Source organism: Patella vulgata, chromosome 3 (assembly GCF_932274485.2).
Source record: "Patella vulgata chromosome 3, xgPatVulg1.2, whole genome shotgun sequence".
Lineage (NCBI taxonomy): Eukaryota > Metazoa > Mollusca > Gastropoda > Patellidae > Patella > Patella vulgata.
Window position 1 is genome coordinate 82,865,215 of NC_065881.2, and position 144,179 is coordinate 83,009,393.

Below are 144,179 nucleotides of genomic sequence, written 5' to 3' on the forward strand. Positions count from 1 at the left end.
TTACACGTGAGTGGAATTATTCTAATTGCATCATTTGATTAAAAGTAACCAATCATTTTGTTAATTACACAAGTTCAGGGCCATGATCACGCGTTATTGTGCATGATATTCACTTACCTTTAAAATAAACCGGGGAACCCTGTAAGTCAGACTTGCATTAGATTCCAGAGATCGAGGGTACATCTGAGTTCCTAGACAGCCGAGAGGCTGGATAGGGTGGAGAAGTGGTTTTAGCTATATAGTATTGTAATTTGTGCTATGCTTGTATACCTGTATTCAGTTATATGCTATATAAAATGTAGAAGCGAACTATGCATTATTATTCCTGGTATGACAAACGTCTTAAGAAACTGGAAGAAGTAAATACACAACGTGAAGCAGAAGTAAAGACAGCTAGAGACAAATCCTAGACGATCACAAGGCTACAGAAATATGTAGTAAGAAAAGATGCATGGGTTCTACGTAGGATGTGACCGGTTTGACAATGTACGCTCTCCACGTCAGACAAAAGACCCATGGTGCTACAGTGGTTTCGATTCCCCGGTTGTACGTGACAAGGAGTACGGTCGCCTGTCCAACCTCGTGGGTTTTCTCCGGGTCCTTCGGTTTCCTTCCACTGCTAAAGACCCCTACGCGCAAGCGAATTATTGAAATAAAATTTAACCATATGTTAGTCCCGTAATGACCTAGTTTGTGTCGAGTGGACGTTAAACCCCATTTCTCTCTCTCTCTCTCTCTCTCTCTCTCTCTCTCTGAAAGACAGCTGTGCTGATCCCTATAATTAAGGAATGTACTCTAATAGTTAATTACCCACGTTATGAAAGTGACTTTAGTATTAACTGATGGCGGTTTTGATATACAACAGAAGCTCTGGTGACTTACACCAGAAGAACGCCTTGTACGTCAGGTATCGTAATTACAACAGACACATGCTCTGGAGGCTTACACTGGAACAACTGCTTGTACGTCTGGTATTCTTAGTATCGTAATTACGCAAGAAATTGAATGGCCGAGAAAGTTCATAGGGATTTTCCGACGGGCTCCTCCTTGTCACATCGCGAATTCTATACTTGGGCATACCGAGGGCCCAGAACCAGGAGGCAATATCTCTAAAAAGGGGTGTCACTCCTAATAGTCCAGCCAGAAGTGAATATGTGCCTAATAAACAGCAATTTAGTGCTAGAAGTGACCACGTGCCAGATATCCGCTTCTGGACGAATCGGTTTTATGATGGTTCTGAGCCCTCGATAATTCTTTGTGAGCTGCGGTCACCGCGGCTAAGTGAGTAAGACGCTTGCCTGGAGGTCGGGGGTTCGATCCCTGCATTGGCCGAGAAAGTTCATCCAGATTTTCCGGCGTGGTTTCCCCTTGTCAGTGATGCAGGACGGAGGGCCTGACAAGGACAGCTGTCTAGTCGACCGGATGGTACGAAAAATAGAAGTCCCCCGTACACATTGGCGTGCACGTAAAAGATCGCTTGGCAGTTGGAATTCGATATAAAAGTAGGCCGTTGTCCCGCTGTCCGGCAAAATTTCCCTCATAGCACACTGTATGCCACATGCCCGTCTTTATTATCCCGGTTCAGAGCAGAACAGTAGGCCGTTAAACCCCATTTCATTTCATTTCTAAATGATAGCTGTAGTTTGTATAGTGATACTTTTGCGCAGATCTACCCTGAATCACAGCTTAAGGTATGTCATTGAGTCAACTGGCGTGGTTTCGAGTCCCCGCTTGTAGGTAACAAGGAGTAGGGTTGCCTGTCCAATCACGTGGGTTTTCTCCGGGTCCTCCGGTGTCCTCCCAGTGCTAAAGACATCTACGTAAAACTAGGAGCCACGGTGGCTCAGTGAGTAAATGGTGGTGGCCAGCTAACCAGGTGGGCGCTGGATCAATATGGGTGTTGGCCAAGAAAGTTCCGAGTCGTTTGGATGGAACCAAAAACCGAGGAGAAAACTTTCCTCATAGCACACGTACGTTCGTATGGCGTTTGTCGATTTTCATTATCCCCATTCATCCAATAAGACAGGACGTTAAAGCCCATTTCATTGAGCTTTATTGAAAAAGAATTTTAAAAAAAGACGTTTTATATAAAATCGGGTTATTTATTAACCTATTAGGATGAGTGTTATATGTAAGCGCATTTTTATTACAATCCATGTGATTGGTGGTTTATCGAATCATGGTTTAAAAACGTAATAAATTGTCCTTGAGCTTCAGGCTAGTCTGGATCCCAGAACAACTCCACAATCTTTCCGCCATATTGCCCTAACAACTAAACCTTACGATGATACTTGCCCTCTGTGATGTCTATGCAGATGAGGTTTTGGTGTCTAGCTGGGGCTTCACACTAAACGCTTAAGATATATCAAGTTAATAATGCCCATCAGTAATTTCATGAATGAGTTCGACTCCCGCTGAGTGTCTTTGTAAGTACATCCAGCCTAGATAACAGGCACGGTATCGTTTGTGAGTAGGCTATACAACGTTTATTAAAATATTTTAAATTTATTTACACGATCTTTAGAAAACAAAATAATGGTGGGTATAATTCCACATAAACTTAATATTTCTTTGAAAAGGGTCGCGTTTAGGGAACACAAAACCGACACCTAATATCCACAAATTGTGCCTCTTTTTAAAGAATAATCTTCACAATTATGTTGAAGTAAACAAATAATGATGATTTAATGTTATTTCTAATTCTGTTCTGCTTACAAATGATTAAGCAATGTAGAAAATCCGTGCTAACGTAACACAAAACATCGCCATCTTAGTTTTTTTTTCAAATTGTTATAACACGTCGTTGTTTTGTTTTAGTTTACATTAGCGATGTTTCAAACTCCTTTTTCCATTGTTTAGACACTTGGTAAATGTTCCAGCAGCCACAACAAAACAAATATTTCAGGGTTTTTCTGAAGTAAGGGCTTATGATACAGTAGAGAATGAAATTAACGGAGAAATTGACAGACTGCATAAAATTCATGACAGCCTCGATAGTTAAATACGTGTAGTTGCTCTCATTGTCCGTGATTCTAGCTAGATGGATGACTATCTCAGATGGCGCCACCAAGATGAAGAACATGACGATGATGACAACGAGAGTTATCGTTATTGTATGGCTCGTGCTCGTCGACGAATGATCACTGCGACGATCACGTTTAAACGCTTGTCGCATTTTGTAGGATTTGTAAATTTTACGGCACAGGCAGACATTAAAATAGAGCAAAAGAACAAGTGGAATAAAGTTACCGATCACCGCCCAGATTATCCGATAAGCCGTGTCGATCTGTCGATCATTCCACAGAGGAATAGGATTTGGTATATAAACTTTTGTACTGGTGTTTGTGCAGAGTTGTCGAACTTCATACCGCCACAAGACAGGAATGTTGAAGGTGAATGAGAACACGTAAGTTATCACAATAACACATTTGATCCTACTGGTTGTCAAGTAAATATCCTGACGTAACGGATGACATATCGCGAGATATCGTTCTAACGCCATAGCAACAGTTAACCACGTGCTAATGATGATGAACACGTTAATAATGGCGGCACAGTAGATTCTGTAATACAAAACAAACCCCCTGCTGGTGTAAACATCATCTTGGGGTAAAAACACCGTCGGGAAGGCAAAGAAACAAAACATTAGATCCGACACGGCGAGTGAAACTAGGCACAAATTAGCAGATAACTCCAGTCTTTTGAAGGCCTTTTGTAGTTTTCGTCTGGTTAATATACACAAGTTTAACACGTTACCAAAGATACCGAATAAACATACAGACGGTATGCCAAAACCATAAACAACATGGCTGACTTCCTCAAAGAGTTTTTTCGCTTCGTCATTAGCAATGCTCATGTTGTGTTGAGCTTCCATTGTCAGATTTAGACAATCCAACATGACCCTGAAAAAAGTAAAACAAAATATTATTAAATAAATAAATAAATAAATAAATAAATAAAATCAATTCCAAGGCCCGTAAAGGGTAATCAGGATCAAGCTAAATAAACAGAACTAGACAGACACGCGAAATAGCATGTGTGATACTTCAGTGTGGTTGGCTTTGAAACAGATATACTAGATCCTATTCCTATTTTTTCACCACAATGTGATTATAATACAGATCTATATTTCGTTTCGTTTTTTTATACTTTCGATGGCCCAAACTACATGAAGATTTGACCAGTTATACTGGTAGGTCGCGTCAGGGGTCGTACAAGCAGCTTTTGACCTTTGACGTAAGGCATTGATTAATCAATCGGCGTTGAAGTTTCTCTTGATTTACCCATAGTTCCCTGCATCGCACGCCAAGAAGTCGTCGTAACACATAGTTGCATTGCCTAATCCATCACGCCATCCAGAACGCAGGTTATATAACAACTCTTCCAGATGCTAGTGTAGTACAGATAAATACAACGAAATTTTGAACTATAAAAAACATTATAGGGATTCAAGATATAACAAAAGGTATAAACACATCTTCCCGGAGTCGAGTCAACATAGTCGTAGATTTCGTTCCAAGCCGTGTATTACCTTGTCCGTAAAGTCCGTGTTTACAGCGGAGAAATATAGTTTAGACACAACCCCATGACGTCATATAAAAACTGTACGCCCAATGAAACTTTCCCTTCTATCACACACTATATGATGGCCTTTAAAGTTTAAGGAAACATTTTGGTTTGGACACATCCCCATGATGTCATATAAAAACTGTACGCCCAATGAAACTTTTCTTTCTATCGTACACTATATGGTGGCCTTTAAAGTTTAAAGAGACATTTTCGTTTGGTTTGAACTAATATAATTAAAAAACAACTGATTTTAATTAAACGACGGACGAGAACTAGGTTGTGATTGGTCGCAAATATCGCACCGAGTCAACATTTTTTGATAATTACGGAAGACCATTAGGGTCAATCAAATGAGTAAAAAATTCTGATTATCTTGTAATTGCAAGATAGTTTTCTTATAACTAGCTTGAAATTACAAGATACGGAGAAGCCCATTGGGGTCAATCACATGAAAAAAAGTGTCCTAATTACAAAATAATCAGAATTTAGATTCAATTGATTGACCCTAATGGTCTTCCGTTGATAATGATAAGTTTGTGAAGTATATTAACAGTAACCTGCCACGGATACAGCTCTCTCAGTCTGAAAACTAGCTGCGATCAACAGCAGTGGTTATTCCGAGGTGCTGACTGGCGGAAAACCGTCTTTATTAACCAAATCGGTGCAGACCCCGTTCCTAAAATATCCTAGGCCTCTGATATGTCAACAAACCTAGTAGTCATGGCAATCTTACCGCTGTAGTTTTACACTATGAGGAAATTAATAAGACAAGCATTTGTAAATTAAATTCAGCAATACATTCTACGAACAGTGACATTCACTGAAATCAATCGTCATGTAGTTTTACAGAGAGAAACCTTAAATAAACATCTACTAAAGGCGTAGTAATACAAGATTTATACCCTTATTTGGAACACGTAATGGCTTTGATTAATAGTCTCTTTCGGCAAGTCTTTTCAAGAGAGAGAGAGAGGGGGGGGGGGCGGGGTAACGTCCACTCGACACAAACTAGGTCATTACGGGACTAACATATGGTTCAATTTCATTTCAATAATTCGCTTGCGCGTAGGGGTCTTTAGCAGTGGGAGGAAACCGGGGGACCCAGAGAGAGAGAGAGAGAGAGAGAGAGAAAGAGAGAGAGAGAGCGTGTGGTTTCGATTCCCCGGCTGTACCTGACAAGGATTAGGGTCGCCTGTCTAACCTCGTGGGTTTTCTTCGGGTCCCCCGGTTTCCTCCCACTACTAAAGACCCCTACGCGCAAGCGAATTAATGAAATCATATTGAACCATATGTTAGTCCTGAAATGACCTACTTTGTGTCGAGTAGACTCAAAACCCCAACTCTCGCGCTCTCTCTCTCTAAGCCATATCGGGGATCACGTGGCTAAGTGGGTAAGACGCTGGCTCGCTAGCCCGGAGGTCAGGTGTTCGATCCCTGCATTGGCCGAAAAAGTTCATCCAGATTTTCCATCGTGGTTTCCCCTTGTCAGTGATGCAGGACGGAGGGCCTGACAAGGACAGCTGTCTAGTCGTTCGGATGGGACGAAAAACCGAGGTCCCGTGTACACATTGGCTTGCACGTAAAAGATCCCTTGGCAGTTAGAATTCGATAAGAGTAGGCCGTAGTGCCGCTGCCCGGGCAAAATTTCCCTCATAGCACACTGTATGGCGTATGCCCGTCTTCATTAGCCCAGTTCGGAGCAGAACAGTAGGACGTTAAACCCCATTTCATTTCATTTCATTTCTAAGCCATATCGTCATTTCAGCCACAATATCTTAACGGAATTTAATCTGTTTACTAATGGCGATAACTAACGCTTCTTTAACTACTACCATAGACTATCTATTACCTATTACCAGAATTTCCCGGATCCCTCGGTCAACTCTCTCTCTCTCTCTCTCTCTCTCTCTCTACAAGCCTGTTTGTTGTTTATTTTAGATCAAGTAAACCTACATGATTAATGGTGTTGATACTCAGGGTCGACTGTAATCCGGATCTATCCCGAGAATAGTAAATTATTTTGTCATTAATTCTCCTATTTAATGCCATGTTTAATGAGAGATACATCTAAATATGAATTAACAAATCCCACGGTAAGTCCGATAAATGTCCACACCAAACTGCTAAATGTATATTTTCCAAGATCCTCTAATACCCAATGATTTACTATCATCCTATTTCATTTCCCATGTTGACGCTGGACATCACAGAAACATCGTCTTGTTAACATTCCCTTTATTGGACAATAAATGGTGTCTAGATTACCCAGTATCACGTATCATATAAGATCTGTATTATCTGAAGACAATCAAATGTTGAGTTTAGAAATTTAGAGTTTCTTCTAAGAAAAAGACTATTAGTACAATTTAAAAGCCCTACATTAAAGTACTCTGTTTTCCGAAAGAAACCCCACAATGACAGCCTCATTGTGTTAATTAAAGGTGTAAATAACCGTAGATGAAAACACGTGGGAACCTGGACAAGATTTTAATATAAGAGGATTACAAATAATAAACAAACTATACTGAATAATAAACTTCTAAAAAAATACGGTATAGAAACTTACTATTGGCCTGGATTTGAACCTGGGTGGCTTGATAATAAATACATATTATTTACATTAAAGGATTTATTTACTGAAAACGGTTAATAAATAGTAGAATTAAACTCCAGCTAAACAAAGGTGTCACATGTCGTATTAAAGATGGGTATTAAATTGCTTCTAGTTCATTGTTAATACCTAAATAAAAAGTGGTTTCAAGGGAATAAGCTGACTCCATTGACCGGTCAACGGACACAATACATTTCTCTATTGTTGGGCGAACTGTTGAATTGAAACCGATGTTGTTAGTGATGGTAGCATCTTCGTACAGAACAATGACACATCGCCGTATCATCCAGGTGAAATGAGAGAGAGAAATGGGGTTTAACGTCCACTCGACACAAACTAGGTCATTTTGGGACTAACATATGGTTCAATTTTATTTCAATAATTCGCTTGCGCGTGGGAGAAAACCGAAGGACGTGGGGAAAACCCACGAGGTTGGACAGGCGACCCTACTCTTTGTCGCGTACAACCGGGGAATCGAAACCACGGAGGTTGGCTTAATGAGAGACCTTATGATGCAGCGCGCACTCGCTAACCATTCGGTCATCCCCCCACCCCCAGTTAAAATGAAATGGGCTATACTGCTCTGACCGGACTAATGAAGAAGACCATACACTATGTGCTTACATTTATTTCGAATTCCAATGTATAATATAACCTCGGTTTTCTGACCCATCCGAACGACTGCATGCTGTCCCTAATCAGATCGTCTTGAAAAGGGTAAACTACACCGGAAAATACCGGTGAGCTTTCTCGACCAACGCGCACTGAGAGACACAATTGCTCCGGTGTATTATATGTAGGAGAACGATGACTGTCTCGTCAGAGAGATGACAATCAGATTAAAATACAGATTATATTTCGTTTCGTTTCGATGGCCTACACTACACGAAGATCTGACCGGTTGTAGTAAAAGGTCGCATCATAGGTCGTACGAACGGCTTTTGACCCTATGACGTCAGAATTCCTTAATCAATCAGCGTTGACGTTTCTAGTGGTTTACCCACAGTTCCGTAAATCGCACGCCAAGAAGTCGCCGTAACAGATGGTTTCATTGGCTAATACCTCACGCCATGCAGAACGCATGTTATATAGCAACTCTTCCAGATCCTTGTGTAGTACAGACAAATAAAACGAAATTTTAAACTATAAAAAACGAAACGAAATAGGATCTGTGTTTTAATCAGATTGGAGAGATGGAAGCTTGGTTATCGAGAATGATATGTATATGATTAGAGATGAATGCTCGGTTGACTAGGATGGTGTTTCTATAATAACACCTGTATATTGACACCTATATAATTAGAGATTGACATACCTGGTATAGCTTTGTACCGAAAACCTATTCAACAACAACAACAACAATAATAGCGCGAGTAAAATGGGGTTTAACGTCCACTCGACACAGTCTAGGCCATTTCAGCTACAATTTTAGTTCAATAATTCGCTAGCGCGTAGGAGTCTTTAGCAATACTGGGAAACGGAGAACCCGGAGAAAAATCAAGAGGTTAGGCGGGCGACCCTTCTGCTTGTCACGTAAAGTGTGGGATCGAAACCACGCCACTTGTGGTCAGGAGATATGTCATTCGGCATCCCAACAACATCAACTAGTTTATACCGACCACCTATAGCCGACTACTTGTTTTTACCGACCACCTATAGCCGACTACTTGTTTTTACCGACCGCCTATAGCCGACTACTTGTTTTTTACCGACCACCTATAGTCGACTACTTGTTTTTACCGACCACCCCTCTCTCCCCCTCTCTCTCTCTCTCAGCGTCCACTAGACACAAACTAAGTCAGTTGACTCAATGGCAGATCTTATGATACAATGCGCACGCGCTAACCATTCGGCCATCCACTCCCTCTAGACTATAGAAGAGATAATTCTATGGAATACAATCACTGTTTATAACAAGGATTCTCTAGTCGTCTTTATCAACCAATCTCGGTATAATCAATAGTAATTTTATCAAATATAATCATTTCATGTACATTTCCAGTTCAAAGCATTGAGAGAGAGAGAGAGAGGGAGAGAGAGACGGAGGGGTTATCGTCTCGACGCTGACGGCATAATACTGGCTATTTATTCTCTTATCAATAAATGGCTATTCATGGAGAAATCTCTCAGATGTATGCCTTTCCGTTGAAGAGTTCTTTCCTAGCATATCATTTTCGCACTTGGGAAGTTTACTATGGTTTGAATTAATGCGAGAGAGAGATATATAGAGAGAGAGAGAGAGAGGGGGAGGGTTGACCGATATTTCTCCTTGTCACGACAATGCCTGGAATCCATGCCAGACCTTATAATATACAACGTACGCGTTAAACTACCATTCCTCCGCACGCTCTCTGTAAACAGATATCAACCTTTTCAATTCACGGGTATATCTTATCACAGGTGATTATTTTAAAATCTTCATTTGACGCATGTTCACACCAGGATGCCAGAATCTTTTTTACAAAACCAAACCACGTGTGTTTTGATAAATTTTTTGTAGTAAAGTTTCTCAGCTTGAACCAAAGAAAAACAAACCCATCTTGACGGAGATTGATTGAAACTAAATAACACGGAGATGTTTCATTAGATTTTATTCCTTACCTGCGATATCACTTCGGTGGAAGCGGATGTTAAATAAAGCTATTTCATACATACATTAGATTTTCTGCGATATCACGTCACTATGCACGCGGATTTCTACATTATTTGTAAATTAGTTACACTGCTTGTGCACATTACCAAAGATACATTATGGGAGATTCGATAACGAGTTGGCAGTTCTCACTATAATAGTTAAAAACTAGATAATGTAAAGGTAATTTGCTGAAAATGTCATTCAAATTGATCCACTATGAACAGAGAACTAAGCGAATGAAATTTCTGCCTAGCCTCGGTCTTCATTACTAAAGTCAGTACAATAAACAGCATAGTCTCGATTATCCATTTAATCGTTAAATAGAGAATGAAAGTTATGCAGTAAATTGGCTCACAATCCACTTAAGATCGCAGGCTAGCGATGCCATCTAGAGTTGTTAATGTCTAATTAATAATTTAGATAACATTTCAGGCCTAAAGAAAGACCTGCAATAGACAGATTTAGCTCTTGCATAATGTATGTTTAACAGTTAGGATTGGATATAAGAGTAGGTCATACTCGGCCGTAGGGTCGCTGTACGGGCGAAATCCTCCAAATATCAAAAAAACTGGTCATTAAATCAAATTACTATGTACTTTACATAAAAGGACATGTTCATAAAATAATTTTAAAATTATGAAAACATGCCCATTATATATTGTATTATGCGAATTACAATCAAGGTTTATTTTAAAGGACATTTTTGTAATTGTAGAATGTCATTTCCTACACGTTTCAAATATTGTGAAATCGTACAATAACACACTATACAGCCATTAACAAGGAATACAACCCACGATTTATTAAACATATATCACAATGTTTCCAATTCTCATTTCAGTTTGAAAACGATAAGATAGTATTTGTGCTGGATCGGGAAATGCCACTCAAGGATTTAAAATATTTGTGAACTTCAATTTATATATTTTTTCACATCATATTATAGCCATTTTCCCAGTTAGAAATTCAACGCGTCCCTGTTATTACAGTCCTTGGACAGAACAGTACAGTGGTCGATTATCTATCAATCAGATTAGTTTTGATTGTTCTATATATGTTATAATAATGAATGAATCAATGAATGAAATATGGTTTTATGGCACGTCAGCTCCAACCGGGCTATATTGCGCCAAACATCTGATGACGTATACGAGACAAATTAAATAATATCACATTAATATATAATGTTATACTATAGACGATCAAAGATAGACTGCTGTTCAGATGAACAACGTTGGTTCTGTCAAGCACGAGTCTTCTGTAAGTACATAGATAGTTTAATGGAGTGCTTGTACAACTACACAGCGCCTTTATTGGTTGTTTACTGTACACAATCAGGAACACGCTTAAAATATAAAATACGGTCTATAAAATACAATAAAACGAAAAACGAATCGAAGCTCTTGACCCCCACTATGTTGTTCAATAAAACGAAAAACGAATTAAAGCTCTTGAACCCAAGCCTGCAATGTACGGCCTTTTGTCGTTGTCTTTGTGTGTTGTCTTGTGAATTTAGAGTTGCTAAGTTCTTTTACGATCACTGACGTGTACACGTGACCTCTATACTGCGTGCCTAGAAATCCAGCTTAGCGAACTACCTCTTTGCTCACATGGCCATCGCGGCTGTTGGATCGATTAACGCAGAGGTCTCATTAAAATTGCATTAATGACAATCGTGTATTTTTATTACTTATTGAAGTTTTAATTACTATAATAAAATTTTCCAATTTTTATAAATGTTTTGATATATTTACCAAATGCTTCCCGTGATATTTAAATACGTAATTACATCACAAAAACATAATCAAAATGTCGTCAAAAACCACTCTTTGTAAAAATCCATTAGAAAATGCGTTAAGTTTTATTTTCTATGGATAAAAGTTTCCATTTTCATGTAGATTTGGCATTGATTATTATAAAAGTACATTAATACTCCAAGCTGCTGATCGTAAAATGCATATTTCGGACAATATTTAATTTTAAATGTTTTTTCCCCATACCAAAGTGCACTCAAGCTGCTTATTGAACATTTAGAACAGACAAAACAAAATGTCAATGACAGAAAATCTCCAATCATGGTTACAATAAAACAGATTGTCATTAAAAGATTTGAACCCAGCGCTAGCTTCTTTTTTATCGCCTGCAAAAGATGTCGAATGTTTCAATTCATATCAGATACCGTGTGCACATTGGCGTGCACGTTAAAGATCTCCGGAAGTTGGAATTCGATATAAGAGTAGGCCATAGCACCGCTCGCTGTTCGGGCAAAATTTACCTCATAACACTCTATGGCGTATGCCCGTCTTCATTACCCCTGTCGGAGCAGAACAGTAGGACGTTGAACGGATTTTTTAAAATTCATATCTTTGTAAATACTGAACGGAGTAGAATTCTCACAGTAGTTTGAACTAGATTAATGGCACCGGCTTTAAATGACAATAAACCGGATTTCCGATAAGATTGTTTTTGTTTTTTATTCATTGATGTGCGACACAACCCGCTCTACCAAAGCACACAACTCCGTCTAAACCCATCATAAAGACATAGAAATAAAATCCCTAACACGAACCCTTGCTATAGATACACACTGAACATTAACAGAAATTAAACCGCTTGTGAAAATTACCACCTGAAAGCAAACGTAATATTTGACTTAAACTGACACTTTTACCTACAAATTTGAAAAATCAGATCAGACAGAGAGAGAGAGGGAGAGAGAGAGAGAGAGAGTTTAACGTCCACTCGACATAAACAATGTCACTTCGGGACTAGCCTATGGTTCAATTTTATTTCAATAATTCGCTTGCGCGTAGGGGTCTTTAGAAGTAGGAGGAATGCGGAGGACCCGGAGAAAGTTCATGAGGTTGGACAGGCGACCCCACTGCAGTCACGTCCAACTGGGGAATCAAAACCACGCCAGTTGACTCAATCACAGATCTTGTGAGACAGCGCGCACGTGCTAACCATTCGGCCATCCAACCCGCGAATAATCAGATAAATGCCAGTTCCTTCGCCAACAACCCTTTAAGGTTAACAACACATTTATCAATTTCCTAACAACAAACATTATAGCAAACAATATCAAAATAAGCGACTGGAATTCCTGCAAATCTTAAAATCTATAAAGCAGCATTGCAACTGATTGATTCTTTTATCATAAGATCACAAAATATTGTTTGGGTTATATTACATACAACAGCTGGGAGGATCATTTATTTTTTCCTATTCACTGGTTTTATTGCTTTTTAATTTTCCATTAGAAGAAAGTGACTGTTTTATTACTTTCATACAAATCTCGAATCGATCGACATGAGGTAATAGACCTTTAATTTGCTAACATCGACTTCAATCTAATTAAAGGGGAGCACTCTCCAGTAACTACTTTTTTATTTTAAAGGGGACTACTCTCTAGTACTAAATATATTTATTAAAGTGGGCCAGTCGCTAGTATCTGCATGGCGTATATATGCTGGTCGTCAATAGACCGGTAGGTGCAAAGAAAAATAGGACGTTTAAACTCCACATCGCTAGTAATTACTCTTATTAAAGGAAAAGAATGGTTTCCGGAGAACGCTAGATCGGAGACGGTCTAGCACATATGGCGTCATATGTGGATTGTGGGTTATGATAAGGGTAAGGGTTAGGGCTGTAGATTTCGTCAAGGTCTCGACATGCAAAGAGGGCTAGCGCTAACCCTAATCCTAACCCTAATTCTAACCCTAATTCTAGACTAGCCCTTTCCTTGTGGTGGTCCTATGTAAGTCCGTATCTGGGAGAACGCACCATTGAACATACATTTATGACCAATAGTGTCATTGCCCACTCTTTTTCTTTACAACACCAAAACGGGCACCTGCTCTCCAATTACCAACCAATTAGTTAAATGATAAGTATAATTAGGGATGTATATAATTGTAGACGTAGATAGGTAATGACAGCCTATTTAATTAGAAAATGTTTGGAATTGCTAATCGGGCGAAAAACGAAGGAGACTTAACCAAAACAGGTGATATTTCAGACAATACATAATTAAAAAGAGAAGCTGAGAACCAGGTTAATAAAGGGGTGGATATCGACTCATATTTACAGATAAACTCCCACGTACAAATTGTGTGATCTGATGGTATATTTGGACAAACAACATATTAAAATTAATTTATCTATCAATGTGTGTGATCTGGTGCTATATTTAGACAAAAACATATTAAAATTAATTTATCTGTCAAAAGTGTTTTCAAATTCCCTTTCAAAACACCTAAACCGCAAGGAAATGATCCAAGCCTTAAAAATCTATTTTAAGCAGCCTTCTTTGGTCATGTGACCTGACTATCGAGGACTCCATTCAAGCAGAGGGAGGTTACATTTTCTGCCATTGTTGGGTAACATTGGACCGCCCAGCTCCGCCCAGAATATGCAATTTAATTGAATTCTAACTAGGCGGTTAAATTCAAGTAAATTCACCGCATGAGTGGGTGCATGTGAGAATTATAAGGCACTGTTATGTTTGCCATGGTGTATAATACTAGCAGGAAAAACAAAAACTGGAATCTTTTCTAACGATGGGTGGTCGCATGGGGTGGTAAATTTCAGTGATATTCACTGTTGTAGATCCTGAGCCGTACGAAGCTATCACGCGAGAACTAAATGATAGAAGGCCTGGAAGTCGGGTGTTCGATCTCTGCATTGGCCTAGAAAGTTCATCCAGATTTTCCGGTGTGGTTTCCCGTTGTCAGTGACTGAGGGCCTGACAAGGACAGCTGTCTAGTCGTTCCAATGGGACGGAAAACCGAGGTACCGTGTACACATTGACGATCACGTAAAAGATCAGTTGGAATTCGATATAAGAGTAAGCCGTAGCACCGCTGTCCGGGCAAAGTTACCCTCATAGCACACTGTATGGCGTATGCCCGTCTTCTTTAGCCCCGGAGTAGGGTCGCAGAACAGTAGGACGCTAAACCCCATTTCATTTCATTTCTAAATGATAGCCGTAGTTTGTATAGTGATACTGTTGTGCAGATCTATCCTGAATCTCAGCATAAGGGTTGTCATTGAGTCAACTGGCGTGGTTTCGACAAGGAGTAGGGTCGCCTGTCCAACCTCGTTGGTTTTCTCCCACTGCTAAAGACATCTACGCGCAAACGAATTACTGAAATAATATTGAATCATATGTTCGTCCCGAAATGACATCTCTCTCTAAACCATATCGTCATTTCAGTCACAATATAAGTTCCGAAGTATCTTGACGGAATTTAATCTATTTACTAATAGCGATAACTAACGCTTCTTTAACTTAAGTAGGTGCTAACTACCATAAACTATCCATTACCTATTACCAGAATTTCCCGGATGTTTAAACACCTAGATAACAGAGTTTACAGGTGATAGACAGGTGATAGACATCACAGGTAACACACGATTGGCATGCCTGATTAACTAAATAAATTCTGGGCGGTCATAAAAATAAACGAAAGATAAGAAACACGGAGAGATACATCAGATCGTGACTTGCTGGTTTTTTTTAGATATTGAATCACTGACATGTATGGAGGGTAACAACTGCCAAAAGTCAACAAAGGCTTCATGGCGTTACAGTAAATCTTTCGGTTTCCCACTGGTGGGTGAGTTTTGCCGGAGAACGGTCGGCGGTTTGGTCAAGAGGGACTAATTTCATATCAAGGGCAGATAATCTATTCACTAAAAATGGCGGGATTTAATGGCGGCGGCTTGACAACCTTTTCAGTCTAATTGAAATGTTTATAACTTGTTCAATACAACACGACCGTTTAATTACGGATTATGAATGTGAGGTGGTAAATTAAGACGTGTTATATATATACTTATTGTGGTATAATTGTCGAAATATCTCGAGATATTGGGAGATATTTATTTATGGTGGGGCACCGGTCCTACCATATGTTAGTCCCGAAATGACCAAGTTTATGTCGAGTGGACGTTAAGCTCTCTCTCTCTCTCTCTCTCTCTCTCTCTCTCCTGATATCTGAATGAGATCTAGGAACAGGGTTAACCTTTGTAATTTAAGAATAATATACTTTAGATAAGTATCCATTTTTGTCTACAATCCTGCCATAATATCATGATTTGTACAAGAGCCTGTGTGTATGTTTCGTTTGTAGAAATACTAAAATAACAAAATGTGGAGTAAATTGTTTATTTATTTATATATATTGGAGCTAGAACATGGTACCTGGTCATTTCAATTATCAGAAATGTTTTTATAGACAGGTGTTGCTATTCTCCAGCATGCGATCACCAATACCAATTTCTTTCTCATTTTGGGAAGCAAATAACATCAGTGGGCGGGCTGGGTAATAAGGAGTACAACCGGGGTTAATATCGTTTATCCAGTTATTAATAGCGGTATCATTGTTCATCAGACGTTTTCTCAATAACCGCAGAAAAAGAAATGGGTTTTAACGTCCATCAACACAAACTAGGTCATCTCGGGGTCTTTAGATGTGGGAGGAAACCAGAGGACCCGGTGAAAACTCAATAGGCTGAACAGGTGACCCAACTCATTTTCACTTTCAAAAGGTGAATCGAACCTGCTCATTTGGTTTTACGCACACGCGTTATACTACTACTGTGATGGCGGTTGGATGGCCGAATGGTTAGCGCGTGCGCGTTGTATCATAAGATCTGTCATTAAGTCAACGGGCGTGGTTTTGATTCCTCGGCTGTGCGTGACAAGGAGTAGGGTCCCATTACCAGCCTTGTGGTTTTTCTCCGGTCCTCCGGTTTCCTCCCACTGCTAAAGACCCCTGCGCGCAAGCGAATTATTGAAATAAAATTGAACCATATGTTAATCCCGAAATGCCCTAGCTTGTGTCGAGTGGACTTTAAACCACATTTATCTCTCTCTCTGAACACTATGACGTTAAGCACTATTTGTTTTTATTGGTTAGTTTCCCCGACATTGATACATACTTATTTCATTTATTACTTCAAAACAACAAATCAGTTTGTAATAGAATCAAACCCACCATTTTATAACAATATGTAAATGGTTATAATTTATTCAACAAGTTAGATAGATACAGACGAATTTAAACAATCGGTTGTCATTGACGATGACGCCATCTTACATTATCTAATACGAACAAACTCTAAAACTGTCATATGATTGGTTGATTGAAATAATAAATGACTTTTAATTTCTTGAAAAAACCCCAACACGCCAGTTGTCTAGGGGGTCATCATTTTTACTAACAGTCTACATTCTCGTAAAAGAAATTAAGTAAAACCTTTAACAGTTATTCGAAGTATGAAGGACAACCTGAAAGCGACAACACGACTTCATTGCTTTTATTGAGACGAGTTCAAACGTATGGTTGTCACTGGAGAGACGCATTGTTTACTTTTTATCAGAACTCATCGATATTTATAACAATCTTTTATATAATATTTATTATCCAACAACATCCGATTTTGTTTATAATGGCGACAAAGAGATTTCATGTCTATTCTACTTCTTTCTAATTTAAAGGAGCTAACTCGCTAATATTTGGGACCTACATATTGACACAAATGGGTCGCAATGCATATAAAAATGTAATATGGATGTATATAAACTGATTTACATTCAATCGTTTCCGTTTTTACTCTAATTTCAAAGCAGTTAGGACCGGCGAAATACGCCAAAAGTTTTAATCGAATGGCAATCTCTGCGTCTGGTTATCCCAGTCTACACCCATAGTATTTATTGCGCATGCTCTCCAGATAAGAATATGGGGTCACCGTTTGACATGACTTGTGGAATATGTCTAACCTCGATCTTCGAGTCGCTTGCTACAAATTGCGCTGAAACGCATTATGGTACACGATTCGTGTACTAATCGTAAAATGTTTATTTTGTCTTAAATATTGGATATCAGAAGCCTATGTTTTCCCGGTAAGATCACAACACCAATGTTGATTACAATTGACAAATAATTCGTGTTTTCAATGTCGATGGTTTTGGATGATATTGAGTTAGAGACTTAGCTACTTTAATCAGACAAAAAGACACCCATAAAAAATTACTTGACATTTTACAGACAATACTAGTATCAGCTGCTGACCATACACAATGAAGTCGTGGTGGCGCAGCGAATAGGCACTGGTATACTAACTAGGAGTTTGATCAAGTTGGCCCAGAAAGTTTCCTGGTGTTTTCAGCCGCTGTATTCCAGTGTCAGTGATGCAGGGGTGGGCGGGTGTCATAGTTGAGTCGTTCGGATGATCTAATGTAAACTTTAGATCATAAGGTCTATCATTGAGTCAAGTTGCGTGGTTTTCGATCATAAACTCGTACATGACCAGGAGTAGGATCACCTACCACTGAGATAGATCCTTATGCGTAAGATCTCGATTGTAACATTCACTGATTTCATTTACAATAGCAACATTTAAAAAGAAGTTAACCGTCAACCTACGATTTCTTAAAATTTAAGAGGGGTTCACTAGTCCGTCGCTATAAGAAATACCAAAAAAATATGGGTATCAAAAAACCTAATCCGAACCATAACTCTAACCTTAATAATAGATATCAGTGGACTAATGAACTCGCCGAGTAGTGCATCTTAGCCCTAACCCTAACCCAACCCCTAATAATAGATATCTGTGGACTAATGAACCCGCAGACCAGTTAACCCGCGGACTAGTGAGCATTCACCTAAAATTTAGCTTCCAGAATACCGACTAACCATTCACAGATTCCGTCTGAATCATCCTACTTATTATTGACGTTATTATTTTATTATTATCATCCATTCTTCCGATTATCAGTAATAATCGCATTTATTAGATTCATCACTCACTCAAAAGAACATTATCTCGATTTCTTATTCGATTAGTGGCTGCTTTAAGGCATGAACTACTTCCGTATGACGTCAACAACGATTGCAATTGACCATATTAATACTCGGTAATTGGGATAAACTTCGCTTCTGGACAATAACATCATTAAATGAATATTAGACTTCATCATCCAGTTTATCTCCTATCAACCTGTCAGTCGTGGAGTTTAGGCACGGTCACTCTTTATCTAATATCACGTTCGGATACTTATAGTTAAGGTGGGGTGATGTCGATTGGATCATAAGGTCTGTCACTGAGTCAATTTGTGGCGTAGTTTCGACCCGAAGCTGGTACGTGGCAAGGAATATGATCGCCTGTCTAACTTCGTGGTGTTTCTCTGGTTCCTCCCCCCCCCCCCCACACACCACCCAACCCACCTGCCAAAGACTCCTTCACGCCAGCGAATTATTTATTGAAATGAAACTGTGCCATAGGTTAGTCACGAAATGACGTTCAAACCCTGGTATATTGACGCAGATCACCAAATATTCCTACGCGTAAAGATATTTGTAGTCTTTCTCTCTCCCTTTCCCCTTTTCCCCCTTTTGCATGGCGAATCGTGTTGACTTTTTGGTGTAGAATCCAAGAAAAGGGTTTAAAAATACATTTTCGGTCCGGTATTAGTGAATATTCATGATTTTGAGGCAGAAGGATACAAGACGTGAGAGGTTGGTTAGGTTGAAATGTAGGGCGGAAAATTGCATGTTTACATGTCAAATACCGCGACATTATATAAACATTGCCGCGATTGAAGAATTATTATACATTATTGTATTCAAAATGTCTGAACGTCTTGCAAAGCGTGCCCGAACAGATTTGACATTAGATGTAAAGCGGCAACCTATAGCAGATTTCGAGAAAGTTCCACGACCTGCGCAGAAGGAATTAGCCGTTAAGTATTCAATTGGCCGAGCTACAGTGTCAGACATATTACATGTAAATGATTTTATGAATATATTGTACGCATGCATTGTTATTATTAATTATTTAATGTAATAAAGGTACAGAAAGGTTTATCATTTTTAAAGGGAATAGCATTCTGGTGATTCGAAGCTACAATATCAAAATACTTCCGGTTTTCGAAGTTACAGTATTTCCGGTTTTTGAGAAAGCTCGGTATTCCGACACGCTGTGTGATCCGAAATATTGTAACGATCCCGTACGATGTCGGATGTGACAGAGTCCACTGTATTTGTCTCTACTTCTAGTTTGTATATCTCAAGTTTTTCATGAAGAAACTCATACGTGCTTTTGGGCAAGAGGTTGCCACATGTTGCCCCATCTGTGGTAGAAAGCGTTCTACCCAATGAAAATTTGGGAAAAAGTTAGTGCCGGTCTAAGAGATGAGAATTAACATTAAAGTCAATGGGGAAATCTTTAGTGATCTGAGTAACCGAGTGTAGCATTCACGCGTGCTTTAACCAAGAAAACTTATATTGACTTCATGGGCACAAAAGATAACTTATCGTACGTGCCTTTTGCTAGGTAAAAGTTCGAAATGAATAAAGCAGTATACCCAGAGAGAGAGAGAGAGAGAGAGAGAGGGAGGGGAGAGAGAGTAGGATCGCATACCAATGAGATAAAGATATATATATATATATATATATATATATATATATATATATAGAGAGAGAGAGATATTAACGCCCACTCGACACAACTCAGTGGTGCAGGGCAGAGGGCCTGGCAAGGGACTACGTGTACTAGTTCGGATGGGGCAAAAACCGAGGTACCATGTACACATTGACGTACACGTAAAAGACCCCTTGCCAATTGTAATTCGATATACGAGTGGCCGTAGTGCCGCTGTCTAGGCGAAATTGCCCTCATAGCACAATGTATGGCGTATGGACGTTTTCATTAGTCCAGTCGGAGCAGAACAGAGGGACGTTAAATCCCATTACCTTTCATTTCTCCGTTCATATTTAAATTCAACTAGATTCAGCCAAAATACACCTACTTCCGAACAGGTTTATCATGACAAACTTTCCCCACCTTTGATGGAAAGAACACATGCTACCAACACTACAACTCTTTAGTTTGACCTCAATCAAAGAGGCTTAGCTCGTTTAACATTAATTTCGTGTAATTTAAAAATAAAAAATCAATTCTACTTTACGAGCAGGTGTTTTTCTGATGTAATCTAGAGATGACAATAACATAAGGGCGACGGGTTGATTGAAGGAAGATAGTCTGTCTTAAGGAGGTTTGGGGGCGAGTAGTTTAGCGCGTACCCTTGAGAGAGATAGAAAGAGAGAGAAAGAGAGAGCTTAACGTCCACACGACACAAACTAGGTCTTTTTGGGGACTAACACATGGTTCAATTTTATTTTAATAATTGGCTTGCGCGTTGAGGTCTTTAGCTGTGGTAGGAAACCAGATAACCCGGAGAAAACCCCCGAGGTTGGACAGGCGACCCCACTCCGGTACAAGCGGCTATTCGAAAACCATGCCACTTGATTCAATGACAGACCTTATGATTCAACACGCACGCGTTAAACCATTCGGCCACCTACTCACCCACCCCCCGAACACTACAGATCATAAGGTCTGCCACACTCAAATGTCTTGGTTCCGAGCCCAAGATAGCATGTCTGAAGGGAGCGAGTGGTCTGAAACGTGTTGTCGAGAATAAGGCCTGTCTTAAGTCTATATGAACTTAAACTGTTCGAATTTCTAAATTTGCACATTAAGCAATAACAATTATTACAAGCCGATATGCCGGTAAATCATTCTGGCTTGTATAAAGAGATAAACCATGGTCATTATTAAAGAAGAATGCAAGTACCAGGCACTGAGTTAACACAGTTAAGTTAAGAATACATGTATTTTTATTTATTAAATCTGAATTTGGATTGGAGAACAGGCTATGTATATGTGTAACCCATCTCTCAGATTTATATACATATACACATTATACATACATACATACGTACATATGTATATACATACATACATACATACATACATACGTACATAAATATAGAATAAATAGGATACACAAAGAATGATATAGAGACTTTTGGTTTTGGGTTTTTTTTAAAACAAATATTTGAGTGGAAATTTTGCTGGAAATCTATTTAAGAAATATCTTTGATCAAGAAACACAAAACCTTTCACATAGTTTCTTATTGATGTATTTGATGTATTAAAACAACAAAATATAGGCTATATTTTAGTTAAAATAATTAAGGCGAACAATTTTGAGTAAATTGTTAACTTATGTCTGAGAATGCTTTGTGAACTCGGGGCCAGAACTTATAAACTGTTAGAAAGTCTAAATGTATATGCACATTAAACAACTAGTATTAATAAAAGCTGATTAATTATTCTGGTTCTTTTTGACACTTTACCACCATGTAAAATTTATTGTAAGTGAATTTATACATGAAAATCTGATTTAAAAACAAATGAACAAGTTGACAAGGTATTGCATGATGGCTTTAAAGCCGCTGATCCGTGTTTGATTGATTTTGAATCCTTTGTAAACTTCAGACTCACAGTCGCTTTAATATTAGCTTTATTTAACCACAAATGGTCACACACAGTATTACAGAGAAATGATGAAATGAAATGGGGTTTAACGTCCTATTGACTGGGCTAATGAAGACGGGCATGCGACATACAGTATGCTATGAGGGAAAGTTTGGACAGCGGCACTACGGCCTATTTTTATTTCGAATTCCAACTGCCAAGGGTTCTTTTACGTGCACAACAATGTGTACACAGGGCCACAATTTTTCGTCCCAACTGAGCGACTATACGTTGTCTCCTGCCAACACAAACTAGGACATTTCGGGACTAACACATGGTTCAATTTTTTATTTCAATAATTCGCTTGCTCGTAGGGGTCTCTAGCAGTGGGAGGAAACCAGAGGACCCGGAGAAAACCCACGATGTTGAAATTACAAAGAAGAATATTAAATAGTTATACTTACAGTGCATTCATTGAACTGGTTGTTATGTTATACCATCATTAAATATATTCCCATCCAAATATTTAATCCAAAATATATTGAATTAAAATATGTCACCACATCACAGTCGGATTGATATCACAATTACGTATGTTAAGTAACTCTCAGTGTAATTTAATCATTTAAGGATTCAATTCAGTTTTTTTCAGTGAGTGTTTAATAAAAATATCTAAATTTATCAAACATGTGCGTTTTTGTGTGTGCCCGACATGAAAGCTTATCTGGATTACCACCCCAACATCGTCAACATCTCCGTTAATCGCATTAAGTCAAGCGACATTGACGGATTCAACCTGTTTCAGTCGAGATCCTCTCGTCTTAATAATAAACAATACAATTACTCCAAGATATCCTTTATAGAATATTTGTACGTAGTTTGCTCTGACGAAGGAAGTTCTATCCAGTTCACTGATGTCCTTTCATCTCATAACTCACGAAGATTCATTCATTTTCACCAGCCTCTGACATTTTCGTCCTACAAGAAAGACAAAAGAAACGGAATTAACAAATTGATGATATCGATCAGAAGAAAGATAAGTCGTCTTGATGTAATCAAAAACAAATTAAAAAAAAATTTATAAAATAAAAAAAAATATATAATTTAGATTACAAAAATGAAATGATATTAACGAACCAGCAGTCTCCGTCTCCGCCTATGTTAATCGATATTTAAAACTGACCACAATAAATGAAGACGTATAAGAATATATGAGAAGATAAAACAAAGGAGACAATCGGATTATAAACGGATTCCAGAAAGGAATCAGAATTAATCGGGGTTTAACCCCTCCCACCTGTATGCACTAATCAGATTAAAGCGAGAAATGGGTTTTAACGTCCACTCGGCACAAACTAGGTCATTTCGGGACTAACACATGGTTCAATTTTATTTTAATAATACGCTTGCGCGTAGGGGTCTTTAGCAGTGGGAGGAATCCACTGACCAGGGGAACACCCATTATTGGAAAGCACTGAGAACTGTGATCGACGAGTTAGCAGACCACTGCCGTACACACCGAGCCGCCGTGGCCCCCTTTAATACAGAAACCGTAACATTAGTCTAGTCTATATAAGGAATACTCTATTCATTTATCTGCAATATCACCTCGATGGAAGCGGACGTTAAATAAAGCTATTTCGCACACATTTATCATAAAACAGAAAGGGGAATTAAATAAAATGTCTTCCGAGGGTTTCGCTCGGTTGTTTGTCGCAGCGGTCAACAAATGTAAATAATTAATTAAGGTTAATTATATCCGCGACGAACGTGAATTCTATGACCAGGGCTATTCAGAAAAACAGGAAGATAATTCGTACTACCAGACAACCAGTATCACAGCACAATACTGCTACTGGAAGATCAGTCTCGGTTCTTAATTAAATAAAAGTCAGGAAAATCAAATCGCTTCTCACCACAATCATCGAAGAGAAAGAGCACACCTTTGACATTACTCAAACTCGGTTTAAAGGAGCTCAGTCTCTAACTCAATTTTATCCAAAATCTTCAACATTGAAAACACGATTTATTTGACAAATTAAATCAACATTCATGTTGTGATCTTACCGGAAAAAGGTGGGCTTTTGATATCCAATATTTAAGACAAAATAAACATTTTACCATTGGTACACGAATCGTGTATCATAATGCGCTTCAGCCCCAGATGTATCAAGAGACTCGAGGGACGAGGCTAGACACATTGCACCAAATCAAACGGCGTATGTAGACTGGAATAACCAGACGCTTAAAACTTGCACTCGCTTGAGACTGCTGGCTTATTTCGCCAAACATAACTGATTTGAAATTGGAGTAAAAACGGAAACCATTGAATGTAAATCAGTTTATATACATTCATATTACAGTATTATATGCGTTGCGACCCACTTTTGTCAATTTCTAGGTCCCAAATGTTAGCGATTTAGCTCCTTTAAGTCTGTCCCAGGTGAGGCACAGATGAAACGATGTATCTTGTAGTCCGGATAAGTTGAAGATACAAGGTATACTATACTTATTTATAGTGCACGTAAAAGATCCCTTGACAGGTAGACAATTCGCACATGTGACCATCGAGATGAAAAATAATACTATGCGAACTTATTCATCTATATTCCCCCATTTCCATGAAACAGGGGGGTTGGATGGCCGAATGGTTAGCGTGCGCGCGCTGTATCATACAGTCTGTCATTGAGGCGATTGGCGTGGTTTTGAATCCCCGGTTTCGATTACTCGGTTGTACATGACAAGGAATAGGGTCGCCTGTCCAACCTCGTGGGTTTTTTCCGGGTCCTCCGGTTTCCTCCCACTGCTAAAGACCCCTATGTGCAAACGAATTATTGAAATAAAATCAAACCATATGTTAGTCCCGAAATGACCTAGTTGTGTCGAGTGGACGTCAAACCCCATTTCTCTCTCTCTCTCTTTCCATGAAACACACGACGTGCCTCGACGGATCGTATCAATATTTACCTTTCCGATATAGATAGAAATGAAAATAACACAATATATTAGTCTTAAAATGATTATAGTGACGCTTAACTATTTATCTGTATTACCTCGGCGGATTCGAACTTGAATCGTATCAATATTTACCTATACGATACAGATCAAAATTAAAAACAACACAATATGTTAATCTCAAAATGATTATGATGACGCGAAACTATTCAACTGTATTTCCTCCATTTTATGAAACACACGACGTGCCCCAGCGGATTCGAACTTGAATCGTATCGTATCAATATTTACCTATCCAACAGATATTATAACTTGACAGTGTCTTAATCCACGCCAGCTGAACTACATGTTACCTCTACAAGTGAAGAATGACCGTTGACTGTTGTAATCCTGTAGATTTATCAGTCGATGTTTGATCGATATTTGTAAACGAGCTGTGAAAACATCCTAATGATCAAGTACCTCCAGCTATCTCGCCTCGTTGTTTTGTGTTTTCTTTAAGCGACGTTCCCATATTAGCCCTTACAAAACATTACAGAATGGACACCACCGGAAGTGACATATTTTTGTCAAAAGGGTTATGGTTTGAGCGGTTATTAATTAACTCATAAAACCCGACTGTATCTGTAAGTGGTATTAGAGATTGAGCAACATTAACAGAACTTAGAACTTATAAACCTATAACGGTAAATCTCTTTGATCTTTGGGGTATATTCTATGTCCGAAATAACTCGCGGTCTGAACGTCGTGGGCATTTTTGAATATATAAAGGGTAATTTGAGGTTATTCCTCTGAAAGTTTTTCTTTAAACCTGTAACGGGTTTCCAGGGTAGTTTTTTTTCCATAAGAAAACATGATATAAGGTGTTTCTTACTGGAATTCTGGAATTTTCTCATTTTATGTACATGTAAACATAGACGGTTTATAAGCAAGATAAAGTCCTCGACTTCGGTTATGTTGGGGAAGAAAGACTTTAGAAACAACCTGCCGGCCTCGACTTTTCTTTCTCTCGGGTTATTTTCTTCAGTCTTTGATTCCCCGGCAGAACCCCAGCCTCGTGCTATATCCTAAACATAATGTGTATGGGAAGCAATCACGGTTTTGATTATATAAAACATGAATTTTCGACAAGTATTACACACTTTTATATATTATTTTACTAATACACCCATCGGACCGGAGAAAAATGGTCTCAGGACACGTCAAGGTCGCCATAAGCGTGATAAAAGCATGTTTTAAACGCCAGATATCGTGATGTGGTCTCCATGGGTCGCAAATGATCGCCGAGTCACGGCGTGTGTTTTGAGCATGTTCAAAACAAACGTCAAGGTTTTGCGATCTGACCTGGAAAGCTTCGAGAACGCGACTTTTTTCAAGTTTGTAAGTTTTCGGGACATTTTCTTGCGTCTTGTTCACGTTTTCTGGCGATCTAATGCATTTTCTGGTTGTTGTACGGTCGCAGCAGCGCAGTCTGACAGAGGCATAATCTAAGGGAGTCACGGTAGCACTGCGCTGTTACGGCGACGGAAAATGGTCTCAGAGTGCGTCAAGATCTCCATAAGCGTTGGGAAAGCGTGCTGTGGTCTCCCTTCATTCTCTTATTGGGCTACATTTAGTTGGGTTCATTACTTAGCTTTTATTATTTTTACCAACCGGCAAAACTGTTCTAAGCATTAATGTCTCTTTAAGGTCAAGTTTTTAAGGCAGTTATTTTTTTTTATAAGACTTGCGAACAATGATCTAGGTGATATCATTAAGTTCCCATCCTGGGAGAATTCGGTTATCCGCCGATTAATCGGATGACTGCAGCAGCTAGAATGAGTGAATTATAATGTCACAATATTGACATGCAGGTTATACAGGAGAGGTTTAACGTCATTTAGAGATGGTCGACTTCAAACTACACTTAATACCAAAATTTAAAGAGAATTGAATTGAAATGAAATGGGGTTTAACTTCCAATCTTACTTCATCAATCAGTATAAAGAAGAAGGACATACACCGTGCAGTGAATACGAGGGGGATTTGGTCCGAACAGCGGCGTTTTTTCGTCATCGAATACCAATTGTCAAGGTATACACTGACGCCCCTCTATCCTGCACCTTGCTGTCTAGTCGTTTGAATGGGACCAAAAAAAACCGAGGCCCCCTGTACACATTGGCGTTCACGCAAAAGATACCTTGGCAGTTGAAATTCGATATAAATAAGAGTAGGCCGCAGTGCCGCTGTCCGGGCAAAATTTCAGTCATAGCACACTGTATGGCATATGCGTGTCTTCATTAACCCAGTCCGGAGCCGAATAGTAGAACGTTAATCCCCATTTCATTTCATTTCTATCCTGCACAACAGGCAAGGGGGGAGACCACACTGGAACGTTGACTCAATGACAGACCGTATGATACAGCGCGCACATGCAAACCATTCTGCCATCTACCCCCCCCCCCCCCCCCGGCAGCTTTATGACACTTTAAGGCAGCCAGTTGGCAAACAACAACAATCTTCTTTAAATAAACCCGTTACTTGAATCACGACCAATTATTGGTTAATTTAACAGTGGAAGCGAGATTATAAAACAGAAGATCAGAATCAATGGATTATTTGAAAAACTCCACAGCTGTAGAGAAGTCGCAAGATAACCAATCCCCCATACACTTTCAACACGAAAGGTGAATGAAATTGGTTTTAAAATGCTATTTTGCTTCCTCCTATCTGGGTAATGAAGATGGATATAACGTCATGCAGTGTACTATTAAAAGCAATTTTTCTCATCCGGGGGCGTTTCTGCTTACACTTCATCCGGGGAGCCACGGTGACTAAGTGGGTAAGACGCTGGCTCGCTAGCCTGGAGGTCCGGTGTTTGGTCCCTGCATTGGCCGAGAAAGTTCATCCAGATTTTCCGGTTTGGTTCCCCTTGTCATTAATGCAGGACGGAGGGCCTGACAAGGACAGCTGTCTAGTCGTTAGGATGGGACCAAAAACCAACGTCCCGTGTACACATTGGCGTGCACGTAAAAGATCCCTTGACAGTTTGTCAACACAACAGTTCGTAATTAATGTACAGGAAAACAATGCTGTAAGGTAAACAATGAGGTCACGTGGGGCTGCCTCCTCTATGGTGGTGTCACCTATAAATTATGCCCATTATCAGCCTTCTGGGCACTGAACTGATTGCTTTAATAATAAAGTATCCGAACATGGTAGATTCCTTTAATAATGAGTTCGGATTATTGTAGATTCCACGGTATTCACATTCCATCAAATGATGGTTGTTCGTCTTGTGATCAATTTTAATAGGGAAAACCATTATCAGCCTAGGAGTTGGGCGATCCAATGCTTTAAACAATAAGGTCTATCTTTGAGTCCAATGGCATAGTCTTGACGCCCCACTTGTTCGTGACAAGGAGTATGGTCGCCTGTCCAACCTCGTGAGTTTTCTCCGGTTTTCCTCCCACTGCCAAAGACCCCCATGCGGAAGTGAATTATAGAAATAAAACTGAACCATATGTTAGTCCCGAAATTAACTAGTTTGTGTCGAATGGACGTCAAACCCCATTTCCCTCTCTCTCCCATAAGTATCAGGACTCTGAAGCACTGAGCCTTTAACCGTTGAAATAAAATTAAATGGAGTTTACCGTCCTACTGTTCTGTACCGACTGGGCTAATGAATGAAGACGGACATACATCATACAGTGTGCTATGGTGGAAATTTTGCCCGGACAACGGCACTACCACCTACTCTTATATCGAATACCAACTGCCAAGGGATCTTTTACGTGCACGCTACGCTAATGTGTACACGGGACCTCGGCTTTTCGTCCCATCCGAACGACTAGACAGCTGTCCTTGTCAAGGGCTTTAATCGTGGAAGTGAATACTAAATAATTAATTTCATTCATACACAACTCATTTGACAAAGTACGAATTAAAGGGTCTATTTTCTTGAATATTAACGATCTATTTTAGTATCACCCAAAACCTTTCGAGACAATTATAAATATTATAAAAAAAATATTATTGACTTTACATCACACACCCATATTTAGAAACATGCTGATGACTTGACGTCAGAAATAAAATACAATACGACCGCAATGTTAACTGAATTAACAATCGCTCAACACGGCATAATTTGACACATTAACATGGAAAAGAGATAACGAGATCGCCATTTCACAACATAAGATAAGACAATGTCTACCATTTTGACCATTTTCTCCAAAAATAACGCAGTACAACTAGAGAATTAAAACATGGCGTCAGTATATTGACATTCGCATTTCGGCGCCATTGTATAAGTACAGAATTCTCAAAAGAGCATCGCGTGGAAATTGTCTGATTTCTTTTAGCCCGTTCACACGCTTAAGTTAAAGGCGTCGTCATGGGCAACGCCTTTGGTGTAATCAAGGAACTTCGACATACAGCCGAGGCTAGATGTAGGATACTGGAATCTGCTGAGGTTTGCCGAGTGGGTATTATGATGATTATAGGACCCCTCCCCCTCCCCCACGCCACCCAAACCCGCGTATAAAGAAACCTGTGTATATTGTCCAAGTTTTAATTAATAATTGTTAATTGATGAGTCGTGTTATCAGTCAAATAAACAATACTACCATGTGCGTGTGATTATTTATACTTTATTATTGGTTGTAAAAACAACAAGCGTGATAAAAGCTCATTGTTATTTCTTATATCGGTGCACTGTAGTCAGCTTAGTATGGAAATACGATAGTGTTCATAGAGTACGTAGCAATCAATTTACGTTCGCTGATGGGTCGCGTGTTCGATCCCTGCGTTGGCCGAGATAGTTCATCGCGATTTTCCAACGTGGTTCCCCTTTTCAGTGGTGCAGAATGGAGGGCCTGGCAAGGACAGCTGTGTCCAGTCTTTCGGATGAGACGAAACACCGACGTCCCGTGTATATATTGTGTGATAGAATACATAACTCTTATTTATTAAAAGATATTTTAATACTGGATAACATATTTACAGGTACATAACAACATCATTTGGTTGGGTAAAGTTACGTCTAGCTATAGCTGCTTCCCCTCGGCCTCACAGGACCCCTCTGCCCGGTGTCGAGGTCAGAACCTCTCCCGAGGTCCGGGAGACCTCTCAGCCTCTACGGGTGTCTCTTGTCCCTTTGTACTTCCCTTTTGCCTGCTTGTAAACTAGGCTTTTTATATCGGTTTAGGCACGCCATAGTTAATACCATTAGTAATCAGAACAATGAAAAGTAATTATTAAGATTCACACATCTTATCTCTAGACAATATGTGTTAATGCTTGTTACCTAAACCTTATATCATAATATACTTGTCTAAGACAAGCCGGCTATACATTGTTTGAGTAACCCATTATATCTTACATAATACTATGAAATAATCCTCACACACCGGATGCAGATTACATTTTACAATTAATCTGTCACATGTCCAAAATGAGTTACAAATGAAAAATATAATTTAAAATATGAATTCAAAATACAATAATAAAATTTAGATCCCAAATGATATTGTATTACATTTGGCGTGCACGTAAAAGATCCCCTGGAGTTGGAATGTCCCACATAGCACACTGTATGGCGTATGCACGCCTTCATTAGCCCAGTCGGAGCACAACAGTAGGGCGTTAAACCCCATTTCATTTCATTTCACGTTTGGTCTTGTAGTATGATACAACGCGCACATGCTAAACATTCGGCCATCCACCCCAACCCCCTCACTAACACATCAGTGGACTTATTTTGTAAGTTATTCTTTATTATAAGATTTGTATGTAATTAGAGTTTATTGATAGTAAGCATAGTACATTATCACTACCGGTTGTCGTACACTTTATATGTTGGATAACAGAGGGCACAATAAAGAAGTCCACGACATAATACGCAGAGTAGTTAACTATACTTCATTGATGTCAACAAAAAATAATGAACGTTATATATTTTAAGTACCTATTGTGGTCTGTTTCGTAGTACACCAGTATAATAACAAAACATCTCTCAGTCACGTAGAGTAGTAATTAGTTCATATTGTATTCATGTTAATAATAAAGAAACGTAATATTCTACCTATTTTTTTTTATTGATGTTAAAACAATTGGAGCGGAATGAGTTCCTATTATCAAACCTTATATCTGATGAGCAATTTTCAATGTAACATGGTTGTAATTAATCACAGTTTGTTGTTGGAATTGGGAGCCGAGGTAGCATTCTGTACTCAGCGAACTGCCAGCTTTGAGAATAGACCTCTATCATGAATGCAGCTCGGACGGTCTGACTGTCTAGTCGTTCGGATGGGACGAAAAACCGAGGTCCTGTGTGTATGTTGGCATGCACGTAAAAGATCCCTTGGCAGTTGGAATTCGATATAAGTGTAGGCCATAGTGCCGCTGCCCGGGCAAAATTTCCCTCATAGCACACTGAATGGCGTATGCCCGGCTTCATTCATTAATCCAGTCGGGTTAAAACAGTAGGACGTTAAACCCCATTTCATTTCATTTTATTCCTCTGTCCTGAATGGCTGCCATATTGAAAAATTAGTGTACTATTTTGTTATGCGAGTCTAATCTGTTTACACACACAAATGCGAAATAAACTTTTTCATTTTCATTACGTCATATAAAAATCGGAAACGGAATAAATGCTTCTCGAAATCCTCGAAATAAATATAGTGATTTGCGACTAAAATCGTTGAAATTGGAATTAAATGTGTCGGTTAACTAGCTTCATGTATGTTCTGGAACGGCTGGTTACTCATTTATTTATCTTATTAATTTACATTGTTGAATTGAACTTTAGTCGTCAAGAAACAGGTACATTATCATATTCTTGAAATATCAAAAGTAAATGACATAAACATATATGAAGCAAATTTATATAAGCTTTTAGCTTGTTTTTGTATCATATCTTTAAAACTGTAATGTATTTTATGATATTTTATGAATAAATATTGTTTAAACCGTGTATGTTCTAAAGCGGCGGGGAGGTTGGATGGCTGAATGATTAGCGTGCGCGCGCTGTATCGTAAAGTCTGTCATTGAGTCGACTGGCGTGGTTTCGAATCCCCGGTTGTACGTGGCAAGGAATAGGGTCGCCTGTCCAACCTCGTGGGTTTTCTCCGGGTCCTCCGGTTTCCTCCCACTACTAAAGACCCCTACGCGCAAGCGAATTATGTAAATAAAATTAAACCATATGTTAGTCCCGAAATGACCTAGTTTGTGTCGAGTGGACGTTAAACCCCCATTTCTCTCTCTCTTTCCCTCTCTCTCTCGACACGCAGTCCGAGTTTCGTATGTTACGGTAGTTCGGCAAATAAAGCGCTTTCTCGCTAACCAGGTCACCAGGAATTCGATGAAGATTAGAAGGAAACGCAGCTGGCCGGGCATAATATTGTACAGAGACATTCAAAGGTAATTAAGAGTGGTATCGACAGTTCTAGAGAGAGACAGAGAGAGAGAGGGGGGGGGGGGTAACGTCCAATTGACACAAACTAGGTCATTTCGGGACTAACACATGGTCCAGTTTTATTCCAATAATTCGCTTGCGCGTAGGGGTCTTTAGCTGTGGGAGAAACCCCACAAGGTTCGACAGGCAACTCTACTCCTTGTCACGTACAACCGGGGAATCGACACAATGACAGACTTTATGATCGTGCGTGCACACACTAACCATTCGACCATCCAACTCCCCAGGATATACGTATAAAGAGAAGATGGACCAGAATAGAAATCAACACAAATTATTTGATTTCCTGGGTTTTCTCCTATATTCTATGCACTTATTTATCTACAGTATTGACTATAGGTTAATAAGGCAACAAATGATCGGTTATTTAAGTAACAAAGTATGTCGTGAAGGTTTGGAATGTTGTTTTTAGAAATGCATCATTAAGTAGTATTGAATTACGTTTCAACTAAGTCACAGCTGTATATATAAATGTATATTTGTTGTATTATTTGAATACTGGATTCTTTTTTGTCAATATTATTTTTTTCTATTTGTTTTTGCTGACAGCCATTAAATCTCGGTGGGGTCAGTGAGTATAAATTTATCTATTATATTGTTGTTATACAATTCTATTCTGTTACATATGTTATATATATGTATGGGGTTGAATGGCCGAATGGTTAGCACATGCCTCTGTATCATAAGGCCCGTAATTGAGTCAACTGGCGTGGGGGGGGGGGGGGGGGGCGGTAGGGGTCGTTTGACACGATGGCTTGGTACCTGCCTCACTACCAAGGGCTACGGGTTCGATTCTGGTATTGGATGAGGAAGTTCCTGTAGATTCTTTAAAACGGTTGCCCCTTGTCAATAGTGTAGGACGGGGAGAGTGGCTGCCAAGTAGTTCGGATGGGAAGATAAACCGAGGTCCCGTGTACACGTTAACGTGCACGTAAAAACACACACGTTGCAATTCGCGGGGATCAACGTCCATTCGACACAAATTAGGTCATTTCCAAACTAACGTATGGTTCAATTTTATTTCAATAATTCGCTTGCGCGTAGTGGTCTTTAGCAGAATCGAAACCACGCCAGTTGACTCAATGACAGACCTCATGATACAGCGCACACGCGCTAACCATTCGGCCTTCCAACCCCAACAGTTCTACTAAAGAGTAACCAAGTCTAATTTTAGGTTCTCCTATCACAAGAGCGGGGAGATATCGTTATCTCATTAAGATTAGGGGATCACGGTTAAGACGCTGGCTCGCTAGCCTGGAGGTCGGGTGTTCAATCCCTGCATTGGCCGAGAAACTTCATCCAAATTTTCCGGCGCGGTTTCCCCTTGTCAGTGGTGCAGAACGGAGGGCCTGACAAGAACAGCTGTCTAGTCGTTCGGATGGGGACGAAAAACTGAGGTCCCGTGTACACATTGGCGTGCACGTAAAAGATCCCTTGGCAGTTGGAATTCGTTATAAGAGTAGGTGATAGCGCCGCTGCCCGGGCAAAATTTCCCTCACAGCACACTGTATGCCCGTCTTCATTAGCCCATTTTAAGAGCAGAACCGTAGGACGTTAAACCCCATTTCATTTCATTAAGATTAAATAGAAAACACCCCTCTATCTCATGAATGTTCTCAAAGGCGACGGAGTAATTGAATAAATGATAGGATGTCTGAAGAGAGCGAATTGTCTGAAAGATTCTCTGTAGCTCATAAGGTCTGTCAAATCTCTCTCTTGATAATTTCTGTATCAACTTAGAGCCAGACAACATCCGCCGAAAGGCTTAACAATTTCTCAATAAATCTCTGTCTATCGACATCGACATTCAAATTTAAAATAAAAAATGTAAGCAACGCCATGTGCTTATTTGAACAATGAAAAGTGATATGAGGTGTTCTGCTGGGTTATGTTTGTAATCACAGAGCTACTTTCAATTTCGGGTGATGGTCGAGACAGTTCCTCTGAATGTTTCAGCGTTAGTGGTGCAGTATGGGGGCCAAGGACAGTGTCTAGTCGTTCTGATGATGTTTAATACCAGTACAACAACTGACTTCCACTTTTCGGCTACATTAAGGTCAAATAAAGGGTATGATGGACGTATTTGTCCGGGAGACCATTTCAGAAGGGCCTTGGTTCGATGTGACTCCGATAGATGTGACTCCGATCTTTTTGACCTGAAATTGATTGTTCCACAGAAAGCTTATACAATTTGCTACCAGATGGCGCCATTAACTGGGTTTCATTGAAAAGGTGACTTAGATCGTTCTTCCCCGGGACTCTTCATATGTCAATGTCCTTCATTTCATTTCACAAAAAGAACCATCTTCTAATACTTGTTGAAAACAGTAGAGTCGGGGCGACATTATACAAATTGGTTGTCGATGACCGAAAAATGTTCTCCAAGGGAGCTTCTTTATGGTTAGAATATTGGACTAGAGACCTTGTGGGATTGTATTTACAGCGAGGTAATGAATCTAGGGACCGCAGAATAGTCCATTGCCATTAATCAATCTTTCTTCATACTACCTATTGTAGAATCTATTAATTTTGAAATTGTAACAGTTTAAGAAATGAAATGTACTACAGGTCTACTCCGACTGAGCTAATAAAGACAGGCAAACGCCATGCAGTGTGCCATCAGGGAAATTTTGCCTGGACAGCAACGCTATGGCTTACTCCGCAATGTGTACACGGGATCTAGGTTTTTCGTCCTTGTCATCCAGCCCTCCGTCCTGTACAATAAACAAGGGGAAACCACGCTGGAAAATCCCGATGAACTTTCTCGTCCAACACCGGGCGCGAACCCGCGACCTCCAGGCTAGCGAGTCAGCGTCTTACTTACTTAGCCACCGTGGCTCCAACAGTTTAAGATGGGGTACTGTAATAATACATATTGTTGTCTCGCTATAGCAAACGGATACATGAATGAAATGTGTTTTTTTTAACTTATTGTGGTGTATCAACTTGATTATGGGGGATATTTTACTTGGACATCAGTTGAATTCTATGTGTCATGGTTCTTTTACGTGCACGCCAATCTATACACGGGACCTCGGTTTATGCTCTCTCTGCACAAGTAAACACCATATCTGCACTCCGTCCTGACAAGGGGAAACCACTCTGGAACATCCCGAGCAACTCTCTCGGCCTACAAGATAATCGTACCAAAGAACTCATTAGTTAACGAGCCACCGCCTTACTCACTGAGCAACTGCGGATCATGTCCCAGAAAATTCCGTGGTGTTTTCAGCCGTTGTATGCCGAGAGAGAGAGAGAGAGACATGGAGTTTAACGTCCACTCGACACAAACTAGGTCATTTCGGGACAAACACATGGTTTAATTTTATTTCAATAATTCGATTGCGCGTAGGTGGTTTTAGCAGTGAGAGGAAGCCGTCCACTTGACTCAAACTATGTCGTTTTGGGACTAACTCATGGTTTAATTTTATTTCAATAATTCTCTTGCGCGTATGGGTCTTTAGCAGTGGGAGGAAACCAGAGGACCCGGAGAAAACGCACGAGGTTTTACAGGCGGCCCTACTACTTGTCACGTACATCCGGGGAATCGAAACCACGCCAGTTGATTCAATAGACCATCCAAGCCCCTCTTAATTTAAAGCTTATAATGCACGCTATATAAAATTGATTACCATTTTAAAGTATCATTAGGTATATTAAATAAGGAGCTGGCAGTTCTCGCTATAAGACCGTATGATACAGCGCGCACGTACTAACCATTCAGCCATCCAACCCCCCAGTTTGCTTCGATAAACAAAATGTATTATGTTTCAACTTAATGGAAAGAATATGTGAGAGTGGTGTTGCCACTTCTAACAGAATCTATTTTATCGCTGGAAATATTTATTATTTGACTGACCGACTTATTGATAATTAAAACGATAAGAAACATCCGTTCAGATATATTTCATCAAGCCATGAGGATAAAAATAACCATATACCATACTGTATTAATTATATATACTTTAATAACGTTTGGCAGAGAGACAGGTGGGTATTATTGACTTAACGTCTCGTCAACGTGTATCTTGGTCATACTGAGTTATATATTTATACGATATTGATTAATATATGCACTAGCGGTTGACCTGGCACGTAATACCCATTAACCGGAAGTAACATAACTCCGAAACCGGATATGGTAGTCCATGGCCACCAGGCCTATGTTACTCCCCGGTCCGTTCTACCCTATACATTAAATTTCAGCCACGGGACAGCCCTCGTGTAGCAGACAATCCTGAACAGACAGACAGACAGGCAAACAAACGACAATCACACATATTAGCATAGATACTAATCATTTCTTGATTAACATACAGTTTAAACATAATATGTTACTCAGTTTTATATAAACATACTAATCGTTCCTTGAATAAAATACTGGTAACAATCAGATATGACTTTTTTTTATATTTTTAAAAATCAAATTTAAGTTAACGAGGTAAATCTCCCTGCTTAAAGATACATTATGTAAGTTTTAGATAAAGAGCTGGTCCGTCTTACTATCATAGCTCAAAAATAGATAATATAAAATGAAAATATTGAAAATTTCATTCAAATTACTTCATTCTAAGCCAAGTTATCACTGTTTGTAGTTTTGACAAGGTGTGTCCATTGTGGTAACCAGGACACTAGTATATTCGAGACTTAGCCTAAGTTTTCCCATTTTTAAATTAAATTTTTAAATGGTGAACCGTTCTGATCTAGTTCAAATCTCAAGTATCCGATGGCATCGAGAAGTGGTTATGGTCTGGGTTTGTTAATAAATGTCTAATTAATAGTTTATATAACAATTTAGGCTTGGTTTGGTTTGATATCCTGGTGTGAACATGCGTCAAATGAAGATTTTAAAATAATCAACTGTCGTTGATGTGATACCCGTGAATTGAAAAGGTTTCTATCTGTTTACAGAGAGCGTGCAGAGGAGTGGTGTTTAACGCGTGCGCTGTATATTATAAGGTCTCTTGTAGAGTCAGGCTTCGATTCCATGCGTTTTCATTACAAGGAATAACATCTCCCCCCCCCCCTCACTCTCTGCCTCTCTCTCTCTCTCCCTTTCTCTCTCTTCCCCCCCTCTCTACCCCCTCTCTCTCTCTATCGCTCTCTCTCCCCCCTCTCTCCCTCTCTCTCCCTCTATCTCTCCCCCTCTCTCTAGCCCTCTCTCTCTACCCCCCCCTCTCTCTCTCTCTCTATCGCTCTCTCTTCCCCCCTCTCTCTACCCCCTCTCTCTCTATCGCTCTCTCTTCCCCCCTCTCTCTCTCTCTCTATCGCTCTCTCTACCCCTCTCTCTCTCTCTCTCCCCCTCTCTCTCTCCCTCTCTCTCTACCCCCCTCTCTAGCCCTCTCTCTCTACCCCCCCCCTCGCTCTACCCACCTCTCCCTCTCTCGCTCTCTTTCTACCCCCCCTCTCCCTCTACCCCTCTCTCCCCACCTCTCACTCTCTCTCTCTCGCACGTGTTGAGTATTTTTTTGTTTACAAGTTTAAATAAATAGGGTTATGGATCGAAGATAACCCCACAGTTAGTTCTATTAACACGATTTATCAAATCAAATGAAATATACCACATGAAATATACCTCAACTACAAAAACTATAATCACGACATAAATCTATATATCTACAGTCGAACAAATCATTTATTACAAACAAAAAACACAATAAATTCAATTCTGAGACGCTGTAGATAAATGACTTTTACTTCAATTTTAAATAAAGATATATGTCGGTACTATATTACATGAGGATATAATTGCATACTGTTTTATATATTTGCTTACCCCAAGTGTCATCAAAAATAATATCTCGCATGAAAAGAGAGAGAGAGAGAGAGAGAGAGAGAGAGAGAGAGGTGTTAACGACCATTAGACACAAACTATGTTAAATCTGGACTAACACATGGCTCAATTTAAAATATGGTAGTGATTATTAGTACCGGTAGTGAGGAAAACCGGAAAACGCGGAGAAACCCCACAAGGTGGGACAGGCAAACCTTTTTTATGTCACGTACAAGCGAGGAGCAAAAACCACGCCACTCGACTCAATGGCAAATTTTGTGATCTAACACACAAGCGCAAAAGCATTCGGTCACTCATCCAACCACCTTAAGGCAATAGAGTTAAGTACAGTGATAAGAATTAGTGCACCCACTCCGCGCAATTGCCCAGCCGACTTTTGTTCTGGCGTGTTTTTATCCTGTATGTACTAGATATATAAGATAATGTAAAGTTATCATATAGATCTCCAAGTACAGTTGTAATAGTGATCATCTTAAGGTGATATTACACGTGTTTTAATATATACCATGTGTATACACGTGATATCAAGTTACCGGAAGTAGATATGCATCGTTCTATTTATTACCAATGTTTGGAGAGAATAAACACTATTACCTAATATACATTCCATTTAATTACCATATAAATCTTATATTTACAACCAAATAAAAACGGAATTACCTGTTATAACCAATAACACACCTGATCATCAGACCAATTAACAAATTCCTAGAATGTTTTGATTACAAACTTGAAGAGAATAACTATTTATATTTAGGTTTTTCAACCATACACTAATAATATGATTACCCTATTACACGTGCTAATAATGTCACGGTCAAAATATGTAAACATAGCAGTCAAAGTACATATACACATAGTACTAATAGCTTAAAAGATAAGCGTGTCAAGGGAAAGGCATATTATTCCTGAAGCAATTGCCCGAGAAATCCCTCTCTGGCCATTGCTGGGTTGACTTATGATACTTGAGCTTTTGAGGGAGTGTGTCTATTCTTCCCGTTCAATCAAATCTATCCCAAGTACAGCAACATAACAGTCCTTCGTTTAATCTGGGGGTCTTCCCTATAATTTTGGACAGTGCTTTAAGGTATTAAAATCGGTGAAAGTACATTGTTCGTCTTCAAACAGTATTGTTTACATTGTAACCGCTGATAGCCTCGTTTGTCACGCAATGAGTTTTTTTGCAATATCCTGTTATACACTGGTTAATCGTGCGTAAAAATTTCGTGAGTCATGACGTAACGTTATGTAAACAATGTGGAGCTCTGTTTAAACCCGAATGACATTGTTACGCAGTTAGGCATTGGTTGTTAATCGGACTATTGACCAGTCATAATTTGGAACAGAAATTTGTTTTTGTTACGGCTGTGCGTGAGTGGGATTAGCTATAATCAATCGAAACACTGCAAGAAGTTTGAGGGAAAAGATATCTAGCAAAGAGGGTATCCGTCAACATTGAAAATTTTGGATCTGCTGACAAGGGGCTGGTCATAGTAATAATAAAATTTAACCAAGTACGAACAATTCAAACGATTAGGCAAACTTCGAAGTCCTAAATAAACGGTATAGGAAAAATAGTGTAATCAGCAAATGGAATGTTCACCATGTACACAATACACGATGATAACAGGTGTCTGGAAGAGCAAGTTTACCGACGCCATAGCTGCACCCAACCATTAGACGAAATCCAAGTAAAATAACGTAATCAGTGAATAATGCATAATTCACATGATGAACAGGTGTCGTAGACATAATCAGGAAAATAGTATACGCGTCAATTAAATTATCTTGAATAACAGCCGAATGAAACATGCTATATTCACTGATCAGGTCAATATGACGGCCATAATACTTTTTAAAGGTTTTTCTAAGTTTAGTGGGCGAGTATCCCTTGAGGGTTCTCTTCGCCCGGCGTAAAGACATTTGAGCTGTGTGGAGAAGCTAGCTGGAGTCTAAAGCCAGGGTATATACATGTATATATTTGATTCTGAACATTAACATCTATTAATAGCTTATCTGTTATTTAACAGACAGTGCATGTCAAGGGAAAAGGTTTTGATGGGAGTCTTTTGAATTTGATTGAATCCAAGCAGGAAGTTTTTCTACCATTGGTATTTTTAGTTTTGTTTTCTTAATTCCATGTAAAATAATCAATTTACGTGCATGTTAGAATGGATTCAGCTGTACGATATTGGATATATACCCCCCCCCCCCCCCCAAAAAAAAAAAAAAAAAAAAAAAAAAAACCCCAAAAACCAAAACAACAACAACAAAAAACAATACTAAACAAAAACAAAACAAAAAAAACCGCACGGAGTCTTTAAATGGCTGCCAATATGTCAAGAGAGCGATGGTAATTTCTTGTCTTAATCAAGAAAAACATATCGTTCAATTTGATTTCAATAGTTCGCTTGCGCGTAGGGGTCTTAAGCAATGGGAGGAAACCCGAGGACCCGAGCAAACCCACGCCTATTGACAGAGCTTTTGATCCATTATTAACCATTCGCACCCACCTCACCCTTCCCCGCGAACCGTGATATGTTAACAGGTTAACAGCACGAGAGTTATATCAGAACTAACGTAACGGTGTACGTCGTTTTATTTTTATTTTAAACTCAGTGGGAGGAAACCTAAGAACACAGGGGAAATCCAAGAGACTTTTTCAGCTAAAATTAGACCCACCCCTATCCCAATATATCAAATCTTTTATTCAGTAAATAAACATCCACTGAAATATCTAAACAAGTAACATTCCAAAAGAAAAAAACAAACAAGATTTAAATGGTTTTACAACAAGAGTTTTTGTCGAATAAACACAAAAAAAACCCTTAATGTGACAGCGTAATATATCTACATGTCACCACCTAACAAAAACTGTTCTAGAAACATTAATTAAAGAACAAGAGAGCAAAATAATAAAAGAATGAATGGCTTCTGTTCGCTGAATGATGCTATTATATTTTTTAAAAATCGATAGAAAGTACATAAAAATGGGATATAAATGATATCGTAGAATGGACCGTGCTCGTTAAAAACCGTCATTAAATTTGTAAATTTCTCTTAATAAATGATATGTTTCTATAATTAAAATAACAACGGTCGAGATTAATTTTCTTGATGGAGAGTTTCATTTTCTCGGCTGAGAGTTAATTAATTGGTTTTGAGTTTCATTTTCTAATCAGCGAGTTACATTGTCGCGACAGTGAATTTAATTTAATTGGTTTTGAGTTTCATTTTCTTGACTTTAATTTAATTGACTTTTAAATGAACCGTTGACAGTTGGAATTCCACGAAGAGAAGGCGGAAACGGCGCTTCCCGGCAAAATGTTCCTTAAACCACACTCCGGGGCTTATACCCGTCTTCATTAGGCCTGTACACATTAGGATATTCCGTTTCATTTGGTGATTCAACTAGTGGTTACAAGTAATATCACTCCGAAACCGGAAGCGGTAGGCCAAGGCCAACATGCCTATGTTACTCTCCGGTCCACGCTACCCATATACACCGATTGTCAGCCTCGGGAAAGCCCTAGTGCAGCCACCAACCATGAACAGACAGACATGCAAACAGGAAGATAAACAACAATCCCAATTATATATATAAGTATAGATTATTTTTAGTGAACATGATATGAAAGTCGATACCAGCCTTTGGCCTTTAATGTATAGATAATTTAGATTGTACAAACGTGAATTCAATAATCAAACATTAAGACCTGTACACACCATGCCTCTTGATACAGCCTGAAATGAACCGATTAAATCCATCTGTATACACGGTCGGATAACCGTTCATATGATACTGACAAACACCAGATCAGACAACTATTATACCGCCAGACAACCTGTATGTAACTTATCAATTTATTAAATTATACTATTTACCTCCAATTACCTTTTTGATTTTGGAAAATAAAACTGTTTAAATTTGTGTTAAAAGCCGTTAAAATCCTCTACCTTAGGACCGAGTTCGACGGCTGAAAACCACCGGCAGTAGGCATGCAGATCAGCTCTTACGTAATGTACCTTTAAAGGGACTATTCCGATTTGAACTATCTCTCAAACATAAAAGTCTGAGTAGGTATGAAATTTAAGCGACAAAACATAGAGGAATGGTGTATTTACCCAGTCGCAAAATTTCAGCTTAAAATATTGAGTCGTTTGGACGTGAACGTCAATTTTTTGTTGGGTGACCTGATAATCGATTCCATTTCCTTTATAAATCTATACAGTGAATGACCCATGTGCTGTACTTGATAACGAAAGGTAAATTTCACCTACACATGATTTTTATAAAATAAAAGTCCGGTTTTATCCAGACACCGTATAATACAGCTTGGGACACCAGTCTCCATTTTCAGATGAAGACTGACGGGATTATTAAAATTGTTTGAAAACGTATCACTAATATTAAGTTAGTTGCCCGGCCCTTAGGTAGAGGATTGAAATAGATGTTAACACAAAATTAAGCAGTTTTATTCTCCAACGTATTATCGGGATTGGCCCTTTAATATCGAGCCTTCAATCGCGATATTGACTCGTATACGATGTCATATACAACACGTCTCCTCGACCAAACTGACTGGAGGAAATGTGAATACCCCTTCACGTAAAGAAGTACCCTTTTAAGTAAATAAGTAGTATCTCTAGCATAATAAAGACACAAATAATTAGATTTGGAGATGACGACTTGACATTTAACGGCCATTATTGGGATAGCTTCCATAATCTTTAAAACTAGAACGTAGAATGTCAACGAGATTTTCGTCAAGCTATTTCAGATTTTGTTTTCACTACGATCGTGACTGTGGGGTCGACTCCCATTCATATTTAATGAATGTTTGATGCTTCACAAATAACAAATGGCTTCTTTCCGGAAACGTAATGCATCAGGAGAAAGAACACTGCGCAGATTTTATTTCTTGAAGATGTAATGCTAAAATTATCAAACAAAAAACCCAACAAACAACAAAAAGAAGGAGAAACAACAAGAGGAACAAGAAGAAGAAGAACAAATAGCAAAAAGATTGGAGAAACAACAAGAAGAACAAGAAGAAGAAGGATAAACAACAAGACGAACAAACAACAACAAGTGCAAGAACAAGAACAAACAACAAGAAGAAGGAGAAACAACACGACGAACAAACAACAAGAACAAACAACAAAAAGAAGGAGAAACAACAAGAAGAAGGAGAAACAACACGACGAACAAACAACAAGAACAAACAACAAACAGAAACAAAAAGAAGAACAAGAAGAAGTAGAACAAACAATCAGAAGAACAAACAACAAGAAGAACAAGAAAAAGAAACAATTTCTGACTCTAGAAGAAATCTCCATAGGAACGAAATTAATTTAAATAAAAATATTTAGGACAAAGGGCTATTTTATGTTTTTTCGTCCCATCCGAATGACTATAGACTATGTTCCTTTCGAGGCCCTGCGCCCTGAACCATTGACAAGGGGGGAACAACACCGGAAAATTCAGAATAACTTTCCCCGCAAACACCGCGATCGAACCAGGGACATAAAGGTTAGAAAGCCAGCGACTTACCCAATGATCCACTGTGGCACCGTGGTACGTAACAACATGTTTTATTTGTGTTTGCCTTCCATTGCTACAAACAATATGCAGGACGGAGGGCCTGACGAGGACAGCTGTCTAGTCGTTCGGATGGGACGAACAACCGAGGTCTCGTGTACAAATTGGCGTGCACGTAAAGGATCCCTTGGCAGTTGGAATTCGATATAAGCGTAGGCGATAGTGCTGCTGCCCGGGCAAAATTTCCCTCATAGCACTCAGTATGACGTATGCTCGTCTTCATTAGCCCTGTTTAGGAGCAGAACAGTAGGACGTTAAACCCCATTTCATTTCATTTCAAACGCCATTGTCAATCTAGTATGCTTTTTTAGAACATCAAACAAACACGCGCACCAAACAAAGTTTAATTATATGAGAATAAAAAAGGTTGTTCAAATCGTGTAAATATCGAACATATATCGATAAACAAAGCCATAAGATCTGTCGTTTTAATAAAACTAATGAGTGTTTTGTTTAGAATCAATTATCCGAACACTATTTCAACTTCTCAGACAAACTTCGTCAATTGTATTATTTCTTATAATATTGACTTATTCAACACGTATTTCTTGTAGCAAGTTCAATATGTGTAGAATTATCTGCCGGGAGGAGACAGGATGATACTAATAAGCAAGGACATTTGAAACCCTGGGCTTTGATTAGTCAGAATTTAAAGGGGTGTTATGGCCCTGGGGGACTGTTTATTTACATGTTAAAGGGGCAATGTAAGACCTGACAATGATAGTGTCTAATCGTTAGGCTGGGACGATGTCGCGTGTAAAAACTTGCGTGCACGTTAAAGAAACCTTGGCCGTGGAAATTCAATATAAAAGTAAGCAGCAGCGCCCCTGTATGCTGTATGCCCGTCTTCACTAGCCCACGCTAGCTCGCTAGCCTGGAGGTCGGGTATTCGATCCCTGCATTGGCCGAGAAAGTTCATCCAGATTATCCGGCGTGGTTCCCCCTTGCCAGTGATGCGGGACGGAGGGCCTGACAAGGACAGCTTTCTAGTCGTTCGGATGGGACGAAAAACTGAGGTCCCGTGTACTCATTGGTGTGCACGTAAACGATCCCTTGACAGTTGGAATTCGATATAAGAGTAGGCCGTAGTGCCTGTCCGGGCAGAAAGCACACTGTATGGAGTATGCCCGTCTTCATTAGCCAAGTTCGGAGCAGAACGGCAGGACGTTAAACCCCATTTCATTTCATTTCACTAACATCCCCGGTTGTACGTGACAAGGAGTAGGGCCGCCTGTCCAACTTCCTGGGTTTTCTCCGGGTCCTCCGGTTTCCTCCCACTGCTAAAGACCCCTACGAGCAAGCGAATTATGGAAATAAAATTGAACCATATGTTAGTCCCGAAATGACCTAGTTTGTGTCGAGTAGACGTTAAACCCCATTTATCTCTCTCTCTTTCATTTCACTAGCGCAAATATACTATTCAAAAAAAGTAGGGGATATTTGATTTTTAAGTGTTATTAAAGTCACCTAATGAAACTGACGAAGAAACAAATGACAAAATGAAATGAAGTTCACATTCATCGATTTATTCCAAATGATCGTTAGACTAAGTAAGGCACAGACTGACCATTATAAGGGTAAAATGATACCCGGGGTCAAACAGCAAAGTTACCACAGCATCACAACCAAGTCAGTAACGGGTAAATCCTCCTCTGTTTGCCAAACAAGCATTGATCCGACGTGGCATACTCCTAATGAGACGTCTAAGGTCATTTTGGTCCAGATTGTCCCATTCCTGTTGCAACGCAGCAGCAAGTTCTTGGACATTGGCAGGACGTTGTTGACGTTGACGTAACCTCTGTCCAAGCATGTCCCAGACATGCTCGATGGGGGAGAGGTCGGGACTCAGTGCTGGCCAAGGTAATGTGGTGATGTTCTGTTGTTGGAGGTAACCTGTAACGATCCTGGCCCTGTGACATCTTGCGTTGTAATCCTGGAAGATGAAACGGCGGCCATGACGTCGTGCGAACGGCACAACATGGACTGCCAAGATGTTGTCCCGGTAGTACTGGCCTGTAACACGCCCTGCAACAACATGTAAAGCCGTTCTTCCAGCAACAGTGATGCCTCCCCACACCATAACAGAACCACCCCCAAATCGATCATGTCTGATGACGTTAACGTCTTGGAAGCGCTCGTTTCGACGACGCCACACCCTCCTACGTCTGTCCAAAAAATCAACAGTGAACCTTGACTCATCTGAAAACATCACATTGCTCCAGCGTCGATTATCCCAGTGTTGACGATCCCTACACCAACGACGTCTTGCCTGAATGTGATGATCTCTCAAACAAGGGATCACGCGAGGACGTCGGGCGCGAAGGTGACCCCTATGCAGTCGATTCCGAATCGTCTGGCCACTCACTCTCACACCAGTGTCTGTTTGAAGACGAGCGCTGATCTGATTTGCTGTGATGACACGATTTCTCAAGGCCAAGGTACGGATAAATCGATCCTGGGCTTGAGTTGTCGCCCTTGGTCGACCTGAGCGTGGTCTGTCCTGTACAGATTGTGTATCACGGTATCTGGACCATAGCCTGCTTATGACAGACTGAGAAACATTCATCGTCCGCGCCACAACCGCCTGTGTTGTGCCGATCTGTAGCATGCCAAGGGCACGTAACCTTTTATTTTGGGTAAGCCGACGCATATCAAAATTTGTTTTCTGGTCACTAAAACAATTAAACTGATGTTTCCACCCTGGAATTCAATGCCACAATGACTGTAACATTCAAAGTCAGAGTCTTGCAAATCTTGGGTTGGACCCCCATGATGATCCCAAGCATCACCTGCATTTCATGCGGTAGCTATTGGTGCGTTTGGGCGTCACATGTAACTGGAAATGTTTCTTCTGTTAGGTTCTATAGTGACTTTTTTCGTAGTCATTTGCATATTTTAGTATTATGCCCCCAAAATCAAATATCCCCTACTTTTTTTGAATAGTATATATAAGACATTAAACTCCATTTCCTCTAATTTATATCTGATGGCTGTATCATGTTGTAAATATATGACGATGTACTTGTATGTTTGAATAAACATTTTACAAGATAAAAAACCCCCCAACCGATTGTAGCCATTTGGGATAAAAAAAAAAACAGAGATGGTAAACATTGAAACTACTTTACTCATTAAATATTGTTTTTATACACTCTGACAACCCTGGATCAAGATAACATAAAGTAAACCATTTTTCTATGGCTTCGATCTAACCATGTTCTACTTGTATTGTTGTATCAAGATCGATGTTATTACGGAATACAGAGAGAGAGGGGGAAGAAGGGAGAAAGTCACAGAGAGAGACAGAGAAACAGAGAGAGCCGGGGTTTAACGTCCACTCGACACAAGCTAGGTCTTTTCGGGACTAACACATGGTTCAATTTTATTTCAATAATTTGCTTGCGCGTAATTTGCCTTTCAAGGTTAATGGCAACCTCTCTGATTTCAGTTACCTACAATCATATTACTGTTCCAACCTATATCGTGGATGAGATTTGTTATAAATTGACCCACCCACATTACTAACGGTGCCTAAGATATGTCTGGCGATTTGACACATCAGCCCCTAGTCTCGTTTTGACCACCGAGCCTCGTTTTGTTCACTCAGTCTCGTTTTGGCCCCCTCAATATCGTTTTGCCCACCGGGCCTCGTTTTGTTCACTCAGTCTCGTTTTGGCCCCCTCAATCTCTTTTTGACCACCGAGTCTCGTTTTGTTCACCCAGTCTCGTTTTGCCCCCCCCCCTCCCAGTCTCGTTTTGATCACACAGTCTCCAAATTTTCAAAACGAAATGAAACGAGGCTTAACATCCCATGTTTCTACACCAGCTTGACTATTTAAGCTGCGAATTGGGTCAAATGTAGCTCGGATGGCGTCTTTACTTGCACGCCAACCTGTTCTTCCAACTCTTCATAGGATTTTTTAATACCAAATGACAAGCGATCGTTTACGTACACGTCATTGTGCACACGCGACACGATGGGTTTTCGTCCAGCCTGATCGACTAGACGTAATTCCGAGCCAGACCTTCCGCCCTGCACGCCATCGTGTACACAACACAATGTTTTAAGCCCAAAATGAACGGCTAGGCGTCATTACTTGCCGAACATTCTGCCCTCTTTTAAAGTTCTAAAACATTTCTGACAAGAAAGGTCCACATTGCAATTGCAATATTATAATTTTCTTGTATGTTTGTCTTTAATTTTTAGCCCCCCCCCCCAACCTCCAAAGATCACAACCTAACTGCACTGGTTCTTTTACCTTGCGTAAACAGACGACAGGCCAACGATCACAGCGTAAATGTATTGGTTCTTTCACATTGCGTAAACAGACCACCAGCCAAAGATCACAACCTAACTGTATTGGTTCTTTCACCTAGCGCAAACAGACCACCAGCCAATGATCACACCCTAACTGTATTGGTTCTTTCACCTTGCGCAAACAGACCACAGGCCAAAGATCACAACCTAACTGTATTGGTTCTTTCACCTTGCGCAAACAGACCACCAGCCAATGATCACACCCTAACTGTATTGGTTCTTTCACCTTGCGCAAACAGACGACAGGCCAAAGATCACAACCTAACTGTATTGGTTCTTTCACCTTGCGCAAACAGACCACCAGCCAATGATCACACCCTAACTGTATTGGTTCTTTCACCTTGCGCAAACAGACGACAGGCCAAAGATCACAACCTAACTGTATTGTTTCTTTCACCTTGCGTAAACAGACGATCGGCCAATGATCACACCCTAACTGTATTGGTTCTTTAACCTTGCGCAAACAGACGACAGGCCAAAGATCACAAACTAACTGTATTGGTTCTTTCACCTTGCGCAAACAGACCACCAGCCAATGATCACACCCTAACTGTATTGGTTCTTTCACCTTGCGCAAACAGACGACAGGCCAACGATCACAGCGTAAATGTATTGGTTCTTTCACATTGCGTAAACAGACCACCAGCCAAAGATCACAACCTAACTGTATTGGTTCTTTCACCTTGCGCAAACAGACCACCAGCCAATGATCACACCCTAACTGTATTGGTTCTTTCACCTTGCGCAAACAGACGATCGGCCAATGATCACGCCTTAACTCTACTTATTATACCATCTTGTTTAAAGTATTCAAATTGCATAAGGAGAGAGAGAGCTGGTATTTCCATATAATCATGTTATGTATATAAGACGTTATGTCGTTAATTGTTCTAGTAATGTAAATTATCAGGAATTAATTCGTCTGGCTTGTATGTATAATATGTCACCAATTATTGAACTGATAGGACAATATTGTCTGTAGCTTGAGTTAAATCGGGAGGTTGGATGGCCGAAAGGTTAGCACGTGAGTGCTGTATCATAAAGCCTGTCATTGAGTCAACTGACGTGGTTTCGAATCCCCGGTTGTACGTGACAAGGAGTAGGGTCGCCTGTCCAACCTCATAGGTTTTCTCCGGTTTCCTCCCACTGCTAAAGACCCCTACGCGCAAGCGAATTATTGAAATAAAATTAAACCATATGTTAGTCCCGAAATGACCTAGTTTGTGTCGAGTGGACGTTAAACCCCATTTCTCTCTCTCTCTTTCTTTTGAGTGAAATCACCCTTTCAAGGAGGTAAATTTCGAAAGTATTGGCCATATGGCATTTCGCTCCCTAATTTAAATGGATCTTGTGCTTTCAAATGAGGGTCTTGTTAACAATAAACGGCTTTTTCTGGAGAAGGTCGCGGGTTCGCTCCCGGTGTTGGCTGAGAAAGTTCATCGGGAATTCCAGCGTGTTTCCCCCTTGTCAGTGGTGCAGGATAGAGGGCCTGAGCTGTTTAGTCGTTCGGATGTGTAAACTTTAGCGTGCACGTCAAAGATCCCTTCGGATGAAAAGGTCGAACAATTATCTATGGAAAGGTAATTGTTTCCACTTCGTTTGATGTATCCTGTAAATTCTGTCGTCAATGAGAACCTTTGACAAAGGCCGAAAGGATAGCACGTGCGCGCTGTATCTTAAAGTCTGTTATTGAGTCAACTGACGTGATTTCGATTCCACGGTTGTACGTGACAAGGAGCAGGATTGCCTGTTCAATGTCGTGGGTTTTCTCCGGGTCCTCCGGTTTCCTCCCACTACTAAAGACCCATACGCGCAAACGAAATATTGAAATAAAATTGAACCATATGTTAGTCCCAAAATGACTTAGTTTGTGTCGAGTGGACGTTAACCCCCATTTCTCTCTTTCTCGCTCTCTCTCTCTCTCTCTCTCTCCAATCTCAATAGTTACTAAAAATGCTGTGGAAAGAAGAGTCAGACAATTCGTACTATGTAAATAGGTGAAATAAAACATATAAATATTGTTGATGTTTTGATGAAGTTCTGAGAATAAGAGAATAACATCCGCTGGTTCTTATCAGAATTTAATCGTCGGTGTATTTTAAAGATGGCCCCCTGGTGCACCCCCATGATAGATCTCAACTTCATGTAAACAAAACAGCTTGGTATTATCATATCCGTTTCAGGTGCATATTGATAACACGTGCCGTTATTGATGGGGGTGGCGTAGGAGTCAAACACTGGGCTAATGAAGCCTGGCATACGCCATACAATGTGCTATGAGGGAAATTTTGTCCGGGAAACGGCACTATGGCCTACTATGCCAAGGGATCTTCTACGTGCATTTATACACGGGAACTCGGTTTTCCGTCCCATCCCAACAACTAGACAGCTGTCCTTGTCACGCCGTCCTGCACCACTGACAAGGGGAAACCACGTCAGAAAATCCAGATGAACTTTCTCGGTCAATGCAGGGAACGAACACGCGACCTCCAGACTAGCCACCATGGCCCCCGTCCTGTGAAGAAGGAACCGATCCAAGCTGTATACCGCCAGAGACGGACTGTGTAGGTATGGGCCCTCAGGTCGACTAGTGTCCTTAAGCCCTCATTGCTGTGACAAATACGTGAAATGATGATAAAACGAATGTAGACCCTGCTCATTATTTTGTCTCCTCGGATTTAGGCGGTTATTGTTTCATTGGATGGAAAGAGGGATTTTATTTATTCCTAAAACATAACATTTTTCACCAATCGAGGTTTCTGGGGCCCGAATCCTCTGTCCGGGGCCCAGTCAGACCACGCATACCGAGTAAAACGACAACAACAAATATTGATAAACTACAAGCAGCCTAAAATAACTGATATCAACACTTTTTTTAACCACACTACGTCATGGTACACGCCATTATAAACATCATTAGAACCACAGTCATTGCCTTACAACATGCGAATACGTCGTTATTTATTTAACACGTTTTAGTTTATTTAAACGACAACCGTAACATATGGTTCAATTTTAGTTTATTTAAAGGACATTCGTAATCAGAGAGAGAGAGGGGGGGGGGGGGGTAGCGCCCACAAACTAGATCAATTTAGGATTAGAAATGCCAGGGAGGGGATGATTAATATTTTAAGATTACAATAGGCAATAGGCGAAATCAAGCGTGTTACATTTTTCAAAGCGAAATGATTTGTATTTCGGGTTTGCCATAGTCGATGACAATTGGGATTGCCGAATGGTCTAAATCATAAGATTCCACCCCGGGCTCGTACTCTACTTGGACCACAGCAGATTGTTAAGTTGTCATGGTCTTACCAGCGCGATAAGAAATGAAACAAAATGAAATGGGGTTTAACGTCCTACTGGTCTACTCCGACTGGGCTAATGAAGACGGACATATACAGTGTACTATGAGGGCAATTTTGATCTGGCAGCGGCACTACGGTCTACTCTTATATCGAATTCCAACTGCCAAGGAATCTTTTACACGGGACCTCGACTTTTCGTACCACCCGAAGGACTAGACAGCTGTTCTTGTCAAGAGGAAGCCACTCCGGAAAATACCGATGAACTTTCTCGGCCAACACTGCGAGCAAACCCATGACCTGGAGTCTAGCGAGTCAGCGTCTCAGCCACTTAGCCAGCGTGGCTCAAAATAGAATTGGAAGCTTATAAATATATCAACAGTGAAGTGATGTCACGTGTGAGTGTCAAACTACTCAGTCCCAACTAATCTGTTTTTTTTCTCGAACATGCCATTAATAGCAAATGTACAGCCCGAATTTCAAGTTGTTCAGAAATAAAAAAAAATAGAAATATTGGCCATTTTTCTGAGATTAGCATAAAAATGTTTATAAATCTGTGTTTATACAGCTGAGTAAACATGACGTAAAATGGGTAAAACAGGCTAAAGATGTTATTTAAAGACGTAATAATACTCGAGTAACTCACATCTAAGGTATCATTCTGACCAGGTCATATTCATAGAAACTAATCGAGAAGTCAGATGAATATGTGTCCTACTTTCTCTTTTTCTTTCTTAAAAAATTGATTAAACAGGTTAAATATTTTGAGGAAACTAATCGAGAAGTCAGATGAATATGTGTCCTTTCTCTTTTTCGTTCTTGAAAAATTGATTAAACAGGTTAAATATATTGAGGAAGTCGTAATATTACTGTTATTTAATACAGCGTTCAGGTGTACACGAGTAACCCACATCTAGGGCCGCCTTCGGCTCGTCCAAATGTTCAACCATAGTTCAACTAGGTCTCGACCATGCGCACCCGAACTTGAAATGGTTAGACTATAGTTGCGACCATGATTAACCCACCTTTCGAGGTCGGTTGAGGCTGGTCAAGTCAGATTAAAAATGGCGGCCCGCGACAAACCATATGTTGTGTTGGAATTGTTATTTGAAGATAGAACGTATACTGCCAATGTTGCCCAGAACCTGAGACTTATTTAAATTCATATAACATATTTAAGTAGTTTCGACATTGTATAATATAGAGTGGATAATCATGTTTTGTCAATCAATTCGACCAAGACTGGTGTCAGACTGAAATTGTGAAAGTGGCAATATCATAGTAAAAATATTTCATCCATTTGTGAATTTTATTTGGAAAAACAGTAACACAAACAAACGATATTGCTCATTAAATACAACAGTTTGATATACATTGTAAATATAAATTATGTAACTGTAAATAAATTCTAGATATTTGGTTGGTTTGTTTATTTTATTGTCTGGGGATAAACTCGGTCACTACCTCTAGTACAGCTTTTTCAGCATAGTCAGAAACTTTTGGCAAACGTTCCGGGAATTTGCCTCTTAAGAATAATGTGGTCATATCAAGGTTTTCATTAAGCAAACTTGCGTTTTCGTTAAGTACAGGGGCGGATCTAGGAATTTTGAAAAGGGGGGGGGGCGCAAAATGAGGGCACTGACCGCGGAGACGGGGCACGCCGCTGAGAGGGGATTTTTTTTGGGGGGAGGGGGTCAAGAAAATTATCCGTCATTTCCTTGCATCTGTAGCCATTCCAAGAGCTATTTGGCTGATATTTTCGTCTAAGTAAACGTTCGGAAATCGTTGAAAAAGAGCCTTAAAATCGAGCAAAAAAGCCAGTTGAACATGCTACTCGAAAATTGTCAAGGCGAGCGAGGCATTATGATGGGAAAAAAGACTAATCTATTCCCTAGCCACTTCACTATTTAAGCCTTGTAACTTGTACTTTGTACTGTCCACACATGAAACAATGCTACATCAAGTGATGGGCATGAGTGTATACGCCGCCGATTCCACAAGATGTCTGTCTATAGTCACTCTAAAGGATTAGGGCACCGTCAGCTAAACAACAAGAATTCGTTTGAAAGTGGAAGCATTAATTAGACCAGACTGGTGTGTTTGAATCGATGGTTTGAGTCATTTGGGATCCCTGCAATGGGTTGGGAACGGACATATTTGGGTCCTGGTGGGGTACAGACCGTTTTATTGGCTAATCCCTCGCGTCAACCAGAACGCGGGTTATATAACAACTCTTCCAGATCCTACTGTAGTAAAGACAAGTAAAACGAAATTTTGAACTATAAAAAACGAAACGAAATAGGATCTGCGTTTTAATCACATTGCCTGACATACCAACTCACACATCAGGATGAAAATATCCAACAAACCATATAATAACTATGCAGTGATCTCCAATAAATCGATAAGTAATTTCTCAGTGCAGAATTGTATCAGATTAAGTTAAATTAAAGACGGTGTAGTGTCTGACAAGTTTTATATATCCAGGATTATAAATACAATAATAAAATAAAGTCTGTATTAATAGACACGTTTGTTTAATAAGGAAGTGGAGGGCGTCAGTGTTAATAATCGATTATGTTAAATAGAAGCCTAAAGATGTTCAATATTGAGAGAGAGAGAGAGAGAGAGAGAGAGAGAGAGAGCGAGCGAGAGAGAGAGAGAGAGAGAGAGAGAGAGAGGTGGTACAGTCTGTTATCTGTAATAGTTCACTTTGTCGTGTATGTCTTGAGAGAGAGAGAAAGAGAGAGAGAGAGGGAGAGAGAGAGAGATGGGTGGTGCAGTCTATTATCAGTAATAGTTCGATTTTATTTTTAGTACTGACGTGGTAAGCCTTTAATCAGTACTGATATAGTGATATAGTTAGTCGTTATTCAATACTGATATAGTAAGTCACTGTTCAGTACTGATGTGTTAAGCCTTTGAAGGTACTGATATTTCTCCGGTTTCCTCCCACTGCTAAAGACCCCTACGCGCAAGCCAATTATTAAAGTAAAATTGAAGCATTATGTTAGTTCCGAAATAACCTAGTTTGTGTCGAGTGGACGTTAAACCCCAACCCCTCTCTCTCTTTCTCTCTCTCTCTCTGTCTCTCTCTCTCTTATATACATTCATATTACATTATTATGATATTCGTTGCGATCCATTTGTGTCAATTTCTAGTTGCAAAAGAATAGAGCTTTAGCTCCCTTAGGATTGGATTTATTTTCAGACCTAAATTACCAACTTCACAAATCATTGATCATAATAACATTCACTCATTCTTTAGCGAAATTGAGGAAATAGGTCTTAACGTCCTACTGTTCCGCTCCGACTGGACGAATGAAGACAACCAAATCAACGAGATCTGTTGGGGAGAGAGAGAAATGGGGTTTAACGTCCACTCCACACAAACTAGGTCATTTCGGGACTAACACATGGTTCAATTTTTTTTCAATAATTCGCTTGCGTTTAGGGGTCTTTAGCAGTGGGAGGAAACCGGAGGACCAGGAGAAAACCCACGAGGCTGGACACGCGACCCTACTCCTAGTCACGTACAACCGGGGAAACGAAACCCCGCAAGTTGACTCAATGACAGACCGCATGATACAGCGCAGCGCGCACGTGCTAACCATTTGGCCACCCCCCCCCCCCCCGAGATCTGTTGGTGTTCATGGGATGTACGTAAAAGACACCTTGGTAGTAAGAATTAGAATAAACGTTGCTGCTCGGACAAAATCCCCCCTCGTATTGTCTACTATATGCCAGTATCAAATTAACCGAAGTATTGTGTTAACGAGACGTTAAACCCCAGTCAAAGTTAAAGAGAACAGGAATGTCAACTGATACGGCCTCCTATTGACCGTCCTCACATTAACCGAAGCATTGTGTTACCGAGACGTTAAATCCGAGGCAAAGGCAACTGGTGCGGCCTTAATAAATATTCCCATCGTTTTGTCGTGATATACAGCCATTTGATAAGCGACTCATCCTTCCGTGAAAGATATACAAGACGGTGACATTATAAGCAATAGGAACGGTGTTATAATTATTCATAGCTAACAGGTCACGACCCTGGCGGTGTTATCTTGATATACATTATGGTGATAGAAAATATTCATTCTCATTATTTTCATTTCTTTACCCGTCAATCACATATAGACTAGCCATACCGATAGGACTGTTATACCCGCCAAAATATTCCAGTTTGTCATTTAGCAATATGAAGATTTTGGTGAATATAAGGCGACAAGCTATTTTTGTCAAAACACCCTAAGTACCAACTTGACTTTGTCATACTCCCAATAACAACCTCTCATCTCTTTACCGACTTATTTCTGCGCTGAACGGAATGCCGCGGATAGCCATAGACTTTTTTTAACGACTTCATCCGTACCAAAATGTTCTCAAATTGAAGATCTAAGACTTAATCAAGAAATTAAAACCAAAAGATCAAAGAATTTACCCAACAATTATAGGTGGCATTGTCTTTTTGGGATTCCAAATTTTGTTGATATTTTGAATTCATCAAATCTTTTGTAAATGATTAACGGAATTGGCATATGAAACGCGCTTTCGAAGGTTCACGAAGCTAGTTGACCGCCCATTTTAAATTCCCATATCAACAATTTTCGTCGGAAACACTAAGCATACTTCAAGAATTCGAGAAGTATTTATTTTGCCTCTATTTAATCAAATTAAAAGAAGTAATGGCACCGACTGTTGCACTTGATATTGTTCTCGCAACACTTGTATCTCTTTGTCGCGCATTAAGAGGTTCCTGAACAGATACACTTGACAAATCCTTCAATGTTTAGTCATTCTTTATTTGGGCACCTAGGTATTGTCTATTTGTCATAAGACCTTTCTGAAACAAAGTCGCTATACCTCTATTACGGTCTCACATGGTGCAATAAATGAGATTAAATTGTTCTTCTGATATGGGGTATAGCTTATCGAATCCAACCAACTGTCGCATTAAAAATAAACGACACATAACTTACGTAAATTGTCAACATCGTGCCGGGAGAATACTGCAGAAGAACATGTATACAGCGGTATTGCGATCGTGTCGGAAGTATCAAAATAAAAGCTAGAGAGACTAGTCAAGTTACGTATTACGTATTTCAGTTAATCACCCTATCTCCCCCTTCTGAAAAACTTCATATTTATCAAACGACAAATTAAGAAAATTACGTATTACAGTTAATCACCTTCTTGTCTCCCCCTTCTTAAAGACTTTATATTTATCAAACTTTTGCTTAAACCTCCTCCATGACTGATGTCTCGTTAAAGGAATTTTAGCCAACGTCTTTAACGGGATCTGCTTATTTGTCATCAGGCATCTGAAAAAATGACTGACCACGGTGAGCATCTGGCCAAATTCCTGGTTTGAGAGATTGACTGTAACATATATTGTTGTTATAGTGTATCTTTGTATATATTTTATGATATAATTTTAGTTAAAGTAGTAATTGACCAATGTCCGAATTGATATCTCACTAATCTTTCGAGTCTTTTAACTGTTTGGGTTTAAACTTAATGTAACGATATATATTACGTAATTATAGTTAACACGCGTTCTTGCTACATACATATCTTCTACTGTATTTAAACATCTGTTTCCTATGTACAATTTAACATTTCTTGTCAAATATTATTATATACACTCGTTTATTAAAAGTACAATTTTATCTATTTATCTCAGTTTTCGTCGTTAGTGTTGGAATAAGCTACAACCCCCAGAAAACAGCACTTCGGCATAACTAACATTTTAATATGGCGAGTATTCCGGACAGGGATCCGTTTTCGGAGTAGATAGATCTCTGTGTGTAGAATTGGTTGTATATGGTTTTGCTATAATGATTTAAAGATACATTATGTAACATTTCGATAAAGAGCTAGCCATTCTTGCTATAATAGTTAGAAAATAGATAACGCAAAATTAATATATTGAAAATTTCATTCAAATTACTCTATTGCGAACGACGATATTACGCTTTGAAGGCTTGACAAGATGTGTGCATTACTTGCAACCACCGTACTGGTTGTTCGAGGCTAAGTCTCTTTTCTCCATTTTTAAATTAAATCAAAGTATGGCTGAACCGTTCTAATCCATTTAAAACCGGAGATATCCGATGGCATCGAGAATGGATTATGGCCTTGTTATGTTACTAAAATTAAATCGAAATATGACTGAACCGTACTAATCTATTTAATGTCGGAGATATCCGATGGCATCGAGAATTGATTATGGTCCTAAATAGTTTATATAAAACTTCAGGCCTAACGAAAGACCTGCAATTATAGGCAGAATTAGCTCTTGAATAATATATGTTTAAGGATAACTACATCCCATATCTGAATTGATTAAAGAACAATGAAACTATTTTATAACTCCGTATCAATAATTTCACACTATCTTATCAGCAAGTCAGCAATATTTCTAAACTTCATTGTAACATATTTGATCAGAGAGATTGCGCAACAAATCTAATATATTTATCAATATGTTCAGCATCAGGTGTCCTATTGTCTTACAGGCTTTCACTTGCAATTTATGTTTGGCATTTAGATCATCAAACAAACCATAGGTATGTATCATTGTTTTATAAAATAACAAAACTACTTCAGTGTCTTACAAGTCATTACTTGTAATTTATGTTTGGCATTTACACCATCAAACAAATCAGGCACATGAATCATTGTGTGATAGAATAACAAATTATTCTTCGCGCATTCAAAAAAACAGCCCATCAATATCGACTCCGTGTTTTCAATTGCGAATGTTATGGAAGATATTGAGTTAGAGGCTTGATTCCTTTAATAAAAAACCAGCGGGGTCGAATGGCCGAATGGATAGCACGTCCGCGCTGCATCATAGCCAGCTGACGTGGTTTCGATTCCCCGGTTGTACTTGACAAGGAGTAGGGTCGTCTGTTGAACCTAGTCGATTTTCTCCGGGTCTTCTGGTTTCCGCCCACTGCTAAAGACCTCTACGTACAAGCGAATTATTGGAATAAAATGGAACCATGTGTTAGTCCCGAAATGACCTAGTTGTATCGAGTGGACGTTATAGCCCATCCCTCTTTCTCTCCCCCCACCCCTTTAACAACCCGTCTTCATCGGCCCAGCGGGAGCAGAACAGCAGTACGGCAAACCTCATTTCATATCTATCAATATCCACTCCGTGAAACGTCAATACTATAGTAACATGAAGAACGGTTTCGTGTTTTACACCTCCGTCCCTGCCGGACAATGGAATATGGGCATACGTCATATAGTGTGCGATGAGGACAATTTTGCTCTGACAGCGTCGTTGCCGCCAAGTCGTCCTGGAATTCCATCTGCAAATGTTACGTGTACACCAAATAACCAAAATATTATGTTGAAATACATGTACTCAACTTTTCTGCATCAACCGGGTTAATGAAGGGGCAGCGAGGGGACATTTTGCCCATGCAGCGGCGAATTCCAACTGCGAATTGTTCTTTTATGTGCTCATTGAAATAAACGAAATATTGTGTTGAGACGTTTAACGCCATTACTGTTCTATCGAAAACCCAGGCACGAGCATATCAAAGATTCATAATGACTCTTAAAACGTCTGTATCTCAGAAATGATTTAGCAGATAAGGATAGGGTTAGTATTCATATATAGCCTACTGTATTTAAGGGGTAATATTTATTAGTAAACGTTGTGGCAACGAGGTAATCTTTATTTGTAAGGTTACATGGTAATCTGTATCCGTAAACACTGTGGCGACGAGTCAATCTTTATTCGTAAGGTTACAAGGTAATCTCTATCCGTAAACACTGTGGCGACGTGGTAATCAATCTTTATTCGTAAGGTTACACGGCAATCTTTATTCGTTAACAGGTGTCCTTGTATTCAAGCCAGCGATATATTTCAACCATCATGCACGTTAATTTTAGAAATAATACTTTACATTCATCCCTGCTACAAAAGCGATCTACATATCAGAAATTATTCGTCATAGTTGTAACTTTGTGAACATGATTATTAATAAATATCTTGCTTATTGCAAATTCCAGAAAATCAGGAACAAATTATAGTTATGGCGTATTATTTATCAATCGCTAATTGTCTTCGCGGTTGGATTCTCCATTTTGAAAGTCTTTATATACACTATCATAATATCGAAAATTTATAACTTTCGTATTTAACGTCCGCATCCACCGAGGGTTATATTGCAGACTCATTAATATCGGAATAATCGTAATAGAAGGGCTTGGGTGCATAACGTCCGCTTCGACAGGATGATATCGCAGCGCCCATAATACGTTACAGAAAAAGTTGTAACAGAGGGACTTGGGTGAATAACCTCCGCTTCGACGGGGTGATATCACCGACACGTTAATAAGTTATCGAAATACTCGTAACGTCATTGGTATAATCGTAACAGGGAACTTCAAAGAGAGAGAGAGAGAGAGAGAGAGAGAGAGAGAGAGAGAGTTTAACGTCCACTCGGGACTAACATATGGTTCAATTTTATTTCAATTTTTTCTAGTATTTTTTATATCCTCGTTATTGAACCGTTGTGAAGACATCATGGCGATCATAAGATTTTTGCGCATGGAGTGAAGCCATAAAATGACGATCTCGTTAATAAAGAAATCCATTTAGAACTTTATTAATTAATAAAACTGTTGCTAGATGTACTTTTTTCTCCGTGTTCGTTATATTATCTCCTGTTTCTAGGAATTAACATCTAAGATGTTCCAAAGCAAATGAAAAAATCAAACTCTCCATGGATGGCGTCTGTTATTGGATAATGTTATTTAATGACGCAAGTGAAACCCCATTCGGTTAGAGGCTAACGGCCATTACGGTCCCTACCTGGTGATAACTATTGAATCATTTCAGCTATTTCTATAATTTAATGTTTAGTTTTAAAGAAATGAGGCAATTTTCGCCCCACTGATAAATAGAACTAATTATGACCAATTTTACAACTCTAACCTAGTAATGTACTTGCTTAATGATAATAGAGAAATGGCTGACAGTAACTCAAATGTATCTCCTCAATTTCCAGAGAAAAAAAAATCGTCACTATGGGGATATCTGTGTTGTATGTGAACTTGGAAATGGTGTACTGGAAGGATTCTAGAGGCTAATGGTGGACCAGGTGAACTATCGAGGGACATGGTGTACCGAATGGATTCTCGTAGGGATTAATGTACCTGAAGCATTATCGATGGACATGGTGTACCAGATGGACTATCGAGGGACATGGTGTACCGAATGGATTCTCGTAGGGACTAATCTACCGGAAGGATTATCGAGCGAGTAAGACGTTGGCTGGCTAACCTGGAAGTTGGACGCGGTTAAACAGAAGCCGATCTAAAAATTATTGACGAAGTGTCTAGGTGGAGCCGACTTGTTGTGATCGTATCTCGTTACGATCGTCTGCAGAGGATGCCGAATGGGTACAACTTTCCGGGGGCTTGGGTGACCGAATGGTTAACGCGTGCGGGTTTGATCACAAGCTCTGCCATTGGGTCAAGCGGCGTGGTTTCGAATCCCCGCTTGTAAGAGGCAAGGGGTATTGTCGCTTGTCCAACCTCGTGGGTTTTCTCCGGGTCCTCCGGTTTCCTCTCACCGCTAAAGACCTCTACACGTTAGCGAATTATTGAAATAAAATTGAACCATATGTTAGTCCTGAAATGACCTCTTTGTGTCGAGTGGACGTTAAACCCCATTTCTCTCTCTCTCTCTCTACAAATTCCTAGTGTGGAACGGTTGGAGGAGAGCGGAGGACCCGGAGAAAACCCACAACCATACCCCTTGTCACGTTCGAGCGGAAAATCTTAAACCACGCCGCTGATATTTAACCATTTGTAAATTTAGTTATTTTATAATATTACATTATAGTTTTAAGGGATTTCAATACCATCGCGAGATTTATTAAGAAAAATCATTTTGTCCACCCAAACCCCCCAAAACAGCTCAACAAAACCGCATCAATCATCAATATTCACGCCAGGATTCAATAATATAGATTATCTGAAAAAACAAAATATGCCTATAAAAAAATAAATTCTACTTTGACAAAAAACTCTTTTCATTTTCCAGAACAAAAAGTCTTAGCCTTTGTGAGAATTAAACTTTAAATTCAAGGACGAATGGAATAGTTCTTGTTGGTAATAACAAAGCTTTTAAGCTCTTTAATAAAAAAAAAACCCCCAATACACCTTTATTACGCTCGCAAGACAACCCTCGATTCAACAAGTTTAATAGAATAGAAACTGTGTTTACGCCAGCGATTTTCGCCGAGATTAAAGATGAAACTGAAAATGAAGAAACAGAGTTCGTAAAAAAGTCAATCACGTCATTGGTTTTTGATGTCCCGGTAACACCTTTGAAATAATTACGCCTGGGTAACCGAAATAATAATTCGCGCAGATTGGCACGCTGATTCCGTATTCGATCAAATAAGTGTGCCGTACCGTTTGACAGCATGTCACACTTAGCAGCCGCGTGTCCAAAGGGAAACGTGTGGGACTGCTTGCACAGATCATATTTTTCTCCTACATTGATCAACATGCCATCGAAAAAACAAAAGTGCGAAGCATTACAATCAATTTGGCCTAACTCCACTCTGATTGTATACACGCATTCTTCTGAATGAGCAGAACGATAGTCTCAGAGCTTCTGATTTTCGGGCAATACCAACGATCTTACGCCCCTCTTGACATTCTCCCCACCCAGAAACCTCCCTTGCTCAGATTCCTGATATCCCCTGAAATCTTCCGGTGTAACGAAATAAAATAGTAGTTCTAGCTCATGCTACGGACAAAATATTGTCCAATTGAAATGAACATTGTCCCCAAATTACCAGATACGCTCGGTAAAAATAATATGGAATACTTAATTCTTAATTTCAATAGGTCCGGATGCTCTGGGATCATCATTCGGTAAAATATGGGATACTTAATTTCAATAGGTCTTTGTTCGGATGCGCTATATGAACATCATTTGGTAAAATATGGAATACTTAATTTGTCCGGTTTGCTTGGATCATCATTTGGTAAAATAAGCGGCATACTGAATTTCAATAGATTTTTGTTCGGATGCGCTTGGAATATATAGCATACTTAATTTCAATTGCATCTGCGTTACAGTAAATTAATCCTCCCATGACAAAACCTACACTATTAAAAATCAAAGTTTGAATAACCCCTATCAATTTATATTTTTCGGCGAAATGGAATTTGTTGCCTGTTTTGCTTATTAAGTGAAAAAGACATTAACACCATCAATCATAGAGTAGACATGTATTTGATTACCTATCATGTAATGTTATTCTCACAAACTGAATTTGTAAAGGAATAATTTCACACTGTCATAACTAAAATAGCTGCATTGAAAACTAATTTGTCTGTTTGTATTAGACCGTAGATGTATTAGCGTTAGGTCAAACGTGTGAAAATGAATTCCAGACTTTTACATGTTAAAATTCTATATCGTGCCTCCGTTAAAACACTTTCATGCCAATATTTCTCGGCAGGTCGCTTTATCAAATTGACTGATGAGCGGCGGGTAACATGACACCCCAATAACTACATTACCAAAACCAAGGTCAAGACAGGTCTAACCAACCAACAAATCTTTAATTACCTGCTAAATATCATAATAGACGGTGTGAGGTTAAAATGAGTAGACATCTTGGATACGAGATAAAAATATAAAAATGTCGGTTCAATTATATTTGATGGGTAGAATCGTCTACGAAGTGGGGTATCCGTCTACATGTGTCCGCAGATTAATCAATTTTGGCCAGTGAGTGACGTAGGACATTTGGTTAGAACGGTTCGGGCGGTCCTCCGAGAAAATGGTGATTATTGATACATGTCTGGACCCGAATGTAAAAGCCCATTCACACGCTTAAGTTGAGCTGGTTTAAAAACCTCGGGGATCGTTAAACCAGATTAACTTGGTTGTCTGAACGCAAATGTGGGGCAAATAAACCAGTTTAAAACCCCCAGCTCGCGACCGGTCTTCGAGAAGGCTTTTTATTTTAAACTGGTTCATCTTGGTCGTCTTAACGGGTTGGCTTAAAAACAGTATCGTGTTGCGTTCACACGTACTATACGCCAAACCAGTTTAACTGTTAGAGTTAACTACGCATGGGTAGCTACATATTCTTTATTCGGTTCTCGCACGCGTTCGATAACATTTGCATTGCCCGACCCCGGTATTTTCACAGGAATGTAACTTACTGCGTACTGCGCATGCTCAAAGCAAGCTGGAGCCGGTTTTTTTAAGCCAACCCGTTCAGACGGCTAAGATGAACCAGTTTAAAATAAAAAGCATTCTCGAAGACAGGTCGCGAGCTGGGTTTCTTAAACTGGTTTATCTGCCCCACATTTGCATTCAGACGCATAAGTTAAACTGGTTTAACGATCCCCTGGGTTTTTAAACCAGCTCAACTTAAGCGCCTGAACGGGCTAATAGAAACAGAATAATTTGGGAATTTGTTATACTGTAATTTAAAGGATGGAGGGGGGGGGGGCAGTGGTTTTAATAAAAAAAGAATTGTGTGTGCAACAATCGACAGAAACAAAATTTTTATATTTCGAAATGAAAATGTTGTCCAAAAGAGCTTGTTGCCTTACTAATCCATATATCCACATAGTAGATAAATGCAATGAAATGATATGAAGTTTAACGTCTTACTTTACTGCTCCGACTGGGATATTGAAGACTGGCAAACACCATACCGTGTGTGTGCTATGAGGGAAATTTTGCCATGACAGCGCCACTACGGTCTACTCTTATATCGAATTTCAGCTGCCAGGCGTTCTGTTACGTGCACGCTAATGTGTACACGGGACTTCGTACAGCTGTCTAGTCGTTATGATGGGACGAAAAACCGAAGACCGGTGTATATATTGGCGTGCCCGTAACAGATCCCCTGGCAGTTGGAATTCGATTTTTCTATGGCGTATATTCGTCTTCATTAGCCCAGTTGGAGCAGAACAATAGGACGTTAAACCCCATTTCATTTCTCCAGAACGGCGCCTTTTTGTCGCAATCAAACTGACAGGTAAATTACGAATTAAGACTATTATGTAACAGAAAAGTTAGAATTATTTCCAGAAACTGACAAATCATTAATTACTGATCAAAAACTACGGATGTAATAGTTTTATGATTAACCAGTTAAATACCTTTCTGTGCATTCTTCCACAAAATAAAAACAAATTGACATTTAGATTTCTAAATCATGGATCTAGAAAACTAATTGGTTTATATTAGGAGACGAGGAAAATGATGAGAACTTCCGCGTTAGTTGGCAGGGTTATAATTCAAAACGAAGGCTTTCAGAGAGGGCTTATGTTGGAAGAGATGAAATATAACACATATTATCTTGAATACAAAGAACGACAAACATTTGTTTCGTAAATGAACTGGGGTTACTCTTCATCGAATTTATTTTACATGCACATAAAATGTACACGAGTGGATTTCGGTTTGTCGTTTTATCCGAACGACTAGACGCATTTCCTGGCCAGGACCGTCTTCCTGTACCACTGAAAAGGGGGTGGGAAGGGGGTGGGGGTTAGGTTTGAAAATCCCATTTGTGTCGATGATGGGCAGTAACATCAGTGAATTCCACTGAATGCAATTAGATAGACAAACCAAATGCAGTGTTTAGGTGAGTCTGTTTGGGGAGACACGGTGGCTAAGTAGGTAAGATGCTGGCTCGCTAGCCTGGAGGTCGGGTGTTCGATCCCTGCATTGTCTGTTTGGGGATTACGTGGCTAAGTGGGTAAGACACTGGCTCGCTAGCCTGGAGGTCGGGTGTTCGATCCCTGCATTGGCCGAGAAAGTTCATTCAGATTTTCCAGCGTGGTTTCCCCTTGTCAGTGATGCAGGACGGATGGCCTGACAAGGACAGCTGTCTAGTCGTTCGGATGGGACGGAAAACCGAGGTCCCGTGTACACATTGGCTTGCACGTAAAAGATCCCTTGGCAGTTGGAATTCGATATAAGAGTAGGCTGTAGTGCTGCTGCCCGGGCAAAATTTCCCTCAAGCACACTGTATGGCGTATGTCCGTCTTCATTAGCCCAGTTTAGGAGCAGAACAGTAGGACGTTAAACCCCATTTCATAACTGACAAGGGAGAACCACGCCGGAAAATCTGGGATCGAACACTCAACCGACGTGGTTTCGATTCCCCGATTGTACGTCACAAGAAGTAGGGTCGCCTGTCCACCCTCATGGGTTTTCTCCGGGTCCGCCGGATTCACCTCCATTTCTAAAGACCCCTCCGCGCAAGCGAATAATTGAAATAAACATAAACCATATGTTAGTCCAGAAATGACCTAGTCTGTGTCGAGGGGACTTAACCCACCCCTTTCTCTCTCTCTCTCTCTCTCTCTGTTTATTGGGATTATACAACTTTTACCGTTACCGTGTTATCTATTGGGTTATAATAAAACAATGCGATACAGATCCCGAGGGGACCATTCAAACAATAAATGTGAATTTCCTTTCCAGTAACCCATATTTTTAATATAATTATTGATATTGATGCCTATAATGCAATAAATTTGGTCAAGCTTACTTGCGAAATAGAAATAATGAACAATTACAGCCCAAAATTTATATTCTTTGTTTGAAATCAATACTTAAAATTGGCTCGTTTAACTAGATTTTATATTTTGATTTTTTTACTACTTCTACGTCGTATAACTGTGGTTCGTGTAGCGATTAGTTGAACTATTTTACTGTTAATATATCGCGTATTGGTCAGCCCAACATTTTCAATGGATCCTGTTTAGCTGAAGCCGTTAACCACTACTTATCGTTTTGTTCTGTTGTTCTGTATTCCTTATCGCCTTGTTCCGTTTTGTTCTGTATTCCTTACCGCCTTGTTCCGTTTTGTTCTGTATTCCTTATCGGTTTGTTCCGTTTTGTTCTGTATTCCTTATCGGTTTGTTCCGTTTTGTTCTGTATTCCTTATCGGTTTGTTCCGTTTTGTTCTGTATTCCTTATCGCCTTATTCCGTTTTGTTCTGTATTCCTTATCGCCTTATTCCGTTTTGTTCTGTATTCCTTATCGGTTTGTTCCGTTTTGTTCTGTATTCCTTATCGGTTTGTTCTGTATTCCTTATCGTTTTGACATTTTGTTTGTTCTGTGTTCTTTATCGTTTTGTTCTGTATCCCCTATCGTTTTGTTCTGTATTCCATATCGTGTTGTTCTGTATTCCTCATCGTTTTGAAACCATCAATGGCTTGGTAAATACGAGAGAACCCTCGCCAGAAATAAACTTTAAAGTAACTTGTGTTTCATATAATTGTGTCATGTGTGTCATGGTTTAAAAAACACATCATTTTTCAACACGTCGTTTGTACAGCATATAAAGATTATGTTAATTGGTCAGTTTTTGGATATTGACATTTGATTGACAGTCAAAAAATAATACCATCGACTCAATCGTTCTTAAAATTAAAATATTTGTTTTGTCAAAGATCAATATAAGTTGAAAACAACAATTTGACAGTTTTCTGAAAACAACAATTTGACAGTTTTCTGAAAACAACAATTTGACAGTTTTCTTTAACATAATATTTCATGTAAAATCGATAAAGAAGTAACATGTTTTTGCATTTTTCGTGATTGGGATTTGGCATGACATTACAGATTTGTAGGGGGTGGGGCCCGAATGGTTAGCACGTTGTCATTGGGTCAACTGTTATGGTTTCGAATCCCCGGTTGTACGTGACAAGGAGAAGGGTCGCCTGTCCAACCTCGCGGGTTTTCTCCGGGTCCTCCGGTTTCCTCCCACTACTAAAGTCCCCTACGCGCAAGCGAATTATTGAAATGAAATTAAATCATGTTAGTCCCGAAATGACCTAGTTTGTGTTGAGTGGACGTTAAACCCCATTTCTCTCTCTCTCTGTCTTTCTCTCTCTAGATGTGTATGTACAATTTGAAGTCAAGCCATGGTAAATAGAGGCTAAAACGATTTAATCCATAAATAGAACCCGATGCATATCCTTAATAACAATATATTTTAATTTCATTAGGAACCGTAGTGTCCAATATACTAACACCAAATCTCTCACCCGCCATTTAAAGCGACTGATTTCACCATTTCCTTTAATTAATTTAACAGATCCCGTGCCGCAATCAAAAATCCATTCAGAAACGTGTAGCGTGATGTCATTGGTCAATCAAAACCCCTTTTATAACACTTACACTATCCTTGACTTCAATTGAATTCTGTTCTACTTTTCATCAATTACATGGCGCTGGTCAATACGAAATACTGGCAAGTGACCTTATTTAGGAGAAAGTTAGTCTGGCTACAATGTAATCTATTTTCCAGAAGGGTAATGGTTTGATATTGAATGGATGTAATTGAATTAAACCAAAAGGATGGCCTATATATTTAAACCGTCAGTTATATTCAAGCAACTGGAGGGGAGAGAGGATTTACCAAAGATGTTCTCAAATTAAACGATGGCCTACATAATTAAACTGTCAGTTCTGTTCCAGAATCAGCTGAGGTGGGGGGAGGGGGGTTGCCAATGCTGTAATTAAATGAAACTCAAACAGTGGCCTAACTAATGTACTAAAGATTCTGATGGGTCGTTTTGTTTTGCTGTCTTCATTATCCCAGTCGGAGCAGAACAATAGGGCGTTAAACTCCATTTCAATTCATTTCTACTCCAGTTCATAGCACGCTGTATGGCGTGTGCTCGTCTTCAGTAGTCCAGTCGGAGCAGAACAGTAGGGCGTTAAACCCCATTTCATTTCGTTTTGTTTTGCCAAGGTCGAGACTTAACTGAAACGATGACCTTTATCCTGCACCATAGGTTGGAAAATCCAGAATTTCCTCTGCGATCGAAACAGTAAACTCTTGGTTATTTAGCCACCGCCCTTTTCACCGAGCCACCGTGAATCCCTTTCCAACCACCACGAATAATTAATAAACATTCTACTCGAAGACCGCCTGGATTCTGAGCCACCGCCATAATCACTGAACCACCGTGATTTTCCCAGCCACTCCAGCCACCAAACACAACCACATAGCCAAAACCCCCAACAATGATTCATTAAAAACCTATTTCACTTTCTACTGTAAGATAAACAAACCACGATGTTGTCAGGTCACTGACTAGAGCCACGGTGATTCCCCTCCAGCCACCGGGGGTCATGGTGGCTCACTAGCCTGGAGGTCGGGTGTTCGATCCCTGCATTGACCGAGAAATTTCATCCAGATTTTCCGGCGTGGTCCCCCCTCACCTCCTTGTCAGTGATGCGGGACCGAGCGCTTGACAAGGACAGCTGTCTAGTCGTTCGGATGGGACGAAAGACCGAAGTCCCGTGTACACATTGGCGTACACGTAAAAGATCCCTTGGAAGTTGTCCAGGCAAAATTGCCCTCATTATAACACACTGTATGGCGTATGCTCGCCTTCATTAACGCAGTTCGGAGCAGAACAATAGGACATTAAACCCCATTTCATTTCATTTCTCCAGCCACCAAGCACAACCACAAACACAAAACCCCACGAATCATTCATTAATAAACTATTTCACGTTCTACTCTTAAGTTAAATGGGGGGTTGGATGGCTGAATGGTTAGCGTGCGCGCGCTGTATCATAAAGTCTGTCATTGAGTCGACTGGCGTGGTTTCGAATCTCCGGTTGTACGTGGCAAGGAGTAGGGTCGCCTGTCCAACCTCGTGGGTTTTCTCCGGGTCCTCCGGTTTCCTCCCACTGCTAAAGACCCCTACGCGCAAGCGAAATATTGAAATAAAATTAAACCATATGATAGTCCCGAAATGACCTAGTTTGTGTCAAGTGGACGTTAAACCCCATTTCTCTCTCTCTCTCTCTCTCTCTCTTAAGTTAAATAAAACCATGAGAGAAACACGGGTTGGACAATCCAGAACTTAAACGACCAACTCCTGGTTATTGAGCCAGTGCCCTCAACCACCACAAATAATTAAAGATACATTACGGGAGATTAGATAAAGAGTTGACTCTTCTCTCTATAATTGTTAAAAAACTAGATAACGCAAATAGAAGATGTTGAAATTTCAGTCAAATTGCTCAACTGTAACCAAGATATTAGCTTTTGAATTTTAAGCCTGTAAGCCTCGATCATCATTACTAAAGTCGGTACGATAAAAAACATAGTCTCTATTATCCACTTCATGATTTAATCATGAATGAAAGTTGAACATTAAATCGCATCCTAATCCAGTAAATATCACAGGCTAGCGATGACATCGAGAGTTGATTATGGTTAATGTCTAATTAATACTTTATATAACATTTCAAGCCTAATGAAAGACCTGCAATAGGCAGATTTAGCACTTGCATAGTGCATGTTTAATAAACTACTTCACTTTCTACTGGAAGAGATATCAAATATTGGATGGATGAAAATATGTACTACTGATCAACAAGATTTAAATTTATCATTAAATTACACCATCTGCAAATCCTAAAAAATAAACAGCTGTTCACCTTCTTGCTGGGTATTAATCCATGATTTCATACAACCTTTGCTTAAAGTAGCAATATTCATTTATTAAAGTCAACAACGCCCAGTCTGAGAGAGAGAGAGAGAGAGAGAGAGAGAGAGAGATGGGTTTAACGTCCACTCGACACAAACTAGGTCATTTCGGGACTAACATATGGTTTAATTTTATTTCAATAATTCGCTTGCGCGGAGGGGTCTTTAGCAGTGGGAGGAAACCGGAGGACCCGGAGAAAACCCACGAGGTTGGACAGGCGACACTAATGTACTTTAACAAAGTGACCTTTTGCGGTAAGCCGAGAAGATATACACCAAAATGACGCTAAAGACTGTATCTTTTAAAGCTTTTCAAGTACCCCTCTCCCCCGGACCCTCCCTCACCGAGTTGCTTGTTCCAGGGCCATGATGTACCTGTCGCGGGCCCTGCGTTTTCACAATACAAAGTTAGAAAACTTTAAATCTCAAATTGGTTGACTACCAAAACAAGGTTTGTTTGTGATAAGTGGCTTTGTATGCAGGTAAATATTACTTAGGTTCGAATCGCTATATCTGGGTAGAGAAAAACCTTTCGAGATATTTAGCTCATGATCGTCAATCACGGCGGGTCGTACCCGGATAGGACATTAATCAATGTCAACCTTTTTGAAGAACCACTGAATGTTGGGATTCGATGAAAGGTAGGGCAAGGCGCCGATGTCATGAGACACATCTTTATATCCCACTTTGCGCATGGAACCATAGAAAATAGAACAATTATCTTATGATAAAAGGCGTATAGCTAGCTAGCTCTTAACCCAATATTATCCACGATATTCCACAATAAAAACACAAATTAAAATACTAGTCCACATGGATTGCTCAACTTTGGTTAGAAATTAGAAATATTTTTAAATAATTGAATGCAAATATATTCATGGTATATTAAAGTGTGCTTTTGACCACTTTCGTCTATTTCAAGATTCCAATGAACAGCTAATATTTGCTTTAGACCGAATTTCATCCATTTTAAGGTTCCAATGAAAAGAGCTATAAGCTCTCTTATATTTGCGTTAGACCAAATTTCATCCATTTTAAGGATCCAAAGAACTATACGCCCTTTAATATGTTGACGGGACTTCAACTCTAATCTAAATCAATGGAAATAGGGCTTTAAACCGAATTCCATCCATTTTAAAGTTCCAAAAAACTTTATTATCAATCAATTGGGGATTAAAATAGGTTTTGGAGTTGATATTAACAATTTGTTCATAAATATTTAATAAATATGGAAATAGGTCTTATTGAAACCGTAATTTAATACAACTTTCAGTTAAATAATCATCTTTAGTTATCTCCTGAAAAAATCCTAAGTTAAATGTATTTACATATTTTCTCAAGTTTTTACCAGTTTCGATTAGATGATAGTTCTCGAGTCGAGGGTAGTCACACCGCCGAGCAGTTTCTTGGCAAGTTTTTGCAGATATTATTCAAAAACCTGATACAAATTTAGATGCAAAGTAAATTACACTGTCATTCGGGAAATCAAAACAATCCAAGAATCGGTTAAACAGATACCAAAAGAAAATGAGTTCTTTCATTAATATTGACTTTTCAGGTTGATGGCCTGGCCCAAGGAGAAAAAGGGGACACGGTGGCCGACTTACAAGGAGATCGGTGATAGTCCCTCAGGATTTTCCGTGTAAACGTGGGTGTGCACGTAAAAGATCCCTTAACAGTTGCAATACGATAAGTTGAGGCAGAACAGCGGGACTTCAAACCCACTTCAATTTATTTTCCAAGTAAAATTGAATAAAATCCCAACTTTGCGGTTTATTTTTTCTTATCAACCTTAATTGACGACAGCGTAAAATTTTAAAATACATTATCATTTAAAATCGTTGCTAACAGTTAGTTAAAGCGGTAACCTGGTGTTTAAAAATTCCCCAGGATCACTGTAAAATTCAATTGGACGTTTTACATTTTTAAATTTATAAAAAGTGGGATTTCGCAAATATTATTGTACATGTTTATTGCAGGCATCCTTTAAATTTCATCCATTCAGTTCAAGTCTATGAGAGAGATGGGGTTTAACGTCCACTCGACACAAACTAGGTCATTTCGGGACTAACATATGGTTTAATTTTATTTCAATAATTCGCTTGCGCGTAGGGGTCTTTAGCAGTGGGAGGAAATCAAGTCTCCGAGCGAGAGGGGGTTTAACGTCCACTCGACATAAACTAGGTAATTTCGTGACTAACACATGGTTTAATTGTATTTCAATAATTCGCTTGCGCGTAGGGGTCTTTAGCAGTGGGAGGAAATCGAAGGACCTGGAGAAAACTCACGAGGTTGTCACGTACAACCGGGGATTCGAAACCACGCCACTCAATGACAGACCTTATGATACAGCGCGCAACGTGCTAACCATTCGGCCATACAAACCCCCTCAAGTCTCTGAACATGAAAGGGTGGATTGATGAATTCATTGTAAAATAATAAAATATATTGTGAAAGTTGAATCTCTACAAAGAATATCAGTATTTTCAAATTTAACACAATCACTTTCAACTGTTTAAACGATCCATTGGCACCATCCTATTTATCCGATTTGATTAAACAATATGTACCTTCTCATTCCTTACGTTTATCTCATAAAAAAACAACTTGTATGTCCAGTACAGAAGTCAAAATTTGGTGAGAGAGCTTTTGCATATTTGCATACGCAGCACCAAAAGAATCGAACAAATTGCCCCTGGAAGTCCAAAATAGTCCAAACTTCGCTATATTTAAACGACGTCTAAAAACCCTGCTTTTTACCCTAACGTTTGAACTATAATTTAAATGCTTCACTTTCCGTTTGTATATTGTAACTTGACTATTCATTTGTATTCTTTTGTTAATTTGTATATACATGTATGTTTTTTTTATAATCATATCTACATTGTAAAGCGCCACAGAGCAGTCAGACTGACTGAATGTTCAGCGCTACAGAAAACGATTATTTTTATTACATTTTTACATCAGTCCAAAACAGCTTCGATTCAATTCCATATTTACAAAAGAATGGTAAATTTTAAAAGAAATTCAACATTCGGCTTCCTCTGCAGATGATATAAAATGGATGCAGAAAAGCCAGCATCTCCTGTAATATTATCTAAAATACTTTGATGGGCCTCATTTGAATCTATCTACCGTTGATATTTTAATTTAATTCACCCTATCAAATAAATGACCAATTTAAGTAGATTTTACCGTGAATGATATTAATCAAGGTCCGCAAAATGCAGATGACACCCAGAGACCCGAAACATTACACCAATAAACCCTGGCAATATATCTAAAGTAAAAACTTGTAAAAAGTTAAAAACTTTTTTTAAACTTACCTCTCTTATGAGTGTCCAGCTTATCTAGAGAAAATCCGATACTTAATAATAATAATAACAGAGTTCATGAATCAGAAAGCAAAAGAGGATATCCATTTTCATTAAAAGAATAGAATCTACAAAGCTACTGCAATGCACTTGTCTTTAAGTAGTTTTTAGCGAGTTATATAGAGTACTAAGTCAATGGAAAGACGTGTTACTTGGGATTTCACGGAGCCAGACTATCATAGCGCCGTCTTTACGCGATATACCGGCTACTGAGCCACTGAAACTTCTGTTGTCAATCGCCAACATTCGTGCATTTACCACGCGAAGCAATTGATCGTTCTTCTTTGCTTCATGTTACGCCTAGCTCTACCATTGACTATTGTTAATAAAAAGTCGCTCGTACAACATGAGAAAGTTTTTGTATGCTTCGGACATCGATAGTGAATAATTTTCACATTTCTTAATATGTTTGGGTCAAGCATGGGTCAGTGGACATCTGTATGTAAAGGCAATATCGGACGATGTATATACCTCGCTTCGTTAGTTATTCATTGCTTGTTCCAGAATATTAGACAGAAAAAATATATAAGCTCATTTCCGATAATCAAAGGGGTTTAACTTGATGAAATTATCACAAAGGGAGCAACATTAAGGAACGAAAGCTAAAACTCTATATTTTAAAAAATTACAAAAATATCTCTAATAACCCGTCTCCATTTATTAGCCCAGTCGGGGTAAAACAGTTGGACGTTAAAGGAGCTAAAATGCTAATATTTGGGACTTAGAAATTGACAAAAAAAATTCGCAATGCATATGATAATGTAATATGAAAGTATATAAACTGATTTACATTCAATCTTCAATCTCTAGCGTCTGGCTATTCCAGTCTACACCGATAGATCGCATCAATGTTAGTTTAAATTGACAAATAATTCGTGTTTTCATTGTCGAAGACTTTGGATGATATTGAGTTAGTGACTTAGCTACTTTAAATCCCATGTCTATTAATACTGAGAAAGATTTTTGGTAAATAAAACGAGGTTTAACGTCCTCCTGGGTTAATAAAGACGAGCATACGCCATATACCGTGTGTTATAAGAGGATTTTTCCCCAGGGACCGGCACTATGACTTACTCTTATATCGAATTCCAACTGCCAAGGGATCTGTTAGGTACATGCCAGTGTATACACGGTACCTCGGTTATTCGTCCCACACAAACGTCGGAAAATCCTGTTGAATTTTCTGAGCCAATGCTGGGATCGAACACGCGACCTCCAGGCTAGCGAGCCAGTGTTTTACCCACTTAGCCGCCGTGGCTCCCGCTTGTAAGTGAGACGTTTGGATCATAGGGGTTTAACTTGATGAAATTATCATATAAGGATCACATTTAAGGATCGAAAGGCAAATTTGTATTTTTAAAAATTACACCTATGTCTTTATGAAAAACACATGGAAGACCAAACAGCTCTTTACCCGTACTGGCCTGACAAGGACAGCTGTCTAGTCCTTCGGATGAGACGAAAAACCGAGGTCCCGTGTATACATTAGAATGCACGTAAAAGATCCCTTGGCAGTTGGAATTCGATATAAGAGTAGGCGATAGTGACGCTGCCCGGGCAAAATTTCCCTCATAGCACACTGTATGGCGTATGCCCGTCTTCATTAGCCCAGCATAGGAGCAGAACAGTAGGACGTTAAACCCCATTTCATTTCATTTCATTAGTCCCGAGTGGACGTTAAACCGCATTTCTCTCTCTCTGAGACTGCGTTACAGTGTGGCGTTCCCCAAGGGTCTTGTGCTATTTACCATGTACATGAAGCAGCTTGGGCATCTTCTCAAATCCCTGTCAATACAGCACCAAGAGATAAAACGCTCTTTCGTTTGAGTAAAGAAATATGTCTCTATCGTACAATAACCCAATTTCTGAAAATAAACTACTTTCAAATTATTTTATTTAATGCTAGATCGGATTAACCAATATATAGAAAAATAACTCGATGGATTTGGCCATAAAACGCACGTGATTTCACTAAAGTCCCGGTCCGATTAGTCACATACTGCGCACGTGGTTTCACTAAAGTCACGGTCATCTTTTTATTTCCTTACTCGATTCCTATTATTGTATGGAGACATGAGGATCACGTGGCTAAGACGCTGGCTCGCTAGCCTGGAGGACGGGTGTTCGATCCCTGCATTGGCCGAGAAAGTTCATCACGATTTTCCGGCGTAGTTCCCCCTTGGCAGTGATGCAGGACGGAGGGCCTGACAAGGACAGATGTCTAGTCCTTCAGATGAGACGAAAAACCGAGGTCCCGTGTATCTATTGGAATGCACGTAAAAGATCCCTTAGCAGTTGGAATTCGATATAAGAGTAGGCGATAGTGCCGCTGCCCGGGCAAAATTTCCCTCATAGCACACTGTATGGCGTATGCCCGTCTTCATTAGCCCAGTATAGGAGCAGAACAGTAGGACGTTAAACCCCATTTCATTTCATTTCTATATACCGTCCCATTATTTTCCTTTATTCCACTCGAGCGGCATATTGGAAAGCTCTGATGACTTAAATGAACCCAGTGATAAGTTAATCCTTTACCCAGCATCTTAATACCCTTACTATAACCAGGTTATGGATACGTCCAACCATTTTCGTTCTAGGAAATTTAATTATTCTACCTTGACCTAGATAATACACGATAACAACGTATTACGTTAGCATCACTGAAACAATATATCGAACATGGCGTTGACGTGGCTCTATAATTCATATGCCTAACAAGTCAAATAACTTTAATGGTGTTACAGAATCTGATTAAAATATAAATCTATATTTCGTTTCGATTTTGTTACATAATTATACTTTGGATAGCCTGTACTGCACGGGTGCAGATAAGGAAAATAAAATATTGGACTTTAAAACACGAAACGAATTATGACCTATGTTTTACTGAGATTGGATACTACATTTTGAGTACTAATACACGGCCTCGTCAGTAGACATCGTTAAACATACATTATGCAAGAGCAAAATCTGATTATTGCAAGTCTTAATTTAGGCTTCAGATGTTATAGAAATTATAAATTAGATCTTTATTTAAACAACAAGCCCAACAAGGATTTCACTTATTGATTAATTCAAATATGGCGCACCCTGATAAGAGTACGTCAATTAGATCGAGGCTAAATGATAGAGTGTACTTAGCGAGGCCGCTGTAGAGCGTTTCCGCATGCCATTGAAAACTTTACTTGATAATCGAGATATGTAGGTGGAGTTAACGCCTGTCAATCAAACGATCGGCCAAAGTGAAGGCACATTTCACTACCATTTCTAGTCAAATATTACAACGATGATAACTATGTTCAGAATAAAGTAATTTGACTGGAATTTTCAATATATTCTTCTTTCATCATCTTCTTTTGAACTGTTATAGCAAGAATGGCCAACTCTCTATAAAAATCTCCCATAATGTATCTTTAATTAAAAAATAAAAGAGTAAATATGTTCTTTCCATTCGAAGCTCCACGAGCAAATATCTCTCATGCTAATGTGCAATTATGTATAGTGAATATTGATGATTGTGAGGCAGAAGGATCTGGAAGTAAACAGACCATGAATTAGGGAAATCACCCATGGAAATGACGTCACAATCTATAATTGTCTTTGATCCGGCACAGAAAACATATCGAGATGACCAGTCTCTTCAGTCAATCGGCATAATCCTACATCTAGCCTCGGTTATTATGGACATGTGATGTCCATAATAAACTCAACCGATTTAACCACGATTTTCAGTTAATAATTTAATTATAAAATGGACAATTATAACAACGGTAGCAATGACAATCAAGACTACACAGTCCTACAAACGGCCATAACTCCACGCATAATGAAGTAATTTTACTGGAATTTTCAAAATATCCCCTTTTCATTATCCGGTGTTTGACCATTATAGCGATAACTATCAGCTCTTTATCTAAATCGTACAGAATTCATCTTTGATATCATTGGAATGTTAGAATTACTGGTCCATTCGTTAAAACGTAGTGACTTCTCCAGTAGTTTTATAACAACTTCCGGTAAACACATGCAGCGAAGCGATATAACTCTATTATTGACGTATCTTCTTTGATCTCAGTGGGGTCATTCAAAGCAGTTCAACATTTCAGCTTTCGTCATGTTCACGTTTGAAGTTCTTGATGGAAGGAGTTTCGTCTATCTGGGTTAGAAATGACTTGAGCACAGTGTTCACCATCGATTTCTACCAGCGGTAATTCCCGTCTATTTGACAGACACTAAGTCCGTCTGACAATTTGGTTGAGTTGAAGGCTGTGTACTACAACCCTGTCTTCTTCGCTTGTTCATCTGTACTTGTACTAATTATTTCGTCGATCTTACACCATCACCGATAAAAACTAGTCCGCAGTGGCTCTGAGTATACCACAACCCAATTCTGCATCGAATCATTATATGGCCACAGATCACCAATTATTTCCCCCATTAATTCTCGTCTCTTAGACCGGCTCTAACTTTTCAACAAATTTTCGTTGTGTAGAAGGCTTTCTACCACAGGCGAAGCAACATGTGGCAACCTCTTTCTCACAAGCACGTATGATGTTCATCATGGAAAACTTGAGATACACAAACTGGAAGTAGAGACAACCAAGCATGCAATTTCCGTCCTATATTTCAACCTAACCAACATCTTAACTCTTGTATCCTTCAGCCTCACAATCATGAATATTCACCACAACCTGGCAGAAAATGCATATATTCAAGCCCTTTTCTTCAATTCTACACCAAAAAGTCAACAAAGACCGCTAGACGAAAGGGTCGGGGTAGGGGGTTCGGTGGAGGAAAGGGCGAGAAAGACTAAAAATAGCTTTGACCCTTGTTTCGTAGGAATAATTGGCGTAGGAATAATCCTATATTTCAGCCATGAATATACTTTCGTTTTTTGTTTGCACCTACTCCTATAGAAACTGGTCCGAAGTGGATCGTACTCTATCGCTAAAATCTCTGGAAGAAAGGACATGAGAAAAGCATGTTTAACCGGCCATATCCACCCCCGCGCGCGTTGTGCATGCTATGCGCATACACACATTATTAGAACTTATAGATGAGTAAGGCCCATTAATCAGGCCCTCCCGGTTCGATCGATGTGTTGGCCGAGAGAGTTCCTCTGGATTTTTCAGCGTGATTTCCCCTTGCCAATAGAGAGAGAGAAACGGAGTTTAACGTCCACTCGACACAGCTAGACTAAGTCATTTCGGGACAAACATATGGTTTAATTTTATTTCAATAATTCACTTGCGCGTATGGGTCTTTAGCAGTTGGAGGAAACCGGAGGACCCGAAGAAAAAAAACATACGAGGATGGACAGGCAACCCTACTCCTTGTCACGTACAACCGGGGATTCGAAACCACGTCAGTTGACTCAATGACAGGCCTTATGATACAGCGCGCTCGTTTTAACCATTCGGCCATCCAACCTACCCTCCTTGCCAATGGTGATGGACAGTTAAGCAATCGGCCTTTCAAATGGGGCACTCAAACTTGTTGTGCAGAAAGGTAAAACGGTCAGCCTGATTTTATTTCAGGAGTTAATTAATTCTCATAGAACACCCGCGGACATTTGTGTACACACGTAACCATGCCTGTTGTACTTTAGTTTCGAAGCTCTAAGTAGCATGTCAAGCCGGTTATCGCGGCCTAGTAATTAAACGCCGTAAATATAAGTTGTGACTGGATAATACACAACCGAAGTGAACCGAATGAGTGTTTTAATCCACTACACAAGCACTTATTATAGCACCGCTAGTTTAAAGGAATATTACGAGACAATGCCAATGGAAATGAAATGGGGTTTACGTCCCGCTGTTCTGCACCGACCGGGCTAATATCGACGGGTACACTCCATATATTGTGCTATACGGTCTACTCGTATATCGAATTCCAACTGTCATGAGTTCTTCTACGTATATGGCAATGTGTACAAGGGGCCTCGATTTGTCGTCCCTGCCGAACGACTATACGTTATCCTTTCAAGACAATGGAGCATATATGATTATCGTTATACCAACGCCGATCCCCGCAAATGCCATTTCTATGACCGCGTACCAAGCGCCTAAATTTGTTTTTAAACAATATTTATTCAGAACTGAGGGGATTGGGGAACAGGCAAAGCCTATATAAACCCCTCTCCCGGTTACAAATAAATTACATAATATTACAATAGATTGAAAAACAAAGACGAAAAAAGGAATAGATAAAAAGGAAATTATATATGTACACATAACCCATAACAATATAAATTGAAATAATTAAAATCCACTAAATAATCTAGATTATAGGACATGTTTTAACGTCACTGTTACCATAGAAATAGAATGTGGTTTAATGTATTGTCAATGATGTATATAACAACGCTTCCAGATCCTAGTGTAGTAAAGACAAGTAAAACGAAATTTTGAACTATAGAAACGAAACGAAATAGTATCTGTGTTTTAACCAGATTGTTCACTGGCAGTTGGACTGCGACGCAGAGTTGGCGGAAACGTCGCTGTCTTGGTGAAATGGAATGGCTGTCATATGTCTCGTCAACACATACTTCGGTCATTTTAAGGGTTAATGTATGAACAATTTCAATGCACTGGTCGTAGCTGGAAAGCGACGATGTGTAAGGGAAAATCCGATTTTTAGGGTAAATTTTCACTCACGGCACACTGAATGGAGTAGGCCTTTATTAAATCGGTTAATTGACCCAAACAATATCACTTCATAATTCCAATATAGTTCGTTAAAAAAAAAATTAGAATAAAGAAAACCATAAAATACTTTTAATTCAATCTGTAAGAAAGCCTTGAAGCATCAAACGTTAATATTTGTAAAAAAAACTTCCCCTCTTACTATTAATTTTGCCATATAAGGCATCCCAGAAAGAACTGTGCCTTACTGATCTTCTGCCTTAGAGTATCTTGTTCTGCCATTTTTATACTATACGCCCACATTTCACCGTAGGCGCATAATGTCAACACACTGTTCGCCGGTAAGCCTCTCCGTCAACAATTGGTTTCGAATCCCCGGTTTTACGTGACAAAGAGTAGGGTCGCCTGTCCAACCTCGTGGGTTTTCTCTGGGTCCTCCGGTTTTCCCCCACTGCTAAAGACCCCTACGCGCAAGCGAATTATTGAAATAAAATCAAACCATATGTTGGTCCCGAAATGGCCTAGTTTGTATCGAGTGGACGTTAAACCCCATTTCTCTCTCTCTCTTCGTCAACAATTGGTTTGCGAACGCGATCGAGGCTACAGTGTTTGATTGATTCTTTTCAAATTTGATGTGAAACATTGCGGTTATGAGATTATCTACGCGATGATCGATATTCAGTGTTCCATGACATTCCGTTCGGGAATAATCCCCATTTGACGAAAACCTTGTTGACGCGATAGAAGCTACAGATTTTTTTTTTCAAATTTAGTTTTCAAATTTAAATTTAATCGTAACCGTGTGAACACGATAAGACTTAAATTTTTTTAATGACTTATTTCAAATTTATTTTGAAGCATTGTGGTCATGAGAGGACGAACCCTAGCGATATTCAGCGATCTACTACTTTGTTTTCCGGAGTTATCACCTTATATTATTTTCAAATTTGGTGAAATGCATTTGGTTAATGAAAGAACGGACGCTATTGACAAGAGCGTTCCATGGCGTTCAGTTCTGGAGTTATCCCCCTTTGCCGAAAAACTTTTGCACGTAATAGAGGCTACATGATCGACTAAGTATCCAGGGTCCTGTTTCACGAAATTTTAACTACAGATAAAATCCAAATTTTAGTAGATACTTCAATTTTGATTGGCTAAGCTCTACAATCAGTCTAATATTATCCAGTCAAATTACTAAAATTTGGATTTTATCTTAGTTAAAAATTCGTGAAACAGGCCCCGGGTTTGTAATTTGTATTCTTCGTCGAACACGGGACATTTTAATTGTGACCCGTTGTCCTATCACTCAACGGCCCTTCATATCATAACGCGTTCTTCTCGGCTTTCAGTATATACGAAGTCCGTTTTATTTCTTACGTTTGGCGATATGCGATACCATAAGTAATGGAAAGGGTTTCAGTACTGGCATATGCTGGAAATAATTGCCGATAATTATAAAATTATCCATGTCGGCATGCCACCATCGGCTATTTACAACTGTTGACCAACACAGTAAAAAATTGACCCCAACAATCAGTCCGTATATACAATAAGGATTTAGAGAATAAAGATGAAATGAAATGGAGGTTTAACATCCTATTGTTCTGCTCCGACTAATTAAGACGGGCATATGCCATACAATTTGCTATGAGGGAAATTTTGCTCGGACAGCGGCGCTACGGCCTACTCTTATATCAAATTCCAACTGCCAAAGAATCTTTTACGTGCATGCCAATGTATACATGGGCAATCGGGTTTTGGTCATATCCGTACGATTATACGTTATCCTTTACCAGACGATCTGCACCACTGACCAGTGGGAAGCACGCTGAAAACTCCCGATGAACTGTCTCGGCCAACACCGGGATCCACACCACGACCTCCAGGCTAGAGAGCCAGCATCTTGCTTATTTAACCACCAGGGCACCAGTTAGAGAATAAAAATAGCTGTTACATAATGACAGATGTCAAGGGTACGTTATGGTGCCATCTTGACACATGAAAGCGGAACTGATTTTAATATTCTCCTGTTTGCTATGGACACCCATGTTGTCGTTATCATTATCATATAATATAAACTTATGGCTGGTCTGTAAAGCACTCTGTACTGAACGCAAGCTGCATAATCTTTTCGACGATCCTTTGTCTAGAAAGGGATTATAAGCAGGAATCAAACTGAGATTATTGGGGTGAAGTCGAGGGCGTCTGAGTTAAGACCGGGCAGGCGCCATGTAAGTTAGTTGGGAGTTGGCACCCAAGGGTGTCAAGCTAAACTAGGACCATGGCTCTATCAACACAAGCTGTTACGAAGTCTTTAACTGTAAGAAGTTTTGTACTTGATATGTTTAAAGAAGAATAAAAGTATCATATGACGTTAATCTAGTGTTGTCATCAAGAACCTGACTTAAAGACCCAAACGTGTAACATGGCGCCTTAGAACTTATATCACCCCCTCCCCAACTGTGGCTCTCACGCTACACGCCAACGTAAAAGGGTAACCACGATAGTATGTCAGAGAGAGAGAGAAATGGGGTTTAACGTCCACTCGACACAAACTAGGTCATTTCGGGACTAACACATGGTTCAATTTTATTTCAATAATTCGCTTGCGCGTAGGGGTATTTAGCAGTTGGAGGAAACCGGAGGACCCAGAGAAAACCCACAAGGTTGGACAGGCGACCCTACTCCTTGTCACGTACAACCGGGGAATCGAAACCCCGCTAGTTGACTCAATGCCAGACCGTATGATACAGCGTTTGCGTGTTCGGTTTAGCAACGATACGGCCGGAGACTTTTGTTAAGTCACACAGCAGTAAGGGGCATTGGGTTGGTCTAGTGATTGAACGAGTCCACGTGAAATCACAAGGTCTGTCATTGAGTCAAGTGGTGTAGTTTCTATTCTTCGCTTGTATGTGACAAGGAGTATGTCGCCTGTCCAACGTCGTAGGTTTTCTCTGCGGGCCCTCAGGTTCCTCCCACTGCTAACGGCCCCTACGCGTAAGCGAATAATTATAATAAAATTGAACCATATGTTAGTCTCTCTCTCTGTCTCTCTCTCTCTCTCGCACACACACAGACAAAATTATTTTTCTTAACATTGCAGGGGGGGGGGGGTAGCGCGTGTGCGTTGTATCATAAGGTCTGTCATTGAGTCAACTGGTGTGGTTTCGAATAGGGTCTTAATTAAATGTTACATAATCAATCTGAGTACATATTAGCGTGGATTATATCGTGAGAAATTTGGTATTTTAGCGCCAAATGTCAGTTGAGCAGCGTGACTTTAACAAAAACATAAAAATGAACACCTCGTTATTTCATAGTGTAGACAGTGCTAAACCATTGCTTCTATTAATTCTGATAGAGTGCCAGACTCTCAGACATGCTATAAAAACCGGAAACATTACAACATTTGTTCTAGCCAGAACTGATTGGCACCAGCCATTCATAAATTTACGAAGGGACATGTGAGAGTATTTTGGTGAGTTATTGCTTTTGTCCATCGGTCTAATGCGTCTAGTTCATAAGTATAACCATTTATATTGCCATTGGAAATAGAGTTCTTGTAAACCAAAATAAATGATAAAAAAATCTTTAACAAATAAGAGTGCCTTTAAACCAATATAAATTATAGAAAAATCTTTTATTTGTTAAAATTGCGGTATTGGGCAAACAGAAAGGGTCAAATTGGGTTATTGTATGTGGAGAGGCATTTTAATACGCCAACATTTTCATGTGGACTTCCGTCCGTCCACAATTTGTTTGTGGACACTCTACTTGTCACAATTTGTATCCGAGTTTGACGAAATTTGAAAAATAGGTTTATTGTCCGATTTTGATGAAACTTAAAGTATATGTTTATAAACCAAAGATCCTGGTTCCCTTTGATTGTACGAAAAATCTAATTTGTTTTAGCTTGTCCTCTGTCCATCTCTTGCAAAATGTGGGCGTATCTTGCGTGGCAACTGCTTGTTTTTTTATTTATATCTTAATTCCGACCGACACCGGTCATCGCAAACGCCTTTACCACGAGAATGGGCCAAACTGGGTGGGCCAAATCGGGTTATTGTATGTGGAGGGGCGATGTGGAGTGGGGGGGGGGGGTTGTAAACGTATCAGAATTAAGAAAAAAATAAAAATGGTGTAGTGATGACATTTATTCCTCATACCAATCACCAAGAATATGGTTGTCAACTCTGATATCTCTAAGTTTCTGTGTTTATATTAAATTGGGGTTGTACGTGACAAGGAGTAGGGTCGCCTGTCCAACCTCGTGGGTTTTCTCCGGGTCCTCCGGTTTCCCCCCACTGCTAAACACCCCTACGCGCAAGCGAATTATTGAAATTTCTCTATCTCTCTCTTATCCTAAATTTGGTTACTACAGATTTAATAAGCGTGCATACGAAACATATTTAATACGTTTAAAGTAGACAAGATTATAACGCAGACAATTTAAAGGAGCTAAATCGCTAACATTTGGGACCTAGAAATTGACACAAGTGGGTCGCAACTCATATAATACTGTAATATGAATGTATATAAACTGATATACATTCAATGGTTTCCGTTTTTACTCTAATTTCAAATCAGTTATGTTCCGCGAAATAAGCCAGCAGTCTCAATCGAATGCAAATTTCTAGCGCCTGGTTATTCCAGTCTACATACGCCGTTTGGCTTGGTGCAATATGTCTAGCCTCGTTCCTCGAGTCTCTTGCTAGAACTGGGGCTGAAACGCATTATGGTAAACCATTCATGTACCATTGGTAAAATGTTTATTTTGTCTTAAATATTGGATATCAGAAGCCCATCTTTTTCCGGTAAGATCACAGCATCAATGTTGATTTAAATTGTCAAATAATGTTGAAGATTTTGGATGATATTGAGTTAGAGACTTAGCTACTTTAAATGGACCAGTGGGATTATCAATATGAAAGCTAAAGGTTTAATTTCACTTGTCAGTAAACAACCAAATATGGTTAATAAGGCCAGATCAATTTTTCGTCATGTGTCACGAAATGTAAACAGGGCTAGCGCTAATCCCAATCGAACCTACAATCTCGCCAACAATCACGTATCCTAACCTTGTAAAAAGTTTAGCTGGCCTTAACAAATAGATTTAGCCCCAAAATATACCCGTATGGTGGGTTTTTGCACACTAGGACAGTAACAATATAAAAGAAGAAATGAAATGCAATGGTGGATCCAGAGAGGCTGTTCAGATCCAGAGGAGTGTTCAGATAATGATATAGACAAATGTGATATCACAACGGGGTGTAGGATTTCTCTCTTTAAAAATCTCAGTGTATGTGTATGCCTGTTTAATTTGGAGACGATGATGGCATCATGCATTGTCATCTGTCAAACTTCGTTAGCAATGGTTGTCCTATATAAGAGGAAACCGAATGTGAGAAACGAAAACGAAATGTGTAAACAGCCACAGACATAGTCGGTGTGTGTGAGGGTGGGGGTGGGGGGGGTGCGAACTCTCACACGGACTTTGTTTAGCAACATATTCCGCCAGCCCCCCCCCCCCAACACAGATACAGTGTCTAGGGAACCTGGCAAACCCCCTCCTGCAAAAATTCCTGGATCCGAACCTGAAATGAATTTGGCTTTAATGTTCTACTGTTCTGCACCGACTGGGCTAATAAAGACGTTCAACACGTCATACAGTGTGCCATGAGGGACATATTGCCTGGACAGTGGCACTACGACCTAACCGATTACTGTAAGCGGTCATAGTGACCAGAAGTGGATATTTTTACGAGTATTTACTGAATTTAAAGAGCATAAATTCGAGTTTTATTTTAGAATGATAACGAGTAACGGAAGTCATAAACAGGAAATTACGTCAGCTTGTTTTACTATAAATGACATTAAACGGTAATATATTATCTTTTATTAACGAAAAAAACAAAATAATCTTTAATAAAACTCTTTTTGATCTATTTTTAGTTCTTGTTTTTATTTTCTCTATGACAATATTTATTATACGTACACATTCATAATTTCGACGTATTGTGCCATCACCCCTGTCTTTGTGCGTGTATGTATGGGTGTGTGTCTGTGGGTCGCCTGCAGGGCGCAGTTCTTAATAGATTTTGCGTCTGAACGCTACAATTCTGAATGGATTATTTTGGAACTTGGTATACTTATTCCTTATAGCCTAAGGACGGCAACTGTTGATTTTGGTGAATGACCCCCCCCCCCTCCACCTCCCTTTGGGCAGTGCCACACCCACGTTTTCTTAATACTTTGTCTACAGGTTGCAATTATTAACATATTTGGATCCAATTCAGTATGATCCATCATAGGGTTGTACCTATTTATATTGGTCCATGTTCAATGCCCAGGGGCAGAGCCACACCCAATTTGTGTCGGGGGGGGGGGGGTCTACAGACTGGAATTCTGAATGGATCATCTTGGAACTTGACATATTTTTGTTTTTTGTTATTTTTGTTTCTGTAAATACCCTACCGGTTGCAATTATTAACAGATATTTTTCAAATTCAGCATATCAATCATTTCAGTAAAGGGTATAGGGTTGTATTTATTTGTATTATTTCATATCCAACCCCAGGGACAGAGCCACGCGGAATTTTTTGTGTTTATCGTCTATAGGCTGCAATTCTGAGTGAATCATATTGGAATCATATTGGAAATTTACATATTTATTCCTTATAGCGCAAGGAAAGCAACTATTTATTTTAGTGCATGCCCCGACCCCCTGTGACAGTATCACGCCCACGTTTTATTAATATATAGTCTGTAAATTTGGCAAAATAAACCCAACACTTAACCTTCTTTGCCCCTTGTCATATTTTAGCAATTACAGCCATTTCATATTTTATTGCTCTTCATTTTAAAAAAGCACAACATCAATCAAAGCAGGCATGTGTACGTATATTGCAGCGGTAGCGATGTTCTTGTTTTTAATTAGCAAGTAGAAGAGTTAAAAGAAACATTAAATACTTTAGTAAATCTAATCGATTGAACTTCAATCTGATTATTCATTTTAATTAGTTGAAATGTAACCTTAAACAACAGTAGAATTAAATAGTATAAATGTCAACATGTATTGCTTTTATTTTAACGTTGATCACAAATGAAATGAAATGGGGTTTAACGTCCTACTGGTCTGCTCCGACTGTGCTAATGAAGATGGGCATACGCCATACAGTGTGCTATGAGGGTAATTAAAACTGCCAAGGAATCTTTTACGTGCACTAAAATGTGTACACGTGACCTCGGTTTGTCGTCCCACCCGCACGACTAGACAGATGTTCTTGTTAGGCCCTTCGTCCTGCACCAATGACAAGGGGAAACCACGCTGGAAAATATGGATGAACTGTCTCGGCCAACACCGGGAGCGAACCCACGATTCCCAGGCTAGCGAGCCAACGTCTTACTCACTTAGCCACCGTGGTCCCCAACTTAGATCAGAACAAAGGTGTAGTAATAATAATAATATTGTATATTTATAATGCGCTATAACGTTTTCTGAAATACAATTACCGGTATAGATTAATGGAAGAATTTAATCAATTATGTGGACCCGGGCGACAGACGACATATCATGAAACACACTGGGCGACTCTCGGTTATCGTGATTTCTTGACTATGGTCGAACTAACTGAATCCGAATTTCATTGTGGCATGGCCGGAGTAGTACCAAGATGGCGGTGTCGATGAAACATAAGTGTGGAATATTTAGAAAGTATCTGTTTTTGTTTAGTATATGATTTAAGGAAAGTTTAAAATAATTTTAAATGGTTGCTACATCTGTGAGCAGATATTTTTGTATCGTCTGTTATGTCTGAATCTATGTAAGTCTAAAAATTACGCGTTATTTCAATATTTGGGCTATGCAGTAAGTACAGGTAAATTACAAGGAATTTTGTCGTCTCTAAAAATAATTTGAGTCGCGCAAGTTTAATTTCATGAAAGTATTATTTGTTTATTAAACTGTATAACATCATATAGCATGGCGATTCATCCTCCATGGAGAGATGTATAGGGTTTTATCGGGGTTATGGTCTAGATCTAAAGCAGATTACAATGAAGAACCATGTCAATGAGGGCAGCCATCTTTGAACAGACGATGGCCCGGACCATCCGCGTTCGGTTTCTAGTTTCGACCACTAGTCGTGACAAAATAATAAACGAAGTTCGCCTTGGAGATTGTCATGTTCTTATCTTTATATTCCATTCATGATGCCTCATTCTATTCCATTCATTAAAGCCCGTTCTATTGCATTCATTATATACCATTATATTCCATTCATTATATCCCATTATATTCCATTCATTATATCCCATTTATTAAAGTCCGTTTTATTCCATTCATTATATCCCATTATATTGAATTCAGTAAAGTCCGTTCTATTCCATTCATTATATCCCATTATATTGAATTCAGTAAAGTCCGTTCTATTCCATTCATTATATCCCATTATATTCCATTCAGTAAAGTCCGTTCTATACCCCTTTATATTGCTCTATAACAATTCTTCATCGATGTAAATAATGGCAATGTCTTTCAAAGGCTCCTGTAACGCGTTGACACATTGTACAAAAAATTCATGAAAATTGATATTTCATCGCACTGATCAGTAAGATGTGTAGACTACAATCTCGTAATTTAATGTTCTAGGGTCAACGTTCGTAACGTTAGCAACATCAAATATAATATTGTCATTAATCTGTCAAAAACAAAAACGGCAACTTGTGATTATTTTCAATGTTTAACGGGTCGATGGAACTGTGTACAGTTAATCCCATTCGGTCATTGAACTCTACGAGGAACCAGCTATTGACCAGTACGAGACGCTGATAAAATGGGGTTTAATGCCCAACTCTCTACACCAACTGGGCCAATAAAGACGGGCACACGATATAGTTAATGAAATGAAATGGGGGTTAGAGTCCTTTGATTCTGCCGCGACTGGGCCAATAAAGATGTCATACAGTATTCTGTGAGGGTTCTTTTACGTGCACACAAATGTGTACCTGTGATCTCGGGTTTTTTTTCGTCATATCGGAAGGACTAGACCGTGTTGTCCTTTTCAGGCCCTTCAAAATGCGAAACATCACCGAAGGAAGTTTCTCGGCTAACACCGGGGGCGAACACGAGACCTGGTTAGCGAGACAGGTACTTATTTACTGAGCCATAGATATACGTACATAAAGACATTCGATGGTCTTCGGGGGGTTGGATGGCTGAATGGTTATCATAAAGTCTGTCATTGAGTCGGTTGTACGTGACAAGGAGTAGGGTCGCCTGTCCAACCTCGTGGGTTTTCTCCGGGTCCTCCGGTTTCCTCCCACTGCTAAAGACCCCTATGCGCAAGCGAATTAGTGAAATATAATTAAAACCATATGTTAGTCCCGAAATGGCCTAGTTTGTGTCGAGTGGACGTTAAACCCCATTTCTCTCTCTCGATGGTCTTCTTTTCACATGACGTGATGGTCGATGGTCTTCTTGAACCAAGTATGTGGGCGTTTATCTAATCGATATTAAACAAAGTGATTTAAATAAATCACGTAATTGACCTGTTTTAATAATTAAAAAGGTGACAAAGTTGTTTGTCCACGCGTTTTACCCACTTCATTTGATATCTGTCATTTATGGGATGGTTCCTCTATCACACGATCTATATTTACTAGTGGTAATAGAATAATAAATTAATGTTGAATCCCACACAATAATAAATAAATAAATAATATGAACCTAACGGGTGAGCAGTGCAAAGTATATGGTTAGCCATGCCTTAAATCTACAATGCGAACCGGAAGCAACATTCTGAACATGGAGAACTATCTACTTTAAATATAGATCTCTGCCCTGACTATCCGCCATGTTGAAAATTAGTTTACTATTTTATTATGACATCTTTCACACACACAGAGATTAAATAAATATTCCAAATTTCATTGAATATGTAAATAGATGCAGAATAAGTGGTCCTAGACATTCTCGATGTACATTCAGTGTTCTCCATTAAAATCGTCGATGAAGGAATTAACAAGTCTGTCATTTAGCTCCGTGTCTGTTCGCAAGCAGAGCTAATTGTATACAGGCAGCGTAAGTTTCGTATCCTGAAGTAGTTGAAATGAATGACATGGGTCCTTTAGGATAGATAATGTGTCAATATTTTCAATTGTTTATAATTGATTTTCCAGGAAAGTACGGGTATGCATCACACCCATTATCTACTAACTGAAACAATAACTTGGACCTCGATTTCAGGACCGATTTGAACAACCATTTACGGTACTGTTTCGCACATTGAGTGAACAAGGATTAGATTTCCGATAAGGTACATTTGTTCGATTTCAGATAACATATAGCTATTCGATTTCAAATATGCTACAGCTCTTAGATTCCAGATACAATTGTTCGATTTCAGATACACCATACTTGTTAGATTTCAGATACGCCACCGCTGTTAGATTTCAGATACGCTATAGCTGTTAGATTTCAGATAAGCTACCGCTGTTAGATTTCAGATACGCTACAGCTGTTAGATTTCAGATACGCTACAGCTGTTAGATTTCAAATACAATTGTTAGATTTCAGATACGCTACAGCTGTTAGCTTTCAGATACGCTATAGCTGTTAGATTTCAGTTACGCTATAGCTGTCAAATTTCAGATACGCTACAGTTGTCAGATTTCAATTACGCTACAGCTGTTAGATTTCAGATACAATTGTTAGATTTCAGATACGTCACAGCTGTTAGATTTCAGATAAGCTGTAGTTGATACGCTTTCTGATACGCTACAGCTGTTAATTTCAGATACGCTACAGCTGTTAACTTTCGGATACGCTATACCTGTTAAGATTTCAAATACACTATAGTTGTTACAATTTAGCTATAGCTTTGTGATGTGGATATATTGCGACATCGCTAAGTATAATTGAACAATAGATAATCTCATTGTCTTACATTTTATTAATATGGCCTGGAATAGACCAAACACGTTAGTCAAAAAGTGTTTCTTCGTGCTACTCCCAGAAAAATAATTATGTTGAAAAAAATGCGCAAACAAATATATGAAATATATATATATATTATCTGAAAATAACCACCGATCTATAAGACTATAATTAATTAATTACTAGTTATGTTTTCAATCAAGCATAATTATTATCTTCAAAGTGTGATAAGGCGGGGCTTAAAGAAAAGATGGCGTGTACGGAAATAGAACTATAAAAAAATAAATGATTAATAAATCAAAGGGAAAATCAAATTATACAAGTAATAATTTGCACAAAATTCCTGACATTTTTAAACGCGAATCAGAATAAATAATAATAATTAAAAAAAAATGTTTCATGCCTCGTCTAGTCTATTTCAAACAAAAATTTGTTTTCTTTTGTATCAAAGAACATATTTTTTTTCTGGCAAGGTTTTATGGTTCAGTTTTATTAAAAACAGCCGACATTTGAACACAAGTCAAAAGTTTTCAAACGTCAGCAAGTGACATTTTTTTTTTGTTTTTTCCCCTTTTGATTATATTTGTATTCTCTTTGAACAGTTTACTACATGTTACGTCGCCAGTGTTTCTCCTTGAAGTGAAAGTGAGGAAAAAATAGACGAACTCAAACTCGAGTGCGAATACATTTATTCAATTGTTTTGTTATCAATGTTTAGTGTCAGTAGATCTTCAATTTTCATGAAATAAAATGACATGTGGTATAACGCCTTACTATTCTTTACAAACCGGACAAATGACGAAATAAAATGGGATTTAACGTCCTACTGTTCTGTTCTGCTCCAAATTCCAAATGAGTTAATGAAGGCATACGCCATGCAGTGTGCTATGAGGGACATTTTGCCAGACAGCGGCGCTACGGCCTACCCTTATTTCGAATGAATTCCAACTGCCAAGGGTCCTTTTACCATCTGTCACATCTGAACAACTATACGTTGTCCCTTGCCAGGCGACTATTGAAGACGGGCATACTCTATGCAGTATACGATGAGAACAATTTCTCCCCGGCCTACTATTTACTTAATTCAATCTGTGAAGGGTTCTTTGACTCTCTACGCCAACGTGTACCATGACACTCAGTGCTCTGGGAGATCGTCCGACACACTTAACGCTGTTACATTCGTGACCCTCCGACCTGCCACACAGACAAGGTTGTGGGGGGGGGGGGGACTTTCTTCAACAACACCGAGATCAAACCCTGGACGTCCTGGTTAACGAGTCAGTGCCTTACTCAATGAGCCAAAGAAGAACCCATTGAAATTCTGATCTTTAAAATCGCTGGAAACCCGTCGGTGGGACAGGCTACCTCACTCCTTATGTTGTACCTGTCACAACCACGACACTTGATTCAATAAAAGACCTTTAGATTTAGAACGCTCAAGACGTTACATACCCCCCCCCCTCCCACACAAAGTTTAATATTATTATTTCCTGATTTAGAGGATGTTTGTAAGACAGAGATGGACGTTTATAATGTTATTCTGCTAGATGGTAGGGGCATTTTCCAATAATTGCACCGGCACCTTCAAGGCAAAATTGCACGTCGCAAACACATAACTCCAGGGTAAGAATTTGATCTTAATTTGGCGGAAGTCATATTAAATCTCTACATAAATGTTTCAACAAATGAGTTACAAGACCGTGTAATTAGTGTTACAAGACCGTGTAATTAGTGTTACAAGACCGTGTAATTAGAACACTAGACCAAAAGGTGCAGAATCTCCGACTACCGGTAATAATGGAAATGAAATGGAATGGGGTTTAACGCCCTACTGGGTTAATGAAAACGGGCGTACAGTGTGCAATGGGGGTAATTTTGCCCGGACAGCGACAACGGCGGCCTATCCGTATATCGAATTCCAACTGCCAATGGTTCTTTTACTTGCACGCCAACACATACACGGGACCACGGATTTTCATCCCCCCTAAACCACTAAACGTTGTCATTTCTCAAACGCCGTGACTCGGCGATCATAGCACGATTTCTGGCGTTTCCATCCTGCTTTTACCACGCTTAAGGTGATCTTGACGCGCTCTGAGACCATTTTTCCGTTGCCGTAGCAGCACAGTAATGTGTCACCCCAATCTGACGGGGGTATTGGATTATACCCATGTTATATCGACCAGATTCATCGATATTCTGTTTCATATTTCATACTCCATTTCTCACAGGGTCACATTAATTACAATAATACTAACTGCATCATGAATTGAAATAAAATGGGGTTTAACCTCCTACTCAATCTAATTAAAACACAGATCTATTTCGTTTCGTTTTTATAGTTCAAAATTTCGTTTTACTTGTCTTTACTACACTAGGATCTAGAAGAGTTGTTATCATTCACGTGTTCTGAATGGTGCGAGGTATTAGCCAATGAACCAGTCTGTTACGGCGAGCTTTAGGCGTGTTTTGCAGTGGGTAATCCACTAGTAACGCCAATGCTGATTGGTTAATCAAATATCTGACGTCGTAGGGTCAAAAGCCGTTCGTATAACCTCTGACGTGACCTATCGCAACAACCGGTCAGATCTTCATGTAGTGCAGGCCATCGAAAGTATAAAAAAAAGAAAGAAATATAGATATGTATTTTAATAAGATTGCCTCCTACTTTTCTGTAATCAATCTAATGAACAGGCATATGTCGAACAGTGTGCTAGGAGGGAAATTGTGCCTGAACAGCAGTGTTTCAGACTGTTATCTGTCGAATTTAAACTGCCAACCTATCGTAGACGCAAACGTGAACACGGTGCAGTGAATTTGTGTAGACGTTATTCCTTGCCAGTCTCCCACGCCTGCATCACTTTAACCAATCTGGAAATTCGAGCGAAACTTGCTTGGCTTAACCTAGGACCTCGAATCCAACTGGTGAAAGTGACCCAAATATTGCAGATTAAAAGCTTATTTATCTAACTATAACACAGAACACGCCCGAATAAACTCCCAGGTGAACGTGGAACCAGGAGAAAATGAATAATTAAATCGTTTAATTATGTTTTACCGGATGTGATTGTGTGTGTAGCCAGTTAACGTTTAGCAATGGTAAATGTGACTACAGATGGCCACCGTATCTTGGGTGTCATGCGTACCGTATGGAGAGGGGGTCTATAGGCTTCTTTCTACCTGTTCCTCAATCAAGATTGGGTGAATAAATATTGTTAAAAAAGAAATGCGTGCGGTATTTGATACTCGAGGCTGCAATTTGTGAAGCCGTTTAAGATTGTTCGCTGTGATTATAAGTCTTGTATTCAGTGAAATTGTTCATATTTGATACCCGAGGCTATACAATATGTCGGATTGAAAAAATCGTCATCCTGATTTACCGTACATGAACAAGAAACATAGAATGCCGAGCGTATGGTTGCTACCACTGTTGGCCTAAAAAATTGCTGGTCGATCTGAGATCGCTGTGTATGCTGCAACAAGCATTTTGCTCATGTAGCAATCAGGGCAATCTAATATATCACGGGATCTTACAAAATGGCGACCCGATCCGCCTTAACAAGATTCGACTAGTTGTACGTGCACACATGACCTAGATATCGAGAACATCACTGATTGCTATAGTGTGCTGGACTTCAGAGCACACCTTGATTTGACGTGATGTCGCGCTTAACGTCTGCTTCCAGCTATGGTGATATCGCAGACAAACTTGCGACATGAGCTGGGCCAGTCGTAATTAAGCGGCTCGTCTAGCGTAGTTTGGAGATAGATGGGATATCAAGAAATTTTACCGCGTCCATTTCCATGGTTAAAGACACTATCCAGCCTTTTCAGTTACAATGTCCAAGGCTGCTGAGTGCTGTTCGTGACCTTTCATAGCAGACAGGCCCCATCCAACGGCGTATATGGTAATGCCTAAACGAGCACACCTGCACAAATGATTGAAATGCTGATACACATCTACTGGCTTCGAATTGTTTATTCATTTATCTGGTAAGATGTAAAATACATATCTATAATATGGTGTAATTTATACATATCTAGAATGATATTAATGGTCAGCAGGAACCTAATCCACTGAAATGAATAGGGGTTCAAGCGTTCAACTTCCTGCATTTGTGCACCAACCGGGCCAATGAAGACGAACATGGACCTAATATCATCATTTCACAGACAATATGATAAATAACGGGGCGATATCATTATAAAAAACCCTCAATTACCACGGAATCTGGTTGCCATTTGAATTTCATTTTGAATTTCGTGGGATAGGCCATACGCCAAACAGTGTGCTATGTCATTGAATTCCAACTGACAAGTGTTGTGTTACTTGCATACATACTAACGTCTACACGGGGCTTGGTTGTTCGTCAAATCCCAACGGCAAATCGATGTACCTTCCAAACCTCCACCCCATCCCATTCATGTATCTAAGTTCAGATGAAACGGAAGTTTAAACATGCATTATGCAAGAGCTAAATCTGCCTATTGCAGGTCTTTCTTTAGGCCTGAAATGTTTTCTAAAGTATTAATTAGACATTAATTAACTGATCCAGGCCTTAAGCAACTCTCGATGGCATCAGATTTCTACGATATTAAATAGATTAGAATGGCTCAGCGATACTTTGATTTAATCAAATATGGAGGACCGAGACTTAGCTTCGATCAACCAGTACGGTGGTTGAAATTATTGCACACGTCTGTCAAACCTTCAAAGGCTAATATCTTTGCTTGCAATAGAGTAATTTGAATGACATTTTCAAATTAATCATTTTACATCATCAACTTTCGAACTATTATAGCAAGAATGGCTAGTTCTTTATCTAAATCTTACATAATGTATCTTTAACTCTAAAATCTTTGATGAGCTAAATCTACACATACACACACAAAATCCTCTCTTTATCAAATATTATTACTTATTACGTGCACAGTAGGTGGAGAAGTTAAAGCTGTTACTATAGACATATCACAGTTGGACATTAACGTAGGATAAATTTAACTTTATTGAAGATAAATAAACGTTTGATAATTATTGTTGAGTTTGCGTATTTATGCAACGCGTAAAGAAGATACTTTGGGAAAACACAGAACTCTAATTCCCCAAATACACCGTGTTAATTTAAGCGTTCTTGCAACAAATAAGATTGGAAAGGAAACATAAGGCATAAACTGTTTTGGAAGTTTAAGCTAATAGGTGCCAAACTATGTTTCGACTAACCCTGGACCTAACCCCAATGCTTACCCTAAACCTAACCTGCAATCTCACCAACTAGCACGTGCCCGAACCTTATTTACATCTCAACGACCTTGACAAAAATTGAGCTGGCCTTATCAAATAGATAGAGCCGTTGTGTTAATGGTTTTGTTTTTAACCCGCAACTGGTCTCATACACAAGGTAGTCTTCTTACTCGGGGTGGGGGTTTATGGCCGAATGGTTAGCCCGCGCGCGCTGTATCATACGGTCTGTCATTGAGTCAACTGGCGGGGTTTCGATTCCCCGGTTGTATGGGACATGGAGTAGGGTCGCCTGTCCAACCTCGTGGGTATTCTCCGCGTCCTCTGGTTTCCCCCCACTGCTAAAGACCCCTACGCGCAAGCGAATTATTGAAATAAAATTGAACCATGTATTAGTCCCAAAATGACCTAGTTTGTGTCGAGTGGACGTTAAACCCCATTTATCTCTCTCTCTCTCGCTCTTCTTGGGCGACTCGCTCTTCAAGTCGAATGCAATCGTCATGCACGGTGAACTTAATTTTTTAATAGTTGTTTCGAATGAATATGGCAGAACTTCTGATACGTTCCATTCCTGACGTATTCACGATATTCAGACTTGGGTGAGTCGGGTTCGATGGTGGAAGTGCCTATAGTCTTTTTGTATAGGACGCAAACCCGAGAAATATCAGAGAGAGAGACAGAGACACAGAGAGAGAGTTTAACGTCCACTCGACACATACTTCCCTTTTGTGGGCATGGATGGGGAGTAGTGGGGGGGGGGGCACACCCAGGACAACATAATGATCACAAATCTGCACCCCTGTAGAGGCTTCTAGAGCTTCTGGAGCCCAAGTGCGTATCTCGCTATTTTCGTTACAAAACGTAACCGTATTTAGACATACCAGACACAAATCATAACTGACAGTCATTAAATCAAAACTGCTATATAACTTGTGAACATCAGGATAAGAACTAGACTAAGTGGCCATAATGATTTTGATTACAGTTAAGACAAGAACGAGACAATCTCCAGTGTGTTTCAGGATATGTCTTCTGTCACCCGGGTCCACATAATTGGGTGAATTCTCCTATTAATCTATACCGGTAATTGTATGTTGTGAACATTTTCCACATTGAATGATATAAAGACTGGAGTTGATATCTTATACAATATTCAGTGACTCACCGGTAATTATAGTACAGCAAGGTTAAATCAAATATCAACGAGTTAATATCAGCAAGGACAAAGAAATAATAGTAAGGTAAAAATCAAAGATCACCCTCCCCAATGATCGATGTTCTTCACTAAATACAAAATAATCTCTTTAGACAATAAACATATAGAGAATCTCCTACCAGTTTTTTTTGATATCCAAAAATATCAACACAAGTTGATAAAGTAACAAAAAACGAGGTTCTGTCGATTTTTTTTTTACTTTATCAACGAGTGTTGATATTTTTTTTATATCAAAAAAGACGAGTAGGAGATTTTATTTATCACCCAATCCCTTCTTACATGCACAAATAGATAAATATAATTCTTTGCTGTAGATTTCACTTTTACTGAACATTACGGCGTAGTGATACATCATATTTTGACAGTGTTTCCATCAAGGTCAATTGAAGAACAATAGTTCATTTATTATAAAAAAAAGTTACTTTTAATAAGAAATGAACTGTTCTTTGAAAATAAAAAAAGGTAGTTCCTTTTCAACTGACCAATCAAATTCATGTAAAGCGATATCTCCTAAGGAGATATCGCTGTAGATTATGAAATATATCACACAAGCGATATCTACTGTAGAATGTAATATTGGGTGATAAATGATCTTCCTACCCTACCAGTACTCGTCACTGAATGTATAACGGACTAATGGAATTTTCGACAAGGCTATGCAATTTCGATCATCAAGTGTTTTTAGCGTTGGATTATTTTGGTGGAGTAAGGTGTTGTAATCTCGATTAACAAGTATTGTTAACGTTGGGTTATGTTGCCGGAGAACGACGTAATCTGGATTAACAAGTACAGTCGTCGTTGGATTATTTTGACGAGATGCGGTGGTATAATCTCGATGGCCGAATGATTAGCGCGCGCGTTGTATCATAAGTTCTGTCATGGATTACAATAAAATCAATACATGTTGACATTTTATACTATTTAAATAATTAATTACTGGTCTTCCGCCACAATGGTCGTTTAATTCTACTGTTGTTTAAGGTTACATTTCAACTAATTAAAATGATTTAATGTTTCTTTTAACTCCTGTGCTTGCTAATTAAAAATAAATATTATCATAGAGAAAATAAAAAACAACTAAAATTAGATAAAAAAAAGAGTTTCATTAACGAAGTTTAAAGATTATTTTGTTTCTTTCGTTAATAAAAAGATAATATATTACGGTTCAATGTTATTTATAGTAAAAACAAGCTGACGTAATTTCCTGTTTATGACTTCCGTTGCTCGTTATTGGTCTAAAATAAAACTTGAATTTATTTGCTTTAAATTCAGTAAGTAAATACTCGTAACAACGAGATAAACACACCTTATCTCTGTGGATACACTAATCTATAAATGAAATGAAATGAAATGGCGGTTAACGTCCTACTGTTCTGCTCCGGATGGGCTAATGAAGACGGGCATTATGCTATACAATGTACTATGAGGGAAGTTTTGCCCGGGCAGCGGCACTATGGCCTACCGTTATAATCGGATTCCAACTGCCAAGGGATCTTTTACGTGCACACCAATGTATACATGAGTCCTCGGTGTTTCGCGCGTTGTATCACTATTATAATGTCTGTCATTGAGTCAACTGACGTGGTTTCGATACCTTGGTTGTACCGTGACAAGAAGTAGGATCGCCTGTCCAACCTCGTGGGATTTCTCCTGGCCCTCTGGTTCCCCCCACTGCTAATGACCCCTACGCGCAAGCGAGTTATTAAAGTAAAATTGAACCATATGTTAGTCTCGAAATGACCTAGTTTGTGTCGAATGGACGTTAAAACCCCATTTCTCTCTCTGTTATGTGGTGTTAAGTTTTAATTCTATTTCCATGTTATTTTTGTTGGATATTCTGTATTTATGTGTCTACTATTCACATATCTGTATCATTTGCTTGATAATGACGAGGGTATCCTCTTCGAAACGTCGCCTAGTATTAAACTCAGTAATTGTGTATCCATAAAATTGTACCTTGTGTTAATATGTTCAATTACTAAATATCAATCAAGGACGAAGTTCGGTGCCTTTTCTGGGTGGTTTGTCTAGTTTGTAGGTTGTTTGGTCCTCCTGTACTTCAATCCATTCTAGGAAACACAATGTATGTTCAAGGTGATCGGTTTTTAGTTTCCTTGAAAACGTAATTGGAACTATTTAATGATACCCGTGGGTTGCAATGAATCCTTACAAATGAGGAAGGATTCCAGAATCACTTATATAACCAGACTATCGGCAATGAGGCGAAAATACAAGGAAACATTTTCTTTTTTAAGGCTTCTCATGATAGAAGTTTTTCTCTGTGTTTCATATATTTATTAAAGCCGCAATGCACAGGAATGACTTGGAACATTTCCCTTTGTTAATTGGGAGGTTGGGTGACCGAATGGTTAGCGCGCGCCTTGCATCGTAAGGTCTGTCTTTGAAAGAGAGAGAGAGAGAGAGATGGGGTTTAACGTCCACTCGACACAAACTAGGTCATTTCGGGACTAACATATGATTCAATTTTATTTCCATAATTTGCTTGCGCGTAGGGGTCTTTAGCAGTGGGAGGAAACCGGAGGACCCGGGGAAAACCCACGAGGTTGGACAGGCAAGCCTACTCCTTGTCACGTACAACCGGGGATTCAAAACCACGCCAGTTGAGTCTTTGAATCAACTGCCGTAAGCGAATTATTGAAATAAAATTGAACCATATGTTTGTGTCGAGTGGACGTTAAACTCCATATAGAGTGTTAAAATAGTACGTTTTAGATTAGTAAGCCATAACGTTTTGTACCAGGCGTGACTCAATTTGTTGATCTGCTTCTTCTTTGGAGCGACGTCCTTCGAGAGGAGTCGGGTGCCACGGTGGCTAAGTGGGTACGACGCTGGTTCACTAGCGTGGAGGTCGCGTGTTCGATCCCCGCATTGGTCGAGACTGTTCATAGAGATTTTCCTACGTGGTTTCCCCTGGTCATTGTTGCATGACGGAGGGCCTGACGAGGAAAGCTGTCTAGTTGTTCGGATGGTACGAAATCCCGTGTATATATTGTCATGTATGTAAAAGATATAAGAGTAGGCCATGCTGTCCGGGCAAAATTCCCCCAGCAGCACATTGCATGGCCTATGCCCGTCTTCATTAGCACGGTCGGAGCAAAACAGTGGGACGTTAAACACCATTTCATTTCGACAAAGTTCCGCCAATTCATGAACTATCGACATCGAACATGGTATGACTGTTCGTTGGACAATTACACATCGAATGACCAACCTTTTGTTATCATGTCAGAATTTCTAATGTCAGACCTCGTGTTCGGCCCACAGTCCGTATCTTTATTCTTCATTGATCGATTTGTTTACATGTACGCGGGTGTATTCTAGGCTGAATTGTCCATTGGGCCTCTGCATACTATTTCGTTGTCAATTGAAGTCAAAATGAAATAGGGTTAGTGTCCTACGTAGCAGCATCACTAATAAAGACGGGTATATTCCATGTATATTGTAACAACAGAAGCAAAGACAATCGAGGCTACACTAATCAATGGGTATATGCCATGTATATTATCGTAACAACGGAAGCAATGACAATCGAAGCTACACTGTTCTTGTAATGGGTATCCTGCCAATGTATATTATCGTAACAATGGTAGCAATGAAGATCGAGGCTACAATGTTCTTTGAACGGGAATATATGCCATGTTGCGTTCTATGAAGGACATTTTGCCCAGACATCTCTTCACCAAACCCAAGTTGTCAAAGGTTCGTATACAGGGACCAATACGTGTACACATGAACTTTTTAAACAAGTATTATGCAAGAGCTAAATCTGCCTATTGCAGGTCTATTTTTTATAAATGTTTTATAAATTATTAATTAGACATTAATTAACTTACTAAGGCCATAACTCTGGATGTCATCGGATACTCTAGATTTTCAATAGATTTAAGTACGATTTTCGGTTGATGATTTAACGTAAAAATGGACATTCGAGACTGTGTTTATTATCTTAATAACTGGAGCAATGACAATCGAGGCTACACTGTTCTTTTAACGGCGATACTTCGGCCCAGAGTAAAGTAATTTGACTTAAATTTTCAACATATTCCCTTGTCATTATCTATGTTTTAACTAGTATAGCGAGAACTGTCAGCTCTTAGCGAATCTTACATAATGCGTCTTTAATTTAGTAGTTCAAATTTCGATAATTAGTAAGCGGAAACACTACTGTCAGTGACAAATGTCAGTCATAACATATTGTAGGGCGTATGACCGATCTCATCAGTCCTGTGTTGTGAAGGAACACCACTGTCAATGACAAATGTCAGTCATCACATAATAATATTGTAGGGCGTATGACCGATTTGATCAGCTCTGTTTTGTAAAGAGACGTAGGAGGGTAAAAAACACCATTTCATTTCGTCTGTTGCGTAAATCCGTGTACTTAAAACACGAGTTGTTTGTTCAGACAAAGTTTACTTGACAGGGTTTTAATGATGAGAAGATTACCTCAAACTGCTGGACAAACACAATTCTAACATAGTGTCTTACAATTTACAATGCAGATGTGGCGTCATCCTTTGATGTTGGCGTACCATTATTTCAAATAATGTACGGGCAACTTGCCAATCGTACATTAACTATACTAGATGAAATATTGGACTTGCGTGACGTATTTCATTGAAATTTCAATAATTCGCTTGCGCATAGGGGTCTTTAGCAGTGGGAGGAAACCGAAGGACCCGGAGAAAACCCACGAGGTTGGACAGGCGACCCTACTCCTTGTCACGTACAACCGGGGATTCCTCCACCATTGAACTATACTTAAAAGACAAATCTTAAACCTAAGATGAAACCTTATGCATGTATAAACTGTCACAGATTCTTTAAACGGGGTAGAAGACGATAATTTCAAGGATTTCATGTGTAGGTGTATAGCCACATAATGGTAACATTTTAATAGGCTCAAACAATAAATTAATTATACGTCTTCTTTCAACCAGATTGTAGAGAATTTAAAGAATATCTTCATCTGATGAAATCAAATGAATTGAAATAGTTTGACTGATAAGAGGGAAAGTGTGCCTGAACAGCGGCGCTACGGTCAACTCGTATATCGCCCATTTGTACACGGGATCTAGGTTTGTTGTCCCATCCAAACGACTATGCGTTGTAACTTGCCAGCACCCCTGTCCTGCATCACTGAAAAGGGGGAACCACGCTGGAAAATTCCGATGGACTTTCTCGACCAACCCTGGGATGGAGCCAACGCGGTTCTTCAAGTTTATCTGCCAGCGTGTATTTAAGTCTGGGGGGTTGGATTGCCGAATAGTTAGCACGCGCGCGTTGTATCATACGGTCTGTCATTGAGTCAACTGGCGGGGTTTCGATTCCCCGGTTGTACGTGACAAGGAGTAGGGTTGCCTGTTCAACCTCGTGGGTTTTCTCCGGGTCCTCCGGTTTCCTCCCACTGCTAAAGACCCCTACGCGCAAGCGAATTATTGAAATTATTGAAATAAAGTATTTAAGTCTATATCAAATTAGACGCTGTACCTTGACAGGAATTTCTTCATGCAATATTGGCTCCTCTGACAAGAAACTTAAATGAAATAAAATGGGGGTTTAACGTTCCACTGTTCTGCTCCAGCTGGGCTAATGAAGACAGGTATACGCCACACAGAGTGATATGAGGGAAATTTTGGGCGTACAGCGACGCTACGTCCTACTTTTATATCGAATTCCAACTGCCAATGGATCTTTTACGTGCACTCCAATGTGCACACGGCACCTTGTTTTTTTCGTCCAATATCATATTTATTATTTAATTCTGGGTAATTCGACGGACGCACTGCACACGATGCTATGCACACTGAAATGATTTGAATCTTAAACAGAGAATAAAATATAAATAAATAAATAAATAAACTGTAACGATTGTGCTTGCCCTTTAAAACAACAATAAAAAATACGTTTAAACGTAGGCGTAGCTTTTGAAAGGATTCCTGAACTATTTGATTTTGTTGCGTCAACCTGAACAATGAAGCCGGAATGTCAATAAAATCTATTGAAATAACCAATCAAAAAATCTAGTCAATTTCTAATATTTATATTTTTTAGTAAGATGCTTTGTAACCAATCGAAGATTATGACAGATAACGCTCACACTTTCTCAACAAATTTACAGAAATATTTCATTTATATATTTAAAGCAGATAAGTCTCTAAGTCAATATTACCCAAAGTCTTCGACATTGAAAACACGAATTATTAATTTGTCGATTTAAATCAACATTGATGTTGTGATCTTTCCGGGAAAAGATGGATTTCTGATATCCAATATTTAAGACAAAATAAACATTTTACCATTGGTACACGAATCGTGTACCACAATGCGTTTCAGCGTCGTTTGTAACAAGGGGCTCCAAGAACGAGGCTAGATACATTCCACAAGTCATGTCAAACGGTGACATCTTATGCTTATCCGGAGAGCATGCGCAATGAATACTATCGGTGTAGACTGGAATAACCAGACATTAGAGATTGCCATTCGATGGAGAATTCTGGCGTATTTCGCCAAACATAAACAATTAAAAATTACAGTAAAAACAGAAACGATTGAAGGTAAATCAGTTTATGTACATTATTATATGCGTTGCGACCAATCAATTTCTAGGTCCCAAAGAGTAGCTCCTTTAAAGGGAAATTGGTGACTGAGATGCCCTTTAATCAGCATACACACTAATTTAAAAATCAAAGGAATCAAATATAAATACCCTTCAACGACAATAGCTGTCCTTTAAAGGACAATATTGGTGCCAGTCATTATCACATATGTGATAGAGCTGGTTAAACACATTCCTAATATAATTTTAACACAGAGATCATTGCTACGATAGCTGAGTAATACAGGTTTCCTGAGTCGGAAGTGACGAACGCCAAAGGAAAACACGAGTCATCTCTCTATATAACTGACTGATGTGACGAGTGATAACGGATATACGGCCGAATTTCTGCTCACTAATAATTCCTTCGAAGACCAAAAGTTGATATATGGGACTGTAAGAGGATACCTGACAATTCAGTAAAGTAATTGAATGTCATTAGATAAGAGAACACGAGAAAAATAGAAATAGTCCGTACATTCCCTTGGTTATATTCATTCTATATCTTATAAAAACATGGTAATGCACGGACTTTTTCTGTTTTTCTTTCGTGTTCACTTATCTAGTGGCAGTCAGTTCTTTTTATGAATTGTCAGATATCCTCTCACAATCTCATACAACAACTTTTGGTCTTCGAATGAATTATTAGTGAGCAGATATTCGCCCGTATATCCGTTATCACTCGTCACATCAGTCAGTTATATAGAGAGATGACTCGTGTTTTCCTTTGGCGTTCGTCACTTCCGATTCTGGAAAACTGGATTACTCAGCTATCGTAGCAATGATCTCTGTGTTATAATTATATTTGGTATGTGTTTAACCAGCTCTATCACATGTGATAATGACTGGCACCAATATTGTCCTTTAAAACAAAAACTCCTTTTTGAACGTAGGAGGGGATGTTCCTTATCTTAAAAGCTTCCGTAATAAAAGAAAAGAGTTGAATTTATTTAATATGCCGCGCGCGAACAACTGATGGAGTACATTAAATTGACAGAATAACAGTGTTGATTAAAATGGTGGTTTATTTTATAACTGCGAGGGGGTGGGGGTCTAGTGCTTTACGAAATGACCTAGATTTTGTGTCGAGTGGGCGTTAAACCCCATTTCTCTCTCTGATTAAAATGGCGGTTTATCTTATGTTTGTGCCACTAACCATCGTTTGCACTTTGCGCAGACAATTTTCACTGCTTATTGCGCGCTACTGTGTCCTCAAAGTGGTTATTTAACATTTGATTCAGATAACAAAAACAAAAATATCAACGGATATAATCTTCCGCCTTGGAAGTTGCTGGTTCAATGTCTAGAAGGTTTGGCGGGATTCTTTAACAGGGATATGCCACTTATAGTTGTTCGGGTGGGTAAACCCCCCCAGACATTATTAAATATTCTACAGTATACCCGTTGTTCATTAGCACAGTTGATACGCATGATCGTTGTATAATATCTTTTCTAGCAACATATGATTGAACATGTTACCTAGCAACATATGATTGAACATGTTACCTAGCGACATATGACTGAACATGTTACCTAGCAACATATGATTGAACATGTTACCTAGCAACATATGATTGAACATGTTACCTAGCAACATATGATTGAACATGTTACCTAGCGACATATGACTGAACATGTTACCTAGCAACATAAGATTGAATATGTAACCTAGCGACATATAACTGAACATGTTACCTAGCAAAATGTGAATGAATATGTAACCTAGAGAAATGTGATTGGACATGTTACTTAGCAACATATGATTGAATATGTTACCTAGCAACAAGTAATTGAATTTGCTACCTAGTCACCTGCGATTGAATATGTAACATGAAATTGAATTTGTTACCTAGTAACATGAGATGGAATATGGAACCTAGTCGCGGGATTGAATCTGTAACCTAACAACATGAGATTGAAACAGTCACATGTGATTGGATTCCAACTGCCAAAGGTTCTTTGACGTTCACGCCTATGTGTATGTAGCAGGGTTTCTATTCAAGAAAACACCAGGTCGTAGGTTCAATATTTTATTGCGGAATGGTTCAATAAATATACAGATAAAAACTCTGAAAAACATAAACAACTGTATAAATATCAAGAATAATAATAATATACACTATATACATATATTTAAAGTTCTGGCGGGAAGACATTAATTGAATATTTACAATGAGTTCTTAACTACTACAATTACATACAAATACAAATACATAGACATACCCTATAAAATAGGAGTTTATAAAAAGGCTGATTATTTTAATATGGGTACCATACAAACACAGTAATAGAAGACTGAAATTAACGATATGAATGGATTAAGCTAAGTATAATATTCTAGAAATGCACAAATATAATTCTAGAAATACTTATACAAATATGCTAGTAACTTAATTATTTCATATATAAAATATATTCTAATTATATTAAATAGATAGATATAAAAGTCAAGTCAAATAAATATAAAAATTACCAAGTGATATAATGCGCTCCTTGTGCCAAGGTTAAAGATACATTATGTAAGATTTAGATAAAGAGATAGTCATTCTTGCTATAATAGTTCGAAAATAGATAATGTAAAATGAATAATTTAAAAATTTTATTCAAATTACTCTATTGCGAGCGAAGATATTAGCTTTTGAATGTTTGACAAGACGTGTGCAATAATTTCAACCACCGTACTGGTTGTTCGAAGCTAAGCCTCTCTCCTCCATTTTTAGCTTAAATCAAAATATGGCCGAACTGTTCTAATCTATTTAATATCGGAGAAATCCGGTGCCACCGAGAGTTGATTATGGCCTGGATGACCTGGCGCCTGGTACGTTCGGGCATTTTTTTATGCGCGAACTCTTAGTTTTTTTTTACTGGCATGCGCACAGGTACTATTTCTTTTTCTTTTAACAAGTACCCAAATCGGGGATTTCGTGCGGAGGTAGTTCGGAGGTAAACAGTCTGTGAAGTACAACACTTGCCACTGTACCTGTATATCGCTAATTATAAACCGAATGTGTGAAGACAGTTCATACATATCACTCAAAAATTTTTCAGTACAAACTCAGTTGATTCACGCTCGATTTGCTACTAAACAAACCCATCGGTTTATTTTCTCAACAGTGTGACCCGAAGTGACCGCGGATTTATTGACCTTGTATGAACTTATCCATAGCTATATCCTTACACCGAGAGAAATTATCTAGTCTCGGTGAAAAGAACCATGGTCATCTGGTAGAAAATTACTTTTGTATTTTTTGGAACGGAAAACAGTGTTTTTAGAAGCAAACTAACCTGCCGCACATGAGGAAGTCATTATACTAATAATAAAAGGCGAGACCTCTTTTTGCGGCGCAGGCTTATCACTGAGTAGTAAACCGTCCACAAACAATAATATAGGAAGCCTAGTGACGAGTGTAGTAAGTGGGCTATAGACTATAGGTTTGAGTCGAGATTACTCGCTTTCAGTTTACTCTGTTTTTGCGATAACCAATTATGTGAGAAATACCATACTGACATTCGGTTTTTAAAAGTTGTACGCGAACTAAATGCGTTTGTTAGATACTGACAGAGCAGCCACGAGTCGAACAATCGCCGCCCGAGCTGTCTTCGTCAGCTAGTTTCACAATATCGTGCAATAGGTGTATAAATGTGATTTTTAGCATTTAACCAAACAATGCCAAAATAGTGTTTTCACTGCTTACAGAAAACTGAAATTTAAAAAAAAAATTTTTTATGAGGGTGACCCTCCCACACACTCCCTATCGAGCTGCCGCTCGGTCTGCACAGCCTCATGCCTGGCACATACTGTCAACATTGTATATTTTTCCGTTTCCGCCCTTCCCCCCCCCCCTACAATATATATTTCACGGCTACGTTGCGACGGTACCAGCATACCCAGTTGTTGACACCCATTACATCACTCCTATCTAACAAATCATAAAGCTGTGGTGTTACGGTGGCGGCATAGTATTTCACCGTAACACCACAGCCACTCTAACCATTCATAATACATCTAACTATCCCTTTACAGCACTTCACTCCCTACACATTTCCCCTCGTCCTACTTTCCCAAACGTCAACAACACATCTCATACATCCAGTTCGCTGATTAACCCTTGTACCACGTCTACTGGATGACCTGGCGTCTGGTACGTTCGGGCATTTTTATGCGCGAACTCTTAGGTTTTTTTTACTGGCATGCGCACAGGTACTATTTCTTTTTCTTTTAACAAGTACCCAAATCGGGGATTTCGTGCGGAGGTAGTTCGGAGGTAAACAGTCTGTGAAGTACAACACTTGCCACTGTACCTGTGTATCGCTAATTATAAACCGAATATGTGAAGACAGTTCATACATATCACTCAAAAATTTTTCAGTACAAACTCAGTTGATTCACGCTCGATTTGCTACTAAACAAACCCATCGGTTTATTTTCTCAACAGTGTGACCCGAAGTGACCGCGGATTTATTGACCTTGTATGAACTTATCCATAGCTATATTCTTACACCGAGAGAAATTATCTAGTCTCGGTGAAAAGAACCATGGTCATCTGGTAGAAAATTACTTTTGTATTTTTTGGAACGGAAAACAGTGTTTTTAGAAGCAAACTAACCTGCCGCACATGAGGAAGTCATTATACTAATAATAAAAGGCGAGACCTCTTTTTGCGGCGCAGGCTTATCACTGAGTAGTAAACCGTCCACAAACAATAATATAGGAAGCCTAGTGACGAGTGTAGTAAGTAGGCTATAGACTATAGGTTTGAGTCGAGATTACTCGCTTTCAGTTTACTCTGTTTTTGCGATAACCAATTATGTGAGAAATACCATACTGACATTTGGTATTTAAAAGTTGTACGCGAACTAAATGCGTTTGTTAGATACTGACAGAGCAGCCCCGAGTCGAACAATCGCCGCCCGAGCTGTCTTCGTCAGTTAGTTTCACAATATCGTGCAATAGGTGTATTAATGTGATTTTTAGGTTTAACCCCGCAAACAATGCCAAAATAGTGTTTTCACTGCTTACAGAAAACTGAAATTTAAAAAAAAATTTTTTTATGAGGGTGACCCTCCCACACACTCCCTATCGAGCTGCCGCTCGGTCTACGCAGCCTCATGCCTGGCACATACTGTCAACATTGTATATTTTTCCGTTTCCGCCCTTCCCCCCCCCCCAAATATATATTTCACGGCTACGTTGCGACGGTACCAGCATACCCAGTTGTTGACACCCATTACATTACTCCTGTCTAACAAATCATAAAGCTGTGGTGTTACGGTGGCGGCATAGTATTTCACCGTAACACCACAGCCACTCTAACCATTCATAATACATCTAACTATCCCTTTACAGCACTTCACTCCCTACACATTTCCCCTCGTCCTACTTTCCCAAACGTCAACAACACATCTCATACATCCAGTTCGCTGATTAACCCTTGTACCACGTCTACTGGATAAGTTAATTAATGTCTAATTAATAATTTAGAAAACATTTCAGGCCTAAAGAAAGACCTGCAATAGACAGATTTAGCTCTTGCATAATGTATGTTTAAGTTGCAAGTGAGATATGAAAGAGAAGCTGAGATGTGATTAGTTTAGTGAGTTAAAAGTGAGCAGAGATTAGAATTGTTATTATAAAGACATGACCAGCTTAGAGATGTACTATTAAAGGGACAATACAACGAACACCAAATATACCATAAATAACCAATATATTAAAGGGACAATAATACAACCAATACTCAAGATGCAATAATACAAAGAAAATGAAATGAAATGGGATTTAACGTCCCACTGTTCTGCTCCTAAAACTGAGCTATTTAAGGCGGGCATACGCCATACAGTGCGCTATGAGGGAAATTTTGCCCGGGCAGCGGCGCTACGGTCTACTCTTATATCGAGTTCCAACAAGGGATCTTTTACGTTGCACGCCAATGTGTACACGGGACCTCGGTTTTTCGTCCCATCCGAATGACTATACAGCTGTCCTTGTCAGGCCCTCCGTTCTGCATCCCTGACAAGGGAAAACCACTAAGGAAAATCTGGATGAACTTTCTCGGCCAATACAGGGATCGAACACCCGACGTCTAGGCTAGCGAGCCAGCGTCTTACCCACTTAGCCACCGTGATCTCCACAATAATACAAATATACAACAAATACACACTACCACATGTACACGGGACCTCAGTTTTTTTGTCCCATTCGAACGAAAATAAGGTATCCCTAGAAATGTTATTAAACCATCAGTTAAGCTAAGTACGTGAATGCCCTAGGCCCTGTATCATCCACAAATGAACTTGAACGCTCACACGGCTTATATTGTATCACCGAGATGCACTGGTGATGGGATATAAAATTAATTTTATCAATGCTAGAAGAGTCAACAACAAACTGATAGCTTCAGTGTAAGTGTGGCCTGTAGCGGAGTTTATTAATAACAGTCATTAAATACATGTGCACAGATACGGTTAACTACACACCTCACTCCACGTCTTTATCGGGAACATCACATCCTTAAAGAGAAGGGGTGGATGGCGCCTGGTATCATAATGTCTGTCATTGAGTCAACTGGTGTGGTTTCGATTTCCCGTTTGTACATGACAAGGTGTAGGGTTGCCTGTCCAGCCTCGTGGGTTTTCTCCGGGTCTTCCGGTTTATTTCCACTGCTAAAGCGAATTACTGAAATAAAATTGAACCATATGTTAGTCCCGAAATGACATAGTTTGTGTCGAGTGGGCGTTTAACTCTCTCGTCGTATTGAAAAGATCGCCTCACAAAACTGTTGAATGGATCCTTAAGACAGAACTTGACGTTTGTTTTGTGGTAAAAAATCTCACGAGTCTCCTCGTTAAGCTAATAATACACGTATATCGCTTCCAGCCAAACTGTTGCTTCGCCGAAGTCACCTCGCTTGGTAATTAGATTAAATATCGGAACACGGGGCAGATTCCACCACGATAAGAGGATGCGATTATTTTAATTGGATTTCTCAGGAAAAATAATCCGGCGATTGAAGGGATCATGACACTAGCTCCTGTAAGATGTAATTAAATCCTTAGTGCGCCATTTGTCGGATAATGTGAAATGATTTACCACGGAAAATCCCGATGAACTTTCTCGGTCAACGAAGGGGTCGAACCTTCGGGTTGGCAAACTACCTTCCTACTTACTGGGGGATCACGTGGCTAAGTGGGTAAGACGCTAGCTCGCTAGCCTGGAGGTCGGGTGTTCGATCCCTGCATTGGCCGAGAAAGTTCATCCAGATTTTCCGGCGTGGTTCCCCCTTGTCAGTGATCCAGGACAGAGGGCCTGACAAGGACAGCTGTCTAGTCCTTCGGATGAGACGAAAAACCGAGGTCCCGTGTATACATTGGAATGCACGTAAAAGATCCCGTGGCAGTTGGAATTCGATATAAGAGTAGGCGATGGTGCCGCTGCCCGGGCAAAATGTCCCTCATAGCACACTGTATGGCGTATGCCCGTCTTCATTAGCCCAGTATAGGAGCAGAACAGTAGGACGTTAAACCCCATTTCATTTCATTTTCCTACTTACTGGGGGTGGTGGGTTGATGGCCGAATCTTTATCATAAAGTCTGTCATTGAGTCAACTGGCATGGTTTCGATTCCCCGGTTATACGTGACAATGAGTAGGGTCGCCTGTCCCTCCCTCTCTCTCCTACTCACTGAGCCACGGTGGCACCCGAAAAATATGAAATTTTATAATCTTCGCGGCTTAATTCACGCTGCCATGTAGAGAGAGATAAAGAGAGAAAGAAATGGGGTTTAACGTCCACTCGACACAAACTAGATCATTTCGGGACTAACATATGGTTTAATTTTATTTTAATAATTCGCTTGCGCGTAGGGGTCTTTAGCAGTGGGAGGAAACCGAAGGACCCGGAGAAAGCCCACGACGTTGGACAGGCGACCCTACTCCTTGCCACGTACAACCGGGGAATCGAAACCACGCCAGTTGACTCAATGACAGACTTTATGATACAGCGCGTATACGCTAACGATTCAGCCATCCACCCCCTTGACATGTAGTGAAATGAATTGTTCTAATTACGGAAAGAACATCAATCTATTCACACTATGTTATATCGAACTTGTCACGTACAACCGGGGATTCGAAACCACGCCAGTTGACTCAATGACAGGTCTGAAGATACAGCGCGCACATGCTAACCATTCGGCCATCCAACCCCCCAGAATGGAGAAGATGACGAATGTTGACAGATTGTGTAAATACTGCACGGCATCGAATCATTGTTGGACTGATATCGTCGGAATCATACAGAGATTCAAATTGTAGTTAATTAATTAAATATCTTCCAGTATTGTCTTTAGCTGAAGACACTATCCTATGGAATACATCTACTGAGCCACATTACATTTCGAGAATTGATTATGGTTGATAGGTTAATTAATGTCTAATTAATAATTTAAATAACATTTAAGGTCTAAGGAAAGGACGATCTGCAATAGGCAGTGTAGCCTCAATTTTCATTGCACCCGATATTAAGATATGAAACAAAGTCTCGAATATCCATTTTGCGTTAAATCATCAACCGCAAATCGTATTTAAATCTATTGAAAATCTAGAGTATCCGATAGCATCGAGAGTTATGGTCTTGGTAAGTTAATTAATGTCTAATTAATAACTTAGATAACATTACAGGCCTAAAGAAAGAACGATATGCAATAGGCAGATTAATCTCTTGTATAATGTATGTCTATAATGTTCATAATAACACAACTTTATGGATTAACTGCTTCTTGATTTATTACATCATTGATAAATCTATTACTTGGTAAAGATACCTTTAAGAGTATCGAAACGTCGCATGTAATAAACCAAGGAGTAAATCCATATAGTTGTGTTGAGCTTCTCTTTATTGGACCTGATCACAGACTTAAAACTTGCATTGTGAAATCTCTCAAAATAGGCAATTCAGATATTCCGATATCAAATGATGTGAAAAATCTTGGCGTGTTCTTAGATTCAAACCTCAGTTTTAACTCTCACATAAACAATATCTGCAAAATTTGCCATTTTCATCTTCAAAGAATAGGATCAATCGTCATCTTATACCCGAAAGTGCAGCCGCTGCACTGGCTCGATCATTCGTGCTGTCCAGAATTGACTACTGCAATGCCGTACTTTCTGGAGTAACTGATGAACAAATTTCCAAGTTGCAAAGGATCCAAAATCGTGCTGCACGAATTTTGACTGAAGCCAGATATCAAAATCACACATCATTCCCTTCTTAAATAATCTTCACTGGCTCCGAGTGCGCGAGAGAATTAACTTTAAAATTTTAACTCTGACATACAAAACGTTACATAAAACGGCACCAAGATATCTTCAGAATCTCTTGTCACACTACCAGCCAAAAAGGTCACTGAGATCCGAGAATAAATTATTGTTAGATGTACCGATTTATAAGATAAGTAAATTGGGTTCAAGGACTTTTCAGTATAATGCATCAATTCTGTGGAATTCGCTACCACCTTCCATTCAAAAATGTGAAACATCGTCTATCTTCAAATCAAGTGTGAAAACCTGGCTGTTTAGTCACTATAATTAACCCACGTGAACACTTTCATGCGCCTAGAGCATCCCCAAGAGGGATGAATTGTTGCGCAATATAAATTTCGTTATTATTTTTATTATTATTACTATTATGAATATTATATCCATCCTATACGTTGATGAATTGTGCCGTATTTGTTTCTATAATATACGTGCATCAGAGACATTCACCACTTCATCACAACTTTATATGTAAGTGTTTGTGTGAGTCCAAAGGGCAGACTCTTTGCATAATCAATACGGCACAGTATTAGCGCCTAAACTAATATTTTAGCAGCATCTGTTGTGTTTGGGAAATGAAATGAAATTAAACAAGAGTTTAACGTCCTACTGTTTTGCTCTGATCTGGGCTAATGAAGACGGGCATACGCCATACAGTGTGCTACGAGGGAAATTTTGCCCGGACAGCGGCACTACGGCCAACTCTTACATCGAATTCCAACTGCCAAGGGATCTTTTACGTGCACGCCGATGTATACACGGGTGTTCGGTTTGTCGTCTCATCCGAACGACTAGACAGCTGTCCTTGTCAGGCCCCCCGTCCTGCACCACTGACAAGGGGAAACGTTCTCGGCCCTTGCAGGAATCGAACACGCAACCTCCAGGCTAGCTAGTCAGCGTCTTACTCGCTTAGCCACTGTGGCTTCCACAACAACTGGAGTATAGATGCCTGTTATTATTGGAGTATATAGAAGATAAAAAAAGATTAGAATGAAATTACCGGAAAAAATGTGACAGATGACTGTAGTTATATTATTAACCGTATTAAAGTGATGAAGCTATGACATAGTTGTACTGGATAATAATGGAATAATTAATAGTTATGGCAACCAATTACTGAAGTGAATCCCTACGTTGTGGTATATAGCATAATTCTTGATTCATTAAATGGCACAATTATTGATGACTCAGATTTATGGCACATAGCAAAATGTCAGGCATCGTTTTTTCAATACACAAACACATGTATAAATTATATTTGGCTCAGCGATGAAGTCCCTAAGTAGTGGTATATAATTCTTGATTCATTAAATGATTGATGATTCGGATTTATGGCACATAACAAAATGTCGGGCATCGTTTTCTCAATACACAAACACATTTATAAATTATATTTGGCTCAGTGAGAAAGACGGTGCCTCGCAAGCTTGGAGGTCTGATCCTCTTACTCCCGTGATGCCAGACGGGGCCTAAAACAAGGACAGCTGTCTTATCGTTCAGATGTTACGAGAACGTGCGGGTAAATGGGCCATTGATAGCTGGAATGGTGATAGCAGGTCATTTCGGTACAAACCGATGATGAATTTACTTCAATACTTTACTCATTGGCAGGGGAGGACCTGTTTCACATGCAGGCTTGGATGGAATGGTAACCAACACGTACATCCGACTTTACTCCATTTCGGGCACAAGCTTAGGGATGGAAACCATCCACTTCAGATATTAAAACTCTTCGCAACAAATTACATGCCGCGCACCGAATGGTATCAAGTTCATCGTCCAATACAACCATCGTCGGTAGTGCAAGACAGTGGGCGTCAATCGTCCCCTAAACGTTCGGAAGCGGGTAATGTCCGAAACGGCTGCACTCCATGCAGGGAAATTTGTCCTCTGAGATTTTCAACTGGTAGTTACAATAGGCAGGCAGCAGGAAGAAAAACTAGGTATTTTCTATACTACATTGCCATCCTTTGGGAAACTCAAAATATCCAAGATAGCTGACATGGGGAATTTTCCTGTTATGTTAAGACATATAATTAGGGCTATTTGAAATATTGAGTTGGGTTTAAAGAATGTTTACATTTTCTTCAAGCTAAAATCCTTTGTTTACTTCACGAGAGTGGCTATAAACTGTGGTGTACCCCATGTCGCACGTCTACGGCTAGTGCCTACTAGTCGAGCCACCGGGATACTAAAAGGATGTGTCGGATGAACGAATTCAAGGCTGCTCTCGACCACCATAGCTCTGAAAGATCGTCTGATTATGAAGTTTTTCCATGTCATCGTTCACTTGCCATTTCGGAATAGCATTCCTAGATTACTGGATCTGCTTCAACTAAGGTCGCAGGGCTTCAAGGTGCTGGGGTAGTTACCATCATATCTGCGACGAAAATTCGCATGATTATGGAGTTTTTCCAGGTGATCAGGCATGCGCATCCTCAGAGTACTGAATCTAACCTTATCAAAGAGTACATTCTACTGATAGAACGAATGCTAAGGCTTCAAGGTGGTAGGGGTTATATTAATACACTAACGTGATATCTTGTACGATTGGGCGACAATGCAAAATGGGGAGTCACCAACTGAATTTACATTCGACAGAAGGGTCCTTCAATCTCCCGATCACACTGATCATGATAACATAAGCCCGATATGAATCCAACCTTTATATTTCAATACAGATCCGACCTGGTATTTCCGCTGGTAATGTTATGGGGTATATTGTGTTAAGAAGACATGGAGTGAAGTTTACCGAATATTAAGCTTTTGTTAAGTCATAACTGATACGTCTTGCGGCCACTTGCAGACGTTATTCAAGTGGTAATTGATTTCTGGTATTCTGACATTCAAGTATCTGTTTTGAATTATGCATTTCCTGCGTGCAGGACATTACTGACACAACCCACTACCTTTAGAATAGTTGAAATCCGTTATTTTTCTTTACTTTCTAAGCTTGTTTTTTTTTTGTTTTTTTTTTAAAGAACGCAGCTATGTTCTATCATTTGACATCGCCTACTACATTTTAAATAGTGCTTGCCATTTATTCGTCTTGTATTTTTTTCTGCCGAAGAATGCAGCTGCTTTATCACCTTTAGTTGTTGAAGCGTTGTCATTAATTGATTAATCAAAATGGTGAATTATACATGGCCACCCTCCTTTGTGTCCTAGGGGGTTTGGATGACCGTGCCCGTTGTATCATAAGGTCTGTCATTGGGTCAACTGACGTGGTTTCGATTCCCCGGTTGTACGTGACAAGGAGTAGGGTGGCCGGCTCAATCTCGTGGGTTTTCTCTGTGATCTCCGGTTTCCACCCACTGCTAAAGACCCCTACACGCAAGCGAATTATTGAAATAAAATTGAACCAAATATGTTAGCCCCGAAATGACCTAGTTTGTGTCAAGCGTCCAGTGTGCTATGGGGAAAATTTGGCTCGCGCAGCTGCGCTAATGGCCTACTCTTATGTCGAATTTTAACTTCTAAGGAATCTGTTACGTGCACGCCAATGTATACACGTGACCTCGGTTTTCGTCCCACCCGAACGACTACACACCTGTCATTGTCAGACGCCTGGATAGCTAGGTTTCCGTTGACAGTTCATAAAATTCCAAATATCACGGGACCCCGGTTTTCATCTCATCCGAACTACACTACACCCGCACAAAAATATAAGAAGTGTCCTGTTCTTATATACTACAATGATACATTAGTTCTTTGCATGCATGAATAATTCAGCATTACAATAAATACAAGTCTTAAATTAATAACAGACCGCTTTTTTAAAGGGACAATAACACTCTTGCTGGCTTGACAGCTCCAGAAAATAAATAATAGCCTTATTCTAAGTATTAGATGTTTAAGTATCCTACCTGTTGTGTAAATTATCCATTAAATCCTATTTTACTTGTCCAGAGGGTTCGAAAATATTTTTAAATCCAAGTCACATTTGAAAATTAGGTGTGTTAAGATGAAATTTGTATCACCAATTAATTGGAAAATTGTAAAATAGTACAATTTGTTGACCAGAATAAAGATTGGGACATATTATTCAGTTACAACAAGAGTGGTATTGAACCTTTAATAACATTCACTAGGTGTTAAAATGGGGTGTTGGCTGGCCGAATGGTTAGCACGTGCGTGCTGTATCATAAGGTCTGTCATTGAGTCAACTGGTGTGGTTTCGAATCCCAGGTTGTACGTGGCAAGGAGTAGGTTCACCTGTCCAACCTCGTGGGTTTTCTCCGGATCCTCCGGTTTCCTCCCATTGCTAAAGACCCATACGTGCAAGCGAATTATAGAAATAAAATTGAACCATGTATTAGTCCCGAAATGACCTAGTTTGTGTCGAGTGGACGTTAAACCCCAAATGGGGGTGTTGGATGGCCGAATGGTTAGCACCTGCGTGCTGTATCATAAGGCCTGTCATTGAGTCAACTGATGTGGTTTCGATTCCCCAGTTGTACGTTACAAGGAGTAGGGTCGCCCGTCCAACCTTGTTCGTTTCTCCAGGTCCTCCGGTTTCCTCCCACTGCTAAAGACCCCTACGCGCAAGTGAATTATTGAAATAAAATTGAACCATATGTTAGTCCCCAAATGACCTAGTTTGTGTCGAGTGGACGTTGAACCCAATCTCTCTCTCTCTCTCTCTCTCTCTCTCACACACACACAACGTTAATATGAGGATATTCGCAATGATACAATCAAACATATGTCACAGAGGGTCATATTTATTATATACCAGCGAACAACAATAAAACTAATTAACCGACAGAAGCCAGACATTATGATACGGTGTTAATTATATAGATGAAACTATCTTCAAGAATTCAGTTGCTGGACCATCCGTTACTGACAACTCTGGAGGTAATTTCTCGGTCAACATCTGGGATCAAACCCCGGGTCCGTATTTAGTGAACCAACTGTTCACTCACTTGCTCCTAACAGTGAATGGATTTCGAATTGCGGATAATAGCTTGTAAAACAGCACAATATAAATTGGGGAATATCCCAAACCATCACAGAACAACGAAACGGATTAAAAGAGTGCCATCACAACGGGCGGTCTGAAAGGTTCGAGGGAAGCAAGCATCACTAATTTTTACTCTTGTCAGAAGCCGTACTTGTTCAGACTATAACGCAGTTATATTAAAGTATTACTTGTCCATCAAAATCTTCAGCACATGTATGTTTTCTGTCTGATCTTGATGAAATGCAGGTTTGCAGAAGTTAAATTAAAACGCATTTTGGCAGCTGCCTGGCTAAGCCATTAATCAGCAGTGTTCACGTCATGATCATTGAGTGTCTAGTTTCCGGCTAGACTATATTCCGAGTTCTCTAGCGTGCGTTGAAAGAAGGCAATTCCAACTCGGAAATTTTAAGGACCTGCGAGGGCGAATATCACTGAGGCAGTAGTTTAAATAAAAAGACAAACTATTTGTGGGTGTTGCTACAATGCCATTAGCCTAGATCTTCAAATCAATTGTGGTCTAGCTAATCTTTTAGTGTCACCGATCACCTTTGGGATACAGAAATACTGAACTCGTGAACCAGACGACCACCAACCTAGGGTCATCTAAGACTACGCCCTGGGTGCTCTAAAGGCATTCGCTGAATGAAAGGATGGAAGTAATACGGAAATTATGAATTAGAGTATCATATGCCCCGGGTAAAATCTCGTTTAATTAGTACTGCAGTATCAATAATCTGTCGTAGAATTATATACGCCTTCATAAGCTATGAATCAGACGGGGTGTAATATCTGGTCAAAGGAATGAAATGAAATGGGGTTTAACGTCCTACTATTCTGCTCCTAAACTGGGCTAATGAAGACAGGCATACGCCATACAGTGTGCTTTGAGGGAAATTTGGCCCGGGCAGCGGCGCTACGGCCTACTATTACATCGAATTCCAAGTGCCAAGGGATCTTTTACGTGCACGCCAATGTGTACACGAGACCTTGGTTTTCGTCCGATCCGAACGACTAGACACCTGTCCTTGTCAGGCCCTCCGTCATGCATCACTGTCCATCGGAAACCACGTCGGAAAGTCTGGATGAACTTTCTCGACCAATGCAGGGATCGAACAACCGACCTCCCAGCTAGCGAACCAGCGTCTTACCCACTAAGACAGCATGATCCCCCAATATCTGGTCAAACCAATACCTAGGTTATTTTGGACTAACATATGGTAATTGTTATATCTGTGGATACATGTCGTCGATTTACAACTGCCTGAGTTGGAATGAATGAACCATCTTAACTTGTCAATATCACATGCTCTACCGTAATTGTTATATCTATGGCTATAGTATGAGGTAGAAGAAGTTTAGTCCGGACAGAGGCATCGCCGACATGCACACTTCTTCGATTTACTACTGCTCTTTTATGTGCATGCTAATGTGCGCATTGGCGGACGAAACCACGCCAGTCGACTCAATGACAGACCTTATGATGCAGCGCGCACGCGCTAACCATTCGGCCATCGACCTCCCAACTATAATAAGAAGTGGGGGTGGGGGACATTCTATCATAAAGAATTATAAGACCGTGCTTTGTCAGGTGGTTTCGATTCCACGATCGTAGGTTACAAGGAGTAGGGTCTTCTGTCCAACCTCGTGGGTCTTCTCCGTGTTCTTCTGTTTCCTCCTACTGCTAAAGACCCCTAAGCGCAAGCGAATTATTAAAAATAAAATTGAACCATATGTTTGTCCCGAAATGACCCGGTGTCTGTCGTGCGGGCGTTACCCCCTCCCCCTCTCTCCCTCTCTCTCTGTGGCTTAGTCAGTCATGTAAAAAACTGATTGAATAATGCAGTTTTATTTTAGACTTTTTTCTCTAGAGGTCAATTCAACACGGATATTATTATTACCACATTGACATCAGCTAAGTAGATTATGCCAGATTAGAATTGATGTAGTGATTATTTACAATTTAATTTAGTTTTATTTCTGGATGTCGACAAAAAATCCTACCGAATAAAATTATTAGATTTGCAGGTTATGTAATAGATGAGCCGCACTCAATTTGGCATTCAATTTGTTTTACACCACATTTCTATTTCTGAAACACTTGTCTTTCCAAATGTCTTCATCTTTGTAAGATTTATCAAAATGTAGCCGGTTCGCTGATTGGTAAGATTTCCATGCGTCGGCAAAGAAGATTTCAATATTTGAACAACAACAAAACTGGCAGTTAGCATATATAAAACATTAGGGTCGGATCCAGGAATGTTTTGCAGGGGGGGGGGGGGGGGTATGCCAGGTTACTGAGACAACGTATCCTTTTTTTTAAAAGGGAGGGGGGAGGCTGTACAGAGACAATGCATCTTTAGGGGGGGGGGGTCTCTCCCCGCGGCTTTGTAATTTTTTGAAAAAGTATTGTCTCTATCGTCAATTTGGCGTATATCAGGGGTAACCCGGGGTCACTTCGACAAAACACAGAAACTGGGAATAGGATTATACCTAAAAACATATTAAATAAACACATGTACGTACAACGCTAGACTTTAGTTTTACTGATATGCAAGGAAACTTTACGGAAGCAAAATGATAAAAAAAAAATCGAACCGCGACTGTAACAAACACCAAAATATTCGGAATTTTTAATAATGTTGTGGATGTTCTTAGTTTTTAACGTCCGCTTCCACCGAAGGTGATATCGCAGACAAGTCTTATTGTTTATTTGTATTATCTTAGCACGCGCAGGTGTCGTTCCTGTTGGAGGAAACCGGAGTACTCGGAGTAAACCAACGAGATTGAGAAGGCGCCCAAGCTCACACCAGGGATCGAAACCACAGTCGCAAGCCAGAGGTGACCGGCCAGCTAGAGGTCTAGGCCATCCCAACCCCCCTTTTTCAATAACTTGCAGACAAGAGCCTAAAATAGAGTTTTGTTGCACAATTATGACTCCAAATAAAATGGGGAGAATAAGTGGTGTGGGTTTTTTTTTTAGGTTTTGTTATGAATGCAGAGCATTAATTTTGATATCACACGTCTATATCGTTATGCGCGCTGCGCTGTATCATACGGCCTGTCATTTAGTCAACTGGTGGGGTTTCGATTTCCCGGTTGTACGTGACAAGGAGTAGGGTCGCCTGTCCAACCTCGTGGGTTTTCTCCGGGTCCTCCGGTTTCCTTCCACTGCTAAAGAGCCCTACGCGCATGCGAATTATTGAAATAAAGTTAAACCATCTGTTAGTCCAGAAATGACCTAGTTTGTGTCGAGTGGACGTTAAACCCCATCTCTCTCCCTCACTCTCTCTCTCTCCCTCTCTCTCTCTCTCTCTCTCGTTATCTCGTGATTTGAATGTCGATCCCATCCCACCATCTGATCATAAACGATAAAGCTGAGAAGGGTAGGGTTTGACCCCCCCCCACACTTACCAACCCCCAACCCCAACCCCAACTCTGGATCCGCTAATGAAAATTTTCGAAAAATTAAATTAGTAACGTTCAAGAAGCTATTACACAAGATGAGATTCTTAATATTGGTATCAAGTGCATATATATATATGTCTGAGTGATCAATCTAATTTTCAAGCAATGGGGAGTTGCTATGAGTTACATAACACCGACATAGGTCTATGGATAAATTACAAAAATGTCACGATATATAATTAAATGGAATTCAAGAAATTTGCATTTCCCAGAAATAGTGTTTGAATGTCTGCGACATGGTGTTGCTATGGATATTGACGTGACACCCGCAGTAGCCTATTTACGATTATCAACCCAATTAGTTCAAGGCTCGTTCTCAAACTTTTTTTGCCAACGGCACACCTTGGAACACATGAAAAAATAGCGGCACACCTGGCTAAATATATATGAAAAATATTTGAATTTTGCAAAATAAAAACATGGTTAAGTCAGACGAAATACAACTGTAGACAGAAACTAGTCATAGACACATTGTGCAGAACAGAGGATCTGGCAAGGACAGCTGGTTAGTCGCTCGGAAGGGAAGAAAAACTGGGTTCATGTGTACACATTGAGGTGCACCTAAACGATTCCTTGGCAGTTTGAATTCGATAAAAGAGTAGGCCGTAGCGCCGTTGTCCGGGCAAAATTTCGCTCATTGCACATTGTATCGACTATGCCCGTCTTCATTAGCCCAGTCGGAGCAGAACAGTATGACATTAAACCCCATTTCATTTTATTTTCCTTGAGTAATTAATTGATCACGGGTGACTGAACTGCCCATTAATTAGCATGCACACTAGATTCATTTCATATCTTCTGCATCAACTCAACTGACGGAGACAGACATGTGCCATGAAATGTGTGGTTATTAATACTTCTAAAAATAACAACCATTTGTTAGATGGTGTCGACCGTCCTACATTTCAACCAACCAAATTGAGTGAGCTGCCAGGGAAAGTTTGGACGGACAGCGTCGTTTCCCACAACTCATTCTTACTTTTTAATTGTCAAGGGTTATTTTACGCACCATCTGAATGACTAGACACCGTCCCTGGCCATACACTAATGCCCGGGAGAACCACTCTTTAAAATCAAAATCCCGAGGAACACCGTAAGGCCACAGATCACTAATGATTTCCCCATTGACTTTAATGTTAATTCTTGTCTCTTATGTAGTACCATGGGTCTTTCGTCAGACGTGGTGAGCGGGTGATCCCAAACCGATCGCCACATTCTACGTACGACCCATGCATCTTTTCTTACTGCATATCTTAGTAGCCTGGTGATCGTCTAGTATTTTCACCTGTCGTCTTTTCTTCCCCTTCACGTTGTGTATTTACTTCTTACTGTTTTCTCAGTCAGTTAGTTAAGACGTTTGTCTTACCAGGAATAACAATATAACAGTTCGTTTTTACATTTTATATATCATATAGCTGCTTACATATGGTACAATACATAATAGAATAAAGTCATACTCTCAAACCTCATCCAGCCAGACTCGCTGGGCAAGGCTGCCGATAGAAACTGCTACATATTTTCCCTTCCAGCATCAAGCTGCTGTCTAGCGAATTCTCACAAGTATGATAGTTTTGTAGCTTTGGGTTTTGGACCTTCAATTATCTAATTGGTCAAATATGATGTAAATAGGTATAGAGATTGGTTAAAGAAGCTGAATGATGCAATCGTAATTTTCCCATCACGTGTAATACATGATATTCTTATTCCCACAGAAAAAACTAATGTTTATCAAATTATAAGTCTTTTTTGTGTAACAATATGCCACTCATTCGCTAACTTGATTTAAGTATATATATATGTGAATCTAATTTGCCAAAGATATTAATTAATATAATATAATCACATCATTTTTCTCCATTCCTTGTCTATAAATTTGAAAACAATGTCGCAACGACAATATTTCTACACTTATATATATAGACCAGCTCTAACCTTCCCCCAAATTTTCGTTGGGTAGAACGCTTTCTGCCAAAGATGTAGCCTCTTGCTCATAAGCACGTATAAGGTTCGCCAGGGAAGGCTTGAGATACACAAACTGGAAGTAAGAGACCACGAAACATGCAATTCCTAACCAACCTCTCAACTCTCGTATCCTTCCGCCTCAAAATCATGAATATTCACCAAAACCTGGCCGACAATGTATTTCCAATCTCTTTTCTTCAATTCTACACCAAAACGTCAACAATAATCGCCATGCAAAAGGATTAAAAGGGAAAGGGAGAGAAAGACTAAAAAAAACTACCGCCCTTCATTATGCGTATGGGATATTTGGTGAGTTGTGTCCGTAATCTAACCCGAAAGCTTCCAGTTGGTGATCGAACGTCTTATGCCACTGTGGCTCATAACTCTTAAGGAAATGTTATGTCAAGTGAAGCTCAGTGAAAGTTATCCAATAAACGGCGTGCGAGTGGTAATGTCAATTTTAATTGGATTTCGAACATCCAATATACTGAACGTCATGAAACTGATACGTTGCAAAAGTCCAACAGACAAGCACTTAAAGTTATGTCTGGGTCCCTAATGGCTATTAATCGTTCAATACAACCCCATTCTATACAAAGTAAATGTTCTGTCGTCTGTAACCATTATATTTATATATTTTTTGATGCTGTAGTGGTGCAAAAATATTAAGAAATCTTACATAAATTGGGCACATTTTAATAATCAAAACATTTGGCTTGTTAAAAATATCCTATCAACTGCAGTCTTTATACAAACTTCAGATTTTATAACTGATAGATGAATACATCTGGGAGGGAAATGTTAAATTAAAAAGTGCGATGATACGGTCCAATGAGTACAGTTCGGGAGGTTAAATATGGTAATTATTCACGAACATATATTATGTAGATCATTATTTTGGATACAGAAAATTCTAAACAGAAATAATCAAATGAAACGAAATGAGGGTTAACGTTCTACTGGGCTGATGAAGACGGGCATGAAGAATTCTATCAGCGAGATTATACTTGTCTTGTGTTGTTATAAATTAATAACATGATAGTCTAGTCTACTGTTACGTCAGCATATTATTAAATACTGGGAATACCCACATTATAAATGAAATGAAATGGGGTTTAACGTCCTACTGTTCTGCTCCTATGCTAATGAAGACGGGTATACGCCATGAAGTGTTCTTTCAGGGAAATTTGTCCCTGACGGCGAAGCTACGGCCTACTCTTATTTCGAATTCCAACTCCCAAGGTTTCTTTTACGTGCACGCAAATGTGTACACGGGACCTCGGTTTTTCGTCCCATCCGACCGACTATACGTTGTCTCTTGTCAGGCCTTCGCCCTACATCACTGACAAGGAGGAACCACGCCGGAAAATCCCGATGAACTTTCCTGGTCAATTCAGGCATCGAACAAGGGACCTCTAGGTTAACGAACCAACGTCCTACTTACTGAGCCACCGTGACTCCCGCAGACATAATCAACCCCAGATATATCTAATGACCCTATGTAAATATACTAAATATTAATTTTAAAACCAGATTAAAATATCATCCAGTTTCTGACAACCATTTATTTACAAATTACGATCTAAACCAGATTAAAATATCATCCAGTTTCTGACAACCATTTATTTACAAATTGGTATAAACTTTATAATATAAACTTAGAAATAACCGAACTATAATATGATAATCAGAAATTCGTAAAATATAAAACGATGGAATTATTTTATAAGACATAATATAATTCGTTTCTGATCCATTTTTGGTAAATATTTATAGTTTAATCTCATACTAAACTGACACACGTATTGTGTCATGTCTAATCTTAAAGTGTGTGCAGTGAAATAAAAATGTATGGACTTTCTCGTAAGAGAGAGAGAGAGAGAGAGAGAGAGAGGGGGTAGCGTCCACTCGACACAAACTATCTCATTTCGGGACTAACATAACGTCCAATATTATTTCAATAATTCGCTTGCACGTAGGGGTCTTTAGCAGTGGTGGGAAAACAGAGGACCCAGAGAACACCCACGCGGTTGGACAGGTGACCCTACACCTTGTCACGTACAACCGGGAAATCGAAACCACGCCAGTTGACTCAATGTCAGACCTTATGATACAGTGCGCACACGCTAATTATTCGGCCATCCAAATCCCCTTTCTGGTATTAGTAAGACAAATGTTATGTCATATCAACACTAATAAAACTTTGAAAAATATTTACGAAACGAAAATTCACTCGGATACAAACATTGCAAGCACCATTACTAAACAGGAAGACGACCACTTGACATGAATTCTGTATTAAATTAAACCAATGGCACGTGCAAACACAAAAATTAGAATAATGTATACCGTTTTTAAACTTTCGAATTCCAACAGTCACTGGTTCTTTTGCGTACGTGGAAGCAATGTGTACAAGGGAACTCCGTTTTTCGTGCCATTGTACACGCTAAAGATTCCTTGACAGTTGAAATTCGATATAAGAATAGGCCGTAGTGTCACTGTCCATACAACATTCCTCTCCTAGCACTCTGTATGGCGTATGCCCGTCTTCATTAGCCCAGTCGGAGCAGAACAGAAGGACGTTAAACCTCATTTTGTTTCATTTCACGTTACGATACAGTTTAAATTACCGAATAACCGATTAATGCCTGATATAGTCTAACACAACACAGTTCTATGGATAACCATCACTATATCATATACACACGACGTTTCGACAAGAATCCACTGGTCGTTATCACCCATACAAATTAGGAAAAAATTATGACAGTGTTATACATAGGTACAATGAACAATAATAACAGAAACCGTAAGTTAACAATCACGAAACACAGATGCTCTTGTGAATAATATCTGGCTTTTATCAGACATGGAAAGGTTATACGTGTATAGGCACCGACCAACATAATCCCAAGGATAACTTCAAACAATCTATTTTTGTAAACATACCGATTAACCACAATGTAAATAGATCACATTAAGTTATATTAATGGACTTTGAATTTGATTGTCATTCATGATCGATACTTACTATATTTATAGTATTAGATACTTAATTCAACAATATTTCTGTCTGATGTTAATGTTCTGTAAAAATATATATTCTTGTACACGTATTATTTTAAGAATTATTTCCCTATTTTCATAATATTAAACAAATAACAGAAGTGGTATTACTATAATGTTATGTATTTTTGCGTTGAAATGTCTATTAGATTTATTTAACTATGACCCCAATATAAATATTTTAAGTTCATAAAAGATAATTTGTAGCCCTCTTGAGGCTTACAGTTTCCATGTTTTTGTCTATGAGTTAGACTACTGGGTTTCCGTTTGTTAAGGGTGGGGCAGTTCTCGGGCGTTGACTATTTCAAGTGGCCTTTACGTGTAGTAATATTATGGCCTTGACTAATAAATGTTTATAGATTCATAGTCAAGCAAAATAACTCATGAAACAACAGTATATAAATGAAATGGGGTTTAACGTCCTACTGTTCTGCTCCTAACAGTGTGCTATGAGGGAAATTTTGCCCGGGCAGCGGCGCTACGGCCTACTCTTAAATCGAATTCCCCATTGCCAAGGGATCTTTTACGTGCACGCCAATGTGTAAACGGGACCTCGGTTTTTCGTCCCATCCGAACGACTAGACAGCTGTTCTTGTCAGGCCCTCCCTCCTGCATCACTGACAAGGGGAAACCACGCCGGAAAATCTGAATGAACTTTCTCGGCCAATGCAGGGATCGAACACCCGACCTCCAGGCTAGCGAGCCAGCGTCTTACCCACTTAGCCACGCGATCCCCATGAAACAACAGACATCAAAATGAATTGAACTATGGGTTAATAAACACATTTGTCATACGGTATCTTAATGGTCAGGAATGCAATGTGTCTGTTGACCAAATTTAGCAACAATTAGTCCCTCACAGAGTGTAAGGTATGGGGTATGTCTATTCCATATTTGTAATTTTGTAATTTAGGACTGTGGTCAGTCTATGATGCAAACCAATTAGAGAGATATCAGCCGTATACTAATTTGAGAACGATGAAGATTTGTTACTAACGCTCAGAGTTTTTATTATACAATAGAAAACAGAACAAGAACCTGAAATTTAGTTATAATTTTAGTCACACAAGTGAAGGCAATGTAATGCCCCCTTACTGCGCTGCTGCGACCGTACGGTCATGCACAAAGTCGTTGAATAAAGCCGCGTTCTCGCAGCTTTCCAGGTCAGATCGCAGAACCTTGTCGTTTGTTTTGAACATGCTCAAAACAAACGCCGTGACTCGGTGATCATTGGCGACCATGAAGACCACAGCACGATATCTGGCGTTTCGACCACGCTTAGGACGATCTTGACGCGCTCTGAGACCATTTTCCGTCGCCGTAGCAGCGCTATAAGGACGCCACCCCGGTCTGACGGGGGTATTACTCGAAGAAAACCCAGGAGGTTGGACAGGCGAGCTTAGTTTTTGTCACGTACAAGCGGGGAATCGAAACAACGCCATTTGACGCAATGACAGACTTTATGAACTAACGCGGACAACTCCCTTGCACGTTTTCTGAAGAAGGCATTTTTGTAGAACACCTAAGTCGTTACTTTCGAGATTGACTTTGACATTACGACCAACACAATTTAAGCCAAGTGATGCGATCAACTATTTCGCCTTGTGGACATTGTTTTATTATTTTACGTAGCTAAACATATTACAATCCGGGTATGAACTGATGGTTGCGGGATACTTCTCCGGGGATCGGAATAACAACCAAATGAATAAGACAAGAATTTTTTCTAATTCTAAATCAAATTTCATATCTGACAACCTTTCAAAGTGATACTTTTAGCGGAAGAATGACGTGTCAGACGCCCACTGGATTTACATATGTTCATTTCCATCTTATCACTAGAAATTATTCATATAGAAATCAAACAACAATTTCAAGATTGGCAAAAAAGGAGATGAAATCCGGTCTTGTAATTAGAGTACATGTCAGCTCGCAGTGTGTGGTAGATATGTATACATAAAAACAAAACGTTCATACACAAAAAAACTCATTTCAAATCGAAAGTTTAAAATGTAATGCAATTTGGTTTGATTTCTCAAACAATGACAATATTTTAAAGACGCAGGCCACAGATCACCAACTATTTCCTCCTTTTCCCCAAAATTTGGTTGGGCTGGACGATTTGTCCTAACAACAAACAGCTAGGGTGAAATTTGATAATATCTTGTTAAGCAACGAGTTGATCATAGTCGTAAGCGCGCTGAGTTGCAGAATCGGAGCTACAACTGATTACATGAATGCCACGTGGTAACCTTCACAATAGCCTCATTCTACTTGTCCGCCATATATTTTACCACACCCTGGGTATCACGTGACTAAATAACCAAATCTTACTGGCTACCTCAGTCGTTGGAGTAGAACATGTGCGACTCCCATAAACAAGAGGCAACTGGACGGCGACTCTTATTTCGAATTCCAATTGTCAAGGGGTCTTTTACGTGGACGCCAATGTGTACGCGGGTCCTCGATTTTTCGTCCTGTCTGAACGACCATAAGTTGTCTTTTGTCAGGCACTCTGTCCCACACCCCTGGCAAAACCCGACGGAAATCCGGGACCTCCGTGTTAGCGAGCCAACGTCTTACTCACTGAGCCACAAGTTTTAAATGCATCTTGTCAAGGGATCTTTTACGCGGACGCCAATGTGTACGCGGGACCTCGGGGTTTTTTTTTTTGTCCCGTCTGAACGACAATACGTTGTCCTTTGTCAGGCCCCTGACAAAATCCGACGAAAATCCGGGACCTCCGCGTTAGGGACCCAACGTCTTACTCACTGAGCCACCGCGGCTCCCTTTATAATGAGCATAAACAACAAGAGCTAAGTGTTTGTGTAGGGTAATTTCAGATCCACCTACAAGTCATAAACAAATAAACAATTCAACTACTTACAACGTTTAACACCGCCACAGAAATACCACCTGTTGTAACATGCTTACAACATCTCGTTTTTCTCAAAGAGTAAAACATTTATAATGGATAATTCAAACCTATTAATGCAGCTTAAGTAATCGACAGATTATTTTTGCCAATTAACGTTTAGTCAGACAAGAGCCAGAGCCAGACAACAGCTAATTGGTTGTGTATTTTGGTGCCGCTGTTGGCCGGAATTATTAAAACATGTTCATATTTAAAGCACTTTTGTCAAAATGAGAGAGAGAGAGAGGGGGTGGGAGAGGGAGAGGCTATCATCTTGACGGTAACAGCTTAAAGGAGCCATGTCTCTAACCCAATATCGTCCACATTCTGCGACATTGCAAACACGAATTATTGGTCCATTTAAATCAACATTGATGTTGGTATCTTACCGTGAAAAGTTCGGCTTCTGATATCCAATATTTAAGACAAAATGACAATTTTAACCTTGGTAATCGACTCGCATGCCAGAATGCCTTCGAAGGCCATTTTCAATGAATCGACTCGAGGAACAAATCCTAAACCATGGTATATGTATGTTGGGTAACAATGCCATTTTACACTATTGTACATGTATGTTGATTGATTCCTTAACGCCACCATTTCAAGCCATGTTACATGTATGTTGATTAATTTCTAAACGACGCCATCGTTGAGTAATTCTTTGACCACGCCATGCATGTTGAGTAATTCCTAAACGTAGACTTTTAAATAAATCATAGACAATGCCACCTTAAGTGATGCCTGCACGTATATTAAGTACTTTTTAGCTGACGCCAGTTTAAGCAATTCTTAAACTTGCCACTTTAAGTAATGCATGCACATTTATTGAGAACTTATTAGCCGATGACACTTTAAATATTTCTTAGACAATGCCACTGTAAGTAATGCCTGCACTTTAAATTATATATATCTAAATGTATAATTTCTAGTCGACGTCACTTTAAGTAATTCTTAGACCATAAGTTTACACGAGTAATTCCTAGACTACGCCATGTTATGCAAATCTTAGACCATGTGACTTTAAGTAATGTCTATATGCACGCAGAGTTATTTCTGGACGACGCCATTTTAAAGACATCTACATGTATTTTGAGTTATTCCTCAACGACGCTACTTTAAAGAAGTCTACACAAGTAATCCCTTGTCGACACCACCTTAAGTAATTCTTAGACCATTCCACTTTAAATAATTTATAGATAACGCCACTTTAAGCTATGGTACATATGTGTTAAGTAATTGTAAAATTGCATGTTGAATGGAGAAGATAACATCTATATTGTACAGGCTTATCTATTTATCTCTACTTGGAACAAATTATCTACATACAGATTGAAGTAGATATAGGCTGATACAGTAGCTTATTTACTCTAACATCGTTAAAACTGATTGCGGTCGACAACAGAAACTCTATCTAATATTACTGACGTTCGGGTCGATTCGATCGCCCATTTCAAACGTGTTCACCAATGTGGACTGGACTCGTTTTTAAAATATCTCCTCTATGAACTGGAATCATTCTTTTTTACTGGGCTCCCTCTCAATATATCGGTTTATTTTATCCCGACTACAGGAAACGGAAATACTATGAAATTAAGAAAGGTTTAACGCGCTATATTTCTGCACCGACCGGGATAACGAATACGGGCATATGCCATGCCCGAACAGTGATGATTCTGTCTGCACTTCGGCGATCGACCACGGGGAGTCCAACTGTCTAGCTAACCAGCACCTTACTCACTGAGCCACCACGGCCAATACAGATGGTTATTACATAATCATAATCGTTTTCTATTTTGCTGAGGTTAGTCTAAGTACCCGTATGTACTAGGTTTCGTCACCTTAGATGACAAAGTATCAATTAAACTTCCCGTTTTTTTACAACTGTTGAGAATTAAATAATATAATAATTACATAATTTATTGAACTTGTATAGCGCCAAAATTCAGCTTTTAAAGCTGCTCTGTGGCGCTTGTGAAAAAAAATATGATTATGAGTACACATATAAAACAAAATATAGGTAGAAAATCAAAACCAAAAAAAAAAAAAAAAAAAAATCCTATTCTTTGGCACCTATCAACTATTTTTGATATTATCAACTATTTCAACTAGTTTTAATATTTTCAAATAGTTTTAATAGTTTTAATATTTTCAAATAGTTTTAATATTTTCAAATAGTTTTAATATTTTCAAATAGTTTTAATATTTTCAAATAGTTTTAATATTTTCAAATATTTTTAATATTTTCAAATAGTTTAAATATTTTCAAACAGTTTTAATATTTTCTTTGGCACCTATCAACTATTTTTGATATTATCAACTATTTTTGATATTATCAACTATTTCTGATATTTGATATTATCAACTATTTTTGATATTATCAACTATTTCAACTATGTTATCAAATATATTCAAATATTTTCAATATTTTCAAATATTTTCAATATTTTCAAATATTTTCAATTATTTTCAATATTTCAATATTTTTAAATATTTTCAATATTTTCAAATATTTTCAAATATTTTCAATATTTTTAATATTTTCAAATATACTATTCAAAAAAAGTAGGGGATATTTGATTTTTAAGTGTTATTAAAGTCACCTAATGAAACTGACGAAGAAACAAATGACAAAATGAAATGAAGTTCACATTCATCGATTTATTGCAAATGATCATTAGACTAAGTAAGGCACAGACTGACCATTATAAGGGTAAAATGATACCCGGGTCAAACAGCAAAGTTACCACAGCATCACAACCAAGTCAGTAACGGGTAAATCCTCCTCTGTTTGCCAAACAAGCATTGATCCGACGTGGCATACTCCTAATGAGACGTCTAAGGTCATTTTGGTCCAGATTGTCCCATTCCTGTTGAAACGCAGCAGCACGTTCTTGGACATTGGCAGGACGTTGTTGACGTTGACGTAACCTCTGTCCAAGCATGTCCCAGACATGCTCGATGGTGGAGAGGTCGGGACTCAGTGCTGGCCAAGGTAATGTGGTGATGTTCTGTTGTTGGAGGTAACCTGTAACGATCCTGGCCCTGTGACATCTTGCGTTGTCATCCTGGAAGATGAAACGGCGGCCATGACGTCGTGCGAACGGCACAACATGGACTGCCAAGATGTTGTCCCGGTAGTACTGGCCTGTAACACGCCCTGCAACAACATGTAAAGCCGTTCTTCCAGCAACAGTGATGCCTCCCCACACCATAACAGAACCACCCCCAAATCGATCATGTCTGATGACGTTAACGTCTTGGAAGCGCTCGTTTCGACGACGCCACACCCTCCTACGTCTGTCCAAAAAATCAACAGTGAACCTTGACTCATCTGAAAACATCACATTGCTCCAGCGTCGATTATCCCAGTGTTGACGATCCCTACACCAACGACGTCTTGCCTGAATGTGATGATCTCTCAAACAAGGGATCACGCGAGGACGTCGGGCGCGAAGGTGACCCCTATGCAGTCGATTCCGAATCGTCTGGCCACTCACTCTCACACCAGTGTCTGTTTGAAGACGAGCGCTGATCTGATTTGCTGTGATGACACGATTTCTCAAGGCCAATGTACGGATAAATCGATCCTGGGCTTGAGTTGTCGCCCTTGGTCGACCTGAGCGTGGTCTGTCCTGTACAGATTGTGTATCACGGTATCTGGACCATAGCCTGCTTATGACAGACTGAGAAACATTCATCGTCCGCGCCACAACCGCCTGTGTTGTGCCGATCTGTAGCATGCCAAGGGCACGTAACCTTTCATTTTGGGTAAGCCGACGCATATCAAAATTTGTTTTCTGGTCACTAAAACAATTAAACTGATGTTTCCACCCTGGAATTCAATGCCACAATGACTGTAACATTCAAAGTCAGAGTCGTGCAAATCTTGGGTTGAACCCCCATGATGATCCCAAGCATCACCTGCATTCCATGCGGTAGCTATTGGTTCGTTTGGGCGTCACATGTAACTGGAAATGTTTCTTCTGTTAGGTTCTATAGTGACTTTTTTCGTAGTCATTTGCATATTTTAGTATTATGCCCCCAAAATCAAATATCCCCTACTTTTTTTGAATAGTATATTTTTAAATTTTTTCAAATATTTTTAATATTTTTAATATTTTCAATATTTTCAAACATTTTTAATATTTTCAGACATTTTTAATATTTTCAGATATTTTTAATATTATCAAATATTTTTAATATTATCAAATATTTTTAATATTACTAAATATTTACTTTTTAATTTTTAATACTGTTATTATCATATTTTTGTTATGAACTTTTAATTTTATTATTATCATATTTTTGTTATGAACTTATTATTATTATCATACACTTTGAACTTTTACTATTATTATTATCATACACTTTGAACTTTTACTATTATTATTAGTCGTTGGGATGGTACGAAAAATCGAGGTTCCGTGTATACTTTGGATGCATGTAAAATATCCCTTGGCAGTTGGAATTCGATATAAGAGAGGCCACAGTGCCGCTGCGATAAATTTGCGATAAAAAAAAATATAAAAGTGTCGATTAAAATTTTATTTTGGCGATGATTTTGGCGATAACATTTCGGGATCTGGCGATTCTTTTTTAGGACTGGTGGAAAAATAATCTTAGAAGTCTGATCGTATATATCCTAGATTAACCATTATATTGAGAGTCAGTCACATACCAATTGTCTCGGATTTTCTTTTCGACTTTATAATTAGTATTATTTGCATTTACTTTGAACTTTCAGTATCATTATATATTTTTTCTTTTCATCTTTTATTATTCTTAATACCATATATAGTATGCTTATATTTGTATTATTATTATCATGTATCTTGAAATTTTATTTTTATTAGCTATAACGAGTATTGTTTTGTATATTATTTAATTGAAAGATTGAAAGATGTTAAGAGTTAGCGTCCCTTATATGGTAAATCCACATGGGAGCATGCCGAGCCAAACCAGGTACTGGTTAAAACTGTGACTATGAATGGCTGATATACTGAAGACCGAGATAAAACACGGGAATCAATATTTGATCTGGTTGCAGATATAAGTTAAACAAGAAACAAAACAAACTATTTGACAGATCTAGTTTATTTTTATATCAAATAATAATGATTTTGACTTGTTATATTATACAAAAGTCCAGATCTTAAAGATACGCTTTGCAAGTTTTAGAGAGAGAGAGAGAGAGAGAGAGAGAGAGAGAGCGAGAGAGAGGGAGAAATGGGGTTTAACGTCCACTCGACACAAACTAGGTCATTTCGGGACTAACATATGGTTTATTGTTTTTAATTTTATTTCAATAATTCGCTTGCGCGTAGGGGTCTTTAGCAGTGGGAGGAAACCGGAGGACCCGGAGAAAACCATTAACTAGTTTGTGTCGAGTGGACGTTAACCCCCCCCCTCTCTCTCTCTCTCTCTCTCTCTGTTCAAAAACTAGTTAATGGACAGTTAATGCTTTGAAAATTAAATTCAAATTACATTATTATGAGCGAGGCTGTAACTGTTTGAATGTGTAGCGTAGATTGTTTATTATCGTACCAACTGTACTGAACAGTATTGTTCTGTGCGCAGGTCTTCTGAAACAAAACATCCTATTCATAATTTGATCCATCTCCAATACCATAGGGTATTATAATAACGATGGTCGGACAACTTTGTTGTTTATTGTTTGTATGCGTGGTTTGCGTGTCTTGTCCGCATGTTTGTCTTCTGGGTGGTTGTTTGTGTGTGGTGTGGTCTTCTTGAACTTACTAGTTGATGTGTACTAATTCCATTTGTCAATTATTCGCTTGCGCGTAGGGGTGTTTAGCAGAGAGAGGAAACTGGAGAACCCGAAGAAAACCCGCGAGGTTGGACAGGCGACCCACTCCTTGTCACGTGTAACCGAGAAATCGAAACCACGCCAGTTGACTCAATGACAGATCTTATGATACAAGGCGCGCGCTCTAATCATTCGGCCATCCAACAACACCCCCCCCCCCCTCGCCGTTATTTAATAAGGTGACCACATGGGTAAGGCGCCAGCTCACTAAGAAGAGCGTCCCGAGTTCGATTTCAGTGTTGGCCGAGAATGTTTCCAGCCTGTTTTCTCCCCAGATTATTTGTGGCCGGAATCAGCCGTGCATGTCCGCTACTTGACGAACGCGTTGGAAACTACGAGTAGGCTACGTTCTATACGGATCCGAACTTATTGTCCAAAAAGGCAGAACTTTCCTTTGAAATTGATGAGTTTCATCCCATACGTCTGAATTCCCCAATGAGAACTGAAATCAGTAGACAAAAGAAGAGTCATTACGGCGCTCACTCAATCAAAACTCCTTGATGTATTTTATAGGCTAGAAAACAAAATGGTATATTGATTGAAAAAGAAGAAAAATTAATGTTGAACTCTTAGTTAATATCAAGGGAATAGCGTCAGCGAGTCTAGATCTGGATTGGAATATCAGTCAAGAAACATGCTTAAATCAGCCCAAGTGGTAAATGAGTCGATATGATCATCTGTAACTTCTTATCGATATCTGTAAACAAATAACTCACACTAGTGACCTCTTTTATCTATGACCGTTAATGGCGAACAATAAAACCATTTGTATGTAATATTGAGGACACAGGAATTGGGAATGTGCCAATGAACGTAAATATCTCTTTTGTTCGTTCAATGCAAACGGGTTTAATGTTGAATCCAAGTTCAGATCAATTCCGGTGTAGGTCAGATGGCTTGAGGCGTAGGTCATAGATCGCTTGGCGAGAGGGTCGGGCCGCAGTTGCCGAGGATCGCTTGGAGGAGGTCAAGCCGGTTGTGGTGTAGGTTACAGATCGCTTGGCGAGAGGGTCGGGCCGCAGTTGTCGAGGATCGGTTGGAGGAGGTCAAGCCGGTTGTGGTGTAGGTTACAGATCGCTTGGCGAGAGGGTTGGGCCGCAGTTGTCGAGGATCGCTTGGAGGAGGTCAAGCCGGTTGTGGTGTAGATCATTGATCGCATGGCAAGGATGTAAGGTTAGTTGCGGAGCAGGTAAGATCGATAGGGGATGAGGAGCAGGTCGGTTAGGGAGGAAGTCAGATCGCTGGGGGAGGGAGGGGGGTCGAGCCGGTTTGGGAGTATGGTGCTTGGGGAGGGGCTCAGCTCGCTAACCAAAGAGGACATGCCGGATGAGATGATCAGATCGCTTGGAGTGACGTTTGGGCCGATTGAGGTGGCCATTTCCATATATAAAATACATATATCTGGAAATCTGGCTAACGGATCCCCACCCTTACATTAACCCCCTTGTTTCCAACTTGCCGTGTAGGAATTTCCGACTGCCCAAGTGGGCTTAAAATTGATTCTCCTCATCAAATCACAAAGATGTAATTCAATAACGCTAATCACAGCAAAACATTTGATCTACTTGGGAGAAAGCATGCAATACAAGCACGTGCGCTTTGAAACTTCCTTATTAGACTTGGTGGTTTCCCAATCCAGTAACATTCCTGACATAAATCAAAGAAAAGAAAAACATTTTCAATCTACACTTAAATCGGATTGATCCAGATTACATCGTAATCATGCTTTAATAATCTGACTGGAGTTATAATAATGCCGTCCAATCCTCTTTTAACAGAAGAAAAAAAATTACTTGTAATAATCAGTTTAAAGAAAGAATTATGGAATTACTTGATAACATGACATGGCATGGGTAATAATATAACAATTTATACTGATAAAAATATACTGATAATTGAAACATGATGGCCGAGAGTGTTCTTTGGGATTGGGTCACCTTGTTAGTGGTGCAGGACAAAGGGTCATGGCAAGGAACACTTGATAACATGACCTGGCATGGGCAATAGTATAACAATTTATACTGATAAAAATATACTGATGATTGAAACATGTTGGCCACGAATGTTCTTTAGGATTGGGTCACCTTGTTAGTGGTGCAGGACAAAGGGCCACGACAAGGAACAGAGTATCTTCGTCCTGATGGCATCTTGACAGTTTCAGGCCAGTGGTGCAAGACAGAGGTTCTGGCAAGACACATAGTCCAGTCCTACCGAAGGTTCATAAAGGAATCCGGGGTTCGCATTCCCAGGGGTGCTGGACGGATTGTCAGAGGTGCTGGACGGAAGTCTTGACAAGGAACGACATCTTTATGATGAGTGGAGGGAGGTCCTGTGTACACGTCAGTGTGTTCGCTTGACAGTGTAGATGGAAACTGTGTGGCGTACAGTTTGGTATTTTTAAGACCGAGGAATAGGTACATAACGTCGGTAGATGAGTATAGCGCTTGCGTACTATACTGGGGGTACCAGGTTGGATTTGGGCGTTTTTCAGCATGGTTTCCCCTGGCTAGCTGGAAACGTTCCTCGAGATAGTTCAGTATAGTTTCCCCTTGTTAGACAGAGGGCTGGTAAGAAACAACATGTAACCCAGTGGTTCTCAACCTTTTTTTGCCAACGGCACACCTTTTAACACATGAAAAAATAGCGGCACATCTGTCTAAATATATATGAAAAATATTTAAATTTTGCAAAATGAAACAATGGCAAGTCATAGACGACATAGATCCGTAGACACAGACTAGTCATAGACACATAGAATGACTCATACTAAATAAAGAAAAACACAGCTATGAACTTATCAGTAGACACCAGTGAATATTCAATTGGGATCACGTGGTTTTTCGCATTTTCTTAGTGGGCCGTCCAAAATTTCGTGGCACACTTAAGAAGAACTTGCGGCACACCTGTTGAGAATCAATGAGCTAACCGTTCAGATGTGAGGAAAACTTGTGTACATGGTGCTGTACAAATAAAATGTCGAATGTCCGTCTTCATTAGCCCACTTAGCCCAGTTTCATAACTTTTCTTCAAGTACGTTTAAACTCAGTGAGACCATGGAACAAAACCTGCTAATTTGATCAGGCTGTTTTTACAGTGTCGACTGTTTAAAGTACGCTGCTCCAGATCGAGTAAAGAGGATTTATAATTTAAATATTTCTAAAACCTCTTTCAGATTAACATGATCCGTGAGACCATTTTGTCATTAAAGATAATCACGCAGACATATTAATACCTCCCTGACTTCCTGATTGATGTTCCATCTTCGTGATGTTTTTTATTTATTTGATATTTTTTTCTCCAGTGGTCATTCATCATTTTATTTTAAGATAAATTCACTCGATTAATAAATAAAAGGAGAAAGACTGGAATGAAGTGGAGTGTGTTGAACTGAGGTAAACCAAACTGTCGAGACATCCCATAATAAATACCGTTTCCGTTGAGGGAGAGTTCATTGCCCAGTCACCATAGCTAGTTATTATTTTAAATCCATCACTTATCTTTGTATTTATTAATAATTGTTGTTTGCTTGTTCGGGGTAGAGGGCTACACGAGGGCTGTCCCGAGGCTGTGGGTTATATGGTCTTTAGAAGTGTGAAGAAAGCGGAGGACCTGGCGAAAACCCACGAGGTTAGAAATGCAACCCAACTGCTTGTCACGTACAAACGGGGAATCGACATCACGCCAGTTAACTCAGTGACCTCTCTCGACCTCTCTCTCTCTCTCTCTCTCTCTCTCTCTCTCTCCTTTGTGTACTGTATTTATGTTTTTGTGCAATGAAATATGTTTAAATCAAAATTACCACTTCCGGTTTCAGGTTCAGGGCTCAATACGCGCAATACCAGGTCAACGTCTAGTTAAAATATAAAAGTGAAAGATTGGGGTGGTGTGAATCTAATTGATCTGAATAGAACGGAACTGTACTGAATTGGGCTCGACTCAAACATGTTGATTTGCAATCAACTGAATAAGTCACCCAGTGTGACTGGGACATAAGCGCGCTACTTAGATTAAAGTGTCTATCGAAAATTTCTCCTCCTAATGCGTCTCTTAGCATTGGATTGACAGATTGGTTTCAAATTCCGCTTCGTATATCTAATGCAAAACAACATCGATGTAACTTTATTGCCATATCACGGGAAATCTAAATTAATTTTATTTTGCCGAATATCTTATAGTAGATGTAATTCCCCAGTAAGTTGTGTTTACAGTCGGTTTCCTCCCACTGCTAAAGACCCCTACGCGCAAGCGAATTATTGAAATAAAAATTAAACCACATGTTAGTCCCGAAATGACCTAGTTTGTGTCGAGTGGACGTTAAACCCCATTTCTCTCTCTCTCTCCCGATCTTTTAATTGTTCATGAAAATGAGTTGGGTAGCTTGTCAAACATCGCTTGGTTTCTGCGTGTACTCCCCCGCTCCACCACTGACAATAACAACTACTTTCTAGATAATGTAAAGGGAATATGCTAAAAATTTCCGTCAAATTGCTCCACTGTGACCGAGATATGAGCGTTTGGATTTTAGGCCTAGCCTCGATTATCGTTACTAAAGTCGGTATGATAAAAAAAAACATAGTCTCGATTATCCATTTTTGGACAAATCATCAATGAGCGTTGAGCAGCAAATCGGATTCAAATCCAGAGAAAATCCGACACAATAGATGGCACCGACAGTTGATTAAGGTCTTTTCATTTTAATACATGTCTACTTAATAGTTTATATAACATTTCAGGCCCGACGAAAGACCTGCAATAGGCAGAGTTAGCTCTTGCATAATGTATGTTGAAGCTATTGTATCGTAAAATCGCCCTCCCTCTATCTTCCCTCTCTCTCCCACCCTATGTCTATTTCAAAGTCTCGTATGGCCTTTAGTTTTGTGTTGTTTTGAAATTAAGCTATTGTATTTTTAAATATCTCTCTCTCTCTCTCTCTCTCTCTCTTCGATCTCTCTCCCACCCCATCTCGTATGCCCTTTAGTTACTTGTCGTTCAGAAATTAAGCCATTGTATCTTTAAATATCGCTCTCTCTCCCCGCCCCCTCTCTCTCTCCCACTCATCCCATTTATATTCTAAAGTCTCGTATGCCCTTTAGTTACGCGTCGTTCAGAAATTAACCTATTGTATCTTTAAATCATGATAAACTGTATAGAATCACACCTTAAAGCAAAATAATTTGTACAGTCGTCTCGGGTTATATTTAGTTCAAATAGGATTATTTTCTATGATAATTTTTTAATCGATTCCCATGTTTGGCAACTTTTTATATTTATATTTTAGCTGTCGGGCAAGATATGTTTGATCATGGCATGAGAGTGGGCGTGAATAATAAGATTCCATGCGTGTATATTAAAGATACATTATGTAAGATTTAGATAAAGAGCTGATCGTTCTTGCTATAATAGTTCGAGAACAGATAATGCAAAATGAATATATTGAAAATTTCATTTAATTTACTCTATTGCGAGCGACGATATTAGCCTTTGAAGGTTTGACAAGATGTGTACATTAATCGCAACCACCGTACTGGTTGTTCAAATCTAAGCCTTGCTTCTCCAGTTTTAAATTAAATATAAATATGGCTGAATCTTTCTAATCTACTTAATATCGCAGATATACGATGGCATCAAGTGTTGATTATTGTCTTGTCATGTTAATAATTGTCTAATAAATAGTTTATATAACATTTACGGCCTAAAGAAAGACCTGGGTGGTGGAGTGGTTTGATTCGTGTCTTTAGATAGCAGTTATGTTATCTCTCTCAATCCCTCTCTCCCGCTCTCCACACACTACCCCCCAACCCACACACACACACCCATATCACAAAAGAAGGTGCTTGTTTCGGAATACGACGTTTTGGCCACGGAAGTTTCGACCACAAGGGTCAAGAAATAGGACCGAAACATCGCCTGGGCCATGACGCATCTCAAGAAGCCTTATATATAATTCAAAGCACATTACGTCAAATGTAGTGCACTAAGAATCCATTGGAAGCTACAATGTTTGTAAAAGGTGAATCTCTAATAAGAATAGCAGTCCATACAAATGGTTCAGTTCCCTTGAGTATTTACAGAGGTATGTTTAATTGAAAATTCATCGCTCTATACGGTTGTAATAAATCCATTGTCATCTTTAGTTGCCAGTTTTAAATCAGACTGAATCCAAGTCGAGTGGTTGTCCAGAGTTGGTATTTGGATTTTGGTTTCTTAATTAAAAGGGCATTATGTAAGATTTAGATAAAGAGCTGGCCGTTCTCGCAATAACAGGTCAAAAATATATAATGCAAAATAAATATACAGTATTGAACATTTCATTATAATTACTTTATTTAGAGTGAAGTTATCAATAACTGCAGTTTTTACAAGATGTGTACATTGATCGTAATCTCTGTACTGTTCATTGGTTTCTCCATTTTAAAATAAACCATTCCATGACCGAACCATTCTACTCTGCATGCTTAAAATCGGAGCCATCCGATGGCATCGAGAGTTGATTATGGTCTTGTCATATTAATAATTAACATGACATGTAAGGTCCAAACAAAGAACTGCAATAGGCGGATGTATCTGTTACATAATGTCTGTTTTTAATTTAAATAATCAATCTGAGTACATAATAGCGTGGATAATCCCATCAGAAAGTTCATATTTTATCGATCAAGCAAGACAAATGACGCATTGTTACTTTTCAAAAATTCAAATCAAAATCGGTGGGGTGGGGTGCGTGCGCGCTGTATCATACGGTCTGACATGGAGTCAACTGGCGGGGTTTCGATTCCCCGGCTGTACGTGACAAGGAGTAGGGACGCCTGCCCAACCTAGTGGGTTTTCTCCGGGTCCGACGGTTTCCTCCCACTGCTAAAGATCCCTAGGCGCAAGCGAATTATTGAAATAAAATTGAACCATGTGTTAGTCCCGAAATGACCTAGTTTGCGTCGAGTGGAAGTTAAACCCCGGTTCTATCTCTTTCTAGATATAATTGCCATTGATAACATCCACAAGGATCTCGTTAAAGGAGGCAAGTCGCTAACTCAATATCATCCACAGTCTTCGACGTTGCAAACACGACTTACGAGTCAGTTTAAATCAACATTGATGTTATTATTATACCGTGAAAAGGTGGACTTTTGTTATCCAATATTTAAGAAAAAAATGAACATTTTGAAACTGGCACACAAATCGTGCCAGAATGCTTTCGAACACGGTTGGTAATAAAGCGAATCGGTGAACGAGGCTAAACATACCCCACAGGAGAATACTACTGGTGTAGACTGGAATAACCAAACGCCAAAGACTGGCATTCAATTTGGATTCTTGGCGTATTTCGCCGAACATAACTGCATAATAAGAAATTACAGTAAAAAAACCCAGAAACGATTGAATGTAAATCAGTTTATATACATTCATAATACATTATTATATGCGTTGCGATCCATTTGTGTCGATTTCCAGGTGCGAAAGAATAGATAGAGATTTGGGTCCTTTAATATCATGTATGGACCGGTGTATACGGACTGAGAATAGTAATTCTCTCCCCATTGACATTTCGTAGCCAATACTATTTTGTTTAACATTCCGATCATTTTAATCTTTTTAGCCGCTAAAAGCCCAACATGTCACAATCGTCTGATAAATATACTGAATGGGGGTTGACATTCTCGATTTTTTTCTAGGCTGTGGCGTAATTTTCGTAAGCCATCACCATAATTCATGTCTGCATGAGTGCTTCGTGGTCTTTCCGCCTCAAAATCATGAATTTTCAACAAAAACCTTACAGAAAAATATAACTTCACCCTTCTATGAATATAAACCAAAAAAGTCAAGACACAATATCATGAAAAATACGGTGTGGCGGCGGAGAGGGAGCGAGAATGCTATAAATAGAAGATCTACATTCATGGAATCAAGGGAAGCAATGACACTAATATAAACTTTGTCCAAACTAGTTATTATTGAAGTGGCTAAGTCTCTAACTCAATATCATCCAAAGTCTTCAACGTTGAGAACACATATTACTTGTCAATTTAAATCAACATTGTGATCATTCCGGGAAAAGATGGGCTTCTGATATCCAATATTTAAGACAAAATAAATATTTTACCACTGGTACACGCCATTTGTAACAAAGGACTCGAAAACGAGGCTATACATATCCAACAAGTCATGTCTGGAGCGCATGCGCAATAAATATTCTCAGTCTAGACTGGAATAACCAGACGGTAGAGATTGCCATTCCATTGAGACTTATTACATGCGTTGCGACCCATTTGTGTCAATTTCTAGGTCCCAAATATTAGCGACTTATAGCTCCTTTAAAGTGATTTCATCTGACCTTACGACCTGTAAATGATGTCAAGTGAAAACAAATTTTCATCAGATTATGGTAGGGTGATAGAGCATGGAAAGCAAACAACAAAACTGATGAAATTTTCTGGGAAAACTGTTTTGTATGTAATTGATAAGCATCGTGTCTTGGAGATCGTGATTGATTAAAATCGTCTCGTGATTTCCATAGCA

General features: G+C 39.3%; 1 protein-coding gene across 1 annotated transcript; it reads right to left on the reverse strand.

Annotated features, from left to right (window-relative positions):
• Positions 1-2,081: 2,081 nt before the first annotated feature.
• LOC126816967 (putative G-protein coupled receptor F59B2.13) lies at positions 2,082-73,725 on the reverse strand. The gene is made up of 3 exons (XM_050543777.2): positions 73,450-73,725; positions 22,610-23,123; positions 2,082-3,902 (listed from the first exon to the last, which is right to left on the reverse strand). The coding sequence occupies exons 2-3, from the start codon at positions 22,618-22,620 to the stop codon at positions 2,819-2,821; spliced, it is 1,095 nt and encodes a 364-aa protein (XP_050399734.1). The 5' UTR covers positions 22,621-23,123; positions 73,450-73,725; the 3' UTR covers positions 2,082-2,818.
• Positions 73,726-144,179: the final 70,454 nt, after the last annotated feature.